Source organism: Gracilinanus agilis, chromosome 2 (genome assembly GCF_016433145.1).
Source record: "Gracilinanus agilis isolate LMUSP501 chromosome 2, AgileGrace, whole genome shotgun sequence".
Lineage (NCBI taxonomy): Eukaryota > Metazoa > Chordata > Mammalia > Didelphimorphia > Didelphidae > Gracilinanus > Gracilinanus agilis.
The window spans coordinates 479646401-479786985 of NC_058131.1; the positions used below are offsets into that span (position 1 = coordinate 479646401).

General features: G+C 38.7%; 6 protein-coding genes across 6 annotated transcripts in view; 4 read left to right on the forward strand and 2 right to left on the reverse strand.

The window, feature by feature from the left end:
• Positions 1-4693, forward strand: part of PTGR2 (prostaglandin reductase 2) — a 72529-nt gene extending 67836 nt beyond the window's left edge. Inside the window, exons 8-9 of the mRNA XM_044664935.1 lie at positions 3329-3368; positions 4390-4693. Of these exons, the coding sequence (XP_044520870.1) occupies positions 3329-3368; positions 4390-4454 (105 nt within the window). The 3' untranslated portion in view covers positions 4455-4693. The remainder of the gene's footprint in view (positions 1-3328; positions 3369-4389) is intronic.
• A 15554-nt stretch (positions 4694-20247) lies between these two features.
• ZNF410 (zinc finger protein 410) lies at positions 20248-48127 on the forward strand. The gene is made up of 12 exons (XM_044664937.1): positions 20248-20313; positions 27594-27769; positions 28343-28478; positions 34518-34736; positions 35196-35387; positions 35824-35983; positions 36645-36826; positions 41122-41211; positions 42229-42354; positions 42837-42977; positions 47113-47251; positions 47860-48127. The coding sequence occupies exons 2-11, from the start codon at positions 27737-27739 to the stop codon at positions 47238-47240; spliced, it is 1407 nt and encodes a 468-aa protein (XP_044520872.1). The 5' UTR covers positions 20248-20313; positions 27594-27736; the 3' UTR covers positions 47241-47251; positions 47860-48127.
• Positions 48128-61142: 13015 nt separating this feature from the next.
• Positions 61143-82841, reverse strand: FAM161B (FAM161 centrosomal protein B). The gene is made up of 9 exons (XM_044662069.1): positions 82788-82841; positions 78077-78408; positions 76455-77002; positions 74494-74831; positions 72782-72909; positions 67056-67223; positions 66463-66562; positions 63748-63893; positions 61143-61459 (listed from the first exon to the last, which is right to left on the reverse strand). The coding sequence occupies exons 1-9, from the start codon at positions 82839-82841 to the stop codon at positions 61315-61317; spliced, it is 1959 nt and encodes a 652-aa protein (XP_044518004.1). The 3' UTR covers positions 61143-61314.
• A 352-nt stretch (positions 82842-83193) lies between these two features.
• On the forward strand, positions 83194-101196 carry COQ6 (coenzyme Q6, monooxygenase). Its single transcript, XM_044662070.1, has 12 exons — positions 83194-83368; positions 89566-89700; positions 91212-91270; positions 91861-91984; positions 96162-96292; positions 97764-97871; positions 97962-98024; positions 98292-98399; positions 99632-99834; positions 99917-100032; positions 100153-100319; positions 101057-101196. Exons 1-12 carry the CDS (start codon positions 83194-83196, stop codon positions 101084-101086), a joined length of 1419 nt encoding a protein of 472 aa, XP_044518005.1. The 3' UTR covers positions 101087-101196.
• Positions 101197-105557: 4361 nt separating this feature from the next.
• On the reverse strand, positions 105558-120791 carry ENTPD5 (ectonucleoside triphosphate diphosphohydrolase 5 (inactive)). The gene is made up of 14 exons (XM_044662071.1): positions 120664-120791; positions 117400-117624; positions 116694-116773; positions 114454-114597; positions 113901-113976; positions 113595-113630; positions 112891-112979; positions 112464-112543; positions 111632-111693; positions 110432-110533; positions 109194-109334; positions 108939-108995; positions 107622-107737; positions 105558-106168 (listed from the first exon to the last, which is right to left on the reverse strand). The coding sequence occupies exons 2-14, from the start codon at positions 117608-117610 to the stop codon at positions 106082-106084; spliced, it is 1281 nt and encodes a 426-aa protein (XP_044518006.1). The 5' UTR covers positions 117611-117624; positions 120664-120791; the 3' UTR covers positions 105558-106081.
• A 19340-nt stretch (positions 120792-140131) lies between these two features.
• Positions 140132-140585, forward strand: part of BBOF1 (basal body orientation factor 1) — a 75694-nt gene continuing 75240 nt past the window's right edge. The window contains exon 1 of the mRNA XM_044659978.1: positions 140132-140200. The gene's annotated coding sequence lies outside the window, so the exon portion shown is untranslated. The remainder of the gene's footprint in view (positions 140201-140585) is intronic.

A 140585-nucleotide genomic window follows, 5' to 3' on the forward strand; every position in this document is an offset into this window, starting at 1 on the left:
AGTTAGTTCAGATTATATAGCTGGGATGTGTTCAATTGCTCACTACAGTTAATTTAAATAAAAACTTCTTGATATGAAGATTATATTACTTTGTTTCTGAGGGAATTCTGGTATTAATAAAAATCTCTATTTCAGCAGTTCTTAAAATGTGATCCATGAATCTTTGGCAATCTCAAGGTACTTTTAGGTGATCCTTGAGGTCAAAATTATTTTCATAATAAAAAAAAGTTACCTATTTAAATGTTCCTCTCTTTTCCAACTTTCCATCCATTTGAGACCAGATTTAGCTAAAACAACTTATAGCAACAGAGTGAATTATAGAAGCAAAAAGATCAGTTTTCTATTGAGACAGACATTAAATAGACTTGTAAAAATATGTAAAGCAATGCTATGTTAATCTTTTTTTTGTTTAGAAAAATAGAATTATTTTCATTAAAATGTTATATAAATATGTAACAGATTTGTTATTATTTTAACTGAATAAATATTTTTCGAATAGTGATAGCTATAGCCAATGTAAGCAAAAGCTCTTTAGGGTTCTCAGAAATTTTTAAGAGTGAAGAGGGATCCTGAGATCAAAACATTTGAGAACTGGTGCTCAAACTCAAATAGAAGCTGATCCCTGATCCCTCTAGGGCATGTATTCATTTAGAAAACCATAAATGAGCATTATCCTTGTTGTGTTGTATTTTTATTTCATTAAATATTTTCCAATTACACTTTTTTTTTTTTTTACATTTTTAAACCCTTAACGTCTGTGTATTGGCTCCTTGGTGGAAGAGTGGTAAGGGTGGGCAATGGGGGTCAAGTGACTTCCCCAGGGTCACACAGCTGTGAAGTGTCTGAGGCCAGATTTGAACCTAGGACCTCCTTCTCTAGGCCTGGCTCTCAATCCACTGAGCTACCCAGCTTCCCTCCAATTACACTTTAAAAAAACCTTCCCTTCTGTCTTAGAATCAATACTAAATATCAGTTACAAAGCAGAAGAGTGGTAAGAGTTAAGCAATGGGGGTTAAGTGACCTGCCCATTATTGCACAGCTAGGAAGTATCTGATCTGAGGTCAGATTTGAAACCAAGACCTCCTGGTTCTCTATCTACTGAACCACCTTGCTGATCCATTAATACATGTTCTTGAATGCTCTGTATTAGCTACTGCTGCTGCTTCTATTTTATTTCAGGACAACCACTCTCCTTTTTTGTTTGTTTGGTTTTTTTTTTAAAGGGTTAGCTTTATTTTGATAGAGAACTGACAGTAAAATAAAATCAACCTTACAGTGCATATAGGCCATAAATAGATCTATCCATATGCTAAAAGTTAAAAATCTGATCCAGGTTCATAATACATTCCCAGTTGTTGGGTCAAGTATGAATCAAATGCCTTTTTATTGAATAAAGCACTGTGCTTGCTAAGCACACTAAAGAAGATGAAAAAGAAACAAAGGACAAAGCCTTGCTCCTCGGCTTACCATCTAGTTGGGCAGGGGAGACATTCAGTAGAAGGCATACTCCAAAGGTAATTTATGTCCATCAGAAGTTCCAAGCTTCAGTATTGCTTTCAGGGACTCAGATACCAGGGGCTGAACACTCATTAAGATAGATTCTTGGAAGCATCTAGGTGGCTCAGAGGATAAAGAGCCAGGCCTAGAGACAGGAGGACTTGGGTTCAAATCTAACCTTGTATACTTCCTAGCTGTGTGATCTTGGGCAAGTCACTTAACCCCCATTGCCTGGCCCTTACTGCTCTTCTGTCTTGGATCCAATAGTTAGTATCAATTCTAAAACAGAATGTTTAAAAAAAAAAAAAAAAGATAACTTTTTGGTGATACCATCTATTACCATCTTTGGATAAGCTCTGGAACAGATAAAAAGTTAAGAGTTAATTCTGCTGTAGGAGACTAGAAGACAAGGCATTTACTAGCCCAGGTATTCAGAGAGAGTTCCCTGCCACCTCTACCTGCTGCCTGTATTTCCAGCAGCTAGGAAATCTGCATATATTGTTGGTTACATTGGGGTCAGAGAAAATGAGGCCCAATCAACTGGTTCTTCCCATATCCTTTGGCTAACAGACTCCCTCCTCCAGCTCCCAGTATCCTTATAATTGAGGTGGCCAACTACTGAGGTGAAAACCTCCCTCTGCTGGCGATCTTTACTCTCCCATCCCTATGCACTTCAGTTCTTTCCCTTTGTAGTCTAATTTCTTATCCTCCCGTTCTGGCAATCTAGTCTCACAGTTTATCATCAGTAAAGTATAGGAGAGAGGGGGCCAGAAGTTAGAAGAGTTAAGAATAAGTTAGTTCTTTTCTTGACCATTCCAAAAAAAATGGCTAATTCAAGAGCATATATCTCTACATTTAGAAAATTATTACTTAATGTAAAAATTCTGATTTATACAATAGAAAGTATATAATCATTCCTACTAAAAGCTGTCTTAACAAGCAACTAGGAGGTACAGTGGAGAGAGAACCAGGCCTGGAGTTAGGAAGACTAATCTTCTCAGTTCAGAGCTGGTCTTAGACACTTACTAGCTGTGTTCCCTGGTCAAGTCACTTAACCCTGTTGGCTACCATTTTCTCATCTGTAAAATGAGCTGGAGAAGGAAATAGCAAACCACTTGAGTATCTTTGCCAAGAAAACCTCAAATGCAGTGACAGAGTTGAAAATGACTGAGCAACAGCAAAGGTTATGTTTTGTTCATGGTTGCTTTATATGGTAAAAAAAAAAAAAAAAAAAAAAGACCTACTATTTGTTTATATACATATATACACACTATTTGGCAGAAAAGCTTGGGAGTAGAGTAAGAGAAAAGGAAAGAAACAAAACCATAATATTAGTTGACTGGGGAAAATGGGTTTCATTCATAAACATTTAATTTCTATGGCTTTTAGGTCATCTATTATATATAAAAATATATCTTTATTTTTATTAATTTTTTTAGAATCTTTTTCTATGGCTACATGATTCATGTTCTCCCCTTCCACTCTTCCCTCTCCTCTCCCAGAGATGACAAGCAATTCCACTGGTTATACATGTCTTATTATGCAAAACCTATTTCTGTGTTATTCATATTTGTAATAGAGTCATCTTTTAAAAACCACAATCCCAAATCATATACCCATATAACCGAGTGATATATCATGTTTTTCTTTTGTGTTTCTTATAGTTCTTTCTCTAGATGTGGATAGTATTGCTATTAGTATGAGTCTATTACATTTGATCATTCCACAATGTTTCACAAAAATATATCTTTCTTAAAAGGAGAAAGTGCTAAAAAGTGTGTGCCTTTGCAAAGTAAGGAAGAAAATTAATTACAATTATTTTGATTTATAGATCAAAGAGACAGTGATAGATGGCTTGGAAAACATGGGAGGTAAGATGATCTGAATTTTAAAAAATAATTTAAGTGTAAGTTCTTGCTTTGAAACATAAACTTTTACTGGCAATCCTTTTTTTCTCTGCACTGTATGTCATGTTTTTCTTTACTGGAAAATGTCACCATAGTCTAAATGAAATATGAACTTATCCAACTTCTCCCAGAGAACCGACTTAATATATAAGAGGAACATCGATCTTCAGAGTGTTTCATTTTATGAGATTCTTTCTCGAGTTCCTCATAAAACATATGCACAGCTTATATATTTCACAGAATGAATAGTCCTTTTCACAGTTTATGTTTCACAGATTGAAGAAAATGTTTATATTATTTAATTCACAGGAAAATAAAGGTTTTGCCCCCATGTGCGTTGTTTTCATAATTTTCTTAGACTCTTCTTCAGTGGATATATCAACATGTATGTAACCAATAGAATTTTATTTGAGAGCTGTTTTACTTTAAAAGTTTTTATTTTCTGGAAACTTTTGTTTTTTGTTAGGAGAATATGTTTTATGTTTGTCTTATGAGAAATCCATATTTTCCATGCTGTAAAAACAACTACTCTTCTGGAATGCCATATTTATACAAAAGCCCTGAGTCTTTTAAGTTAACAGGTGTTAGTTTCACTTACTCTTCTATAATCATTTTCATTTATATCCTTTATAAGAGATTATTTCAATCTTTTTTTCATTTTTTTTCCTCCTGAACTTACAATGAATATAGTTAGTAACAGAAGGACAGTTTTAGTTCAGGTACCAACTAATTTTATTACCTTGATTTGGACTAATCTGTGTATTTTAAAACTTATAACCATTTAGGACGTTATTCAGAATTATAAAAATACATTTTGCCATATGGATACATAATGTTATTTTATATTTATTTATATTTTAAAATATTCATATTTAATATATGGATATATGATGTTATGTCTTAGCTCTTACAATGATTATTTACATAACTGGTTAGACTATGTAACTGACACTAATTCTTCAAGATGACTTATTTTCTCTTTCAGTTGCCTTCCAATCTATGATGACAGGCGGCAACATTGGGAAGCAAATAATTCATATTTCTGAATAGAAGCCTTTGACCCTTCATTGGACTACAGGTTAATAAGAACATAAGTCAGATTTCTTTTTAACTTTAACAAGAGAAATTTCAGTCTGTTAATATATTTTATATGATTAATGAAACTAATTTTAATTTTGTCTTTTTATTTCATAACATTGATGAGAATTTTCTTAGAAGCTTGAATGAGTGTATTTTCTTCTAACTTAATATACCCCATATATAACCAATTATAGTGAAACAAAAGTTAAGATGACTCATTTTTCATTTCTTTTTCAGGAGTTAGTATTTTGTATGATGTTTGCATTCAATTTTTTGAAGCCACAGAAGATTTTAATACTATTTTTAATGTTTTAAATAAGATAATAGTTGGGAAGTTACTTTGTCCTAAAATCCTTTAGACATTCCTCTCAGGTAATTTTTTTTATTCAGTGCTAATTATTGACTTTTGGCATCCAGTGGGAACAAAGTTCTTGCTACTTTAAAACAATACTATTGGGGGCAGCTGGGTAGCTCAGTGGATTGAGAGTCAGGCCTAGAGATAGGAGGTCCTGGGTTCAAATCCGGCCTCAGACACTTCCCAGCTGTGTGACCCTGGGCAAGTCACTTGACCCCCATTGCCCACCCTTACCACTCTTCCACCTAGGAGCCAATACACAGAAGTTAAGGGTTAAATAAAAACAAAAACAAAAAACAATACTATTAAGACTTCCTGAAAAAGTCAACCTTGACAGTATTCAGATTACTGAATTGTGTTTTGTGTTAAAGAAGATGAACAAATGTTGATCTTTTAAGTATTTTAAGAACTGCATGAAAGTTTTTTTCATGATTTGAGGATAGAGACATTTTCTTTTTGAACCTAATTATGCTTTGTAACAACTGCTTCTCACTAAGTGTACTTTACCCAGGCCATTAAGAAATTATGGGAGGGAGCAGCAAGGTGGCTTAGTGGATAGAGAGCCAGGCCTGAGGACAAGAGGTCCTGGGTGCAACTGTGACCTCAGATACTTCCTACCTGTGTGACCCTGGGCAAGTCACTTAACACATTGCCTACCTCTCGTCTGCCTTAGAACCAATACATAGTATTAACTCTAAGATAGAAGGTAAGAGTTTAAAAAAAAAAAAAAAGAAAGAAAGAAAGAAATTATGGGAGCCACATGTTACTTATATTGCCATTAAAAAAGAAAAAAGATCTGACAATGCAGAATAGCCTTTTAATTTGTAGAAAATATTAAACTGCATTGAAACAGATGGAATGAATGGGAAAGTGATATTTGAATTAATTTTAGGCTCAGATTTATAATACTAATTTTCTAATATATCTCATTGCCAAACATCTTGAGGTTCTTCAAAGTGTTGAATATTAGGAGTATAAGAATTATTGGATGCTTACTCTTTGATTAGTTTTGGGACATGGAGCTGTTTTTGTGGACAACAGAGCTTTCATTTTTAATCTGCTAAATTTAGGATAAGGTTTTGGGGTTTGGCAGTAGGTCACTCAAGAACTCTCTAGTGTCTTCTTTAAAAACAAATAAGATATTTATAGCTGTGTTCTTTGTGGTTGCAAAAAATTGGAAAATGAGAGGATGTCCTTCAATTGGGGAATGGTTGAACAAATTGTGGTATATGTTGGTGATGGAATACTATTGTGCTCAAAGGAATAATAAACTGGAGGAATTCCATGTGAACTGGAATGACCTCCAGGAATTGATGCAGAGTGAAAGGAGCAGATCCAGGAGAACATTGTACACAGAGACTGATACACTGTGGTACAATTCAACATAACAGACTTCTCTACTAGCAGCAATGCAAGAATCCAGAGCAAGGCTGAGGGACTTATAAGAAAGAAAACTAACCACATCTAGAGGGAACTGTGGGAGGAGAAACACAGAAGAAAAACAACTGCTTGAACACATGGGCTGATGGGGATATTATTGGGAATGTAGACACTAAGCAATAACTCTAGTCCAACTATCAATAATATGGAATTAGGTCTTGATCAATGATACATGTAAAACCCAGTGGAATTGTGCGTCAACTAAGGGAGGTTAGGGGGGTTTAGGGAGAGGGAAAGAACATAAGATATGTAACTAGGGGAGAATATTCAAAATAAAAAAAAATGAGATGACAGGTATTAAGTACAGGGGGAGGAGCAGCTAGTAGTAGCTAAAGATGAGAGGTCCTGGGTTCAAATTTGGCTTCGGACACTTCCTAACTTTGTGAGCCTGGGCAAGTCACTTAACCCCATTTGCCTGGCCCTTACTGTTCTTCTGCCTTAGAACCAATGCTTAGTATCAATTTCAAGACAGAAGGAAAGGGTATTTTTTTAAAAGAATAAAGGGAAAGCTGAAATATTTGTACTTCTTTTTCACTTTTAAAACCATAATTTTAAAAGAACCAGAGGGACTTTTGGGAAAGGGGACAGAATCTTCATAAGAATGTCTATAAAATGTTGTAAAGCAGCATATTCAAATCCTTATGTAACACAGAAAAATCTATATGTAATCCATTTAAAATGTTTAAAAACTGAAAGTAGCTAATTAAAATAATTTGAGGCACAGAGGCATGGCACTGGTTCCCCAGGTTTCTCTAGGCTCTCTCCTTAGGCTGGAGCTGGCTCAGTCATCCTGCTGTTACTCACTTCTGAAATTTGGGGTAGTTCTCCCATGGGTTAGCCTTACTGCCACTGCTGATCTTTAGGGTCTTAGGGATAGCCCTGCTGATAGGGACGGGATACACTCCTACAACTTGCTTTTTTCTTTTTTTTAATTTTTAATTTTTTAAACCCTTAACTTCTGTGTATTGGCTCCTAGGTGGAAGAGTGGTAAGGGTGGGCAATGGGGGTCAAGTGACTTGCCCAGGGTCACACAGCTGGGAAGTGTCTGAGGCTGGATTTGAACCTAGGACCTCCCGTCTCTAGGCCTGACTCTTAATCCACTGAGCTACCCAGCTGCCCCCCTACAACTTGCTTTGCTTCTCATTTATACAAAGCAGTCAATGTGACTCAATTGACTCTTAAACATCAAATATTTACTAATCAAAAAGTGGAAGTACAAATAATTCTAATATAACATTTTCAAGAGAAAGAAAAAGCACAAATAGTCAAAATGTAATAGTATATCCATAAAATTGGGACACACTCTTCCATTGATGCTCGCAATGTCCATGGGAGAAAGAGGCCCACAGAAATCTTGCAGTGAAGTTCCATAGGGAAACTCAGTGCCCAGGACAACTCGCAACTCTGGTCTGCAGACTTAAATAGTCTGTATGTTAGCTGTTATGCAGGCTCCTCTCTTCTAGACCTCTCTATTCTCCTGTTGGATAAAGCTTCTGCTTTGCTACTGTTGGGCAACAAAAGCATCATTAAGCTTTTTTATTAAACAGGCACATTGCAGTTCAGTGAAAAAGCAGCACTAAAGCCAACAGTTTTCAGCTTTCCAGAGTTGATCCCTTAAGCTACTTTCTGGGCTCTGTGCTAAAGAGCAATTCAGATAAGACCAGCCAGCTCTTCATTCAGCAGGATTCTGCCTTGTCCAGTCTGCTCCCAATAGCGCCTTTAGATATTGTTTGCTTTCTAGCAGTCAGAAACTACTGTTTTTATTTTCTCATTCTCCCGCTACTACTTTTATGCATTGGAAGTCAGTTTCTGTCCTGCTTCTGTTTCTTTTTCTATTGACAGTTTATCTCTTCAGGTGGATGCTGGCTTCTCATTCTTCTTTTATTTCTCCCTCTTTTCTCTCCAACAACCCAGCCAAAATCACTTCCCTCAAGAATAGTGTCTCAGGGGCAGCTGGGTAGCTCAGTGGATTGAGAGCCAGGCCTAGAGACGGGAGGTCCTAGGTTCAAATCCAGCCTCAGACACTTCCCAGCTGAGTGACCCTGGGCAAATCACTTGACCCCCATTGCCTACCCTTACCACTCTTCCACCTATAAGTCAATATACAGAAGTTAAGGGTTTAAAAAAAAAAAAAAGAATAGTGTCTCATCTCTTACTTTAGTTGAGAAACCCAAGATCCACACTACTATAAGTATTCTGAAAATAATTATTACACAAGTTCTTTTTTTTGTTTTATTTTTATTTATTTTTAAATTTTATTATTTAATAAATTAATTTAGAGTATTTTTTCCATGGTTACATGATTTGTATTGTGTGTTTTAAGAATTTGTACCATTAGGACTTCATTTCCCATCATTCTTTACTCTTCCTGGAGTTCCCTTGTTTTGCATCCCATCCCAGTGTTGTGCCCTGGTGTGGGTTTGTTTATAAATTTGCTGAAACCCACGCTGAAGGACTTTTTTTGGGGTGGGGGAGGCTTGGCTTTGGCTCAAGTGTGTTAGGCTGCTGGGTCTCTGGCTCTTTGCTCACTCGGCTGAAGGAACCCCTTTTCTCTCTCACTTTGTTATTAAATCCTATAAATTTAAATTCTTGGAGTATTCATTCATTTTTAGTCTTACAGTATTCTTTTCCCCCTCCCTCCTCCCATAACCAATGAGCAATTCAGTTGGGTTTTACATGTATCATTGATCAAGACCTATTTCCATATTTTTTATATTTGCAATAGAGTGATCATTTAGAGTCTACGTCCCCAATCATATCCCCATCAAACCGTGTGATCAAGGAAATGTTTTTCTTCTATTTCTACTCTCACAGTTCTTTCTCTGGATGTGGATAGTCTTCTTTCTCATAAGTCCCTCAGAATTGTCCTGGATCATTGCATTGCTGCTAGTAGAGATACACAATAGTTCTGAAGTAATTTAATGGATTATATGCTAACTATTTAATAAACACCTATCCTAAACATATAATTTTACAAGTTGCAGTAGGAGTTTGTAAAATGTCACCCTTACTCAACCATGAATGAAGTACTAAACAATAGTACTTTTAAAACCTCATGTAAAATAATGAATAATTTTTACATTGAATTACTAAGTCAAATAATACAATTCCAAAAGACAGGATCTCCTTTTCCCCCAGTCATTTCAGTCATGTCCAACTCTTTGATAACCCCATTTGGGGTTTTCTTGGCAAAGATACAGAAGTGGTTTGCCATTTCCTTCTCCAGCTTATTTTTCAGATGAGGAAAATGAGACAAAGCTCCTTTTGGGCTGTTTTCATATTTGTGTTTTTGTCATCTGAGTGTCTAAACAAAAGCATTCCTGAAATGTAGTAGGCTATTAATAAGTGCTTATTATTGTTGAATATAAAATCCTACATGTACTTGAGTACAAAAAAAAGTCAAATGTAAGATAATTCAATCTGTTGATATTAGATCATTGGGCTATATAGATCAAAAAGTTATTTTTAAGACCAGTGTTTTACAATACACATTTTTGACATGTTCAATATTTTTTTTTAAATCCTTATCGTCTATCTTGGAATCAACACTGTTTATTGGTTCCAAAAGAAAAGATCTATAAGGATTAGGCAATGGGAATGAAGTGGCTAGCTCAGGTTCACACAGCTAGGAAGTGATTTGAACCAGAGGTCAAATTTGAACCCAGGATGTCCCATCTCTATGTCTGGCTCTCAATCCCCTCAAAACACCCAGCTGCCCTTGAGGTGGTCATTTGTAAATTTGGTTTCCTTGACTACTTGTCAGTTATAAGGGAGCATTTTAATGGGGAAGGGAAGGAGGAGGTGTAAGAGAGATTAATAATAGACAACATAAAAAAAAGGAGCATCAATGAAATATTTTTAACAGAACCTTGGGGAAAACAGAGCTAGCTTTGGAAGTAATGTGTGAAATATACTTTAAAAAACAAGCTTCACATAATGGAGTTTTATGTTTTTATGTACAAGTCTCTTTTTCTATTCTTTGTATTTGGAAGTGCTCATATTTGCTGGTGTTTGTTAAGTTCATAATTAAAATAACATTTTATTTTTAAAAACATATGCTGTTTCAAATCCTGTCTAAATTGAGTCCAAATCTGAATTTTGTCAAGTGCAAAAACTATATGGTATAAAGTTTAAAATTAACAAGAGTTCTAGAAATGCCATAGTATAACTATAAAAACTGTAAATAACATGATATAATTGTAAAGAGTATATTCTGGCTCTGGACTCACCATTCCAGAGTCAGTCTGGTAGGTACAGCTTCTCTTCGGGATCCTAGGGGCACCCTGAGAGGTTGTGAGTGTCTCTTCTGATGCCATTGATTGAAGTCTCCACCAGTTGTGTTCCCCTTACACTATTAGCCAACAGAGTCTAAGACACTCCAATTCCATTTAACTAATTAATATCAATTTGTTTTGGAAACATAGTAATAACAAAAATACAATGTTCCCTCTCAACACTTCAGGAACACATTTTCTTCTATACCACTCATTCTTTGGGGAAGTAGTCTCAAATATAGCATAATTCTGTGTAACATTGGTCCCACCAATTTCACATCCAGATGCAGCATTCCTTCAGGGATGAGTTCTTATCTCAGCTTCTACTAAACAAGGTCTTTAAGGTTGCTTCCAAGGGCCACTCCCTGCACTGATACTGGGATGGATGCAAAACTTGGCATAGTCTCTGACTCCTGGACCCTTAGAGTCTCCCTCTTCTTACCATTCAAAACTTACATGATTGGTACCTTCAGATTCGTCTTTATCACCTTATTTAAAAAACAAATGCTAGAGGGCAGTTAGGGGACTCAGTCTAGGGACTCAGCCCTAGAGACAGGAGGTTCTGGGTTCAAATGTGGACACAGGCACTTCCTAACTGTGTGATCCTGGGCAAGTCATTTAACCCCCATTGCTCACCCTTAACCATTCTTCTTAACCCCTTATCAGTGTTGATTCTAAGACAGAAAGTAAGGGTTTAGAAAAAAAAAAACAAATACAGACACAGAGAGAGAGGAAGAGAGGGAGGGAGAGAGGACCAAAGCTTATGAGAATGGGACCACATGTTTTCCTAAGACAGTGATGGCAAACCTTTTGCCCCTCCCACCACCAAGTGCCAGGCATGCCCTGCCCGCTCCTTACCCTATATATGGGAGGGGAAAAAAAGCATTTCTATTGGGCTGCAGGGCAGAGGGATGGATGAAGTGAGGAATGTCCTCAGTGAATGTAGAGAGGGGGAGAGGAGTGACCCATGTGCTCTGCTACCTATGAGTCACACACCTTATTCCCCCCACCCATGTGCTCCCATTGGCTACTGGGCAGAGGGATGGGGAATGTGAAAAAATGTCATCAGGGCATGGTGGAGAGGGAGAGGGGAGCAGCTCTGCCTGAGTCACTCTGCCTTCCTAGTAATGAATGGGGGAGAGGGAAGGAAGGCCTGCATGCTATCTTTGGCACCTATGCCATAGGTTTGCCATCACTGTTCTAGGAAGGAGATAGCCCAAGGACTCTACCTTTTTTTTTTTTTTTTAAAACACAGAATTAATAGAGTATCGGTTTTAAGGCAGAAGAGTGGTACGAGTTAGGCAGTGAGACTTAAGTGACTTGCCCAGGGTCACACAGCTTGCAAGTATATGAGGTCAGATTTGAACCCAGGACCGAGATCTCATCTCTGGGCCTGGCTCTCTATTTACTGAACCACCAATTGCCCCTGTACCCTGCCTTTAAATCATTGTCTTTCACCAAACACTCTCAGCAAAGGAGTCGAACCAAGAGCAGAAATGCCTCCAGATAGAGAATCCAAAGAGAACAGAACATTGTCTTTCACAAGATACTGCCAGCAAAGGAAATAAACCAAGAGCAAACGTACCAAGATAAAGAAGCAAAGAAAATGGTCAAGGCCTCGATTATTGCTATTCTAACTCTCCAGCCAATTAAAAAGAGCTTCTGATTACCTGGATAACAGATCAGAGCAACTTGTAGAAATTCTACACATCTGTCCCATAATTCTATTACAGATTGTCATGTCTTTCTCATAAGCAGGTTCCCTAACCTCTCCTGCATGGGAAGTGGCTATCAAAGGTGTTCTTTCTGGGGGAAGCTCAGTGGACTTGGTATGAATTAAATGAAGAAGAGAGGTAGAAATCTAGTATGATTGAGGCTTTGAATATAGAGGCCTAGGAGGGTTTTAGTTAAGAGGAAGTACTCAAGCCCTGGAAGAATGATAATTTTGTTTTCACACAAAAATTTTTTATAGGATTTAAAATGGAAAGAGACCTTGGCAATCATTTACACCACTTCATTTTTATAGATGAGGAAACTCAAACGCAGAGAGATTAACATTAAGGTGGAAAGCTACAAAGTCAGGCCACTGAGTAAAATATAGTCTAAGTGACCTCCCTATATTTTCATCTTGCTCAGTCTTTTGTTGTTGTGCTCACTGTTCTTGGAAGGAGATAGCCCAGACTTCCAGACAGTGTGAGGTTCCTTTAGATTAATCCCATTGCCTGTAGACTAATCCCATCACTCAAGGACTATTCTCATTCCTCAAACTAATCTAGACTAATCCCATCACTTGAATACTATCAGACCATTCTTTAAGTGGAAGACCTTTACAAAATTAGAATTTGCCCTATGTGTGCCCTTGGAGGGAGGAGACCCCCACCCATCATGGTTCAAGGACATGTGGATGTCAGACATGGAAGAGGATGGGTGTTAGGTGGGCTAGGGACAGATACTCTTACTATCTAAGCAGAACAAATGAAAGACACATGAGGAGCAGGACATGATGGCAGGTGGGTGGATCCAGAAAAAGGTCTCTTCTCAGCCCAGGTCTCAGCAGCTGTGATGGTCTCTGCCTTTCTTCTGCTTTTTCTTGGAGGGAAGAGGGGAACACTGAGTTGAGGGGAAAGAATGGAGAGAGAAAGCACCATACTGTTGTAAGAGGGAAAAGGGTTTTTTTTTTATTGGATATATTAATATTTAAAGATGTGGTCGCTAAGGAACTGAATAAATACCAATTCCTAAAATGATTTTAGTAATTTATTTACAAAATATAGGAGAGAGTAGAAGTAGAGAGATAAAAAGAGGAAGAGATCTAACTTGATGAACTAGATTTGTACTCAAGTCTGGGCTTTACTCTGGTAGGGCTCCAAAGGCCTAGCCAGAGAGCCTAAAAGTCAGTTAACAAGGGATTTAGTCATGAGGGCTTCTCCCAATCAAGGGCCCCTCTGAAGACTAAGGTAGTCAGTCTTAAATATTTAAGAACAGTCTCACCAAGGTTTCAGGGTTCCAGGTCCAGTACTCCTCCAGCTCCAAGTCAGGAATAAGAAGAAGACGTTCAGGTCCAAGACACGAACAAGAAGAGTTCTCTTGCTGAACTCACTGAACTCTCTTTTAAAGGATCTTCTTTTGCATCACTTCCTGTGCCTTCCTCCTACTTTACGTGTCCTATCACAACAGACGCTTTTCTTAGGACTGCTCAGGAGGCTGTCAGTAAATTCTGATACATCACTCACTCTAGCACACAGTGAATCACAGACCTCCCAATTTGTGAGTTAAGTGGAGTTGTTTATACTTTTTGGTGATTAGATTTGAGAATGGGCAAGGTAGATTTAATCTCATTATCACACTGTAAAGTAAAGTTAACATAGGTATTTTGGGGGAATATGGTTTCTTTCAGAATTCTTTAAGTCAAATTTGTTGTGAAATGTGAATTTACATAAAGCTAGTACAGTCACCTAAAAACTAATCCAATCTCCCAATGATACATTAATGAAGAAGACCTGAGATGATATCCCATCTCCTCTACCAATCAAGACTGTCTTACCCTTATATATAAATTGCTCGACCATTTATAAAAACAGTCCTAGAGCTTGAATTTTGCAGTGTGGTTCCATTCCAACTGCTTGATCCCTTTCCTTGGGGTACCAACAAACACCTTTTTGTCTTCTTTCTTGAGTTTATTTTTAATTGACCGGAGTGAGGCCTGAAGCGGGACTTTTCCTTTAACAGGGATGCATAGCACATAGTTGAAAATATGGATTCTGGTGCCAGATGCTCTTAGAGCAATTTGAAGACCTTGGAGAAGAACGGGAAGAGGAGGGTTGATGCTAAAGATATATGTATTCTTGCCTTTCTTCCAGTCAAATCAAGACAATATTGTTATATTTATATCACAATAATTTTTGTTTATTTAATTCTTGACTAGTTTATACAAATCTTCCCATATTTCTCTGACTTCCTGAAATTTTTACAGCTATCTCCTTTTGTCCAGTCATTATCCAGTTGATGGACATCCACATTTTTTTCAGTTCTTTGCTATGATTTGTTGAGGTAAAATTCTACAATTAAGAGAAACTGAGGCCTAAAAATCTGGGCATAATCTATTTATTGGCAAGGCTAGTGTTTCCCAATAACAGAACCAGAAAAACAAGATACACAATACTACGACAACATACATGCAAAGATAATCAAAAGAAAGCTGAACTTAGTATGGTCTGGGGAAAAATAATGAAAATTAGCCTCCTTCCTTACAGTAGAAAGGTGGAGAATTAAAAGTCAGAATTTGTATATAAAAAAGATTTATTTTGATTATTTTGAATGACTTCTATTCCTGAATCAAGACTCAGTCTCATCTCTCATTACTTGTTGTTCCTAGGAAATTTAGAGAATGTCCCACCTTAGGAAATATCCCATTGTAAGAACTTTTTGACACATTTGAATGCATAAAACCTTTGTCCTTGTTAAATATATCATCCAGATTTGGGGGCAACCAGGTTTCCAACAAGAGAAAGAGCCACTGAAAACATAGTTGAGGCAACTTATATTTTCTAGCCAAAGTTTGCTAGCAGAAGCTAGGCTTTATAAGCTTCCTGACATTTAATTTTTTGACATTCCAAAGAAAGGTGTGTTGCCCACAGCTGGTGAACTTTGGCCTTTTTAAAAGTAGGATGTGTTGACAGTTTCCTTATGTGGATAAAGACCAACCTTCCTTGTGATGAAGCAATGAGGGAGGAGTCGAGGTCTCTAAATCCACTTCTTTCAAAATATCCACCAGTGGGGACTATCAGAGGAGGTCCAAAGAACAAGCTGTCAGGTCAATAAGAAAGAGGACACACCTCTGTTTAAAGGAGATGTCAAGCCTTACTGAGAATCTAAGTAGGAAGAGGCTGACAAAAGAACCATTCTCTGTTAATAAGCTTGTATGATCCCATTAATAAACATTGTTATTCTTGGGGAAATGGCCTCTTGTTCTTTATTGGTAAAAATTCTGAGTGCTACATATTGTTAAATTGTTTCTATTTAATTTTTTCTTTGTTATAAAGTTCAGTTCAGTTACAGATTGGGAATGGGGGTAACACTGAGAAATTATTGTGATGTAAATGTAACAAGGTTGACTTCCATCTGCTGCCCAGCCTGGTTTCAACTCCACAGAACATGCCCCTGCAACAGATGTGCCTCCCTTCCAGCCCCAGGTTTTCTCCTCCTTTTGTCCCTTGCTTTAAAAATTATGTTTGTTGAAGACTGGAACTGTCTTTTTATTAATTGTATCCCCAAAGCTTAGCATAGTGCCTGACACATTGTAGATGCTTCATAAATGTTTATTGAATGGGAAAAACAGAAAAGAGTGACGAGTCCAAAGAGACTGAAGAAATCTCTCTTCTCTCCTACGACCACCAACTCTTCCCCACTTCTCACACAGGCAAGGCATTGAACTCTACCAGTGAGGAGAGTTCCATACCAGTGGATTTTGGGGCTTGGGTTGTCTAAGAACAAAAGGCACCACAAATAGAATTATTTTTAAAAACACAGGCACATATTTTTTTTTAAAAGCCAGGCATTTTATATATAGGCCATATTACAACAAAACTAGTAATAAATGATGGTGCAATGAAGAAAAAATATAGGATCCCATAGAAACTAAAATAAGACTTGGTAAACGTTGACTCGTGAAATAACAAGTATCTAAATCTGATAAATTATCTAAATAATAAAATAAAATAGGAACTTGTCAAAACACTCAGCTAATAAATGTTGAACGTCATGATCAAATCCTTATCCATCTAATTCCAAGTTCAATAGTCTGTTTACTATAGCATAGTACTTTGTGTGTGGTGTGGTGTGTGTGTGTGTGTGTGTGTATGTGTGTGTTGTTCACTCATTTTTCAGTTGTGTCTGATTCTCCATGACCCCATTTGGGGTTTTCTTGGCAAAGACACTGGAATAGTTTGACATTCTTCCTTTTCCAGCTCATTTTACAGATGAAGAACTGAAGCAAATAGGCTTAAGTGACTTGCCCAGGGTCATGCAGTTAGTGTCAGATTTGAACACGTGAAGCTGAGTCTTCTTGATTCCCAGCCCAATAATCTATCCACTGTGCCATCTAGCTACTTTTCCAGTTTACTTTAAATTTTTTTTGTTCTTTAATTCAGCCTTGTTAAAGTTTAAAGATTGAGGGTGGTAAACCCTTGGTTTACTTTGTATGTTCTTGCCTGTCTGTTTTTGTTGATGTCTTTTGTGTTTATAAAGTAATTATTGTAAGCCTTTGCCTCTGAAATTTATATATAATCCTGATTTGAAGGCAGAAGAGCAGTAAGGGGTAAACTGGTGATGGCAAACCTATGATACATGTGTTAGTACACGCAGCCGTATACAGAGAAGTATGGGGCCACATGCCGAGGATGAAACATTTGCTGTAATGTAGTTTAGACACTCTGTGCACTATAGATGACAATTTTACCTATATTAAATTACCTATTTTAGTTTATTAAATAGTTATATGTTACAATTATACATTTTTATTATTTAAACTATTAATATCGTGAAATTATGGGGTTTTTTTCTTGAAGTGACACACCACCTGAGTTATGCTAGTTATGGGCGAGTCACTTAATATCATTTGCCTCAACCTTGTTGTTCTTCTGCCTATCCTAAAAAAAAAATGGTAAGAGTTTTTAAAAAAACTATGGAAAGGGGGCAGCTGGGTAGCACAGTGGAGTGAGAGTCAGGCCTAGAGACAGGAGGTCCTAGGTTCAAACCCGGCCTCAGCCACTTCCCAGCTGTGTGACCCTGGGCAAGTCACTTGACCCCCATTGCCCACCCTTACCAATCTTCCACCTATGAGACAATACACCGAAGTACAAGGGTTTAAAAAAAAAAAAACTATGGAAAAAGAAGGAAATATAAAACACTTTTAAAATGTCAGTAATTATTGCTGCTAAATTAATTTATTACAATTGACTTGCAACTGAAACTTTATATGTTATCTCACCTTATTAGAATGGGAGCTCCTTCAGGATAGTAACTGTCTTGCTTTTCTTTTTGTATCCTCAGTACTTAGCAGACAGTCTGTGATGCAGAGAGAGGCTAGGTAGCACAATGGTTAGAGCACTGGGCATGGAATCAAGAAGACCTGAGTTCAAATCCAGTCAAATCCACACTTACTAGTTGTGTTTGCTTCAGTTTCTTCATCTATAAAAAGAGCTGGAACAGGAAGAAGACCCCAAATGAGGTTAGAAAGAGTCAGACACAAGTGAAATGACTGAACAGTAAGGTGATACTATGTGGATAAGAATACTATACTTGATATTAGTAAGGTTTAAATTCAAATTCTGCCTGAGATACTTATTGGCTGTGTGATAAGAGGCAAATCATATAATCTCTAGAAGCCTCAGTTTCCTCATTTGTGAAAAGGGAATATATTATTATGAAGTTCAAATGGGAAGTTTTTTGAAAACCTTATAAATGATAGCTATGATCAATTTTCTTAATTTTTTTTCATAGATTTTGAGCTTTCAGGCACTTTAGATGTATGGAATTCAACCTTGTTATTTTATAGATGAGGAAAATAAGAGCCTCGAGGCAAGTTAGTTGGCACAGTGTATAGATCATGGGACTTGGAGTAAGGAACACTTACTTTTGAATAATACTTGATATATTAGCTATAGACTGTGGGCAAATCACTTAGCTTCTGGCAACCTGTTTCCTTATCCATAAAATGAGAAAAATATGAGCACCTTCCTTTTAGGATTATTGTGAAGCTCAAATGAGGCAATATATGGAAAAGATACTATATAAACCATTACTTTGCATCTTAAAATCAATACTAAGTATTGGTCCCAGGTAGAAGAACAGTAAGGGCTAGGCAATTGGGATTGTCAGTTGCTCAGGGTTACAACCCAGGACCTCCAATCTCCAGACCTGGCTTTTAATTCACTGAGCTACCCAACTTCCCCTAGCTACTACTTTTAACTACTTTATATATATGTAGCAATTAGGTAGCACAATGGATAAAATACTAGGGACCTGAGTTCAAATATGTCCCCAGTCACCTTCTAGTTATATGAACCTGGGCAAGTCACTTTTCTCTGCTTGCCTTAGTTTCATTATCTGGAAAATGAACTGGGGGAGAAAATGGCAAATCACTCCAGTATCTTTGCCAAGAAAACCCCAAATGGGGGTCATGAAAAATTGGACACAACTGAATCAACTGAACAACAACTCTTTTTTAGTTTATTGGATTTAGAGTTGAAACGAACCTTAGATGGCACAAAATTCAATCCATTTGTTTTATAAATGAGGACACCTTGAGATTAAATGACTTGTCTAAAGTCATACAGCTGGTGACAGAGGTAGGATTTGAACTCAGGATTTTTTACTTTTGAGCCCAGCCCTTTATCCACTACTATATCCCTTCTTCGATGGGCCAATTAAAACAAACAAACTATTCATTCATCTATTTTTTTTTAAACCCTTAACTTCTGTGTATTGACTTATAGGTAGAAGAGTGGTAAGGGTAGGCAATGGGGGTCAAGTGACTTGCACAGGGTCACACAGCTGGGAAGTGTATATCCCTCCTTCAATGGGCCAATTAAAACAAACAAACTATTCATTCATCTATTTTTTTTTAAACCCTTAACTTCTGTGTATTGACTTATAGGTAGAAGAGTGGTAAGGGTAGGCAATGAGGGTCAAGTGACTTGCACAGGGTCACACAGCTGGGAAGTGTCTGAGGCCAGATTTGAACCTAGGACCTCCCATTTCTAGGCCTGGCTCTCAATCCACTGAGCTACCCAGCTGCCCCTCATTCATCTATTTTTAACGTTCATTTTTAAATCTTTTATTTTAAAATTTTCCCACTCACTTGGAAAGTAAGAAATTATATCAATTATATATGTGAAGTCATGAGAAACATATTTCCATATCCATATTAGCCATGCTGGAAAAAAAAAGGCAAGAAAAAGAAAGTGAAAAAAGCATTTTTCAGTCCACATTGTTCATCCATTTGTTCTCTCTGGAGGTGGATAGCATTTTTTCACCGTGAGTCCTTTGGAATTGTCTTAGAGTAGCCAAGTCTTTCACGGATGATCATCGTTACAACATTACTGATACTGTATATAATGTTTTGATGTTTCTGCTTACTTCACTTTGCATCAGTTCATGTAAGTCTTCCAGGCTTTTTGAAACCATACTGCTCATCATTTCTAATAGCACAATAAGATTCCATCACAATCATAGAACATAACTTGTTTAGCTATTTCCAAATTGTTGGCTATGTTTTTTGTCAGGTTGGCAGAAGAGCAGCCGCCTTGAAAATCTGAATTGAGCCATTTGCTCCTTTCTCCCAACTTTGAATCCCTGACACCTGCAGAGAGTTGCTGTGCTTTAAGTATAGAGAATGGGGCAATGCCAGAGGTGGAGAATAGGTAGAAGAAAAAAAAAACAAGACCTGGCAAGTGATTGGATGTAGGGGGCTAGGACCCACCCCCACAGCCCCGCCCCCACCAATGACCCAGCCCTCTTGAGGGAAAGCTGATCCTGGCCTCCTCCTCCCCGTCTCCTCCCCGGCGTGGCGTGATGATGTCCACGGGTGGGGTGGGGTGGGGGTTGGGGGAGGCTAAAACTTCCTGTCCCGCGCTTGAACAGCTTCCGGCGGGAGCCGGAAGCCCCGCTTCTGGACAGACTCAGGGACTGGGGACGGCTGGCCGCCCGGGACAAGAAGGTGAGAGCTGGGATTGTCTCCGTCCAGCTAGGTCAGCACCGGGTGAGTGCCGTGCGGCGGGGCCCAGCTCCAGCAAAGACGGGAGGCGCGGCTCCGTGTCCCTGGAGGGAAAGTGGGAAGGAGAGGGAAGCTGCCCCCATCCCAGACTTCTTTCCCGGGAGTTAGCCCCGCTGGGGGGTTAGGGAGGGGACCTCTAGTCCGGGGCCGCAGCTTCAGGCCTCGGGCCTCTCCACCCGGAGAGGCCAGGAGCGCCAGAGAGTCGTGACTTGTCTGAGCTTCCCGGCAGGGTCTCTGGGGCGACACTGGCTTATTATCCTCCGGCGAGCCTGGCCTCCCCTGGGCTGGGCTCCTTGTCCGAAGGCCCTAGAAAAAAATGGAGGCGGGTGGCTGTTCTCGCCTGGCGGAGGCTGCGTCTGGACGTGTCATCCCAGGCTGCCCTCGGCCTCCTCGCCTTTGGTGGGGGTCCACGGAGGGGTGATTAGTGCCGGAGGGAGGGTGGGCTGGCTGCGGCCTGCCCTCGTCCGCCCTTTGCGGTCATCTCGGGGGCGGGAAAGGAAGGGACAAGGTTGACTGAACGTTTAACCTTCCTTCCTGTTTTTTGAACTGAATGTCCCCATTCATTTAATTTATTCGAACTCCACAAACCCTTAGCGAGTTTTATTCCATCAACAACAAGAAAAAAAGAGAAACGGTTAGTTGTTTTTTGGGGGGAGGGGGAGTTTGCCCCCTTTACCTTTCAAAGAGCCAAAAAATTTAACTCATTTTCATTTTCTGGAGCTGGAAGCTAATCTTGGACAGTTTTAAGTTGGAAATGTTTTAAGTATTTTTGCAGGTTGGCCCTAATTTTTTGGATAGAGGTGGTTTCTCAAAATCCAAATGAATAGCTCTCTTGGTGCAGTGACCATAGCATTGGATTAGAACTCCTTCTCCAAGTCACTTAAACTTTCTGGACTTCAGTTTCCAGAGTTGTTAAAATGGGGTGCAGATGACCTTGAAGGTCCCATTCTGCTATAAAGTTATCATTCTATAAATATCTGTGTTGTGTTTACCTGGATCAGAATGCAGAGAATAAGAGATAATTTCTTCAGATTTAAAATATTTAGTTTGTGATTGAAAGAGAAAACGCTAGTGTAAAGAAAGTCAATGGCCTAGGACTTTGGAGAGCTAAATTTTGGCCCCGGCTTGCCTTTAACTAGATTGATGACATTTGGTAAGCAGCTGCTTAATCATTTTGTGTCTTAAATTTTCTTGTCTGTAAAATATGGTGATTGATCCACCAACCAAATGGAATCTTTCTAAATTTGTTAATTAAATTAAACAGAATTAAACAGATCCATTTGTTGGACCAAACCTTTGACCATTCAGGCCCCTCATAACTCTGAAATTCAGTGATTCTGGTTTATGGTATTATCAAGTACTCCATAATTATCATCAGTAGAATTTGATGATCTTCTATAGTACTACTCCATACAAAGATTTGGAAATTATCTATTTGCCATATGTATCATGGTTTTTCCTTTTGAAAATGCTTTTGTCTGTAAAATGCACTATAATCAGTGGGATTTGTGTTAAAATTCTGATGACAACAGTCACTGTGGCCCAACAATATACAGAGAGGGCTGAAAGGAGCAAAGATACAGACTAGGCAGTAGTTACAGTGGCCTCTTAAATCAGGGGACAAGTTACTATTATAATGTTATTTGGATTTTTTCCTCCTTTGTGTTAGTTTTAGTAAGCACATTGCTATATATTAATATGTGAGTTTTAAGCATATATTTAAATTTTATTCTTTATGTTGATGACCATTGTTACTTTATTTATTACTACCTCCTCTGTACTAGGCATTGTAGCTACAAAATTGAGGCAATTCCTGTCCTTAAAAAACTTATTCTCTTGATAAGATACAACATTTCCCCACACAAGTCAGTACAGTGTATATCCAAAATAAACATAACTGCACAATGATAGAGGGACCACTAACAACTAGGGTAATCAGGAGAGATCTCTTGAGGGAGGTACATTTGAACTGAGTCTTGAAGGGGAGCAATGAGATCAAAAAAGTAGGTTATGAGGGAGAGTATCCCTCATATAAGGCACTGCCTGTGTACAGGCCCAAGGAAGGGAGTGATTGAGCAAGTAGGCCTGTTTGGCCAAAATGTAGATTGAGAAGGGTGTCAACCCGGAAAGAGACTGGAGCCAGATAGTGAAGAACTTTAATGAAAAAAGTGGAGTTAATATACAATACAAACACAGTAGAGAGAGCCACTAAAACTTCTTGAGCAGAAGAATGACTTGCTCTTTAGATTAGACCTGTACCTTGGGAATATCAGTTTGGCAGCTATTTGGAAAATAAGCGACAAGATGGAAGAAGACCAGTTGAGAAGCTGAAATCCACAAGAGGGAAGATCAGAATTCAGGTTAAGGAGAGAGAAGTTGGGGTTAACAATATAAAATAGAATAACATTAAAGGGTAAAATTAATAAGGCCTAACTACTGATTTGATATGGGGTAAGGAAGAAGGGGGTGGCAAGTGGAATTGGAAAGCTAACAATATCTTCTAGTTTGTGAACCTGGGTGACTGAAGAATGATGGTGCTTTCAACAGAAATAGGGAAGTTAAGAGGAGAAATGAATTTAAAGGAAAAGATCATGAGTTCTGTTTTGGACATAGATTGAGTTTGTGATGTCTATTGGCATCTAATGTTTACAACTGGAGAAAGAAGAGGTGAAGGCTGTATATATAGACTTTGGAGTCATTGGCATAGGGAAGATAGAGAGTTGAATACCTCCAAGCTGTTGAGATCACAGAGGGCATAGAGATAGAAAGGGAGAAAGGCCCAGGACAGCCCATAGGTGTATCCACATAAAGGTGGTTGTACATGATCCTGCAAAGGAGACTCAAGAAAAATCTATTAGTTAGAAAGAGAAACATAACACTATTTTTACAAAAATCCAGGGAAGAAAAGATTCAACAATGTCAGATGCCCTCAAGAAATCAAGCATGGTGATTATTGAGGGAAAAGCCTTTGAGTTTGGCAGTTAAATGATGATAGTAACTTTGGAGAGAGTAATTGGAGTTCCAGTTGAGGCCAAGAAACCATATTGTAAGGAGTTGAGAAATGAGTGAGATTAGAGGAAGTAGAGTAAATAAGTAGTCATTTATTTTGAGTGTGAAAGGGACAGTAGCTTGAGAGAATGATAGTTAAAGGTAATTGAGTATTATCCCTGTTTTACATATGGGGATATGGGTGCAAAGGTCACATAGAGTCTTCTCAATCTGGTTGTAGTGCTTTCCATGGCACAACCCTGCCTGTTGGATTCAATTAGAATCTTGATTATTTGGATCATTTTAATTGAGCAGTGTGCTTACTTCATTTGACCTGGCTGTGCTTTCATTTTTATCAACTATTCTAAAGTATTTTATACCTTATTTTTATTAGGTTTTATTCAGTATAATCTCAGGTTGATACATAATTCCATTTTCCAAAGGGTACTTCTGAAGTCCACATAGATAAGTAATTTGTTCAGATTATAAATTAGTGGTAGCCAGGATTCTGATTGAGATCTTAGATCTTTATGTAAAGTACTACTTCTTTTTTCACTTCTCTGTTATTTAATGAAAATATCGATTGAAAATAATATGAAGTAGAATGATATTGTAGGGAAAGGATGTAGGTTTTCAAACTTTAGTTACTTTTAAGAGAACAAAAAAGAGTTCTTCAGAAGTTTTATGCTTCATGCCAAAGCTCTTCTGTTACTTATTTGTACACTATCAAGTGCAAGGCTCTTGTTCTCTGGGAGCATTCATTGCAAAGTTTTGTAGAATCTGACATTTTGTTTTAGTATCTAAATTCCATTGAATAATAGTAACTGTAGTAGGGATTTAGTGTGCTTCATGCCCTTTTTTTTAAAACTGTTACTCTGTAATGGACCAAATTTTTTTTTTTTTTAATGTGAGTGAAATCAACACAAAATTTAAGAATATGCATAACTATTGGGGCACTTTCGGCTGGTGCTATGGTCTTATATCCCCTAAGTGTGTTGGTATAATTATTGGTCTTTGACCATACTTCTTTTATCTTTATGGCCTAAATATGGCCTTTTTGGGGTGGACGTAAAGGTTGAAAATAGGACAAGGATTGGAATTGGGCCTTAGGTGGTAGGAAAGAAGTTTATAGGTTACTACCATGTCAGCAAACTATTAATAGCTACTCTTGATGAACTAAGCATTAGTGAAAAACAGATATGTTTCATATTAGAAAGTGGAAAAGGGAGAATATGTCATAAAATCAAGATTTCCTTGTTAGGAATTAGGTTGCATATAAAAGTGATTATGATATCTGGCCTAGATTCATTAATAAATGAAGATTTTGTTATTTCCTACTCAAACAGTAGAGTAAAAAATACATTGTTGTATCATTTATTGTATCAGCCGTGTTGAGAAAGGGAGAACATTGGGTTTCTTACTGACAAGGGGCAACAAAAATTGGCTATGCCTGTTTTAGCAGATGTTTTTTGGAGAGGTAGATGCCACAGTGAAAGGACTGCCATATGGCTTTCAGTTATCTGAGTAACAGATATTGCCCTTAATTTTTCTTAAATAAGTTAAATTAATTTTAAGAAATCTTGGTAAGTTTGGATTGAGTAATCTAGGTTACTATTCCTGCTGTTTTTATTCTTCTTTGAGATTTAGTTCAAAATGTATTAAGCACCCTGTTATATGGTAGAGATGTAAAGACAAAAGTAAAACAGTCTCTAACTTTGAGGGATCTGAGTTTTACTGAGCATGGGTAGAGATAAGAAAATACAAATTAGTTTGAAGTGGAAGAGAACACTGGAGACTTTGGGATCTGAAAAGGTACAAAACCAGAGTGCCTGTTTTGAATTCTTCTGTCTGACAGAATATTGGAAATATTAGGTGCAATAAGACAGGAAAAAGAAAGAGGTAAACAACAAAAGTGAAGAGGTCAGAATGTTATTATTTGCAGATGAAATAATAGAAAATCCAACCGTCTCAACCGAAAATTAATGTGTTGGTGATATTGCCAGTTATTAGAGATATTGTTGATGAGCACTGTTTGAGTTTTCTTGGCAAAGATACGGTGTGGTTTGCATTTTCTTTCTTCAATGAATTTAAGGTAAAACAAGTGACTTGTCCATGGTTGCATAGCTGATGTCTGAAACTAGATTTGAACTCAGTAAGATGAGTCTTCCTTACTCCAAAGCCCTCTATCCACTGGGCCACCTAGTTGCCTCCTAGGCAATAGGTTAAGCGACTTATACAACAAGGTCATTCAGCTAATGTTGGGCCAAATTTGAACAAAAGTCTCTTTTATAACCATTACTTATTTGAGAATTAAGTTTAATACATATAGTCCCAAAAATCTCAGTGCAGTTTTAAGCTTATTAATCTTAAAACCCCAATTAATAATAATGATGATGATAACAGCATTATTGTTAATCTGAAAAATCATGTTCATTTTTCCTTCTTTCATTTGGCCCACTCACAAAAACAGAAACTGAGACTTTGGGAACACCTGTAACTTGTGCATTTGAACAAGACACAGCTTGTAAAACTGAAATGACAAATGAAAAGTGATTAAGGGGACATTCTGGCTAGGCAAAATTAAGTAAAAATGATATTTCCAAAATTAGAGTACTCATGGTAACATCAAGCAAAATAGCATTGGATTTCTTCATGGGATTGGATAGAATCTTTAACACAATTTTCACAGAAAATCTTTATAGGTAATATTTAAGGGGTGCCTGGGAAGAGTGCAAAAAGCTGATGAATGAAGATTTGCACTTCTAAAAATAAAAGATTGGTTAAATATATATTATCATAACCTAAAACTGCATTGCAACTAAGATCAATAAATATGAAGAATATAAAAGTTGGAAAGACTTTTATAAAATCATGAAAAGTGAAAAAAGCAGCACCAGAACAGAATTATACAATGTGACCGTGTAAATGGAAGAATAATAAAGAATATATTGACAAAGAAAGAAAGGTGATGGGAACTTGGGTGGGGTGTGGTAACTGACAAATTAAAATTATTTTTATCTTGTTATTAACATAAAACCTTTAAAACAAATGTGTCATGGTTTTATTGAATAATATTTAGTTGGCAATTTAAAAAATCACTACCCAGTGGGTCTGGTTTATAGATGTCAATGAGAAGGTATCATTATTCTTTATATTATTTAAAGAGCTAAATTTGTTAACTTGGGATCCAGTATCAAGAGATCTCTCTTAAGTACTAGCTGTTCCTTCCCAGTGTTCCAGTTTTTGCTAGAGGAAGAGAATAGACGTCTGTACTAGTAGCCAAAAAATCAGTTTCCATTAAAACCTAATAAAAAGAAAGTAGAGGAAAGGCTTTATTAAGTATTGTTTAGCTCATTTCCTGATTTCATTTTTTTTTAAGATTTGGGATTTATTTCCTTAATTTGTTTAGAAGGGCTAATAATAGGAAGTAGGTATCAGGTCATGCTTAAAAACCTGAATTCTCAAAATTGACTCTAGAAAGCCATAACTGCCTATTGATGCCAAGTAGGGACATGTCCACCTGTGTTGGTTGAACCACTCAGTAGTTAACTTTATTTTAGTGGTAACTATTGAAAGAGAGAACTAGGCAGTGAAAGAGGAGGACAAGGTAAGCTAGAAGAAGTAACTGAAAGGTATGTTGTCAAGCTGGATTTTTACTTCTGTGGATAAATTATTGTTACAGGATAATTTTATGCAATAGCAGAGTTAAGGAAGAGCGTGTAAGAGAGCAAAGGTATTGTAAAAGTGAGTGAATTATGGTTAATTTGTGAGGAAAAAATTAAAAGTATCCTTTCATAAACATTTTGTAAATTATTATCTTTAAAGAGTGAAAAATAAAGATTTCAGTTAGTCACCAAATATTTGAGTTTCCCTTGGATTTATATTCACTTGAACAGTTTGCTTTTTACTTTTTTTTTTTTTTTTTTTTTTTTTTTTGATACTGCTAGTAATAGCCATTCAAACTCACATGGACTCAGAGGTCCAGTTTCTGAAAGAATTTAGCTTGTAAGAAAATAAGAATTTAAATTAAAATTGGAGATACCACACATAACATTGGTACTCTACTCTTTCAGGGGATCAGTGTTTACTGTTATCACTTCATCATCATAGTAATGGTGTGGAAAATACTAATAAGGGTTTAACTGACTTAATAAGTTTTGGGGCTGATTTTTTTAAAAACTTGTTTGTGATGCTGATTTGGTCAAGAACTTTTGATTTTGAGTCTTTGTTATTTACCAAGAATTCTGAGCTAATTATGTTTTTCTTTTCTATTTTAGGTTAAATTAACTGCCCAAGACACCTTAACTATAAGATCATTGTACTCTCTTGGGAAATATGAAAATAACAGGAGATAGTCATTGACTCTTGAGTTGAGCTTTATAATACCCTTTAACAGTTACAGGATTTGGAAGCTGAATCAATGTTATCGGATGAGTTAGAGTCCAAACCAGAGGTGAGCTTAATCTGGGCTTATCTTCCTTCTGTGGGCTATAGCCTATAATTGATCCTCAAGTTATGGTTATATTTGTATAGACTGGAAATGATTATGATTCTAGGTAATTTACAGTGACAAATTTACATTGTTAGAAGTGTTCGTGTTGACAAGAGCATGCCATATCCTTTATTATGCATTCATAAATATATGAACACTAACAGAATGTAAGCCATTTTTGTTAGTTTTGTATTGATGGTCATTGTTCTGTTGTTGCTATTCCTGTTTGGTGGAGTCAGTAGAATCTCAGTTTTGGGAGAGGCCACCATGCCTTCCAATCCATTTTTTTTTTAAAGCCCTTACCTTCAGTCTTAGAATCAATACTAAGTATCAGTTCCAACACAAAAGAGTGTTACAGGCTAGTCATTGGGGATTAAGTGATCACATAGCTAGGGAGTGAGCAGGTATGGTTAATGAGATAAACTATTATGCCTTAACAATGATGCCTCCACTTTTTGGTACATATACAAATTCAGGTGTCCAGTTACAGCGCCCCTTCGTTTGAATGCCATCTCTCTTTTCTTCCCCTTCCAGCTGCTGGTCCAGTTTGTTCAGAACACGTCCATACCATTGGGACAAGGTCTGGTGGAATCCGAACCTAAAGACATCACTTGTCTGTCCCTGCTGCCTGTTACTGAGACCTCAGAATGCAGCCGGCTCGTGTTACCAGGTAAATTTACAATCACAAATGGATGAACAAAATGACAATAAGTGACAGAATTAGCCAATCAACAAGCATGTGTTAAGTAGTAACTACATATACCCTAGTGCTGTGCTGAGGACTAGGCACTAGAAGGGGTTTAAACTGTTATAGGATGCTCAATGAGTTGAATGGGTATAGTGAGAAAGCCTATCTCTATGGTAACTAATAAGTGGATATAGAAAAATAAGGAAAAAGGAAGAAGCAAATTTGGACCTTCTAAGGCTGGACTTGATATTTAGATCTCATGTTACCATGGCATCTAACACTTTCATCATGGTATTTTTGGTGTAGTCTTACCCATTAGTACAAAAGGGTGCTTTATTCTTTTTGCCCATGAAGAAGAAATCTATAGCATTAGATAGTGCCATGTGATGCAGAATCTACTTGGGAGCTGGCCAGACGTTTTCTAGATATTCATCTCTCTTGCTCCTGGACTCCACCTGTGATACTTGAATGGGGAGGAGGCAGACAAATGGGCCGGGGAGAGAAGCATTTGTCAACTCCAGGCTATTTGATGTTTGACACAGGAAGTACCCTAGCCAGATGGTGCCTATAGAGAACATGTACTCGAGGGATTGCTGGCCTTTTGGAGCAGAAGGACTCCTTTTTAACGTTAAAAAAAAAAAATTACATAATAGTAGTTGTACCATTACTTTCTATTATGAGAAAATAAATTACAAAAAATACTATAAATTCAGTATTGTTTTTAAATGAATTGATTGTAGTTTCTGAATCAGCATCTGCAAACTTTAAAAATAGAAATATATATATATATAGAGAGAGAGATTTTTATTTAGTATGTAATAGGTCTGTTTGCTTATTTATTCTGTTAAGTCAAGCATTATTAGGCACATACTATGTGCTAGGCACTAGGGATACAAAGAAAGGCCTCCAGGGGCCCACATTTTCATGGAAGTAACAACACTCAAATAGGTGTACTTATCAAATATATACAAGTGTAAATGGAAGAGGTGGTATTAAGAATAGGCTAGAAATAACTTATGCAGAAAGTGGTATTTGAGCTGAGTCTTGAAGGATCCCAGAGAGGTCAAGAAATGGAAGTGAGGAGGTTTTAGGGGATAGCCAGTGAAAAGGTATGGAGTAGGGAGATATATTATCATGGTTAAGTAACAGCAAATAGGCAAGTGTACAGTTAAGAAGACCAGAAAGGTAGGAAGGGGCCATCCAGCAGAGCCTTTTATATTTAATTCTGGAAGTCATAGAAATTAGAGTTGAAGTAGAGGGATATGGTCAGACTAATACTTTAGAAAAATTAGTTTGGCAACTGAATGAAACAGGAAGACCAACTAGGACATTATAATAGTCCAGTCCAGGTATGAGGTGATAAGGACCTATATCGGGGTGGTAGCTATGTGTATGGAGAGAAAGTAAAATGTACAAGATGTAGTAAAGATAGCAATGACAAAATTTGACAGTAAATTGGATTGTGAGGTAAGTGTGAAGTAGGAGTCAAATGACAACATGATTGTGAACCTGAGTGACCAAAAGAATATTGATACCCTTGACAATAACTAGAAGAGGGTAGATTGTAAGTCGTGGTATATATTTTGAGTTAAATAAAACTAAAAATGACACTACTTGATGAACATGGATTTATGAATCTCTTGAGATAATGTAGACTCAATTGCCCACAGTTTGGGAACCACTGATTTGATCTAATTCTTATTTTACCAATGAGGAAATTGAGTCCTGGAAAGGGGTAAGTGATTTGCACAAGGCCGCACATCAGAAAGTTGTAGCACTATGACTTAAATCCAGATCTTAGTGCTACTTCTCTTGAGCCATTCCTAAAGTTCCTTCCAGATAATACTGTAGAGAACTCCCACTTCTTATGACCCAAATTTGAATCATTTCAATACTATCAGTGTCTTAATGGAACCGTGCTACTTTTTTTTCTTTCCTTGAAAATTGAAAACTTCAATCAGAACCTCTATCCAAAGCATACTTTTAAAACCCTGTTTTAAGGCATTCATTCAAAATAAGATTTCAAATTAAGAGGATTGGATTAGCTAGAACTTTGAGGTTTTGTTGAGTCATTTTTGTTTATCTTCATAAAGATTACATTTGAACAATTCCAGGTCCATCAAGTTCATTATATTTTTTAAAGATTTACTGTTTGCGAAACACACCTCATACTATGGAGAGTTATAAAGGAAATGGTAGTCAGAGTTCCTGCCCCTGATGGTATTCTAGTATCAAGGATAATCTATCCTATTTGCAAAGATCATTTTAAAAAGAGAATTAGACCCAAATTTGGAGATGAGAAGGGACTAGCCTCAGCTACTTCTTAGTAGAATAACCCTGGGCAAGTCATTTAACCCCAGTTGCCTAACCCTTTCTGCTCTTCTACCTTGGAACCAATAATTCTTAAGAGAGAAGGTAAAGGTTTAAAAAGGTCTGGGTTTTTAAAAAAATCTACAACCTATTCCCATAAACCATTCTGTAATGCTTTATTTTTATTCTAGGCAAGTTTTTTTCTTCTTCTGTAACCTATCCCTTATGTTGCAGTCTGACTTAGAAAAAATGAAGAAATAGCTGGTAGTGAAAAGGGCCTTCTCGTTAGAACCATTCACTTTGATTAATAATCAGAATAGTGTAGTGAGAACTGGGTTTCAGTCCCAGCTCTGCTAATTGATAGTTGTGTTTCAGCAAGTTATTTAACCCTTTAGCCTCAAATTTCTTTATATATAAATTAGGGAAGATTATATTTTATTCTTGTTAGTTTATAGTCTTATTTAGGGATAGAATAAATTATGTGTAAAGGAACTTTGTAAATTCCAAAATGCTATGTAAATGGCAGTTGTAATTATTGTTAACTGACATTCGTGGTTTATAGTGTAAGACGGGAAACTAGATATTTAAGGTATGGTCACCAGAAATCAGATTAACTCGATTTCAAATTAAAATAGACTGAATGAGGATGCGCTAATTCCATTTACATGATAGGTACAGACCTGATCATTGGAGAGGGCATTGATTAAATGTATGTATTACATAGAGCTGAGAGGAATAGCTAAACATGTTAGTTAATGCAATCAGGATTTAGAGTGAACTTAAAAAATTAAGGGGATGAAATATAATAGGGAATAAATGTTTATTCTTGCACTTCCTGACTTAAGTGTTTTAGGGGGCTTTAGTTCACTATGAATTTAGTATAAAACATAAAATGAGATAATAGTTATAAAGCGATTTGCAACCTTAAGTGCTATATAAATACTAACTTCAGGAAAACAGATTCAACCTAGTATGAAGAATTTTGAGTTATTCAGACATGGAAGGAAGTATTTTGATTGCTAACTCTGAGTCAGTGCAAGTTTTCACCCAGAATGGATATCATGGAAGGGATTCCTCTATTAGATGGGAGCCACTACTCTTTTAAGGCCCTGCTCAACTGAGTTTATGAATTTTAGTATTTTCTGACACCTGTTTAAAGTACATGACTATGAATGCTAAATCTGGTTAGGTTCATAATAAAAGCTGTTGACTACAAATTTGTAATTTTATATAAAACACCTGTGTACTGCTGTTTTTCAGTGGTACTATTTTTCCCTCTTTATTTGGAAGTGATTTGCAAGAATACAAGAAAGGGGACAAAAGTTGTTGAAATTTTAACAGGGAAGTGAATATGTGGAACCAGTGCTATGAGAGGCAGCTAGTGGCATAATGGATAGAACATTAGGCATGGAATCAGGAAGACCTGAGTTAAAATCTACCTACCTTTGTGTAAATGTGACACCTACTTGTGCAAATCACTTAACCTGTCTGTCTCAGTTTCCTCAACTGTAAAGTGGTGATAATGTAAAAGAATACTTAACATAGTGCCTGGCACATAACCTAGTAGATTCTCTCTCTGTGTCTCTCTGTCTGTCTGTCTCTCTCTCTCTCTCTCTTTCTCTCTCTCTCTCTCTCTTTCTCTGTCTCTCCTCATCCTCTCTATCCATACAGGAAAAACCAAGGAGGTAAAAAATACCTTTTGTTTTATGACGTATAGTTGGATGGGAAAGCTATAAAAATCATCCATTAATATATGTATCTTGGAGAGACACTGCAAATGGAGAGTGCATTTGGCCTAGAATTGATGAGGAGGAAGAAAGCAGGCTTGGTTGTCTTTGGGAAATTGCAAGGTTCTTTTATTTTCTTCATGTTTCTCCCTGAAACAAACTTTAAATGTCAACATTTTTTCAGAGTTGTATAGCTCAGAGCTTTGGAATGCTAAAGTTTCTGAAGACTTAAAATTGAGACTTTCTCAAAGGGTAATGGATATGTGCATGGTGGGTATGAATAAGTTGCAAAATATTACATATGTTGTATGTACTGTTCTAAAGGCTGACCCAAAAAAAAAATGGAAAAAATATGGGTTCATGATATAGTTAGAGTGAGAAATAGCCAATGGATGGCTCACATGCTCCATCATTCTTGCAGTGTCAGGAGAAAGTGAGGAAGGCTCCCAGCATATTAGCCTATGGGAATAGATGGAAATAGGCAGGGATGGATTTTGACCTGTGTCACTGTAGGTACAACTACTCTCACTGATGAGATCATAGATCTATTTGGGTACTGAATATTTGAGAGGAAAAGGAGGTTCTATATGATCTTGTGGTTGAGGTCAGCAGTAGCTATATCTTTGGCTCTGGACTTTGATTCAAGTTCACTGTCATTTGCCTGTCCCTCTCTTCACTCTTCCCCATTCCCCTTCTCCTCCTCCCTTTCTCTTCCTCTTTATCCAAGTACAAGTTGTGAGTGTGGGTGCATGGGTGTGTGGGTATGTATGTATATACACACACACACTTGTTTCCCTTTGTCTTCCCTTTCTTTTTCTTTTCCTTATACCTCCCTTGTTCTGTCCTCCTGCTTTTAAATTCCCATTGTTCAGGGGTAATTCTATTTTCCAAGACATAAAGAGTCTCAAAATAAACTTCTGAGTTTAAAAAAGTAAGTTTTTCTGAGTTAAAAAACCTTCTGAGTATTAATAAATATTGATTGTATTTTGAAGTTTCAGGACCATTGCCTAAGCTTTTGTTTTGATTCTTATAAGCACAATATTTTTTCCTCTTGGAAGAGGAAGAAAGTTATTTCTAGCATTTTATAAAGATAAATTAAGCCCTGAGGATTCTGTGACAAGTTACTGTCCTGGAAATCCATCTCTTGCCACCAAAAAGATGCTGGAAGAGCAATGTCTTCTATATCTTTTGTTTACTTGTTAAGGCTTAGTGTGAACTCAAGCTTTAAGATTTCTTAAACTTCCATTTGTTTCCTAGACTACCATTTTCCTTTCTGTCTGCCATTTGGCCTAAGTTTATAATATGCCTTTCAAAAACCTGGTTGAGGGTTTTGGTGGAGAAGAGACTTTTTAAAGAAATGTCCTGTTAATGAGTTGATGCTCCTTTTTTATTGGGAAAGAACAGCACCATTGAATGTAGTACATCAATCGACTGTATTCTATAATATGGGCAGCGAGGTAGCATAGTGAAGAGAGTGCTGAACCTGGAGTCAGGAAGATCTGAGTTCAAATTTGATCTTACACACTTACTAGCTGTGTGAGCACAGCCGGGCAAATCACTTAATCCTGTTTGCCTCAGTTTTCTCATCTGGAAAAGGAGCTAGAGAAGGAAATGGCAAATCATTCCAGTATCTTTGTGAAGAAAACCCTAAATGGAGTCATAAAGTATTGGACACACCAGGGATGGAATGATTGAATAACTACAGCACAAATAGCACAAATTCTGTAATGTTTGCAACAGGTTATTCTGTTGTAATTAAAGATTCTATAGGTGCTATTTAGTCTCCTCATTTTGCCAGTGATTTATGGTTTTAGGAATCTTGCCTTTCCTTTCTGGGCCAATTTTGTAAAATAAGAGATGATACCTGTTACTGGCTTATCCAGAGGAATAATTAGAGAATTTTAGATAAGGATTAATGATATAACAGTCTTGAGCTCCTTGGAAATAGATGCTATGTAAAGTGGTAGTATTTTTTCTTTACTAGATGATACTCCAAGTCCAACCAACTCCTGTAAGGAGGTCCCTTCATCTGCTGTGTTGAGAAGCCTTCAAGTGAACCTGGGCCCTGACGGAGAGGAAACAAGGGCACATACTGTACAGAAGTCCCCTGAGCTTTTATCAACTCCAGAATCTCCTAGCTTGTTGCAAGACCTTCAACCAAGTGACAATACTTCTTTTATCCTTCTTAACTTAACAAGAGCAGGTATCTTTTACCCTGTCCTGGTCTCTGCTTCTAAGAAAAACAAAAGATTTTATGGATTATGTAATATATATCAGATGCCACAGGGAAAGAAAACTATTCCTATTTTCTACCTGATAAAGTGTAATCTGGTTTGACTTAATTTCTAGTCTTAGCCCCAGACTGATTTTTGTGTGGTTAAATATGTAAAAATGGAAGAGATCTCAAGAGATTATATTAGCCTATCCCCTACTTCAAGGCAAAACTTCATGAAAATTACTTTAAACCTACAGAAAAATTCTGTAGTCACCCTCAGCATTCCTATTCTAATGGTTATGCTCTTTGTTTAAAATGTACCTGAAGTACTTAAGTTTTCTAAAGGCAAGATATTATTATTATCTGAACAAGAGAATTTATCTTGGTGTAAAAAAGAGAAGTTTCCATTTGACCTCACTATGTTTCTAATACTTCTGTCTTTTCCAGGCCTGGGCTCCTCAGCTGAGCACTTAGTATTTGTTCAAGATGAGGCAGAGGATTCTGGGAATGACTTTCTCTCCAGTGATAGTGCTGACAGTAGCATGCCATGGTTCATTCGGGTTCAGGAGTTGGCTCATGACAGTCTGATTGCTGCTACACGAGCACAGTTGGCGAAGAGTGCCAAAGCCAGTAGCAATGGTGGGAATTTTTCCTTTCCTACTCCAATATAGTATATAAAGGGTTTTTTTACTTTGTTGTGTTTTGTTATTTTTGTTGTAAACCCAATTGTTGTATTTGTCATATTGAATGTTTTGGGTGGGAGGATGGAGAAGGAGGAAGAGAGGGAGAGAGTTAGAGAAAGAGTTGTTAAGGAGCAGGTAGGTGGCTAAAATGGATTGAGAGCCAGGCCTAGAGATGGAAAGTCCTGGGTTCAAATCTGGGCCACTTCCTAGCTGTGTGACCTTGGAAGTCACAACCTCCATTGCAGTCCTTAAAAATTTTTCTGTCTTGGAACTATAATACATAGTATTGATACTAAGACAGAAAGTAAGAGTTTCTTTTAAAAAGGGGGGTGGAGGAGGCTTCCATATTTATTTTTATTTTTCTGATTCTGTCATTTCTTTCCCTATTACAGGGGAAAATGTTCACCTTGCTTCTGGTGAAGGGCAGCCGAAAGACTCTGGGTCCCTCCCTCACCTTCCTCAAGAGGAGAAGAGACTCCAGTGCACAGTTGAGGGTTGTGATCGGACATTTGTGTGGCCAGCACATTTCAAGTACCACCTAAAAACACATAGGTAAGTTTGAGATGATAGACCCAAGGTCAAGGAAGCATAGAAGATTTTGAGTAGACGTTGCATGATATATAGGTTGAAAGAAAACCTGGAAACTAGCTTGATGCAAATTTTTTTGCTCTTCAGTGGAAGGGATTTCCCCCTCCTTGTGTGTGGCACATAAGACTTGGTTATAGAATTCAGAGTATTCTACTTTGAGTGCCTTGAACTGTTTGTTATTCAAAACATAGCAGAGAACAGAGCGTTGATTTCTTGATTCCAGCAGATGAACCCACTTGTTTCTTTCCAAAAAGGAATGGAAATCTTGGTCTTTTTTTCTAGCCCTTTTCTCTATGGATTTGACTAGAGTAGAAGAGTAAGTGGGTCACTTCTTTTGCTCCATATTAAAAAGGGGAAGACTAGCTGTTTTTACAGTCACAATGATTGAGCACCCATTGGCTTTAGTATCCTCCACTAAAGGAGCTATAATGGTACCAGAGGAACAGAAGCCTGACTCCCACTGTCAGGTAGCTCGCATGTTATCAAGAATACAAACATGGACATAAAAATAACATAAGACATCAACCCCAGGTGGAAATTTGTACATACCCAAGTACTGAAGTGCTGGGATCTCTAAGAGAAAAACTTTTGTATAGTTATTGCTTCTCTGATTATTTTTTTGCAGGAATGACCGTTCTTTTATTTGCCCTGCTGAAGGCTGTGGGAAAAGTTTTTATGTGCTTCAGAGACTGAAAGTGCACATGAGAACTCACAATGGGGAAAAGCCCTTTGTATGTCCTGAGCTGGGATGTGGCAAGCAGTTCACTACTGCTGGAAATCTAAAAAACCACCTTCGAATCCACACAGGTGTGTGTGCCCTGCCCCTCACCAACCAGCCTATGGATCAGCTCTTTCTGAGAGTGAAACCATTAACATCCATGAGACCTGTTCCCATGCAGGCAACAAATACTTAGTGAGCATTTTCTATGTGCAAGGTCACATGTGGATACAAAGTGATGTGGGCATGGTATACTGTGAGCCACCTGGGGAAAACTTAACAGGCATGATTTGAGTCAAGCAACCAAATGATCAGGCTTGCCTTTTACATACAGAAATAGAAGATACAGTCCCTGCCCTTGAGAAATATATACTGCTTCTTCATTTCGTTCAGTTTTATTTTATTTTCAATTCCAAGTTCTCTCCTTCCTCCCTCCCTCCCTCTTCCACCACTGAGAAGGCAAGACAAACAAATCCATCACCTATGTGTAATGATTCAAATTGAATGTCAGCATTATATACTTTAATGGGATTCTCACAATATCCCCTAGGACACAAGGGGAGAAGTATCATATAGATGTGGACCAACTTTAGGATAGCCAGAATTAGGTCAGAGGTCAAACCTGCCTCATGAGGGTGACATAACCATCTGACTCAACAATCCATCCTTTCACTGTACCTTGACTACAGTTGTCAAAGCTTGCTTTCGTCTTTGGCTCTTCTTTAAGGGTCACTGTTGCCTCTGCTAGGCAAAGGGATATTTTTAAAAACTGAACAGTGACTATTATTGCCATTACAGTTGGCCTCCAGTCTCCCTTTACTTCCTTTTTGCCCCAGCATGGCAATTCAGAAAAGACAATTGATATTTTCTCTCTCTCTCTCTCTCTCTCTCTCTCTCTCATTATGTTCTTTATAAATACAGCAAGTATTGGCATCTAATGATCAGCATTCCTTAATAAATTCAGTTTGTTATTGAGTGACTACAATGTACATGGTATTGTGCTAGATATTGGAAGTTAAAATCCTTGATCTTAAGGAAAATATTTAGTGCTGGCTATGTAGAGCATTATCCTAGGTATATAGGGGGTTACAAAGAAATAAAGTATTCTTGTATTTGAAGAGTTCTCTTAACTAATTTGGAGTGTAAATCATAGACATTTTGAAAGTTGAATTGTAATACTAAGGTAGTTATGTGCTAAGTTATATTCTTATTCCCTGGTGTAATCTTCCATTTACCCTTCCTTCTCTTTTCCCTCCATCAGACCCCCAAAACAAAACCAATCTATCCTTGGGACTTCTATTTTTGAAGACATTAAGTTCCTAAAGGAACACTTGTTCTCCCCATCAGAGGGAGAACTCTTTACAGTTAATATTATAAATTTGCCTTTTTAGGTTTTCTTGCATTCTTGCACTTAAATTTCAATATTTCTGCTTAGGTTGGGAATCCTTAAAGTCCTCTTATTTCATTAAATATCCCCTTTTTACTACCCCTGTAGAATTATACTCAAATTTGGGAGGGTAAATTATTTTCAATTATAAGCTTATATCTTTTGCTTTTTAGAATATTATACTATAAATTCCTTTTCCTGTTTAGTAATCCTTCCCAGATCTTGTATGATCCTGTTTGTAATCCCTTGGAACTTGAATTGCTTCTTTCTGAATGCTTCCAGTATTTTTTTCTTTGAGGTGGGAACTCTGGGTTTTATCTATAACATTCTTGGAACTTTTCTTTTTGTTTTTACTTTTATGAGGTATTGCTCCTTAAAAATCTGTATTTTATCTGTGGCATGGAGGTGAATCTGGAGTCTCTAAGATAATATCAGTAGGGTAGCAGGTCTAATTACCAAGTTAGAAAGGTTTTAAGGTTGGACTTAGAGGCAGAGAGCTTCATACCTTTCAGGCAGATGCTAGCCTAGCTAAATTTTTTTTTTTTTTAAACCCCTTACCTTCTGTTTTGGAGTCAATACTGTGTATTGGCTCCAAGGCAGAAGAGTGGTAAGGGTAGGCAATGGGGATCAAGTGACTTGCCCAGGGTCACACAGCTGGGAAGTATCTGAGGCTGGATTTGAACCTTGGACCTCCCGTCTGTAGGCCTGGCTCTCAATCCACTGAGCTACCCAGCTGCCCCCTAGCCTAGCTAAATTTGGAGAGGCTCATTCCTGGAAAGTTGGCTATCAGGTCATTTCCCTCCCCCAGCATTGAATCAAGGTAGGGTGCTAAGTCATGGAAGCAGTAGGGAGGGATCATGGTTGGACTGTATTCTGCATAAACAGAAACAAGATCTGCACTGATGAAATTGCACTTCCTTGAATTCAGTACCAATAAATGATAATCATAACTTTTATGACATTGTATATATGTGAGCAAATTTCATCCTTGCAACACCCTCTGAGTTTGGTAGTTACCTTCATTTTGTAGATAAGAAAACTTAGATTCAGAAAGTTTAAGTGAATTGTCCAGCATCAAACAGTAATTGTCAGAAATGGAATTCAAACTGGTGCCTCACAAGAATCATCTAATTCCTTTATTGACACACAAAGTTTCTAGTATTCAGTGCTTTTACTTGGCATAGACATTTAGTGTCAGAGCTGGTGACTTTCTAGTATTCTTTCCACTATCCTGTGGTGTTGCTTTTTCCCCCCTGTATAGAGAGACCATGAAATGAATAGCACAGTGAACACTATTGAGGGTGAAAATATAAAAAGAGAAGAGAATAAAACCAAGGACAAAACCTAAGTTAACAATAGTTAAGGAATGGATGAAGGAAGAACTATTTAAGAGTCATAAAATGAGTGATCATTCTTAAGAGAACCAAAGCAATGTGGAAGCATAGAAACCAAAGGAAAAAAGAATTCGAAGCAGGTTTAGGGTCACTAAATGTTAAGGCAACACAAAAAAAGTCAGTGGAGCTGAGGAAAAAGTAATTGGTTGGCAACTATAAGGTCATTAGTGACCTTTAGGAAAACAGCTTAAGTAGAGTGATGGGGGTGAAAGACTTGGCAAAGGAGTAAGATGAATTGGCTGAGAGTTTGTCTGTGAACTAGAAATGCATCTATCTTTAAGCAATTACTAAGTACCCACTATAGTCTAGACCAGTGATGGGTAAACTTTTTAAAGAGGGGGCCAAAGGAAAGGAAATACTCATCTGTCAGTCTGTTTCTAAGGCAACTCTTTCAAAGTTTCATTGTATTGTATCCTACTCTTTATATTTGTCAGATTAGGAATAATGTTGCATTGCTGGATAGAACATTTCAGGGGGCCACATCTGGCCCACAGGCCATAGTTTGCCTATCACTGGTCTAGGGTACAAAGACAAAAAAAAAAAAATTAATCTCTTTTCTGAAGGGAACAAATAGGCTGACTTATCCAAGAATTGTTTGAAAGGAAAGAGAAGCAGAATGTTAATTTAAGGGGAGTGCTATAACCAAAGTAGCTTTAAAAAATAATTATCTTAAAAATAGGGGAAACTTAAGCCCCTTTTTTAGGTCCAGGAATTTATTCTTTCCAAATTGTGTGTAAAAACAATTCTTACTTGTATTTCTAACATTTTGAGCTCCAAATTTTCTCCCCCTTCCCCCTGTGATAGCAAGTAATTTGATAAAGGTTATATATGTGCTATCATACAAAACATTTCTGTATTCTTCATGTTACAGAAGACAATATTAAAAAAAAGGCATCTTTGAGGACAATGGGAATAACGTAGGAGAATAGAAGAGATTGGTAGATTTGAGACTAAAAGAAATGGATATATATGTAGAAGCTTTAGCCTTAGAATAGGAGTTCTTAAACTGGGTTCATAGACCTTTTTTATTTTTAAAATTTCAGATATATTTCAATATAATTGATTTCTTTTGTAATCTTGTGTATTTAAAATATTCTGAGAAGGGGTCCAGAGATTTCACCATTTTACCCAAGGAACTTATGAGTAAAAGGAAAAAAAAGTTAACTGGTGCTTTTAAGGAATAGGAAAGGAATCCTTTTTTTTTTTTTCCCAGATTGATAAGAAGGAAGCAATTGATAGACCTGAAACTATACTTTTGAATTAGGTAAGGAAGGGGAGTACAAGGGAACTGCAAAGAGATGATGTCATTTCTTAGAATTATGGATTTAAGATGGAAGACGAAGGACCCGAAGAGAATGAAAGAAGTTAGGGAAAGTCATTTTGAGTTGTGTAATAATAAATTCCCCAGAAGACAATATTAAAGACATCTGAATAGCTTTGAGAACCAAACTGAAACAAAGTAGCATGAAGAAAGAAGGATTTGATTGAGAATATAGTGTGTTATTGGCAACACTGATAAATGGCCTAGGGAAAAGAACCGTGTGTGTGTCTGTGTGTTTTCTCATTCTGGGTTCGAATCTTTTCCCTCCTTTCCTTTCTCCAGGTGAGAAGCCATTCCTGTGTGAGGCTGAAGGCTGTGGCCGTTCCTTTGCTGAGTACTCTAGCCTTCGGAAGCATCTCTTGGTTCACTCAGGTAGGATTGCTTTTTGTATTGCATGTAGCTGTACAAAAGCTCAAAAACAGGTGGAAAATCAAAAGGTGGGAGGTTTTGAGGGAAATCTGCCAGAAAAATGACTGCTACTACTTTGGTGTTGTCTTGATGAAGTAAACAGAAAGGCATCTTAAGATTTCTTGGATTTGAATGTCAACCAAGATGAAACATGAGTTGTCCCCAGGAAGTCTGGTTGAAACTCTTGGACTTGACTATCTGCTTCAGGCTGCTCAGTGAGAAAATTAAAATAGTGTTAGTTTGCATTTATTTGATCAGGGTGCTATACAAATCCAGTTAGTCCTGCCCTCTAGGGGCTGATGTTCTCATTCTTCCAGCGCATGTACACAGGGATGCTTTCAGCTCACATGAATGCAGAGAGCCTGATATGATCAGCAGCAACAACAATGTTACTACTTCCTGGTAAGGAGCAGTGTGATGTTCTGGCCTGTCAGTCAGTGTCCTCCATTACAGCAGCATCTGTGCCTCTCACAAATGAGTCTATAGGCCATATTCCAGGAGGTGTAAGATTATAAATGTGCTACTACTCTGTCTCCCCCAGGAGAGAAGTCTAAAACCAATTTCATTGACCAAAAAAAGCAATGAACTATCTCTTGTTCTGGAGCTTAAGTTCCCTCTAACCCTGTCAATTTGCTCCTTCCATGCAGATGATCTAGTCTTCCCTGCTAAAGACATCTTTCAGAATATATGGAAATACTCTTCAGCATACAGGCAAAAATGATGATTTTTTCCCCCACCCCAGAAAAGATCTCCAAATAACTTAAAGTCAGGTACAACCCAGGGGAAAAAAGTTTTCTCTCAATAGAGGGAATAATTTTCCTATGGATATCATAACTTCTTTCACCAGAGTTTCATTGCCAGTGAACCTTTTTATTTAACCCCTTCTCTCTGGACCTTCATTTGTTGGTCTAGAGTCTCTCCTGCTATCAAAAATATACCTCCTTATATTGCCTCCCATTCCTTACCTGTTTTCTGTTTCAGGCATGAAGCCCCATCAGTGCCAAGTTTGCGGAAAAACTTTCTCTCAGAGTGGGAGCCGGAATGTGCATGTGAGGAAACATCACTCAAGGATGGGAGCAACAGGGAATCGAGAACGAGAGCAAACAGGTGAAGGCAATGGGGATGAAGGAGTGAAGTCATTCAAATTTAAAATGCCAAGAAACTCACCTGAGTCTTATTGATCTTGTTTTTCTGATTCTCTTTTGATCTCATATTTAGTAATGTGATTAGAATCCCATGGTTTTTGCTAGAGGAAGAGTTAATCTCACTGCTCTCATTTCCCTCTGGAGTTGGGATCTTTCTGTTTCCCTTTAGCTGCAGTATTCTTTTTCACAATTTTAACTAGCCAACACATCATGTCCTTCATATGCTTACCACAAGCAGGGGTTTCCACCTCTCTAGTAATCCTTTGCCCAAAGTTTTCACCCTTGCTTCCTCTGACTGGATGAAAAGGGAATTGGCATTCATGAAATAGATCAGCTGGTCTTCCTACATGAAAATAGAAGCTCTTTCTCTCTCTGAGGAAGTGAGGAATGGTGATAGACTCGATACAATTCCCACTTGTCTTACAGCCTTTTTTCTCTCTGCAGCTGAGCCGCTAATGGGCAGCAGTTTGCTTGAGGAAGCTTCAGTACATAGTAAAAACCTGGTGTCTTTAAACTCACAGCCCAGCCTTGGGGTAGAGTCCTTGCATCTACCAGATACTAACACCATCCTGGGAGTAGAGGAAGGTAAGACCATGGGGTTTTCTTGTGTCTTTTAGGGGAGAGAAGGCCAGGTGTAGCCAAAGTGAAGAGTTCCAGCTAGGCTAGTTCCTTTAAAATCTCTTATGCTATCAAAGACTATTATAAAACAACTGAACATTATATGTGATCTATTCACCTTTAGGATATGTAAGCTTTTATGACATGTGTAAATCTTAAAGCTGGTGTAAGATCTGCCATTGCCAGTATCATAAAGAAGGCTTTTTGCCTCTCCTATGCTGTGGGTGGGAACCACTGGTCTGTGTTCTAGGCATCTGGACCAGTTCCCATGTCATATGCTAGGCATTTGATGAATTTTATTTAGGAACAGAACTAAGAAGATTGATGTATGGATTGAGTTTAGGAAGTATAGATGGCCTTCAGAAGATGGCATAGGAGGATGATATGTGCTAGAATAAATAATTCCTTATTTTCCTGCCCTAGAATGATTTCTGACATTAGTGTGTTATTAAAACAAAGGCATATGCAAACTTTACCTCTTTCCTTCAGTATGCCATTATTCATTGTAGTGTAGGGACAAGAGCTCTGGATTTAGAGCCAGGCCCTGGGTTCAAAGCATGGCTCTGCCACTTACCTATGTGATCATAAGCAAGTCACCAGCCTTCTCCAAATCTCCACTTTTCTCACCCATAAAATGTAGGCATTGGACTAGATCTTCTAAAATTCTTTATAGTTCAAAACCTGAAATCCTCCTTCCCTGGAGGCCAATCTGATTTCAACCTAAGTATAGTGCTGTACTTCCTCAGGGTTGAGCTAGAAATAGATCAGCTTTGGGGCCTGTGGAATTGAAGTGAATTCCTCTTAGCCCTAATGCCACTCTATTTTAGGTTAGTTAGTATTTTCATCTTTAGCCCATTGTGAAATAACTAGTCCTTTCTGTGGTCAAAGATTTTCCTTTTTATGTTTTTCTGAATAGTTTTAGGTCATAACATCAATAATAATAATAGCTTACAATCATATAGTACTTTATAGCTTGCACAGTATTTTTCTGATAGCAACATTGTTTTTCTAATGCCTTCTTACCCTTTCAAGAATTTAAATCCCTTCCTGCCTCACTTTTTTGGTTATTTTACAGATTATTCTGTCCAGATCCCTTTTCTTTTCTGTGATTCCTTGATCTCTTAAATTAGGTGCAGAGAACATTTTTTTTCTATTTCCTCAAAGGCTTATCACACACATCTTCTACATGACTGTCTTGGTATTTGACATGTTTCACTGGCTTCCTGTATTCCTTGCCGCTCAGCTAAAAAAAAGCACTCCCTTCAATCTTAGCATTAAGTCGTTTAGTCAAACACTCTCCTCTGTATAGAAGTTTTACTTAAGGTCAAAAGCCAGTTTCTCCACCCCTTGAAAAATTATCCAGGAGCCAGCAAGCATTAAGTATCTGACTCTGTGCTTACAAAAAATAGAGGTCCTAGTCAGAACACAAAGTATAGTTGGGGAAAACAAGATTTACACAGATAAAATAATACTAAACCATATTAAATTGTGTGGTACTGGTCAAGAGTAGGAGGTTGGTGTGAACTACATAAAAATTAGAAGAGGGGCAATTAAGTTGCTCAAGTGGATAGAGAGCCAGGCCTGGTGATGGAAGGACCTGCATTCAAAATCTGACCTCAGACACTTCTAGCTATGTGACCCTGAGCAAGTCACTTAACCCCCATTGCCTGGCCTTTACTGCTTTTTTGCCTCAGAACTGATACTTAGTATTAATTCTAAGTCAGAAAGTTAAGGGTATTTTGGTTTTCTTTTAAAGGAACATTAGAAGAGAACCTTTGTGAATATAGTTTAACTATGCTTTTCATGTATAAGATGATTCTTATGTGATTTCTATCAGAAATCCTCAAGGCACAAATTTGTGCCAGGCATGTTTTGTTACATGGTGAACAAACAAGCTTTTGGTTTCCACAAATAAGACTGATGGATAATTAAAACACAAAATATGGAAATTGTATGGATATCAATTTACCAACCACAAAGAAAGGCAAAAGATGTAAGAAAAAGCAGAGGAAAAGAGGATCTGGATAGCTTTCTTCAATGTACTTTTGGGATATGTTTTAATTTCAAGTTAGCTTGAAGGTTGTGTATTCTAAGGGTTACAAATTAAAGAGGTTGTACTAAATTTATGAAAATGTGGTTGCCAAAAATAAATTATTCAAGGGGGCAGCTAGGTAGTCCAGTGGATTGAGAGCCAGGCCTAGAGAAAGGAGGTCCTGGGTTCAAATCTGGCCTCAGACATTTCCCAGCTGTGTGACCCTGGGCAAGTCACTTGACCCCCATTGCCTAGCCCTTACCACTCTTCTGCCTTGGAGCCAATACGCAATATTGACTCCAAGATGGAAGGTAAGGGTTTTTATATATCTAAAACTCAAGTTAGGATGACTTTTTTATGGTAGTTTATTTACAAAAGGAGAAAGAGTAAAATCAAGGAAATCAGAGTACATAATCACTCCAGCTCGTTCCAAACCAGGCAGGGCTTCAGAGGTCCTAGCAAAGGGGGCCCAGAGGTAAATTAAACAGTGGTTTTAGCTATGAGGCCTCCTCCAAGATAAAGGGCCTCTTCAGAGGCTAGTACCTCCAGAAAAACCAGGAAAGGGAGTCAACCTTTTTCACTCACCCATGTGGTAGTTCTAAGGGAGAGTTTCAAGAACAGTCTCACCAAATTTCAGAGTCTCAGGTCCATGAAACAGATCTTTCACCACCTCCAACTCAAACTCCGAAGAACTCCACTTCACAGAAAGTTGCCACTGCTTTTAAAGATGCACTTCCTGTGCATTCCTTCCACTTTACATGGACCAATTGCAGCTTTAGCTTTGGTTAGGACTGCCCAGGAGGCAATCAGTCGTTTCCGATTCGTCACCCACTATAGGATACGTGGGTCACAGATCTCCCCATACTTAAGGATAAGTGGGGTATATGTGCTTCTGGTGATTAAATCTAAAAGTGGGCAAGGGTCTCGAGTTAATCCCATCTTCAGAGTATGTAACACCTATATCAATATGCATCAGTTTGCACTTAAAGCTATAATCTTTTGTCTAGATTTTCTGCCTTTTCCGCTCAGCTTTAAAAAGGAAATTGCCATTAATCATAACCTAAGTGATCATTTATTATTTTTTTAGCTAGTAAACTGCAACTATGATTTATAGAAGGAGTTAGTCTTGGTTATGAGAGTAGATAGGGATAATAGATACAATGTGGTGTGTTAGAATATAATAGTAGGTAATAAAATTAAGAGCCACAATGCTGGAAAATGCTTGTAACACTTTCCTTACCTTGCCATACACTCTAGAGGTTGTGACATGAGGATAGTGGGCTCCTAATCTCATGGCATCATAACTAAGTCACCCAAGAAGGGGAAGGAGAAAAGAGGAGTACCCTGCTTATAATCTTTTTTACTGGAATCTATTCTTAAAATCCATCTCATCAATCTGCTCAGGACCCCTATTCAGAACATAGGTTCTGAATAGTGGATCCTGTTCATAATCTCTGTTGAGTCATTACCCCTTGCTTATAAAATTTGTGTAATCTGGAAACTGAATGTCTCAAACCACTCAAACTGAGCATGGTTGCAGACCTCTGATTTGTGTATTTTATGGCTACAAAATAAAAGTCAGAACCTTTGGCTTGGGATTTTGGCCCAGCTTTTTTTTTTTTTTTTTTTTTTTAATTTCTTTCCGTTTAAAATCAGATCTGGATTTGGAATGTTCAAAGTAATTCATTCCAGTTGCCTCATTTTACCAATGAGGAAACTGAGGCCCAGGAAGAGGTTCAGTGATTTGCCCAAGGTCATGGCTAGCATTAAATATAAGCAATAGAATTTGAACCCAGGTCTGCCTTTCTCCAAGCATTCTCTACAGTGCACCATGCCCTGCTGCTACTTTTACATGAATGAATTTGGGTATAATTCCAGAACTTAGAGCTTAGTTTTCTTTTCACTTAAAGTCCCTGCCAAGAAGCTCAGTGCATTTTTTAAAGTGAAGCATCCTTACTAGCTATTTGTTAGTCCTTTTGTGGATCAGGGGGTATGTGTGAGTCTTTGTCTATGTGACTCTGTGTCTGTATGTTTCATTCTTTCCCCAGTAATACATTCTATTGTTCACAGAGGTGCTTGCAGAAGGAGCTTCTCGTTCCTTGTCCTCAGCGCCAGAGGTGGTTCTGCCACAATCACATCATCTGGTGCCCATGTCTACTGGGAGACAGTCATATGAGGTTTCTGCCTTATTACAGTAAATGTACAAGAGGTAAGATGGCTGAGAAGTGTTTAGTGCCAATTTACTTACCTTCTCAGTATCTTGTCTGACAGATGTGGGGACTAGTTAGTTCTCTGGCTTGGAAAACACCACAGAGGTAAAAATGAGGGAAACTTGATATTTTGTTACTTCAGCCTTGAAGATGATGGCATATATCTCAGCTAAGCATTAGCTTAGCTTTGAACAGATTTCTGCCTATCCATCTGAGTGGCATTATTTCCTGAAGTGGAAGGGCTGGCCAATCAGAATTGGTGTTTTTAATTCTTTGAATTATCATTTCACTTCATTTATCCTCTTAAATGCACATATACACTCTGTGTTGTAGATATTCTCTCTATTTTGTAGAAAAGAAAATAATATCCAGGGAGGAAGTGATGTATACATGCCTCCTAGGACCTGGATAGAATAGAGAGAGTAATTCATAATAACCAGAATTGATCATCTGTTTTAACTGTCTTTAGGAGGGTGGTTGCTGACTCCAGAAGTTTATCTTTTGGTATATAGTCTGACTAGTTAAATGGGTAGCTATTATTCAGAATAAGAGAAGGTTTTAGGGATGAGGACATGGTTTTAATTCATTTTCTCTCTTTTTTTTACAGTTACTAAAGCAAGGTGGTATATTAGAAAGATGGACATCAGAGCAAGTGTTAATTCTTGGAAGAACTCGCCAAGTGCACGCAGTTGGGATACAGGATGCTTTATTTTGGTCTGCCAGAACCGAAATGAAACTGGGATGCAGGCTATGTCTCTGGCCTTCTTTCATCTTCCTTGCACACAGAATGAATGTGGGAGTGTTCACTGCTTTGGGGCCTCTTCACACTTACCATCTGATGCAGAGGAGGAATAAAGCACTGAATGTGAACTGGTTAACTGTCTCTCCTCCTCCTTTTGCATTTTGGGGCTGACTTCTCCTGAAGGTGATTTTGTTTTAAGTATCAGCTAATGTGGGATGTTACTGTTGATTGGAGGAAAACTTTTTTTTTTCCATCCTGCCTCAGCTGTCTTTTCACATGGATGAATTCAGTTCTGCCTACCAGACGAGAAAACTTCTCCAGGAAGCTGAGATTTCCAGATGCCTTGTTGTTTTGGGGGACGGGGTGTTAGCAATTCTAAGTGATTGTCTTCCTTTTGGCCACTTAGCAGGAGTTTTCCCCCCACTGGGCTGCAAATATAAAATTTACTTGAATCCCCCTTGGCCCTAGGGCTGAGATGCCATTTTCTCCTACCCACTTCCACTTGGTCACTTTGCCCCATACTGTTTTCTTAGTTTCTAAAACTTATGGTAGCATGTTAAAGAAGATTTTTAATTTAAAAATCAGATGATGAGCTTCATTTGTTTTATCTTTAAATAAACAAACCAACAGCCTAGTCCTTTTTTGTCTCCTTGTTTGGGATGCAGTTTATCTTCTTTATTAGCATGGGAATAAATGCCATAATCTAGCCTCTTTTCTTTCAAAAGGGCACACATTTGCTTATCCTAAGGGCTCAATATGATCAAGCAGAATTATACTCTGAACAGTGAGAACTATATGTGAAGTCTTTGTCTCAATTCCCTCATCTGTAAAACAAGGAAACAGGACAAGCTAACCAAAAAATCTCTGAAATTAGATTATAGAAGGAAAGTTGGAGAGGACCTTCAATGCCATCTAGTCCAACTCTCATTTTACCACTGGGAAAATTGGCCCAGAAGTACAAAATGATTTGCCTTAACTTACCCAGGTAATAAGCATCAAAGCCATAACTGAACCCAGATCCTCTGACTCCAATTCCAGTCCTTTTTCTGTTGCATCACTCTGCTCTCCTTGAAATGACTGAGCACTGACAATTCAGGGAATTTCTGAACTTCAGAGATGGCATCTGAAAAGGTCAGTCCTAGTATTCATATCCTCCCTCAATAGCATGGAGCTGAAGACCAGATCTCCCCAGCTCCTGGAGGGGTGTGTAGGGATGGGAAAGAAGTACCTTCCTGCTGTTTCAAGAAGATAGCTATGGATGTTTCTAATATTTTATAATGTCTTTCCCTTTCTATAGTGAGAGAAAATCAAAATTGTGCCAGGCTTCCAGCCACAGACAGTTCTCTAACCTCCACCCTCACCACTCACTATCTCCTTTGGTAAACACAGTCATTCCCACTTGTATTCAGGTGACTTCCATATTTACATTTTTAGCCTTACTGCTTGCCTTTAGAAGGTCTCTCAATGGATGTCCCGCTGGTACCTCAAACTCAACATGTTGAAAAACTGATTCTATCTTTTCCCTAAAGCACTAGCAGATTTCATCATTTCTGCCTGGGGCTCTACTTTTTACCCCATTCTTCTTTCTCTGAATCTTGGTGCTATCTTTGACTGTTCTTCCCCCTCACTTTTCATATACAAACAATAGTCAGTTCCCGTTAATTCCATATGGAAAATAGCTCTGGTGCCTGTCCTCCACTTTCTATTCCCACTGCCACTATTTGAAGTACAGGTTTTTTTTACCACCTTCCTTGAGTATTTTCATATACCTATGAGGTCTTCCCATGAAGTTAATCTCTCCTTCAATCCATTTTTTATTCTATTGCCCGATTTTGCCCCCCAAATCTTCAGTGGCTTCCTATTGTGCCTGCTGTGTAACTTGTTCTTACATAATCCTGGTATTGAAAGATCTCTGAAATCTGAAACCCTATACCTTCCTAGCTTTATTTCATATTACCTCCCTTTTCATACTCTGCTTCAATCCAATTAGAACAGTCATTGCCCTTTCCTACCTTTTGCATTCATTCTGGTTCTCATGCTTAGAATGCCCTCCTTCCCTCTCTCTGAAATTCTACTCATCCTTTAAAAAACCAATTAAATTGTCACCTCCATGACATCTTTCCTAATGCCTCATATCAGTAACTAATAACTCTTCTTGTATTCCTGAGAGGCCTGTTTTTTCCAGGTCTAGTCTTTCTCCTAACAAGCTGCCAATGGCTCAAACCACACCTTTTCCTACCTGGCACCTCTTCCTGTCTCCAGCTGCCCTTTTCAAAAGGAGGGAGACATGTGAAGACCAGGTGAGAAATTCTAGGAGCCTGATCACAAATAACTCCTATATCTCTTGAAGCTTATGGAACACTTTCATGCCATTTTAGAGATAAGAAAACAGAATTAATGTGAGTTGTCCATGGCCATATAACTGGTAAGTAGGACTTCAGCTTTCTAACTCCAAGCTTTGATTCTCGTCATTGACCTTCTTGCTGTGGTCATTGGTTATAATCACATTGTCAAAATGGTACTATCAAAAGCAATTTGTGACTTAGTTTGGAAGAGTGGTGGTGTAAATCCCTAAACTTAATATTTCTTCAAGTTGTCACCATTTTTTTTCTAGAAGTGGGTATTGCTAACTGGTAATTTAATCTGTCAAAATACTTTGTTTCCGAAACAAAAATGTTCAACTTTATATTGCAAAAATTGGCTCTTCCACATTAAGATGTGGTGGTGATGTATATAAATTACAGGTAATTTAAAGACTGAAAATAAATAATTCATAATTATTTCTTTTGCCTCAAACTTATTAGTGAGGAAAGTACTGTAGCTTTTACTAATGTGTCAAAAATATATTCTTCCAGAACATTTATTAGGTGCCCTGCATGTGAGAGATACTTTACTCGGAGATAAAGAATAGCTGTGGCCCTTAAGAATTTTTTTTTCTTCTGTCTTAGAATCAATGTGTATTGATTCCAAAGCAAAAGAGCAGTAAGGGCTAGGCAATGGGGGTTAAGTGACTTACCCAGGGTCACACAGCCAGCAAATGTTTGACGCCAGATTTGAATCTAGTGCCTCCTGTCCCTAGGTCTGCTTCTCACTCCACTGGGCCACCCAGCTGCCCCCATGCCCTTAAAGATCTTAATGGCTCATTAATAAGCTTTATCATTTTCTGTAAGTTGTCAACCTTATATGCCTATTTCTCTTTTGCTGTTAATTCCATTGGGACAGGGGGGACAGGGATGTCATAGTTTCAGGTTTAGTACTGTCTTGAACCAGCTAGAACCTGTACATTCCTAAGGTTTGTACTCTTCTGCTCTTATATTTGCTACAAGTGTAAGATGCAAACCTTTGGGCTGATGAAGGTTGAAAATGTGTCTTTCTCACTCCCATAGATAAGAATTTGTTTCAAGTTACCTGCTTTCCTATTCCCTTGGTTTGTGAACTCGTCAATGCTTACTACTTAACTGCTACCCCAATTTTTCTCATAAAATGCCCATGCAGATTCCTTTTCCCATTTCCCTGATATTAAGAATCTATTATGTGTAAGACAAAAGGCAACTGCAAAAATAAGGAAGACAGTTCTTGAGCTCACAATCAAATTGGAGACCTAAGACACTGATTTTGTATTTTAGTTTCCTGTATAGATGCATAATAGGGGCACAAAGTATGCCAAATATTTTGAGGAAGTGATATTAGTTCTACCTGGGAAGAGGAAATTACATTCAGCAGGTTAAAATGATGGGGAGATCATTCCATTAGAGGGATATATGCTAAGATACCAAGTGTATTGAAAAATGGTACAAGTGGTTTGGTAAAAACTCAGAGTACCTGGTTAGGAAAAAGAGATAAGGCTGGAAATGGACAATACAGCTAAGATGAAGGGCCTTGAATGACAAATCACTTGGTAGGTAATACAGAACAGCCATTAAAAGTTTATGAGCGAGGGGCAGCTGGGTAGCTCAGTGGATTGAGAGCCAGGCCTAGAGACAGGAGGTCCTAGGTTCAAAGCTGGCCTCAGACACTTCCCAGCTGTGTGACCCTGGGCAAGTCACTTGACCCCCATTGCCCACCCTTACCACTCTTCTACCTTGGAAACAATACACAGAAGTTAAGGGTTTAAAAATGTAAAAAAAAAAAAACAAACAAAAAAAAAAAAAAGTTTATGAGCGAAGGATAATTTGAAGTGAAATGAAAGTAGAGGGGCCCATTTAGGGAGATAAGATGAACACCTCACATTTATATAATACTTGATGGGTTATAAAATTCTTCAGAAAAACCATGTGAGATACAGTCCATGGGTTGAAGTAATGAAGACTTAGATTAGGAATTCCGTTCCTGGGGTTGTAACAGAAGAGAGAGCTATAACAGCAGTGGGATAGACACAGGGCTTTGTTGACAATGTAGGAGGAGAGAGAAAGGAGGTAAAGGAAGATGACAGGTTTTGATAGAAGAGGCAGCAGGCAATGATGCCGCTATTGGTAGAAATACAAAAGTCAGAAAGGAAAGGTTTCAGAAGAAAGGTAATATGTTGTGTTTTGGCTATGCTAACTTTCTGGTGCTGATTGAGAGATGCCTTCTACAAGTCTTACCCCTTGTGTCATGGTGACCTTGAGTTCTCAGTGGCTATGCCAATAGAGTACAAGCTCTGGAAAGTGCTCCTATGTTGGCAAGGCTTCAGATAGGGCCCTGGTAGCATACTTTCTACTTCTGTGGCCAGCCTAAGTACAGAAGGATTTAGCAGTGGTAGACTAGTCCAAATAGAAAGTGACCTTCAGTTTCATGCTGCAGTTCCCTTCTGCTTTCGCAGTGATAGTGACAGTGGTAGAAAATGGGACAGAATTGGGGATGGAAGGAGCCTTTTTAGCAGTATTCAGCAGCACCTTATTTTTTTAAAAAATTTTCATGCCCCCTTTCATATAGCAATCTATGCAAATCATTTTCTTGGCTTGTATTGTTTAAATAAAGTTAAGAATGTATTCATTTTTATAGCAAATCAAACAATATAACTGATAAAATAATTTACAATTCTCATATTTTTAACATTAAAATAATATGTGATGGGTGGGCTTGTTTATCAGTGTAAAATTTCTCAAACAGTAGTATATTGATGGTATTGATTGCTATTCAATTATTTTTCAACCAATAATCAAGGCTGATTGATATTTTATCTTTAGTAGCTAAAGCTACTGTTAGACAAAATGTTAGGAAAAGAAATAGGATTTATACTGCTTTGCTTGATAAGCCAAAGGATTCTGTATTCATCATAGTTAAAATGTACTGTAATTTTCAGGGTCAAATATTTGTTTCAACATCAGTACCTACTGCAAGAGACATCTGTTAACCATTTTGTGTTCAGATGGGGAAAGACCAAATGAATCCTATTTGTCCATGAGGATTTGGATTCCTTATCAATTTATATTTAGAAATACTTGGATCTTTAAAATAAAATGATTCACTTCTTGTAAACTGGCCAAGTTTTGGTCTTTTAAAATTTTTTTCCTTTACAGAGCAAGCTATCTTTTAAATTTTATTTATTTAGAATATTTTTCCATGGTTACATGATTTGTATTCTTTCCCTCTTCTCCCTTTCCCCTCCTGTAGCCAACAAGCAATTTAACTGGATTTTAAATGTATCATTGATCAAGACCTATTTCCATATTATTAATATTTCCATTAGAGTGATCCTTTAGAGTCTACATCCCCAATCATATCCCCAACCAACTATGTGTTCAATGAAATGTTTTTCCTTCTGTATTTCTCCTCCCACAGTTCTTTCTCTGGATGTGGATGGCGTTCTTTCTCATAAGTCCCTCAGAACTGTCCTGGATCACTGCTAGTACAGAAGTCCATTACATTCGATTGCACCACAGTGTATCAGTCTCTGTGTACAGTGTTCTCCTGGTTCTGCTTCTTTTGCAGAGCAAGCTATTTTTAAAAATTGGGAAATTATGCTAACATTCAAAACTATTTTCTGATAGATATAACTTTCATAGATATAAGACACTTTGTCTTTCTGAGAGCATGAATTTGAGGACCTTGCTCTGATTTAGAGTACTATTTTTTGGAGTAGCCACAAAATATTAGTTTCAGGAAGAAATCTTTAATAAATGAATTTTTTATTTTTGTTATCCCTCGCAGAAAAAAATGGTAATTTATTACATTAGCTCAAAAATTCTTCTAAGGACTTTGGCTTGAGAAAACTACCATGCTTTGTAATAGCATAAGTGCCCTATTGTCTTGATTTCATATTGCCACACATTTTGGAAACAGCCATCCTTTTCTTTTATAACTGTAAAATTAGTTACTCATAACCACTTGGAGGACTATAACATACATATTATGTCTTAATTATTGGGGAGGCAGGAACAGCACAACTCTTAACTTTGTCTTGCCATCAATTGAGTGCCTTCAGTGCTCAAAACTATTCTCCTAAGCTAATACCTTTTATTTTAAAATATATTGTTATATTGAAAATTTATATTGATGTGATAGTGCTATGGGTTTGTAAGTAGCAAATCTTCCCTAATATCAGTTTCAAAAATATAGGGTGCCCCCAAAGTTGCTCAGTGCAGTTTTAAGCTCTAATAATTTTAAACTGCACTAATACTTTTGGGATACTATATTATACAAATGCAATAGAATCCTGTCTCCTAACTAAATCCTTTACTTCATCCACTTCCAGTACAACATAGAAAGACTTTGGTTTCTCAAATGATTGATCACAAAGGTCTTTAAATACAGGGGCAATTCTCCTTCCAACCATACTCTCTGCAAGAACCATTCAAAGCTGTTTTGCATATAATATGCCAAACATCTTTTCTTAAGCTACAGGTAATACCAACATTTTTCCTATTGAAGAAAGTGTTTTTACAACATAAAATTATAGAAACAACCTTATTTTAAAAAAAACCTTCCCTTGTATCTTAGAATCAATACTGTGTATTGATTTCGTGGCAGAAGAATGGTAAGGGCTAGGCAATGGGAGTTAAGTGATTTGTCAGGGGTCACAAAGCTAGTTAGTGTCTGAGACCAGATTTGAATCCAGGACCACCTGTCTAGGCCTGGTTCTCAATCCACTGAATCACCTAATTACCGCCCCCCCCCCCTTTTTTTAAGTTTTCTTTTGTTCGTTAAAAGCATCTAGTGTTCTCTGGAAAAAATACTCTTTCTATTTGCATATATATATTTTCAAGGTATTTTCATTTCTTCGGTTTTCATTCACTTTGTAGCTGAAGTATTCTTGCAAAGCAAATAGTGCTTTTCTCCATCCATTCCAGTACTTGGAAATCCCAATTAAGTAGTGTGAATTGGATTTTCTGAATTTGAGACTTTGTTTTTCTATATTTTGATTATTTTAAAATGTCTCTCTTTTCCTTACTCCTATTAGTCTCAGCTGTTCCAGTAGATTTTCCCTTCAAAATGGTTATGTATTCATCAAAAAGGGATGTTTACACTTTAAAAATAATAAAAATTGTTATAGGTTTAAATCCTGAAATTTTCAAATGATTAAAATCATTCTTGAGTTTTCAATTTTTTTAAACTTTATTGACAATTTTGACAATTGTTTTCTGACATTTTGTGATTTTGATTCTCCCCCTCCCTCCTCATGCCAGAAAATAGTCTGATATAGATTATACCAGTGCTTTCATGCAATACATAAAATTCCTCATGCTGTAACAGAAGACACATCACACATACAATAAAAAACTTATGAAGGAAATAAAGTGAAGGATGGCATGCTTTGATCAACAGTTCCTTCTTTGGCTGTGGATAGCATTTTTTTATAAATCCCTTGGGTTTAACTTGGAACCTTGTTTTGCTGAAAATAGTTTAGTCGTCAGTTGACAATTGTATAATATTTCTGTTACTATATGCATTGTTCTAGTTTTGCTCACTTTGGGTTTGTACCAATTTATGTAAGTCTGTCCAAGTTTTTCTGGACCATTCACGTTCCTCATTTCTTACAGCAAAATAGTTTTCCCATTACACCCATATACCAGTTTCTTCCATTCTCCAGCTGATGAACAATCTCAGTTTCCAATTCTTTGCCACTACGAAAAGAGCTGCTAAAAATATTTTTATGCAAATAGATCCTTTTCCCCTATCTCTGATTTCTTTGGGATACAGACTCAGTAGTGATATTGCTGGGTCAAAGGATATGCATAGTTTTATGGCCTTTTGGGCATAGTTCCATATTGCTTTCCAGAATATTTATATGAGTTTGCAGTTACACCAACAGTGTATTAGTGTCCTAATTTTTCCACATCCTCTCCAACATTGATCATTTTCCTTTTTCATTATGTTAGCCAATCTGGTAGGTGTGAAGAGGTACCTCAAGAGTTGTTTTAATTTGCATTTCTTTAATCAATAGTGATTTTTTAATATGACTGGTTTTCATTTCTTCCTCTGAGAACTGCCTTTGACCACTTGTTGATTAGGGAATGCTTTGTATCCTTATAAATTTGACTCAATTCTCTATATATTTGAGAAATGAGGCCTTTGCCAGAGACACTTGCTATAAATTTTCCCCCCAATTTGTTTTTCACTTCTAATATTGGTTGCATTGATTTTCTTTGTACAAAGCCTTTTTTTTAATTAATTTTTTTTTAAACCCTTAACTTCTGTGTATTGGCTCCTAGGTGGAAGAGTGGTAAGGGTGGGCAATGGGGGTCAAGTGACTTGCCCAGGGTCACCCAGCTGGGAAGTGTCTGAGGCCAGATTTGAAACTAGGATCTCCCATCTCTAGGCCTGACTCTCAATCCACTGAGCTATCCAGCCGCCCCCTATACAAAGTCTTTTTAATTTAATGTAACCAAAATTATCCATTTCATTTTTCATCATGTTCTTTCATCATTTATTGGTCATAAATTCTTCCCTTATCCAGAAGTCTTGACAAGTAAACTTTTCTGTGTTCTCCTAATCACTCTTTATTTCTAGATTAATTTTATCTTGGTGTATGGCGTAAAATGTTGGTCTATGTCTAGTTTCTGTTTCAATTTGTTTTACAGTTGCAGAGGCTTGGGTTTTTGTTTTTGTATTTTTTAATCAGTTTATGTCATACCTGCCAAAATGAATGGTAAGAAATATGAGTGATATGGTGTATTTAATTTCCACCTAAAGACTATTAAAATTCAGTTTTCCAAACTTCATGTTTAAATGAAGCAAACAGAATGGAAATCTAACTTATCTGTATACAAACTGATGGTGCTGTCAACATGCAATATGCAAACCTGACCTCATGCATGAAGGATTTAATAACTAACTGCATTCAGTCATTTGGAACAAGTTTGCTGTTATTCTTGGCTTCTGACTTTGATCTAAGCTTTATTTTCTGAAAAAAGTGGATATATATTCCTTCATTTCCTCTCGTAGCCAAGATTCTTGTACTCTACACTTAAGAAAATAAATTTAAAGACAGGTCAAAAGAAAATGAACCAAGTTATCTCAAGGGCATTTAAGGATGAAAGAGGATAACCACCAAGCAAAAGCTGGACAAGATCCAAGATTTTTATAACAAATTCTGCACTGTCAGTGGAGCCACTACATATTGAGCTCTAACATTCCAGCACTATCTGAAGTTACATTATATGCTTATTGAGGAAGTGGAACCAAAGAAAAGGTTGGAAAACCAGTTGTTACCAGGGAGGAATATACAGAAGACATCTGCATGCAACAGTTCTGAGGAAATAGAGTCATTCTCAAAGTATCTGAAGATGGGAAAAGACACCAAAAACATGCAGGGGAAAAATCTCAGGCCTTACTACTATTAAAAGGTACCAGCAGCAACTATCAGCCCACATGCATTTCCAATCTATATAAAATTTCTATAAGAATAATAATGTACATCAAGGACATCCTTATTGAATCTATGTGGCTTTTATAAGCAATATTTCATGGTCAACCTTATCTTTGCCATTACACAACTCACCAAAAGAGGCAGAGAATTACACACCATGTCACTATGCTTGTCTAAAACAAAATACTTGATTCGGCAGATTAAAACATTTTAGTGGCTTCCCCAACAGTGTGCCCCTCCCATGCACATGTCAGAATTTCCCAACATGCCTTATAGCACATGTATAACCTTTATCAAATTGCTTATCTTCTTGATGAGAGGGAGGGGATGAAAGGAGGGAGAGAATTTGGAACTCAAAAACTTAAAAAATGAATGTTAACATTTTTTTATGTCATTGGATAAAAAAAGAAAATCCTTAAAGTGAAAAGAAAAAGATTCTTGACAGCAACAGCGAGAACCTCGTGTGATGATTTTCCAATTATTATAGCAAGTGATAAAACGGGGAGATGTATACTCACCAAAAGCACGGAGGTCCAGCAAGGACCAAAATAAGGACTTTTCCCCTAAAGATGGTGCTGTAACAGCTCCTGTTTGCATAGGACTGTGCACTGATTGTCTTCTCTAGGAGATCTATAAGCAGGAAAGCGTTTGGCCTGCTAACCACACGGGAAAAGCCCAGGGCTCCAAGGATGACTTATTTCAGAGCAGAGTTTATTAAGCGCCTGTTATGTGCCACTGTACCAGGTGGGGGGATGTGAAGTGCCAAGGATGAAGCAGCCCCTAATCACAAGGAGATTATGCTCCGACGGGGCAGGCTCAGAACACAGCAACAGATACAACAGAACTAGAAAGCGAACAGACAGTTAAACACGAGGGAGTCTGGGAGGGAGGGGAGGCTAAAGGGACGCGGTGAGGACAAGGTGTGCTCCGGCCGAGGGACAGAGAAGAGGCCAGGTGGGTGCCATCACGCAGGGGGAGGTCCAGGATACAGCCTGAGCAGATGCCGCACATGGATGAGATTAGCCCAAAGCGGACCAAAAGGAGGAGGAGATAACTATTACCTTTGGGAAATGTGTGATTTTTAACGAGCTCCAGCTGCTCCCTGAAATAAAGGCCTGTCCTTCTAATACCCACATTCGTCCGACTGTGCATAGCAGCAGTCAATGGAACACAGAACAAGCCTCCCCAGAACTGGCGTGGAGGATGACCCAAGGGGCAAGGGAGAAGAGCAGGGCTGGCACGCACCCACTGGACTGAGGGACCATATGGGAGACTATTCTAAAGGGCAATGTTAAAGAAATTCATGGAGTGAAAAGGAAGGATAACGAATAGGCCGGCCTGGGTGCTGCCCCAGCGCGTCGCAGCAGTGCATTGGGGAGACCCTCCGCGGAGAAGTCATGGGAGGAAATTGATGACAGTGTTCCGAATAGGAAGGGCAAGTACAGATGAACTGCAAATGTCTTTGTTTTCTTGTTTTTGCTTTTTTTAACCCTTACCTTCTGTCTTGGAATTGGTTCTAAGGCAGAGGAACGGCAAGAACTAGGCAATGGGGGTTAAGTGACTTGCCCAGGGTCACAAGGTTAGGACATATCTGAGGCCAGATTTGAACCCAAGAGCTCCCATCTCCAGACTTGGTTCTCTATACACTGAGCCACCTAAGGAAGAGAGCATGCATATTAATGAGATGACATTGGAGTATTGGAGATTAGAGATGCCCAATAGATATGGGTCAGGAGCTCAGAAGAAAGGTTGAAGCTGGAGCTCTAATTTTAAGAGTCATTCATAAGAGTAATAATTTTTTAAAAACCCTTACCTTCTTCTTAGAATCCTTACTTGGCATTGGTTCCAAGGCAGAAGAGTGGTAAGGGCTAGGCAATGGGAGTTAAGTGACTTGTCCAGAGTCACACAGCTAGGAAGTGTCTGAGGCCAGATTTGAACCTAGGACTGCTTGTCTCTAAGCTTGGCTCTCCATCCAGCTGCCCCCCATAAGAGTAATAATTATAGCCATGGGAATAGGTGAATTGGTGAAGAGAGAATATATAACAGACAGATATGTGCTGAAGACAGAACTTTGGGGAATACCTACATACATGAGGAAGGAGACACAGTCATGATTAGTGAGGTAGGAAGAAAACCAGGAGGTCAAAGTATCAAAAAAGCAAAAGGTTTAGAGAAGCAGAAAGAGATGTTAACAATATAAAATGTTGCAGAGTTCAAGGAGAATTTGATTAAATTCAGCAAAAAATGATGAGGACTAAGAAGGGGTTAATGGAGCTATCAATTATAAATTTTTTTTTAACCCTTAACTTCTGTGTATTGGCTCCTAGGTAGAAGAGTGGTAAGGGTGGGCAATGGGGGTCAAGTGACTTGCCCAGGGTCACACAGCTGGGAAGTGTCTGAGGCCGGATTTGAACCTAGGACCTCCCATCTCTAGGCCTGGCTCTCAATCCACTGAGCCACCCAGCTGCCCCCTCAATTATAAATTTTTAATTTCTGTTCTGGGAACAGAAACCAGATTGGAAGGGACTAAAGGAGGAGGAAACAGTAAGGAAGCGGAGGGATCGACCTTGAAACCTAGCTTCCAGGAATAAGATGATGCTAGTTCCACTGAACTTTGCTCTCGTCAGGCCACGGTCTGATAAAATGTGCTCAGGTCTAGACCCCACATTTGAGAAAGGTAGAAAGCATCCAAAGCAGTGAGAGGCCTTGAACCTCTGCCACATGAGGACTGGTTCAAGGAGCTAGAGATGTTGAGAGCCTGGAGAAGAGCAGGCTCAGGAGAAAATTATTTTCAAATATCCAAAAAGCTGTCATTTTGGAGATTAGACTTTTTCTATTTGGTCCAGAAAGCAAAACTAGGGAGCAATAAATGGAATCAGGAAAGATGCATATTTGAGTATGAGGTAAGGAAAAACTTCGTTACAATGAGAACTGTCCAAAAGTAGGATGGGCTTCAAAAAGTAGTGGGTGACCCTCTGAAGTCTTCAAACGAAGGCTGGATGATCACGTCTTTTGGAGCTGGTAGTGGGGATTTTCCCTGCCAAGTATAGTTTGAAGATTTACTACAGATTACTGCAATCCCTCCCAAAGTTCTGAGACTGTGACTTTTAATAAGTTAAAGCAGTTAGAAAAAGAGGAGAAAGTTGGAAAGGGAGTTGGAGTGGAGAAGGGTTTGGGGTTTTTTGTTTAGGCTGGTGGAGATCTAAGAATGTGTGATGATAGAAGGGACTATCCGGTGGAGAAGAAAAGTTTGAAGATGCCAAAAGAAGGGGGATGATAGATGGATCAAAGTCCTGGAAAAGAAGTAAGTCATCCATGATAATACAATGCAGAGATTCATGTATTGAAAAGAGGGTAAGAATGGGTGCTTTCTATAGTGCTCCAAAACTGTATGAGTTTAAATATGAACTCGCAGGCTCACATGTAAAACAATTCTCCAGGAAGTCTCCATTGCTTCTTAGTCTATCCTCTCTCAAAACCCCAACCTTGCGTCTTAGCCTTTTTTTTTTCCAGTAACAAGAGGAAAACAATCAGACAAGTTGTTTCAAAGCATCTGGTGATTCCAAGGGCAGGTCCATGAAATCTTCCTCCAAGGGAGTATGTTTCATTTCTTCTAAGGATTCTTCTGAATCTTGCTGTGGGCTACTGCTGGAGAGTTCCCTGGCTTCACGGAGGCTGCAGAATAAATGCCAGCAGTTAAGGGGGGGTGTGGTGGTGGTGGGGTCTAAGAGGTTACTTATTTTGAAAGAGTGAGAGAAAGCTGTGCCCAAGGTGAAAAATGGAAAAAAGATCAAGAGGGGACTTTATAGCTTAGTATATCATGAAAAATTGGGCTTGAAGACTAAACCATCAACAAGCATTTGTTGGGGCAGTTAGGTGGACATTTCCTAGCTGTGTGACCCCAGCCAAGTCCCTTAACCTCAACTGCCTAACCCTTACCATTCTTTGGCCTTGGAACTCATGGATTCTAAGACAGAAGGTAAGGGTTTTAAACACAAGCATTTGTTAAGTGCCTCCCCAGTGTCTGACACCAATCTGTGCCCCTCCTCACCTCCCCACCCCAACAACAACAACAACAGACACCCAGTCTCTGCCCTCCTTCAGGATGAGCTTTAGCTGCCCCAGCTCCTGTGGGGAATGGAACTGACAACTAATCTGGATGGTTCTATGTGGATAATTTATCTTGTACCTCCTTGAACTACACAGTAAACTGGTTCAAATGAGTTTCCTTTCTAAAATAATATGTATCAGAAATGAAAAAGTAACTCCCTTTCTCTACACCCATTCACTTGGCGACCTCTTCACCTCCCATCATCTTTTTGCATACGACTCCCAGATCTGTACACACTTAGTCTTCCTCTTGGGATGAGGCTGGCATCTCGGCCTACTGGGCATCTTGGACTGGATGTCCCCTAGTCACCTCAAATTGAGTGTGCCCCAAGTGGGGCTTATTATCTTTTCCCCCAATGCCACATTTCTTCTGAATTTCCCTATTGGTATCAATGACACCATCATTTTTCCAATCACTCATGAGGGTTGCCTTAGTGTCATTTTCAATTCCTCACTTTCATTCACCCTACGTAATCAGTTGCCAAATCTTGTCATTTCTTTCTCCACAACAGACCTCTCCTCTTTAGGCAGAGACACTATCCTTCATCACATCTCCTAGACTTCTAAAACTGCTTTCTAACTTGCCTTGTAGCTTCAAGTCTTGTCCACTCAAATCTACCCTTTCAAAGTAATTTTTTAAATGGTAGGACTGACCATGGCACATACACACACACAGCCCCCTCAATAAACTGCAGTGGCTCCCTATTACCTTTAGGATCAGATGTAAGCTTCTCTTTTGCTATAGCTCTTCCCAACCTGTCTTTCCAATCTTTTCCCTCCTCTTCTTACTCTGAGGTCCAGCCATACTGGTCTAACTGCTGCTCCTTATACACAGTCCTCCACTTCCTCCTCCCTGGGCCTTCACGCTGGAATGCCTTCTCTCTGTTTCCCTCTCTTAAAATCCCCAGCTTGCTTTGATACTCCAGTCAGATTCTACCTTCAGCAGAAGGTCTTTCCCAGAGCCCTGGCTCCTACTACTTCCCCCTCTGTGGCATATATCCCGCATACCTATTTATATATATGCTTTCTTCCCTATTAGAATGTAAGCTTCTCAGGGGCAGCGAAGTGGCTCAATGGATTCAGAGTCAGATTTAGAGAAGGGAGGTCACAGATTCAAAGCTGACCTCAGATACTTCCTAGCCATGTGACCCTGGGAAAGTCACTTAAACCCCCTCCCCTAGCCCTTACTGCATGTCTTCCTTGAAGCCAATACACAGTATTGATTCTAAGACAGAAGATAGGGCATTTAAAAAAATAACATAAGCTTCCTGAGAGTGGGGACTATCTTTTCTTTTTCTTAGTATCTCCAGCCCTTTGCACAGAGCCTGGCTTATAGGCAACCATTTAATGCTTTTTAGCAGTAGTCAGCTGGTTAATGTGCTTCAGACTTTTTTTTATTTTTTTATTTTATTTTAAACCCTTAACTCCTGTGTATTGACCCATAGGTGGAAGATTGGTAAGGGTAGGCAATGGGGGTCAAGTGACTTGCCCAGGGTCACACAGCTGGGACGTGTCTGAGGCCGGATTTGAACCTAGGACCTCCTGTCTCTAGGCCTGGCTCTCAATCCACTGAGCTACCCAGCTGCCCCCCTGTGCTTCAGATTTTAATTGGTCTGAACTTAACCTAAAGGAGTTCACAGCTGAACTTAAAAAAAAAAAAAAAAAGACCAGAAGCATCAGAGATAAGAGTCTTTGAAATCCTCAGAAGTGATGCTAGACAATTGTAGATTATTAATTAAAAAATGTGACTGAAGAAGTATCAGGTAGAAGTTTTCCACCTATATCCTAAAATCATCAACTTCCTGGGCCAAAAGGTAACAGTTCAATCTCAAGAAAGATTAGAAAATGGATACCTGGGAGAATCAGCTCCTTCCTTGTCTTCCTCACTCCATTCCAAGTCAATGGCATCTTCTCCTTTCTTCCTCACAAAGTCCTCATCTAAACCAACCTTCCGTAATATGTCTCGGTATCTGCGCTCGGCCTCTTTCCTGGCACAGATCTGTGTAGTGACCAATTAGATAATTGTAACTCATGTCCCCCTCCTTTCTCTCCCCCTTGTGTTCTAATAACTAGCTGTCCTGGGTAATAAACATGGATCTTTTGTAGGAAAAAAATACTTCTTGATATGTCAAGAACAAAATCATACTGGGGATGTCCGTACCTTTCCTGGGGAAATGGAGTTTAAGGGCTCCAATGAGGTTTGAGACTGAATTGGCTGGAAAAATAAAATTAATTTAGTGAAGAAATCTGAAATCGTTTTCAGTAATTTTTTAGTGAAACAAGTCAGGGCTAGAGGCCATGAGGCCATACTTTCTCCAGGTTTCATAGGATGTTCCTGGTGTTAAGAAAAATGCTGGGAGAAAATTTCTGAGTGAAACAGAATTTATTGTTAATGCACATTTCACATAAATTTGTGGTGTACAGACTCCCAGTAGCCTGAGACAATGAGCCTTGAACTGAGAGGTATATATACATATACCTGAGCAAGATTATACAAATTGAGTTCAGAGAAGCTCTGCCAAGTGAAGGGTTTTTCTTGGCAAAAAGGCTGCTTTTTCACTTTGAAGACACAGTCCCTCTTGACAAGAAGGTTTGAGGTTCTTTTTAACAAGAAGGTCAGATCCTCCCGTCAAGAATAGACACATTCTTGACAAGAAGGTCTGAGGTTTTTCTTAGTAAAATGATTAGATCTTGTCATGTCTCATATTCCTCTGTTCTCTATATGGTAATAATGAGGATAGTTAAGGCTATTCTGTAGCCTCAGAACCAAATGAGATAAAAGCCTCAGACACTCCTGGATATATTAGAAGACACTGAAGGCATGCAGAAACTTCCCTTGGCAATTCTATTATTACCAGAAAGTCTATTATTAATTTTAAGCATACTACAATTATTCAGTTGTATTCTCCTATACAACTCCTTAATCAATTAATTTAAATTATTCCTTATTATTAAATCTATTATGATTGTAATTTATCATTAAAATACTGATTACCTAATAAGGCAACATGTAGAGAATATACAGTTGTAAAACAATGAATAAACTGAAGTTGCTTAATTAGATTATCTTTTACACTAGGTAACAGTCAATCAGATACTCAGTGGGGCACATGAGGCCAGCTGAGGATCCAGCAATCCCAAATAGGCCAGTGAGAAAACCCAGCTGGTTTCACTTGGCAACAATGGGGGTCATAACTCTAGGAGTGTGGGTGGATCCAGATTTAGCCTTCAATAACCTCAATATAGCTTATCTATAGCATTCCTAGATTTCCCAAGAGTGTCTGGGATGAACTCTAGCTTCCCCAAAATTGCTCAGAACAAATCAAGACCAGCAGAGTGGGCTGTATGTATAATGATCCTGTCTTGTCTATTCATGGCTCACCCAAAATAAGTCCACAACTTAAATATGGTTATTGCCTCGTCTGAAAAGTATTCTACAAGATGGTTATGGAATTGAGGCCACCTAAACTGATCATGTAAAATTCCTAATCATGGAATAGTCTCAGAGATATATGGAGAGGGGATACCCTTGGGGAATGAGTTAAATGACCCCGATGCTAATTAATGTTAATCCTAGACTGCAATAAAAACAGCTGTAGAGAAGAAACTATTTAAAGTAGGTCTTTTTGTACTTCTCTGTGAAAGAAGCCATTACCAAGATGCATGCAAGATAGAAAGGTATACAATATTTTGAATGACAGTAAGGCCTTCGACTCACATCATCTTCCTGAGGTGTGTGATAATGAGATTAAACCTACCCTGTTGGTTTTTAGATTTAATCACTAAAAGTGTAAACACTGCCACTTAATTCTCAAGTGGGAGAAATCTGTGACCCACATGTGCAAGTATGAGGTAGTGAATCAGAATTGACTGACTGCCCACTGGACAGTCTTAAGCAAAGTATATATTGTGATTAGACACGTAAACTAGGAGGAAGGCACAGGAAGTGATGCAAAAGAAGCATCTTTAAAAGGGAGTGACAACTTCCTTTGAGACAGTTCTGCTTTGTTCTTGGAGTTGGAGTTCTGCTCTTTTCTTCAGCCTGGAACTGGACCTGGAGGAGCTCTGTTTGGTGAGACTGTTCTTAAATTTCTCTCTTAGAGCTACATGTGGTGAGTGTAAAGCCTGACTCTTCCTGGATTTCTCTGAAGGAACTCTCCTTTCAAGAGAGGCTTCTGACTGAAACTTTTGCTTCATTCGGCCCTTAGCTGAGGACTAATTAGCCCTACCTGAGTTGAGCCAGGGGCTGGAGCAAATTACTTAGTGTGTTAAGCTAGACCTCTTACTCTACCCTCTTCTCATTTCTCTACTTTCACTCTCTCCTATATTTTCTAAATAAATTACTAAAAAATCATTTTAGAATTGATATTTATTCAATTCTTGGCAACCACTCATTTAAATATTGAATCCAAACAAAACCCCCCTTTTTCCTTTTTATAGGTGCAAGCTAATTACTTAACTACTGACACTTAAATGTTAGAGGAGCACTTAAAAACATTCTCACAGAAGAATATCCAATCAACAGTTAAGTAAATGGCAATCTTTTCTTTGTCAAACCCGAACTCTACCTGGGTCACTTGTTCAAAGAGATAGGGTCTATTTTGGACTCTCCTCTTCATTTTCTCCAGTTCTTCCTTATACTCTTTTGTTCTCTTTTGGTCATTGAGCCTGAAATTAACAAGATTTCTGTAAAACATCCCATTTTCTTTCAATCTAGATTAATTCCAATTGAGAATGATCTCCTATAAGTTTTTGTCAACATTTAACAAAACAATTCATGTTTTGCTACTACTAGATTGCTATATAAAATATCCAGTCATCCTGTTAATTATACCTTTTTTTTTTCCCCAGACACTGTTGTGGGGCAGCTAGGTGGCCAGTGGATAGAGTGTCAGGCCAGGAGTCTGGAGGGGCTGGGTGTAAATCTAGCCTCACATACTCCCTAGCTGTGCGATGCTGGACAAGACACTTAACCCCCATTGCCTATCCTTTGCCTCTCTTCTGACTGTTACTAAGACAGATGGTAAAGGTTTAAAAAAATGTTGCATAGTTCCCAGAGACAGTAGTATTTAAGTGCCTACTATATGACAGGCACTGTGCTAAGTGTTGTAGAGACAATTACTGTCAAGACACATTTGGGTGCTTTTGGGGAGACACTAACCAGTTCTCTTTCAGTTTTGCTCTGTATGTCTCCTTCAAGCTTTTATGAGGATCCATGGCTTTTGCTCGTGAGGTCACAGATTTAAACATAGATCGACATTTCTTCCTATGTTGCTCTAACCAGCGGGCACTCTCATTCTCTTTTTCTTTCTTTTCTTCAAGTGAGCATCTAAATAGAGCAAGAAAGAAAATGAGATGAAGACTAACATATATACATATATATATACACACATATGAATATATATATATATATATATATATACACACACACACATATGAATATACATCCCCAAAGTCTTAGGACAGTTTTAACTTTAATGCAACTTTCTTCTCATATATATATATATATATATATATATATATATATATATGTATGCATATATATGTATGCAGCTTTTGTCTAGATCTTTGACCCCTATGAGAAGAGACACTTACCCAACTCTGACATTTGTAATAAGTAATAAGATGTAACATATCTTAAATATTTATGTATAAGATATATATTAAATCCACTGACTCATAGCTGGTATATACCAGAGTCAGTTAATTGAATTTCTAATCAAAATAGTAAACTAAAGCAATACCTTTGGCTGCAGAAACTTAAGAGGAAATCCAGATTCCCACCAAGCCTCTGTGAAGTGTGAATCAAACTTTCTTTGTCTATCAATCAGCAACTTTTAATTTAATCAACCAAAAAAAAAAAACAACTGGAAAACATCCTACTTAACCCCTACTTAATTCTAAGTGAGTTCACAGTCCCTTACTTGGAGAGCTCCACCCTTTTAACCCAATCAATCAGAAACTTGTGAATCCTATGATAAGGGTTGGCACCTTCAGAGGATGAGAGGTGGATCCCACTGATCCCTAAGCAGTGTTAGGCAATTTGGAAGCTGTGATTGGCCCCTGTGAAGAGGGGAAGTGACAAGAGCTAACTATAAAAAGTCCTGAAAGTCTTCAACTGGGGAGTTTCAACTTGAATCTTTGGCTTGGAGCTTCTGCTGGTGACCTGCCTCTTGGAGGTGACTTGGGACCTTGGGTGACTGAGTAGTTGGTCTTCCTTTCCTGGCTTCTGGAGAGAAGTTCCAGAGAGGCCTTCTCCTCTTGGAGGAGGCCATGTGGGTGGAACTCCAGGTCCTGGGTTGAGGGTTAACAAGCCCTGCACAGCACCGGAGAAATATTTAGTGTGATAGGCTAGACATCTTCTCTACCCTCTTTTTTTACTTCTCTACTTTCACCCTTTCCACCTCTTTGTAAATAAAAGCTATTAAAAGTCATTTTGACTTGAGCTATAATACTTTAAATCAGCAACCACCATATTATTTTAGAATTCTCACATATTTAGTCAAATCATGAATTTAATTCCTTACACTTCTTACCAACTTGAATGCAAAGGTATATCTTCAAAACATTAGAATGTGGGGCAGTGGGTTGCTCAGTAGATAGAGAGCCATGCCTTGAGATGGGAAGTCCTGGGTTCAAATCTGACCTCAGACATTTCCTAGCTGTGTGGCCTTCGGCAAGTCACTTAATCCTTATTACCCAGACTTTACCACAACTTCTGCCTTGGAACTGATACTTAGTACTGATTCTAAGACAGAAGGTAAGGGTATTAAAAATAATATAAATAAATAACAAAAACAAATATTAGAATGGAATAGGGTTGAATTAGAATAGGGTTGAATTCATGAGGACTTGTAAAGGCAAATGTATACACCTAGAGAAAAAAGAAATGAGGCTTTCCCCTGGGCAGAGGCATATCATCCCTTCAACAACACTCAAGTTCTTTGTTTAGGTCTTTTAAAATTATACAGATAAGGGGGCAGCTGGGTAGCTCAGTGAATTGAGAGCCAGGCCTAGAAATGGGAGGTCCTGGGTTCAAATCTGACCTCAGATACTTCCTAACTGTGTGACCCTGGGCAAGTCACTTAACCCCCATTGCCTAGCCCTTACCACTCTTCTGCCTTACAGCCAACACAAACTACTGGCTCCAAGACGGAAGGTAAAGGTTTAAAAAAAGATTTTTTTTAAACAGATAGCAAGTGGCACTCAGGTTGACTATCCATTATTTTATGTTTGTCATATGGTAATCCCATTCTATTTACTTGTTGATAACTTTGACATCACTTCTTGTGCTCAAACCATCATTGGTAATGATATGCTGTAGTCTAGTTATACCTTAGTGACCTTCAAGTTGCTGCAGCTTTGATTATCTGGCTATTGCGGTATTCCATGATTCATGGCTGTAGTGCATGTGATGGCAAACCTGTGGCACAGGTGTCAAAGATGGCACACAGAGTACTCTCTGTGGACACTACCCCCCCACCCAGTTCCATTAGGGAGGGACAAGGCAGAGGGACAGAGGGGCTAGGGCGGAGCTGCTCCCTTCCCCCTCTCCACCATGCCATTTTTTCACATGCCCTGCCTCTATGCCTAGCAGCCCAAAGGGGGTGCATCGTGGGTAAGGTGGGCAGTTCACAGGCAGCAGAGCTGGAGAGGAGCAGAGAGCTCGGACCACTCCCCTCCCCCTCCCTACACTCACTGAGGCCATTCCTCACTTCACCTGCCCCTCTGCCCAGCTGCCCAATGGGAGCGTTTTCTCCCTCCTCTGTGTGGGGTAAGGGGGGAGTCGGGGCCGCCTGGCACTCGGTGGGGGGTGGTGAAGGGGTACTGCACTTGATCAGGGTGGGTAGGGTGGGGACAGGACTCAGAACTCCATCTCTAAAAGGTTTGCCATCACTGCTATAGAGTATCACCAGAATTCTTACCTAAGTGGTACTCACCTTTGCCCTGACCAATCATTTATCATTTATTAAACATCTACAATGTGTCAGACAATGTGTTAAGTACTGGGGATACATAAAGAAGGAAAAGATAGTCTCTTCTTTCAAGGAACTTATAATCTAATGGAGAAGAAAACATGCAAACAAATATATGTGAATGCTAAGGTTCCACTCACCATCCCTGTGACTTTCTAAATCAAAACATCCCTTCCTGGCCAGAACTCCTCTATATTTTGTCTTTCCTTTTCAGAATAAGAATTTTTTCTAACCATATGTAAAAACAATTTTTAACCTTCAATTTTTTACAACATTGAATTCCAAATTCTTTCCCACTCTCCCTCACTTCCCTTTCATTGAGAAGACAATTTGTTAAAGGTTATATATATAGAAGGCAGCTGGGTAGCTCAGTGGATTGAGAGTCAGGCCTAGAGATGGGAGGTCCTAGGTTCAAATCTGGCCTCAGACACATCCCAGCTGTGTGACCCTGGGCAAGTCACTTAATCCCCATTGCCTATCCTTACCACTCTTCTGCCTTGGAGCCAATACACAGTATTGACTCCAAGACGGAAGGTAAGGTTTAAAAAAAAAAAAAAAAAGGTTATATATATGTATTCATGAAAAACACATTTCCATGTTTATCATGCGGAAGAAAACACAGATTAAAAAAAAAGAAGAAAAATTTAAAAAGAAAAAAGAAAAAAGCTTTGGTGTGCATTTACATTCCATCAGTTCTTAACTGTCCTGGATTTTCATATTGCTGAGAATAGCAAAGTCATTCACAGTTGATCATCATACAATCAATATTGCTGTTACTGTGAAGAAAGTTCTCCTGGTTCTGCTCACTTCACTTTTCATCAGTTCATGTAAGTCTTCCCAGCTTTTTCTGAAAGCACTGCTTGTTATTTCTTACAGCACAACAGTATTTCATCACAATCATATACCACAACTTATTCAGTATCATTTTTTGTTGGTATACAGTAAGCACTTAATAAGTATTTTCCCATTCGTTCACGTCTATCACCTTCCAAATCCCTTTGTAGACAAAGTATTCATGACATATAGGTACGAGCTTCTTAGCAGTGCTCTTTCATTCCTTAATTCCAAGCCAAATTTTCCAACATATTTTTGCTCTCCTCCTCTGTTAGTCTTAGCACTGATGTCAATGAGTATTAGGAATTTAATGTTGACACAGATTGGATGTTCACATCAAGTTTCATCTTCTGTAACTGATGTTGTCATATAAGCTTCAAATATCTTCATGCTGCTGTGAGTCATTCTTGACAAGGATTTATAGTACAGAGATTATCACAAAATGATCAGATGGGCAGTAATGCACAAAGCAGGAAATCTTTCACTATGGCACATTTTAACTCACATGGAAAGGCTCAAAGCCTAAACAAGGGAGAGCAGGAGAGTGAGGGTAGAAATACAACTCAGAGGCTCTCAATGCCATGATCTTCAAACCACAGGAAGAAGAATAGGGTCAACAAAGGTCCTTCAGAAAGGCTTCCTCTTGGACTTGGCACATACCCAGCTTCATCAAGCTCTGCCACTTTTCCTAGACAGTGTTCAGAATAATACCACCACCAATAATAATGGCTAGTATTTATATAGCACTTTAAGGTTTGCAAAATGCTTTACGAATTTCTTATTTGATCCTCATGACAACTTAAAAGGTAGGTGTTATTATTATTCCTAATGTTCCTTTAAAAGAAAACCAAAACACCCTTAACTTTCTGTCTTAGAATTAATACTAAGTATTGGTTCTGAGGCAAAAAAGCAGTAAAGGCCAGGCAATGGGGGTTAAGTGACTTGCTCAGGGCCACATAGCTAGAAGTGTCTAAGGCCAGATTTTGAACCCAGGTCCTTCCATCACCAGGCCTGGCTCTCTATCCACAGAGGTTATGGGACCTGCCCAGTATTATATAGCTAGTAAGTGTCTGAGGCAGAATTTGAACTCATATCTTCCTAATGCCAGGCCCAATTTACTATCTATTGCACAACCTACTTGTCTCAGACACTTCCTAGATGAATGCCCAGTTGTGTTCACCTTCACATTAATCAATCAATAAACATTTATTAAGTACATACTATGTGCCAAGCACTGTGCTAAGAACCATTTATGTGCCTTCAAGAAGATTACAATCTAACCGAAAGGCAACATGGAAATACATACAAAACAAGCTATATGGGATAAATAGGATGAAATTAACAGAGGGAAGCCATTAGAAATAAGAAGGGCTGGGACAGGCTTCCTGTAAAAGAAGAGACTTCTATTAATAACAATTGGGACTGGATGTCAGGGAAGTCAGGCAGAGTTGATAAGGAAAAGCGTTTCAGATAGAGGATACAGCAAGAGGAAATGCCTAGAGCTGAAAGATGGGTTTTTACTTCAAGGAACACCTCGGGCTCATTGAAATCACTGATCAATTTCTCAAGTACAGTCAAAGCATTTTTCTTCCAGAAATGTGACTCAGAAGCAAAGATGTGAGAATCTGATGCTGCCAGGTTAGAATAATATATAATGTACAGGGCAGCTGGGTGGCTCAGTGGATTGAGAGTCAGGTCCAGAGATGGGAGGAGATCCTGGTTCAAATCTGATCTCAGACACTTCCTAGCTGTGTGACCCTGGACAAGACACTTAACTCCCATTGCCTAGCCATTACCACTCTTTTGTCTTAGAACCAATCAGACAGAAGGTAAAGGTTTAAAGGGAAAAAAAAGAATGATATACAATATATATATATATATTCTCGCCTTCACTCAAGGAATGAAGAATCGCAAAACGCTACCAATTCTAACACTCTAATTTCATCTTGCTATCTGTGGCTGGGGACCCCAGCAGCATGGGTCATGGGGTTTGGACACACAGGATAAATGGTTACTTCTAACACAGCTTGGAACATTACACTGACTTACGCAAATGTCAAAAGGATTGAGCACTCACCTGACAGCAGATTCCCTTTTCCTGGTGGCATCTGTGATATGTACTGGAAGGGTGTTAGGGGAGAGGGAGGCAAGGCCATTCAGAGAACGGCTCCTTTGTAACGGAGCCCTGGATGTCTGTGAAGCATTCTAGAAGAGATGAGACAAATGTGATGGAACATGGTGCAAGATCTGTCTCTGTCCATTCCGAGGTTGATTCAACTAAGAAGTAAAAATATTCTAAAGTGGTGTTCTCCAACAAGGGTCTTAAATGCTAAGCTAAAAGCCTAAAGGACAAAGGCCTCAGATACCAGAACCAAGGTAAGGATAGCAAGAGCCTCAAATTTCTGATTTAATTTCTAATCCTTGGTAAAGATATAATGGTGTTAACTGCTAAATTTGACAAATTTTTCTCAGTCCTGATTCTTCTTTCCCTTGTTTCAGCATGCAATCCTGCTAACCTATAAATCTGTTTGGGTCTTCTCTCCTCCTTAGGCATCTTTGATATTATCCTGGTTTTCTGTCTTTCTCACCTCTTTCCTATCTCTTTCAAGGATTTATCATCCACTTCCTATTTCTGCTAAATGTGACTGTTTCTTAAGTCCCTATTCTTGGGCTTCTTTCTTTTTTATTTTTTTTTAAACCCTTACCTTCTGTTTTGGGATCAATACAGTGTATTGGCTCCAAGGCAGAAGAGTGGTAAGGGTAGGCAATGGGGGTCAAGTGACTTGCCCAGGGTCACACAGCTGAGAAGTGTCTGAGGCCAGATTTGAACCTAGGACCTCCTGTCTCCAGGCCTGGCTCTCAATGCACTGAGATACCCAGCTGCCCCCTTTTTTCTTTTTTAAACCCTTACTTTCTGTCTTAGAATCAATACCATGTACTGGGTTCCAATGCAGAAGAGCAGTAAGGGCCAGGTCACTGGTGGTTAAGTGGCTTGCCCAGGATCACAAAGCTAGGAAATGTCTGAGGCCAGAATTGAACCCAGGTCCTCCCATCTCCAGGCTTGGCTCTCCATACACTGAGCCACATAACTATCCTCAAAAATAAGCTTCTTAAAAGTACAAAAAAGCACAGTGGCTGCCACAAGATTAGGTCTCCAACACAAAAACCAAAAGGTCCAACAGGGCCATAAAAAATGCCAAAAGGACCAGGCCTCAGATACTCGACCTGACCCAAAAAGAGATTTTCTTTTAAAAATGTTTTATTTTTAATTTATTTTTTAAACCTTACCTTCCACCTTAGAAGCAATACCATGTATTGGTTCCAAAACAGAGGAGCAGTAAGGGCTAGGCAATGGGGGTTAAGTGACTTGCCTAGGGTCACACAACTAGGAAATGTCTGAGGCCAGATTTGAATTCAAGATTTCTTGATTCTAGCTGGTGCTCCTTCTATTGTATGACCTAGTTGCCTTTTCCCCTTCATTCTCCATTTCTTTTTACACTTTTCCTATCTTCTAGCACTTAAAAAAAACTGGCCTTCTTTATAAGATATTAAATTCCTGGCTGTTTCCAGTACTGGTTAGAACTTCTCCCTTGTCCCCTAACTTAAGAGGCCGTAAGGAGGAGTTGGCATAATACTTGCTCTTTGCTGCCCTTTCCAGACTCTCCCTTTGCCAACATAATTCAACAACTTTTCTTGGAGGTTCCTCTTGTCTATCTAGATGACTCAATCCAGATCACTGCTGGTGTAATATCAGTTTCCATAACATTGTCCAAGTGCTTATAATTTCACCTTTGGTTCTGCTGCTTCCTTGTTGGGCCTCTGACAGTGATGAAGATTAGCAGTTCTCAGGTGGAATGGTTTGTTCTGTGTTGCCTCTCGGGTCTCCCTTTTTTGGGCAGCTTCTTTTTGGAAGGCCCAGTAAAGACCTTGAAAATCAGGGACACTGGGATTCACCCTTGGTTGGAAAGCAAAGTCTCTCTGCAGGAAACCGAGTTTTTCTTGCCATGTTCGAGTGGATATTCGTGACTTTGGATCAGTGTATCTATTAGAAGTGATGGGGGATGAAGCTGTCTGCAGGAGGTCAGCAGCCCTTCTCTGGATACGGAGCTTCCTGCACAGTTCAGATTCTGTGGGGGAAGAAGCAAATTAAAGAGTTTTAAGGGAAAGACAAGACAGGAGTTGCCATGACCACATTATGTGCAAATTATGTGTAAACATTAAATGTTTAGAGACATATTGATAATAATGAATAATCCCCCAGGACTCCCTGGCCCTTAGCTAAATTAGTTACCCTACTCCATATTAAGGCCAATATTCATCAAATGGAAAAAAATTTTCCTTGAGTTTACCCATAATATCTTCTTTCTAAAATAGTCACAAAAATATAATAAAAGTGACGGTTCTACCAAATTAATTTATTCAGTGCCATACCAAACTACCAAAATTATTTTTTAGGGATAGAAAAAAAATAATAAAATTCATATGAAAGAACAAGAAGTCAAGACTGTCTAGGGAATTAATGGGAAAAAAAAAGGTGGCCATCCCAAACCTAATCATTAAAACAATCTGGTAACGGATAAGAAATAGAATGGGGAATCAGTGGAATAGGTGAAGTACACAATATACAGCTGTAAATGACCACAGTCATCTAGAGTTCGATGAACCCAAAGGCCCCGGCTTTTGGGACAAGTATTTATTATCTGACAAAAACTGCTAGGAAAACTGGAAAAAAGTATGGCAAGAAAGTAGGTATAGATAAATATCTCCTGCCCTATATCAAAGTAAGATCAAAATGAGTATATGATTTAGACATAAAGGATGATACTATAAGGAAATTATGGAAGCATGAAATAATTTACCTTCAGAACTACAGATAAAAAAAGAATTTATGACCAAACAAGAGATAGAGAACATTATAAGCTATGAAATGAATAATACTGATTATATATTTAAAATTTTTTTGTACAAACAAAACCAATACAACCAAGATTAGAAGGGAAATAACAAACTGGGGGAAAGAATTTTATAGCAAATTTCTCTGATAAGGGCCACATTTTTCAATTACATAGAGGACTGAATCAAATTTATAAAAAAAAAAAAAGTCCCTCCCAATAAACAACTGGAAAAACTGTTAATTGCTCATGGGTAGGTTGAGCTAATATAATAAAAATGACAATTCTACCTAAAATACTCAAATTATTTTACATATAATTTCATTGGGCTTTTTCCATATGAGTTAGGAGTAGAATCAGGGTTTGAACTCATGTTTCTGTATTGTTAATATAGTTCTTTATATATCCAAATATACTGCTTCTCAGGACCTTCACTATACCTTGTGAGTTTTTTTTTAATTAGCTAAATGAGCATGCCATTTACCATAAAAACCTATTCCTGAGAGAGTCTTCTTTGCTTTTCATAACTCTTTCTAGTAACCAACCTTCTATCCATCATGGTGACTAGATAAAATGATCAAGCTTACTATAAGAGGTGTCCTACTTGTCTTAAAGAGGGGCTGAAATTCCCTGAAAGCTCAGAGGTCTGTGTTCCCCGAGACTTGGGAGGCCAAAGATGCTTCAACATCATAAATAAGTAAAGTCTATTATTATCATTTCTCTGAGCACATGTTCAGGTCCTCTGAATCCTTATAGTGCTCTAAGGTTCTATTCCTAAGACCCTTACACTTGGGAAAAGGGCAAAAGACTGGGACTCAGGAGGTAATGCAGGGTCCCTTGGAAGATAGGTTGTTTTACCTTTGAGCTTGTCACCCAGGGCTGGCTCCAAGACCGACTTGGGGATCTTTTTGGTGACTTTTTGCTTTGAAGACTTTGATTGAATCATTGCTGCTGAGCCCTTCTGTCGAATGGCTTCCTTTTTTTGCTCTTCCTTCTCCAGGAAGCTGAAGGGCTTAAGAGAAGACAGGAGCAATTCTTTCCTTTTCTGGATTCCTGCTTGTCTCCGGGCCTCGTTCCGTTCCATGATTTCCTGATAGAGGGGCAGATGGACATGAGCAGGCACTGGCTGAGCCTGGAATTTCTTCTGGCACTCAGCTTCCTCTTGGTTCTGCTTCTTTGCTTGTTGTTTTCTTTGTTCAAATGAGGCACAAGATGGCAGACATCGGGATTTCTTGAGTGATTCTCGCACAGTCATCTGAAAGGGCTCTGGGGTAGTAACAGAGGAGACCCAGGCCAGAGTACTCCTATGTGGCGGACAGTGGCCAGAAGCCGAGTGACACCTTGCTTGACCATACAGGCTTTCTTGTGTAAGGTCACTCAAGGAGCTGGACTTTGGGTTGTCAGAGCTGTGGAAGAGAAGTCAAGAGTTATCTAGTCTGTTTTTAGAATCTGAAATAGAGGGAAATTAGTTTCTTTCTATCCTTGGGACAGCAGCCCTGAAGACCCAGCATGGAAGGCTCCATTCTCTTTTCACCAAACTTAAAGGCTTAGGTTCTACATTCTACCTCAGGGACAAAGGATACTCTTCCTTTATTTAGTATCCCTATGCTTTTAGCTTCTGCTTCCTTCTCCTGGGTTATACAGGCTGTCTCAGTGTACACAGTTTCCTCTCAGAACAAAATTAATGGCTACCATTCTCTATGCATGCTGCTTTTTTTTTTTTTAAACCCCTTACCAATTCTGGGTATTGGTTCCAAGGCAGAAGAGTGGTAAGGGTGGGCAATGGGAGTCAAGTGACTTGCCCAGGGTCACACAGCTGGGAAGTGTCTGAGGCCAGATTTGAACCCAGGACCTCCCATCTCTAGGCCTGGCTCCCTATCCACTGAACTACCCAGCTGCCCCCACCACGCCCCGCCCCATGTTCTTTTTTAAAGGAAATAAAGGTTCAATGACTTGCTCAGGGTAAAACAGCTAGTAGGTTTTTTAGACTAAATTTGAACTCGGATCTTCTTGACTCCAGACCCAGCACTCCATCTACTGTACTACTTAACTGCTTATAAGGAGGAGGTGAGATGGATTTTAGTAGAGAATTGACATATTTCTGTTTAGCAAATTTCATACCAGAATGGGATCTTGTTTTTAGTCACCTACAAGTGCCAGTCTTCACTTTGGGAGGCAAACACACAAGCAGTACAAGTATAATGGAAACATGATGAAGAACTGGCAGATGAATAAATACAAGTTGGTTGGTTATTGTACTTTGTACTGGAAGAGGGCCAAGATGATATCACTATGTCAGGGTCAATGTACTACAGTGTGTCTGACTGTGGCTGATCAGACCAATCTGAGTTGGGAAGGATCTACCACAGACCAGCTGCAGGCTTTTTCGGAAGAGACCCTTATATGATGAGGTTTTGATGAGGTTCACTTTACCCAACACTACTCTCCCCACTCTAAAGAGAGGCTCTTATTTAACTTACATAAAAGACTGATAAAACTGGGCCTGTGGTCTCCTTCTGTTATTATCTTGGAAAAAATACTCCAAATCTTCATCCTCTCTAGAGGCTTCAACCCTCTCCTTGTCCAGCTTTGCCTCATCTACCGAGTTTAGTTTCAATGAGCAGTGTCTGTTTTTTTTCTTCTGTGCCTGCAAAATCTCATAAAAGCAGTCGTCTGAGTCAGAAGTAGTCAAGTCTGTTTCAGTCTCTTCTTGGAGGAAATCCTTCAGTTTTCCAGTCCTGTGGAAGACAATTCCATTCTCATGTGGTTCTTCCTCGGTCTCTGTGTCTGAGGATGATCTGGGGTAAAATACCTAAGGAGAAACAGATGACTGTCTGGCAAAACCATAATTTTAATTCAGGCTTGGAATGTTCTCCAGCTACTTTAAAGCTAGCTACTTTAATGCCCAGATCTAGGCCCACAGTGTTGTTCTTTATATGCTTATATATCTTAAGTCTCTGTTATTTTTTTTTAAACCCTTAACTTCTGTGTATTGGCTCCTAGGCAGAAGAGTGGTTCAAGTGACTTGCCCAGGGTCACACAACTGGGAAGTGTCTGAGGCCAGATTTGGACCTAGGACCTCCCATCTCTAGGCCTGACTCTCAATCCACTGAGCTACCCAGCTGCCCTGTCTCTGTTAATTTTATGGGGCCAGTTAGCCCTTAATCTTTGGTCTTATACTTATGTAATGCCATAGGCATTGTGAAATCTTAGTTTAGTAGTTTTAGACTGAGAATAAACCTTGGATGGCATTTTTTTCAGAGTTCAATATATTTTTTTTTACCAATTACATGTAATAACACATTTCTACACAAGTTTTCCCAAATTATATAACTGAACTTATCTCTCTCCCTTCCTTCCTTTTCCCCCTCCTGGTGTTTATTTGCGTTACACATGTATTATCATGCAAAACGTATTTCCATATTGTTCATTTTCATTCTTGATTCCTTTTTTAATTTAACAGGGGACCTGGAGGTCCTCTTACCATAGAGATGTGTAGGGATCAACCAGCCCACAGTGACAGAAAGTAGAAACCATGGAGACAGGCAGGAGGAACCATTAAGACAGGAAGTGAGGTAGAGGAAGGGGATGAAGGGGGCCAGGGGCATTTGGTCTATTGGTCAGGGGCTGGCAGTTGCGGGGAAGTTGGCTACTGGGAGGGTGTTGGGTTGGTGGTTGGCGTTTAGTTGCCAGAATATAAAAGGTGGGCCTGAGCTTACTAAGAGGGCCATTTGGCTTTAGCATTTAGAGGGCTTTTTGGCTTTTGGTTTGGGCTGTTAGGTATTTTTTTCTTTCTTGAACTTTTTGGAAGGTAGTTGGTCTTCGTTGACACACCTAATTGGGCTTGGATTAAACATTGATTGGGTTAGTTTTGATTGGGCTGGAACTTTGTGGGATGGTTGTTATTAGCCGTAATTATAGGCAGTTATAGGTAGATACAGGCAGTTTAAGTAGTAATTATAGGTTGTTATAGGATAAATAATATAGACATTAGGAAATTTTCTTTCTCTACCTCTTTCCTACAGTTCTCTCCTTTACTATCTTCTTTTACTATCTATTTTAATTAAACTAAATTGTTAATTGTTAAAAGCTAATAGAAGTTTTCTTTTCTCTGCTTAAAGGGATAATATTAATTTACAAGTCTATTATATTCTCATTAAAACTTAAATTATTAAAAGCTGCTGTATTATTTCATCAAAACTCCTAATTTAACCCTTACAGCCCTAAAACATAAATCCAAATAAACAGCTGAAATATTGTATGCTTTCATGTGCATTCTGACTCCAATAGTTCTTTCTCTGGAGATGGATAGCATTCTTTGTCATAGATCCCTCAGAATTGGCCTGGATCATTGCATTGCTGATAATAGCTAAATCTATCACAGTTGATTGTTCCACAATATTGCTGTTACAGTGTACAATGTTTTTCTGGTTCTGCTTATTTCACTCTGCATCGGTTCATGTAGGTCTTTCCATCTCTTTCTAAAATCAATTGGATGGCATTTTTCACACTTCATTCCCTTAACCTAATTTACTTATTCATCCTTAAGGAACAAACTAAGCTACTCTAAACTTCTAAAGGGCTTGCCAATTCTCTATCATAATAGCTGATACTGATACAGTATATAGAATATCACTTTAATTTATAAGGCAGATCGGTGGCACAGTAGATAAGAGTGCCAGGCCTAAAGTCAGGAAGACTCATCTGTGAGTTCAAATCTAGGCCCCAACACTTAATATATGTGACACTAGGCAAGTTATTTAACCCTGTTTGCCTCAGTTTCCTCATTTGGAAAATGAACTAAAGAACGAAATATACCACTCCTATATTTTTTCCAAAAAGATTCCAAAAGGGGTCATGAAGAGTCAGACATGACTGAAAAACAACACTTACAATGTAAGTATGTACTTTATTTGATTTGATCTTCTGAACCACTTTAGGAAATAAGTACTACAAGTATTATTATTTCCATTTTACTGATGAGGAACCCAAGGCCCACAGGCCATACAGCTAATAAATGTCAGAAGTAAAATTCTAACCTGGTCTCTCATGACTCTAATGCTCTTTCTGGAATTGGAATGGACCTTGGAAATCATCATCTGATCCAAATAATAATCATCATTTATATGAGGGGCAACTAGGAGACTCAGAGAGCAAGGTCTGATGATGAAGGTCCTGGGTTCAAATCTGGTCTCCGATACTTCCTAGTTGTGTGACCCTGGGTAAGTCACTTAACACCGGCTGCCTAGCCCTTTCCACTCTTTTGCCATGGAACCAATACTTAGTATTGATTCTAATATGAAAGGTAAAGACTAGGGAAAAAAAAACATATGTGACAATTTTAGGTTTGTAAAGTAATCACCCCACAACAACCCTGCCAGACAGGCAGAGAAAGTATTATTCCCATTTTAAAAATAAGGAAATGGAGGCTTTGCGAGGTTAAAAAGACTTGGTCATTGTTTCATCACTTGTAAGTGCCTTAAGGATTTGAATCCAGGTCTTCTGACTTCTAGCCCATGTTTTTCTTATCTGAAGAATCACAGACCCTCTGAGTTAGAGGGAATCTCAAAAATCATCTGGTCCTACCTGTACCTGAACAAGAATTCTATTTTTAACATTCTCCTCTGCTTAAACACTTCTCCATGGTCTCCCAAGATAGCCCAGTGCACCTTTGGACAAATCTAAATGTTAAAGTTTTTCTTTATTCTGGGCCTAAATTTGTCTTAAAATTTTTTCCTTCGTTGTCTGATGGCTACTCAAGTTGAATAAGTCTAATCTTTCTTCACTGTAAATATCCTGCAAGCCCTTCAATTGTCAGAGACTCCAAACAGGTGTAGTGGTCCACCATCACAAGGTTAATTAGCAACTGGGTTGGCTCTTCTAGCATCTGGTTCTCTGGGTTTTTTCCATCATACCAGCCTACCTTCCAATTAGGGTCATGCCCTTGGCACTGACCTTCTGTTTTACATGCCTGCTGTTCTTTTGCTAGCTATTTAATAATAGCTATTAAATAACCAGCATTTATATAGTGCTTTCAGGTTTGGAAAGTATAAATATTATTTCAGTTTATCCTCACAACAATTCTAGAAGATAGATGCTATTAATTAACCTTAAATTTATTTTATAGATAAGGAAACTGAGGCAGAGTAGTGACTTGCTCAGGGTCATACAATTAGTAAGCACTTGAGTATGGATTTGAACTCAGATCTTCTTGACTCCAAATGGAGTACTCTATTCACCATGCCATCTGACTGCCTCTATTTCCCCCCAAACAAAGAAGAATATTTGGCTCCAAATCATGATTTTAAAAGCAATGTTCTTTCAAGACATCCCTCCTCTACCAACCTCTGGGTTGTCTTCTTGTAAAAGATTAGAAGCAGGAATAACAATGGAAAATGCACCTGACCATATTCCTTCCCCCAGAATATAGTCTTTTTGAGGGCAGAGACTGTTTTACCTTTTGTTTTTGTATTTTCATAACTTAGCACAAAGGGAAAGAACATGAATCATGTAACCATGGAAAAATATTTTAAATTAAATAAACTTAATTTAAAAAAAAACTTAGCACAAGCTCTCTCCCACAGCATTTATTATTAAAATACTTGTTGGACTGGACTGGTCTGGATGAGTCCATAAGTTAGAAAACCTGGCTTCTTCAAGCCCCAACGCTGCCCCCTGATAAGCAGAATACTTCCCCTGACCTGCAATTCCCCTCCATGGGCCTTATTTGTCTTTTCTGTAAAATGAAGGGGGCAGAGGGATGTTTCTGCTTCTCTAATTACCAGGTTGTTTTTTAAGATGAGTTTTTAGGATTTTTTTTAGCATCGCCATAATTTCTCACCAGCATTCCTCTCCCTCACAGAAGGCTATCCTATATTTTTAAAAATCCCCTTCAGAGGGGAGAGAGGAGGAAGTGGGAGAAAAAAGTATAATTTTCAATTTTTAAAGAAATTAATTAAAAAAAAGAAATTTAATCAGTTTAATGGTGCTACTAGCTGTGCCAATCTACGAAATGAATCAAACTCCATCTATTTATACACCACCCTCCACCCCATCAGGCCCCGCCCCTTCTCATCTGGCCGCCCCGCCCACAGATCTCCATGGCAACGACGAGGCTGGTCTCCTTCTCCACAAGGGTCCAATTCCAGGAGACAATGATGCTTCCTTCCTCCCTCTGCTTTTCTTCCTCACCTGGCTGCCTAGTTCTCCGCATTCTCCGGCTGCAGCAAATCTCCCCACCGTCATCTTTCTAGACGAGGTTGCAGCAGCAACAGAGACCGAAGCGCCGCTCACCTTGGCTGTTGCGCCAGAGTCTGGCCCTACCCCCTCCGCTTGATGTGAAAACCCATTGGCCAAGACCCTCAGAACCAATTCCCTTCACTGTCTGACTAGTTACCCTAGTATCATCCAATGAACATTATGAGAACTGCCTTCTGATTGGCCGAGCAGAAGCTACACTACTCCCTTTTCCCCTCTTCTTTCTGTTGCAGATGTTGACGAGCTAAATTTCGGAAAAGAGCTTAGGGATTGGTGGGTGGCGCCCCGGAAGCATTCTGGGACGCTGGACGGGGAGTGGCCAGTTGCTGCAGCCCCAGCAATGGCTACTTGTGTCCGGCTCACTCGTGTTCTAGCTGTCACTGGAACGACTCTGGGAGGCCCGCGGCTGCCGGGCCTGAGACGGTTAAGCTGCTCGGTAGGACCGGGACAGGCCGTCTATGATGTGGTGGTGGCTGGCGGGGGCATGGTCGGGACTGCCATGGCCTGTGCCTTGGGTAAGACACCCCCGGGGTGGAGGGTAATTGCAGCCCAGGGCGAGGAGAGCTCGAGACTGGGGAATCGAGAGAGGATCCCTTAATGCCTTTCATTTGGATGCTCGGAGAAACAGTTTTTGAAGCATTTTTAAAAATTTTATGTTGTCTCATTTAAGCCTCGCAATTAACTCAGCGAAGCAGGTAGTACAATACTTATCACTCCCATTTTATAGATTAGAAAACTGAGGCCCAGCAGATTGCCCAGACTTATGAGTGTCAGAGTCAGCTTTAGCCCTTTGCCTCTTTTGCCCCATTTTGCAGATTAGGAAATTAAGGTTCAGAGAGGTGAAGTGTGATTTGTCCAAGAGACTTAATATTTCTTGAGAAGGGTCTCAAACCCAGCTTTCCAGACTCCCAATCTCTGTTCTTCCACAGGATCACACTGCCCCTACTGTGTGCATTGCAGAGTAACATTCATGCATTTCTTGGGAATGCATTCTTTTTCAGAGAATCATAAAACTCATTTATTTAGAGCTGGAACAGGCCATAGTGGCCATTGGTTGGTTAGTATTTTTTTATTCTCTTTTATAAATTAGAAAATTCAGGCACAGAACTTACTTATTCATGTTCACACATTAAGTTCAATGTCAGAGTTGCAGTTTGAACACAGGACCTCTGATTTAAAATCAAGCATGCTTTCCACTATACCATTATAGGTTTCCAATCAGTCAATAAACATTTATTAGGAGCCTGCAATGTGCTAAGGGCTGAAGATACAGAAGGTGGTAAAGATAGTTCTTGTCCACAAGGAGTGAGGTAACATGCAGACAAAGCTATACAAACAAGCTACATACAAGACCAATTGGAAATAATTAACAGGGAAGCCACTAGAATTAAGAGGGGTTGGGATAAGGCTTCCTGTAAAAGATGGGATTTTGGTTGGGATTAAAAGGGAGAGGAGGAGAGCATTCCAGGTATGGGAGACAACCAGAGAAAATGCCCAGATCCTCATGGAACAGTCAAGAAGCAAGTTTCATCGGATAGAAGAGAACATATTGGGGAATAAGGTGTAAGAAGACTGGAAAGGTATACGGGGGCTAGGTTATAAAGGTCTTTGAATGCCAAACAATGTATTTTGTATTTGGTCTTGAACGCAACAGGGAGCCACTGGAAGTTACTGAGTAGAAGGGGTGACAGTTGGACCTGCACTTTAGGAAAATCCCTTTAGGAGAATGGAGAATGGTATTCATGAGGAAAAGAAACTTGAGACAGACAGAGCTCCCTGCACAGTGTTATACTAATCCAGAAGATGGGAAAGGAGATGAGGGCCTCTACCAGAGTGGTGGCCAGAGGAAAGAAGGAAGTGTATTCGAGAGATGATGCAATGGTGAAATGGACAAACATTGGCAACAGATTGGATATGGGAGAGTGAGAGATAGTAAGGAGTCCAAGATGACTGATTCTTAAAGGATTGGGAGGATGAGTTGTCTTCTGCAGTAATAGAGAAGATAGGAGTCAGGAAGGGTTTGGTGGGGTGGGGTGGAAATAATGAATTCTGTAGTGAACATAATGAATTTAAGATGTCTACTGGCCATCCAATTTGAGATATCTGAATAGTTTGAGGTGCATATTTAAAGGTTAGTGAAGAGATTGGGGCTGGAAAGGTAGATGTAAGAATCATCAGAATATAGATAGTAATTAAATCCATGGGAGCAGATGAAATCATCATGTGAAATAGCATAGAGGGAGAAGAAAAGAAAGCCCAAAAGATGACCCTGAGGGACACCTTGGCCCTACATATATGGTCTTAAGTTCCCCTATTTGCTCTTTTATCCAAGGTGCTTATAAGTTACATTCAGCTGGAATTAAAAGGCTTCTACTAAGAAAGTCTAACCAATTTGAAATGGTTTCATTTTTTAATACTCTTTAGTACCTAGTATACCACCTGGCACATAGTAGGTGCTTAATAAATATATATTGATTTAAGGTAAATGTTTCAGTAACATTATTGTTACACATTTTTATCATCACAAATAAAAATGCTTTGTTTTAAGTTAGTCTTTTAGCTCTGATTCAGTATTTATAGCAAATTTTGAGGAAACAAGTTGAAATCCCCAGTTTGGAGAAAGTTGCCAGTGGAGAGTTTCCAAAAGGTGTCCACTGAAACAGTGAAAACAGCTCTGTTGAACCTGTGGATCATAGGATCATGTGTTATTTATTTTTGTTATTTAAAAAACATTTATCTTCAGTCTTAGAATCATTAATGTGTTTGCTTCCAAGGCAGAAGAATGGTAAGAACTAGGCAATGGTTCTTCTAGAGAAGATTTTTTCAACACCTAACTTAATAACAGTTTTTTTTAGCTTTGACACTGATGCTTTAGATTAATATAGTACAGTGATGGTGAACCTATGATATGTGTGCCAAAGATGGCACAAAGAGCACTCTCTATGGGCCCACAGCCACCCTCCCTCACCAGAGTTTGTTACTAGAAAGGCAGAGAGACTCAGGCAGAGCTGCACCCCTCCCCCTCTCCACCATGTGATTTTGGGAAAGCTGGAAAAAAGGCCTCTTTCTGGGCCTATTTCTTATATCTAAAATGAAGAAATTAGGGGCAACTGGGTGACTCAGTGGATTGAGAGCCAGGTCTAGCGATGGGAGGTCCTAGGTTCAAATCTGGTCTGAGACAGTTCCTGGCTCTGTGACCCTGGGCAAGTCATTTAACCCTCATTGCCTACCCTTACCACTCTTCTGCCTTGGAACCAATACACAGTATTGATTCTAAGATGGAAGGTAAGGGTTTAAAAAAAATGAAGAAATTGGACTAGACAATCTCCAACATGGTACACAGCATATGCTGGAGAACATCTGGATTTGAATAATGACCTTGCCACTTGCTACCTTTGCAAGTCACTGAACCTCTGTGGGGCTCAATTTCCTCATCTGTAAAATGAGATTGGATAAAATGATTTCTAAGATCCCTTCCAGCTCTAACTCAGTGATCATTGTTACTCTTTTTTATTATCTCTTCATTTCTGACACTCATCACCTTGGTTATAGATGGATTTCACATTCCACTAATGAATTTCAGATTCCTTTGGGAAAAGGGCATACAGTAAATTTAACAAACATTTATTATGCATCTAATTAATCAGCCAATCGGCAAGCAATTATAAAGTGTTGAAAGCATCCCCTGTGCTGGGGATACAAAGAAACACATTCCCCACCTGCAGGGAGTTTACTATTCTAATGAGAGAGACATGTACATTAAAAAGATTGTGTGTATATACATGCACACAAGGTTTACCCAGAGTAGCTGGAAGATAACTTTAGAGGGGAATGGATTAGTAGATGGGGGCACTGGAAAGGAGTCCTGCAGGCAGTGACTTTGGAGCTGAGTCTTGAAGGAAGCTAGGGATTCTAAGAGGTAGAGGTGAGAAGGAAGAGCCTCTCAGCTGGCAAGACAGCCAGCATAAAGACACAGAGAGGAGATGGAACATGGAAATTGTGTACGGAATATATAGCAAGTATGCCCATATGGCTGAAACATGGAGTGTGTGCAAGGGAGTAATCTAGAAGGATACTGAACGGCAAGGGACTGAATTGTGAAGAACTTTAAATGCCAGACCATTTTTGTTGTTCAATCATGTCCAACTCTTTATTGGGTTTTCTTTGGCAAAGATACTGGAGTGGTTTGCCATTTCCTTTTCCAGCTCATTTTATAGATGAGGAAACTGAGGCAAACAAGGTTAAATGACTTGCCCAGGATCATCTGAGGCCATATTTGAACATAGATCCTCCCAACTCGAGGCCTAGTCTTCTATTCCCCGGACTACTTATCTGCCTGCCCCATAGAGAATATATGTTATAGGAAATAAGGAGCCACTGTAGTTTATTGACTGAGTGTATGTGAATGGTCTGATCAGTTTCTGCAAATCACTTGGGCAACTGGAAAGACTGTGGATTAAAATAGGACAAGACTTTAGGCTTGGAGATCCATGAGAAGGATATTATGGAATGAGTAAAAATGAGTTGAAGGTGATCATGAGGTCTAGTATATCCTGGTGCTGGAGTCTGGAAGACTAGAGTTCAAATTCAGATGCAAACTGTGTGACTCTGGACAAGTCACTTAACTTCTTTTTGTCTCTGTTCTCCTTCTGTAAAATGGTGATACCTACCTTCCAGGGTTGTGAGGATCAAATGAGATAATAATTGTAAAGTGGCTAGCACAATGCTTGGCCCATAGTAAGCACTATGTAAATATTAGCTATTAATATGTTTCTGTATTGAAGTGCTTCTCCCAGTAATTTGGGCAGAACTCCTAAATTCTGGCTTGCAGAATTACTCTTTTTTTTTCTTTTTCTTTTTTTTAAACCCTTACCTTTCATCTTGGAGTAAATACCGTGTATTGGCTCCAAGGCAGAAGAGTGGTAAGGGTAGGCAATGGGGGTCAAGTGACTTGCCCAGGGTCACACAGCTGGGAAGTGTCTTAAGGCCAGATTTGAACCTAGGACCTCCTGGCTCTCAGTCCACTGAGCTACCCAGCTGCCCCCCAGAAGTGCTTAGTATTTTAGAGGAAAATAGAGCTAGCACTAAAAATTTTTCATTGAACTCCTGTTCACATTGTTTCATGCACAGTTTGGGAAATGCTTGTAACAAGTGGTTGCTTTTACTCTGAGACACATAATGTCTTTATCTCCCAATATCCTTTTAGAATAAGGTAACTGGTCAGTAGATAATACATAGATAATACAATGAGAGAAGTTGTAAGGAAAGGAGCCTGGAGGTAGGCTGTCTTAAGCCTTCTTTACTAGAGAAGGGTCTGTTTGCAGATAGGGAAGTCAACCCTATGGAAACATTAAAAGACATTCCTCTCAGGACATGGGTGAGCTTATTTACCTGCAGAATGGAAAGGTGCCTATTAGTGGCTTCACAATGTTACATTCAGGCTTTTTGGTCAGACTTGTGATTTTCATCAATGTTGAGTACTCCTAGCTTGAAAACTTCCCCCAATATATATGCAAACTCTTACTTTCTGTCTCAGTGACAACTCTGAGAAGGACAATGGCTAGGCAAGTGACTTGCCCAGGGTCACACATCTTAGAAGTGTTGGAGTACAGACTTAAACCCAACTCCAGGCCTGACATTTTATCTACTGCACCACCTAGCTGATCCTAATGTGTTCCTTTCTTACCTCACTTTATATACATCTTCCAAGATGAACAAGTTTGCATTTTCCTTAATGTACCTTTCACATACCTTGATCCCTTACAGTCTTTTTTTTTTTTTTAAACCCTTACCTTCCGTCCTGGAGTCAATAATGTGTATTGGCTCCAAGACAGAAGAGTGGTAAGACCTAGGCAATGGGGGTCAGGTGACTTGCCCAGGGTCACACAGCTAGGAGGTATCTGAGGCCAGATTTGAACCTAGGACCTCCCATCTCTAGGCCTGGCTCTCAATCCACTGAGCTACCCAGCTGCCCCTGATCCCTTACAGTCTTGATTTGTTCTCTCTCCTTTTCTCAGATTTCAGCTCTTATTTCCTCTATATCTGATCCTTGAATCAAATACGGAATACTACTTATTTACTTCATTCTTAAATACAAAAAGGTTGTAGGTGCTGCAGATTCTCAGAGGACCTGCAGTAGTATTTGGTATCTCAAATACATTCCATTTGCTAGATGGAATTTCCTATTGTTCCCTTCTTTGAAGACCAAAAAAAAAAAAAAAAAAAAAGGAATTTATTGCCTTGGAGGGTTCCTTACAGTTGTGGGAAGGGTGGTTCATGTATTGAAATGTAAATGCCCATTATAGCCTGGGATAGTGCAGGGATATTACTTTTTTTTTTTTAAACCCTTACCTTCCATCTTGAAGACAATACTGTGTATTGGGCTCCAAGGCAGAAGAGTGGTAAGGGCTAGGCAATGGGGGTCAAGTGACTTGCCCAGGGTCACACAGCTGGGAAGTGTCTGAGGTCAGTTTTGAACCTCTTCTCTGAGCCTGGCTCTCAATCCACTGAGCCACCTAACTGCTTCCAGGGGTATTACTTTTATATTTACCATTGCATCATGAAGGACTCTAGCTTAGAAATAATGGTTTTTGTCTAGTCTTAAAGGAAAATAATTGTTCTTAATCTAATTTATCTTAATCTTAACTTAATCTTAATTTAACTTAATCTAACTAATCTTAATCTAATGAAATAAAATGTTGGCTTTTTTCAGGACACAGTGTTCACTTTCATGACAAGAAAATCCTATTACTAGAAGCAGGTTCAAACAAAATTTTGGAGAAGTTGCCAGAAACTTACAGCAACAGAGTCAGCTCCATTTCCCCTGGCTCAGCGACTCTCCTTAGCAGTGAGTACAGATGCTATTTATGCTTTGACCTGGTGACCTCAACCTTGCAGGACCCTGGCACTGAATTGGGATCATCAGATAGGTTTTATTGCTTCTTTAGGACATTTAGCTCATTCTGAATGGGAAGTGCTAAAAGTTTATGAACTAATTATGATGTCAGTGTCATTAGCAAAATCCTACCGTAACAGCTTGTTTCACAGTTCCTTTATGAGGACTAAGTGGTCACACATACTGTGTGTGTGTGTGTCTGTGTGTGTGTTTCTGGTGTCTGTGTGAGAGAGAGGAGGCGTAGAGAGAGAGCACGAGAGAGCGAGAGCACGCCAGCCCAAGCACATATAAGAATATGTAGGGATACCACACATTAGGCATTCCCTCGCTGCACAGTACAAACAGCCCAACAGTTCTTTCATAGATCCTCCCTAGAGGTTCTATCCAGTGCCTTAGGGGCCTTCCTGTAAACCTTTTTACATTTTGTGTGTACCAGTACAACACTTGGGAGTCCATTTGTCCTCCTTCTCGTTACCTACCTGGCCCAGTTTTCTGATCATACATTTCTGGAATACTGATGATTGTATGCCATTGATTATACATCACTCGAAATGTGGTATATATAGTCTACCTGTGTGTTTCTGATGACCCTTGGGTCATAGGTAAATTTAGTTGTTTGGAGTTTGTGGAACCAAGAATTTTCATTATTAGTGTCAAGCAGGGCATAAAAAGAGAGATATTTGCTTGATAAAGGTGTTTATCAGTGTGGAGGGTAATTTATATAAGGTCCAAATGGAGGAGGGATTTTTTTGGAGATGATGATTTACTCCAGACTCTCCTATTTGGGAATGAAGGTCTCCTCAGTAATACTGGTAAATGCTCAAAAGATGTTAACCTAACCAAATAGTGAGCAAAATCAAATGAATAAAAAATGTCTGTCATTCAGACTCGAAAATGTAAGGCTGTCGCAACACACACAATTATATACCTCATGCCACAAAGGAAACAATCACTAAACATTCATTAAGCCTCCACTGTGGGTCAGGCAACATGCTAAGGAACACAAACAAAATGGCCTTTGCCCAGAGAGTTTCTAGTTTGAAGGAAATAGTGGAGAAGTGAACAAAAGGAGTTTTTCTTCCTCAGTGCTTTTGTTTATTCCATAAAATACAAGGCAGGTGGTCTAGCTCCAAAAGATTTGTTTTTATTTTTCAGAGGTTGGAGATGTGGGAGGGACACTGATTAAAAAACATTCCATCTAGTTGTTAGTTCAGGAAAGGATGAGGGGAAGCCAGGTGGCTCAATAGATAGAGAGCTAGGCCTGGAGACAGAAAGTCCTGATTCTAAGACAGATGGTTAAGATTTTTTTGTTGGTTTTTTTTTTTAAAGGAAGAAAGAAAAGATGGAAGAAAAAGGACAAAAATGTCTTTGGGTAATAGGAAGGGAAAGGGGGCACACTAGGAGAAAGAGGCCTGGTCATTGATTGAGCATCTCGGTTCTTCACATCCTCCTTTTTCTTCCAGGTTTTGGTGCCTGGGATCACATCTGCAACATGAGATACAAACCTTTTCGGCGGATGCAGGTGCCTCAGTCACTGCCTCCGTGAGCTGGCTATGTGTCTTTCATGGTATTAGTATATGGAAGAAAGAATGGAACATAAACTAGTTTTGATTCCTTCCTGGATTACATAAATGCTAGCTATAAATTAATTATATCTCTGTTAATAATAACAATCACTGCTTTAAGATTTGCAAAGATTTACACACATTGTTTCACTTAATCCTTACAACCAAACTGGGAAGCAGGTATTATAGATGGGATCCTTATTTTTCCTATGAGGAAACTGAGACAGAGGCAATATGACTTGCCAGTTTTTATATAGCTTAGAAAGTGCTAGAAATAGAATTTGAATACAACTCCAACTCTAGCACTTTTCTATGGTGCAGATTAAATCTTACAAAGGAGAGCTTTCCCAAGGGAATTCCTGGCTCATTATATATTTCCTAACTAAGGAAAGACTTTTGGGAAATGTCATGTGGGTATAAGTTTCTGTGGAACTAAGGCAAGGTCTAGACTTACCATTTCAGCTTAGAGAGCAAAACTTAATTTTTATTGGCAGCATTTTCTCCGTGTTACTGCTTCTTGATAAACATTTTCCAATTACTTTTCTAGGTTTGGGATGCCTGCTCAGAAGCTCTAATAACATTTGATAAAGATGATTTAGATGATATGGGATATATTGTGGAGAATGATGTCATTATGTCTGCTCTCACCAAACAATTAGATGCTGTCCCTGGTAAGAAGCTACCTTCTTTCATATTTTCATACGTCTGTTGGAAGGCAAACGGTCTTTTATTGTCCTGACACTTAGTGGGAAAAGTTCTATTGACAAATTTTACCTTTTGCATATTTCCAGTTGAGGGTCTCTTAGTTAGTTCAACTCCAACATATCTAAAATGGACCTCACCATCTTCCCCCACAACCCTCTTGTCTCCTCGACTTTCCTTTTACTGTTGAGGGCACCAACACACTTCCAGTCACCCAGGCTCATAAGCTAGGGATCCTCTGACTTTACCCTGTACCCTGTATTCAGTCTCTTGTCAGATCCTCACAGCATCTCTTATTATATCCCTTCACTCCACTCACAATCGCCACCTTTTATAGAGTCTATCCTATAGACCCTCAGCCTCTCATGCCTAGACTTCTACAGTCACCTTCTGTGTATGTGTATTCCCACATTCAATTATTTCCTTTGTTTCTTTGGTGATGCTTACCACCATGGATTCAAGTGTTTCTATTCTGCCAATTATTTCTGCCTCACTTTCACAATTCGTATTTCTCTTTTAAGCTATTCAGAGCATCCTACTGTGGTTCTGTGCTCTCCGTCTAAAGCCTGAGGGGCCTCTGCCTTAACAGGCATTGATTCACTTTCTTTTGCCCTGCATTATTTATTCGTAGATGTCTGAATTAAAAAAAAAAACATGCAAAAAAACCCTTTTCACCTTCTGTCTTAGAATTGTCATTAATTATTGACTCCAAGACAGAAAAATAGTAAGGGCTAGGCATTTGGGGTTAAGTGACTTAGCCAGGGTCACACAGCTAGTTGATATCTGCAGCCACATTTGAATCCAGGTCTTCCTGAGTCCAGGCCTGGCACTCTCTCCACTGCGCTACTAGCTGCCCCAATATCTGAATTCATTTAGCTGATCTGGAGGCCAAATTTCCTTCTGTCATTAATAATGTCTCTGTTTTGCTCAAGGTCTTTGAGTTTTCTTCTTTCTGAGATCTCTGGTAACTTCACTCCCTTTTCCTCATGCTTCTCTCTTGCTTACTTTCTGACGCCTCCTTTTTCGGTTTCTCTTGGGGCTGGACTTCACAGCTATCTCAGTCTCTTCCCACAATGAGTAGTTGTCCTTTTATTAGACTCCTTTTCTGCCTACAAGTGACTCCTTGGACAGACCTGGCACTGTGGATGCTAGACTCCTTTCTTTGGTGTGGTAGGGTATAGTGTAGCTGCACAGGACTGACTCCTCGCCCCTGTTTGTTCTTTACCTCAGTTTCTTGGCTGTGTTATGTGGCAGCACAGGGCATGGTCAAGCTGCTGGTCTGTCCAAAGTGATCTTCTCCTTTTGTTTTTCCCTGGCTCTGGGCTGGTAGAGGTTATAGGCTTGCATAGCCCTACCAGTGTGGTCGATCTACTTATTCAGTGAGTCTTCTTTTTTCTTTTTAAACCTTTACTTTCTGCCTTAGTAACAACTCTTAAGATATAAGGGGAAGAGCTAGGTAATCTGGGTCACATATTTAGGAAGTGTCTGAGGCCAGATTTGAACCCAGGACACCTCCCATCTCTGGGTCTGACTCTCAATCCACTGAGCCATCCAGGCACCCACCCCCATCCCCACTCCCCACCCCAGCTTTGTTTTCTAAGTCAGTATGTGACTTGCAAGGATCCTTATGTATAGTCTAGTAGCCCTATTTCTGTTTGAATTTGACCCCACTAATTTAGAGCATTTACAAATGAAATGTGTGTGATCCCCCTGAATAGGGAACAGAACAGTGCCTGTTGGATGGGACTGTCCCATTAAGGCCAATGCCACTACTTTTGCTTTTCAGTTCTCTCTGTTTTAGCCACCTCAGCTGTCTCCAAAATTGTCTAGTGCTACTGGATACTTTTGGTGGGCTGTGTTACTTTAATTTCCAACTTATTGTCATATACATAATGGATGTTTTTTTTTTTTACATCTTTTCTAAACATGGTGAATCTAAATTCTCTTTGATCATCTTTCTATTCATTGGTAGTTTGATTCAGTGCTTCCGCATTTCTAAAATATTCCCTGATTTTGTTTTCTGTTACCTCTAAATCCTCTAACAATGATATTATTCAAATAAGCATGTTTTTTCATGACCAAATAAATAGCCTTTATAGGGTCAGCCATAGATCCATATAATATGTCTTTTCTAAAACCCTCATCAGCATTGTTCTTTAAAAAGGAGGGGACCCACATCTCTCCCTTTTCCTATTAGGATTTATCTTTACATAGTAATCAAGTCACTTCACCAAACTGGATGAGAATGTCTTTTTCAAGTCCTTTTACTTGTGCTCTAAGGAAAGTTTTTTAATTCACTACTTAGAAACATCTTTTTTTTTTTTCTGTGCTTACCTCATTAATGGTGGCATTCATCCATTTTTCAGCCTGTTATTTTTTTCTCCATTCCTTTGTTTGGTATTCCCAAATGCAGGTAGCTTTGTGGCCTTGTAAAAGCTAAAATTAATGGTGGAACGATGATTATATGAAATTATGTGGTTGACGGTATTTATTATATCTTGAGTCAGAAATTTATTTACAAATAGAAAGGAAATAATAAAGAAGAGAAATGTGAGGGGGATAGAGAAGTTATCTATCCTATCAACCTAAATGTTTTGCTCTGGGTCTGCTTAATCCAGGAGATTAATTAGCTTTCAACCAGGAAGGCTGGTAGTGAGTAACCACACTGGCCTCCTCCAAAATGGAAGCTAGTCTCTCCAAAAGCTAGGAAAGGGGTCAGCTTTTTATCCACCCAATGAAGTAATCCAAGAGTCAGAGTACAAGTAGAAGCTGAGCTCTAAGCTCACGATCCAAGGAGGTCTCTAGTGAAGCTCCCTCAAAGACTATCTTAAGACTATCTCCAGAAGACAATCTCTTAAGGCTATCTTCTCAAAGATAATCTGCTCTGAAGGGGTTTAGGGCTTGCTTTTTATGGTGATTTCTTGTCCCTTTCCCTCTTCAACAGGGGCCAATCACAGTTTCCAAATTATCTAGCACTGCCCAGGGGGCAATGTTTATAGGATTGAATTCTCACCTTCTGAAGGTTAAGTTCTCATCAAAAAGATTCACAGGGGCAGCTGGGTGGCTCAGTGGATTGAGAGCCAGGCCTAGTGATGGGAGTCCTAGGTTCAAATCTGGCTTCAGACACTTCCTAACTGTGTGACCCTGGGCAAGTCACTTAACCCTCATTGCCTATCCCTTAACACTCTTCTGCCTTGGAGCCAATACACAGTATTGACTCCAGAATGGAAGGTAAAAGTTTTTATTTAAAAAAAAAACATTCACAGATTCCCGCCTGATTGAATTTCTAAGGGTCTAATTCTCTAAGTACCTTGCAGGCTTCTCACCTAGTACTAAGTAGGGCATTTAATCTTTTGTTAATTAAATTAAAAAGCAGCCTGGAGGAGTTAATCCTTTCTTCAACCTAGTGAGGTACTAAGTAGGGGTACTTAAGTTAGTATTAACTCAGGATATACAGTAGTGTAAAGAATTCTCTTTCACAGCCTTATTTGGTGATAGCTGCATCCATCAGGTTCTGTTCCTTGGTCTTATTGGATCTGGTGGTACAGACTGCGGTAGAAAAGTTTCTGGCCTCCTCTGGCACTGGAAGACTTGTCTGTCCAAGACTCCATCATGTGGCACAGACACTAGCCCCTTGCTTCAGTCCTTATAGGTGGTGGCGGTGGTCATTAGCTCTGCCCTTTCTCCCTGTTCTTGGCCTTTTGTATTGCTGAGCTATTGTTTTCCAGCTCTCATGCATATTTCTTTCCTGGTCCATGGTTTCAGTGCCTTCTTAAGTGTTATTAATGTCCCTTCATTTCATTTTTTCCTGCTCATAACTAGGAGTTAAAGATCATGACTGCTATCTTAGGACATTACTTTTATGTTAGTTGTGGTTTTCTTTTGCTTTTTCCTCCTTAAAACATCTTTGATCCCACTCAGATGGTTGTGAAGGTCATTTTCCTTTCAAATTACTTTGTATTTATTTTTCTGAGTATGTTATCTCTTTCCATTGCTGAACATAAGCCCCTTGATGGCAAGAAGTCTTTCATTTCAGCCTTTGTATATCCAGTACCTAGTATCAAAATGTTTAATATGTTCGTTGAGTTGAATTGCCTTCATGTGTTTCTCTGTTAGTACTTTTTATTTCTCTTTTTTCTCTCTCAGATCAGGTGGAGGTTCTCTACAGAAGCAAAGTCATTAGCTATACCTGGCCTGGTCCATTCTTCAACACAGATACCAATCCATGGGTTCAAATTACTTTAGCTGATGGCCATCAGCTCCAGACCAAATTGTTGGTAATTAAAACTTTGTTTTTCTTGAGAATTTGTACTTGTCCTCGCCTTTTCCTGTGGTTTTGGTTCTAAGCTGCTTACTGTGGATTAAATTGGTTGCCGTGGATTATAACTGAAGAGGAAATGTCAGAAGGCTGGGAAGTTTGTGCTACCCCAGCTCCACAAGGAAGTAAATTGGTTGCAGGAGTTGGAAGTAAGTCAGGGACTGGAGTTTGAGGGGCTTTAAAAAGACAAATAAAGGATTTTATATTTGATCCTGGCAGTGATAGGGAGCCTCTGGAATTGAGTGAATGAAAGGGTAACAAGGATCAAGTCTGACCTTAGACTTCCAAGAGCAATTTATGAAAACCTAATGTACAGCCTTAAAATAGAATGTGGAATTAATACCCAGAAGCACCCCTCCTTCATCTGTAAGATTTGTGACAAAAATTAATATTAATAGAATGAATGGTTCTAATGGAATGGTGGACCCAAGAGCCATATCTTTGCTATCAAAATGCTTCTGCAAGAGCTTTGATGGCTGCAGAAAATATGAAGCTTCCTCATATGAAAATATGTCCTTCCTGAAGGACAATGTAACAGCAACTAATAAAAAAAAAATCTTCCCCCTTTAAAAAAAGGTCAGGTAGATTGGAATAGGGGAGGCAGGAAGCTCAGGCCACTGGCCATTGCAATAGTCTGGGCATGAGGTGATAAGGGCCTGCCCTGGAGTGGTAACAGCATCAGAGAAGAGAAAGGGGCATATATGGAGTGATGCTAGGAAGGTACAAATGATAGAAATTGGGACATTATTGGATGGAGGGAAAGAGGGAATGAACAGTCTGATAGGACACCACTGGGAGGGTGGTGGTGCCCATGAGAGTAATAGAGAAGTTAGGAAGAGTGGAGGGTTGGGGGGGGGGGTAAAGATAATGAGTTCAATTTGGTTTTAAGATGTGTATGAGACATTCAGTTTGAAATATTCCTTAAAGCAGTCAGCGATGTAAGACTGGAGGTCACAAGAATAGGTTAGGGTTGTTCAAATCTGAAAATCATGTGCATAGAGATGATAGTTGAATCATTCAGAGCTGATGAATTCAAGAAAAATAATATAGAGGGAGAAACAAAGAGGACCAGAGTTAGCTATTGTGACCTCTTCCTGAACTGTTTGTATTTATTTAATAAATACAATTCTTGTGTCTTAGAATCTTAGTATTGATCCCAAGGCAGAAAAGTGTAAGGGCTAGGCAATTAGGGGAGTGGGGGAGGAGGAATGAATTGCCCAGAGTCACACAGCTAGGAAGTATATGAGGCCAGATTTGAGCCCCAGGCTCCCATCTCTAGGCCTGGTGCTCTATCCACTGAGCCACCTAGCTGCTTTTAAATTGCTCTGGGAATTGCTTTTACCTGAAGGTATTTGAACATATCTGTATTAAATGGACCCTTTGTTGGAACCCCCTTGAAAAGAACTCAATTGGCTCTTGTTCTCATGCAGATTGGTGCAGATGGTCAAAACTCAGGGGTGCGGCATGCTGCTGGAATCCAGAATGTGTGCTGGCCCTATGATCAGTCAGCTGTTGTGGCTACTTTGCACTTAAGTGAGGTAAAGTTTCTGAGCTGATATCTGGGAACTGCTCCCACTTAAGCAGTATTCTAGGTACTTCTGATAGGGTTTTCCTACTTCCTCTTACAGCCCACTGACAACAATGTGGCATGGCAGAGGTTTCTTCCTTCTGGGCCCATTGCATTATTGCCGGTAAGAGTCCTCATTTCTTCAGGGTCTTTCAAAATTTTGCTTCCTTCTGCCTTTGTTACGGTTCTCCTTTCCCTCACACCTGACCTTAGCCGTTTTTCTAAAGCTTTAGGAAATGAGCAAGAGAGAATACTTTTTCCCTTTTCCTGTCTGTCTGTCTTTATTTTCCCTTGAGTCTCAACTTACGCTTGGAAACCTCCAGGCATCAGTCAGTTGATCGATTGATTTGTTCCTAGGCTTTTATGTTGACTCTTGTTACATTTGAATCAGCTCTCAGATACTTTGAGTTCCTTGGTGTGGTCCACATCCCATGAGCATGCAGCTGAACTGGTCAGCATGGAGGAGGAAAATTTTCTGGATGCCATTAATGCTGCCTTTGTGAGTATTTCTGATGTGGTTATAATAACACGTGGTAATGACGTAGATTTTGATCATGAGAAAAGGAGGACCCGTCATTCCCCATTTCCCCTATCAGTGTGTTAGTGTAGTATAGGGAATAGCATTTGTAAGACTCAAGAAACTTGAGTTTTCATCATAATTTTGTAGCCTTCTAGGGCTGTGACCTTGGACAAGTCATTTTTACTACTCCTTGGGCCTTTAGGTTTTGAATCTGGGCAATAGAGACTTAGTTGGATCCAGTGGCTTCCAAGGATCCTTCCAACTTGGATGTTTTTGCCTCTGTGCTTGGTGGAGAGGCAGAAATGGAAACTCCAGGCAACTTCCCTATTACAGATTTGCATCAGCTTAGCACTCCTAGTGTTTTGGATCAGGTTGGTTTAATCTGTGAAGAGTTCAGCACTACTCTGTTTGGACTTGACTCCCATTGCCCAGCCCTTACCTCTCTTACCCTTGGAACCAATACTTAGTATCAATTTTAAGATAGAAGGTAAAGGTTAAAAAAAGGCTAGGCCATCTTAATTTTGAACATTCATGTATGTTATCTGAGTACCTGAGTCTGAGGCTAAACCACCCTAATGTATCATAAGGGGCTGCTCTGACATTCCATTATCTTCCAGACCATTTAGGGGTTATGGGTATTGGAGGACATGCTAGCCATGAGAGGGTGGGTTTTATGGCTTCTGAGGTTCTAGACTTACCTTATTCCACTAATGAATTCAAACCAATTTATAGTGAAGGGCCTTATAGATGAGTACAGAGAAGTTGGAATAGATTTCTGGTTTTAGGTTTGTTTTTCTAATACCCTCACTTAGTCATGTGTTAAGACAGAAGGCCTAGACAAAGGAGGGTAAGTGATTTGCCAAGGTTCACACAGCCAGGAAGTATCTGAGGCCACATTTGAACCCAGTACCTTCCTGATGTCAAATCTAGTGATCCACTGTGCCACCAGGTGGCCCCAAGTTGGAATGGATCTCAAGATAATCTCTAGGGCACCTTGCTCATTCTTTTGGAAGTTATTCTTGGCCTGGATGTAGGATACTTTCATTGTGTTTATTTTATCTTGGGATAAGGACCAGTTTGGGCATGTTCTAGGCTGCATTGGCCCCTGTGCCTAGCTCTGGTAGAGGGACTCTGACAGATTCTCATGGAGTTTTAATCCCTTGATACTCACTGACAAGATTCCAATCTGTTTTGCTTTTGCTGCTGTTCAGTGGAGTGATGCCAGTCACACAGACTTTATCGACTCGGCCGGATCCGTGCTGCAATACGCTTTTACCCTCTTGCAGCCCACGAAGTCCTCAGCCCGACAGCTGCCTCCAAGTGTTGCCAAAGTGGACCCACAAAGCCGAGCACTGTTCCCCCTCGGGATGGGGCATGCTGTTGAGTATGTCCGACCCCGAGTCGCACTCATTGGGTAAGGATCGAGAGAGAGGACCACAGCTTTGTCTCTGGCTGAACAGGAGGCCAGACCTTTCTGCTTTCTGCTTTCTGTCTAGGGATGCAGCACACAGAGTCCATCCCCTGGCAGGGCAGGGGGTCAACATGGGATTTGGGGATATTTCCAGCTTGGTCCGTCACCTCAGCACAGCTGCGTTTAACGGGAAGGATCTAGGTGAGCATTCAGAGCGGCCTCTCTGGCATGTCCATAGTGGGCAGGAGGTCAGCCCACCGGGCTAAATTGAGTTTACCACGGGACGGAACAGACCATTGCATTCGCCTCTTTTCCCTGTAGGTTCCATGAGCCACCTTACAGAGTATGAGACAGAGAGGCAGCGCCACAACGTCTCTCTCATTGCTGCCACAGACTTGTTAAAGAGGCTTTACTCCACCACCATTGCTCCTCTGGTGCTGCTGAGGACGTGGGGCCTGCAGGCAACAAATGCTGTTTCTCCACTCAAAGTAAGCCCCGCTCCCCTGTGGGCCTTGAGCTGGGGGAGTGAGGGGGACCCAGGCTGGCAGGGGGAGGTGGGGATGTCTGGGGCTATACATCCTCTCACAAGAGTCATATTTAACATGTTCCCATCCATACATAAACTGGCTAAGGAGATGTCAGCTTGTTAATGGGAGTGAGTCAGGAGAGATGAATTGTCTCCCTTCCTTCTGCTCAGTCTTGTATAGATCTGACAAAAGATCAGCTCAACCTTAGGGGAGAATTATAATCTGAACATTTCTATAGTGCTAAAAGGTTGAGAATCACTTCACAAACATTAATCTCATGTTATCCTCCCATTGACCTTGGGGAGTTGCTGCTGTTATGATCCCCATTTTATAGGTAAGGAAACCGAGGCAGACACTGGTTAAGTGGTTTGCCCAAGGTCACAGAGCCAGGAAGTGTCAGTGGCCCCATTTGAACTCCAGTTTTCTTCTCTCTGCTTCAATACCTAGCTACTGCTTAGGAGAGGAAGCCATTGAATCAAGTGCTTTATTGTGGACTGAAGTAGCTGGAACGCCTCTGCATTCCTCTGGCCCCACACACATTTCTAGATAAATAAGCCCCAGAAGGATGAATTGGGGAAAAAATCCAAACTGGCCTTTTGATCCGCTTCCCTTGTAACATCATAGATTTTAGTTTAGAATCGTTTCATCACCAGTGTTACCTTTAGATCTTTTTATTTGTTTGTTTTTCTCCAAACCAGGAACAGATTATGGCCTTTGCAAGCAAATGAATGACCTACTTCCTGGTCATTGTTTTGAGGAATAGGGGAGACATAGACCAGATAGACTGCATCGATCAAATAAATTATTTTCAAAATTTAATAAACTTGCTTTTTACTAGAATTTTAGTTGGTCTTTTTTTCTTTGATGACAATTTCAGTTCATGGAATGTTTCTTTGTGATGGCAGCTGTCTAATGGCCTGTTAATCAAATTGGGAGTATTCGGTAGTTTGCTATGAGCAGGATGAATTAGAGGAAGAAAAAACACCCAAATCAAATGAAGTCTGGTGGAAAATAGCCTTTTATTATTAAAATAGACATGAGAGTGCTGCCCAGGTAATTTTTTCCCCTTAATAACAGTTAGATGAGGGCAGTTTTTCTGTTTTTCACACCATATTTCGGCTAGATGTGAGAGCTGCATATATCCAGTCGACGTTCTTAACAAAATTAGGAATTTAAAAATTAACATTAAAATTAAATATAAATTACTTAAAATTTTGCTATGTGCACTGAACTTTCTAAGAGAAAGTCATTTCTTGTTAATGTTGGTTATCACCTCCTCACATCAACTTATAGCTTTGTTTTGAGATCACATCAAAACAATAAATAATCTCATTGCACAGGTTTGAGGACCTCTAGAACCAGGTCAAAAAGAAATTATGATTAGCAGCAAAAGTTACGCTCATGTTGACATACCATACAACCTTCCCTCGATGTTTCATGTGCAAGTATTATAGTCAAAGGCTCCTGAGATTAAATTCTGAGAATAGCAAAACTGAAAAAAAAAAAATGCCTCTTTCATAGAGCCTAAGCTCAGGTAACTGAGTCCACTCTGGCTTAGACCTCAACTCAAGGGTTAAAATTATTGAATTTACTTGGAGGCAACTGTATTTAAAAGCAATGCCTAATTAATATTCTTAACTCCTTAGAATTAGAAAACTTTTCTGCTGAATATGGTCACTTATTTGACTAGCACAAAGATGTTTTGGGGGACTCTGATGGAGGCACAGGAAATCACTCTAAAACCTACTGATACTGTAAGATACTTGGAGTCAGAGGACTACATTACCATATCACTTCAGATTTCTAGAGTGCCACATTTTTGTTTCTCCAACTCATCTTGCCTGTTATGATTAAGTTATCTGATTAAAAGATTTGAAGAGGAAAAGAGAATGTTGTGTTGGGCAGTGCTAAATTTTTCTTTGAAATGACTGATATATGGGAAAAACTAAGTGAATGAGCTTATTTATTTCGGGAAGAGAGATGAAACATTAAAAACACTTATAGGATAGCCTTTCAGTGGGCTTAAGTTTCAATCTTTAGTCTACATTCTGATAGGAAATCAATTGACTTTTATCAAAAACCCACTGAGAGTTGCAGAAAAGAACAAATTCTTGAAAAAGTGGTGCTTTAGTTGTATTTTAGTAACATATGCAGCAGAACCATATGCTCACAAACTTTACAGGATGTCTGAGTAAAATGTGCCACATTCTAAATTAACCGGTAGAGGTTTATTGTTGGGGGGAAAACCATCTCATTCATCATATCTATAAATCCTTATGTTCTGTCTGAAAAAGCAATACTATGTATCAGTTCCAAGGCAAAACAATAGGTAGGGGCTAGGCACATGATTTGGGGTTGTGACTTGTCCAGAGTTACACAGCTAGGAAGTGTCTGAGGCCAAATTTGAACCCAGGATGCCTGTCTCCAGGCATGGCTCTCTATCCATGGAGCCCCCTAGTTCTCCCTCACTCACCTTAAAAAAAAAAAAATCAAAAACACCTTACCTTCTGTCTTAGAATCATATTGGTTTCAAAGCAGTAGAGTGGTAAGAGCTGGGGCAGCAGAAGTTAAATGACTTGCTCAGTCACACAGCTAGGGAGTAAAGGCAGATTTGAACCCAGAACCTGCTGTGTCTCAGTGGCTTTCTCTCTATTGAGCCACCTAGCTGTCCCTGTATTATATTTTAAAATATATCTTATCATACCTACTATATTTTAAGCTCCATAAGGATAGAAACTATCTTACTTTTACATCTTTCTCAGCACCTACCATGATGCATTACGACAGCAGTACCCCATAGGTGTATAATAAATTCTTTTTGAATGAAGATGAAGGACATACTCTTTGAGGGGGTTATTAGGACGATCTACTCTGAAATGCATAAGCTGACAGTACTAGATTCCGTAGCACAGGATGTTATAAGTCAGAATGACAAAATCAGAGTAGGCATGAAGCACTGGGATCTGGTGACATGATTCTGAATTTCGAAAACTTGAGTGAACATAGGGATATTTTTGGCCAAAATGTATAATTTGCTCTTTCAGATGATTTCTGCCAGAGTACCAGGTGACGAAAAGTGTGACCTTTGTGCATTAGGATGCTAGAGAGAATGTGAGGAAGCCCAGTGAGACTCATTTCTACATCGTTGGGGAAACTGGCTCTTTAAAAGATGGATCACTGAATGTGACTGGAGGGAAAAGGCAACTTGGTTCCTGCAGGAAGAAGTCATGTAAAGTCTGATTAATTGCATCCATGGATTCATCTTAAGAGCTTACTCCCTTCAATGGCAGCTAGATGGCTCAGTGGATAGGGTGCCCTGGAGTCAGGAAGACCCAAATTCAAGTCCAGTTTCAAATACTTACTCTGTGAACTTGGGCAAGTCATTTAACCTCTTCCTAGAAGACAACTAGATGACTCAGTGGACAGAGCAGTAAGGCTAGAGTCAGGAAGTTCTAATGTGATCTCAGACACTAGCTCTGTGATCGTGGGCAAGTCATGTAACCTCTGCCTTAGTCCACTGAAGAAATGGCAAACCACTAGTATCTTGGCCAAGAAAACTCCATGAACCATGCGGCCATGAAGAGTTAGACGCAACTGACTGAACAACACCCCCCCCCCATTCAAAAATACATCAATTACCGAGGCACAAAGGGGAACCAGTAGATGAGCATCATTTGACTAGACTTTGAAGAGGATTTAGACAAAGTCTGACATCAAAAACTACTAAAGCAATCGAATCATTCTGGGACATAGAGGTGATATTCTGACCTGAAATTTGGAATACAGTGAGAAAATAGTTATTGTTTTGAAAGGAGAAATCCAGGGTGAGGCAGGGAGAAAGGAGAGGATTTAGGGATTAGTGATAGCATTGGTCTCAGCATCTTTATAAAGTGCCCTGGAGGGAGACGTACACAGTGTGATCTCTAAGTTTGCAGAAGATAAACTTTTTTAGATAGGCAGCAACTATAGATCAAATGAGAAACTATATGGAAACATTATGCAAACCTTAAAATGTTAGCTATTGTTATACATGATGACCTTAGTGGACAGATCTAGCTGATGGGTTTTCATGGGGTCAAGTATTAGGAAATGCACTTTTGGATCAACAATTCAAACATACAAAAAAATCAAGAGGTCCTAGTGATCAGATAGTGGGTAGTAATGACTTGCAAGATCAGAAAGATTGCTCCCTGGAGTTGCTGTGGCCCAAAAGACAAACAATGTTGAGTCTCATCAAAAAAGGTATTGAAAACTTTTTTTATCCTATCCTTCCATTAAAACTGTAGGGCATCCACCCAGGTAATACTGGAGGCAGTGCTGGCTGCCAAAACTCAAAAAGAAAGACCTGATGGAATCTAAAAGAATTAGAGATTGGCAACCAAAATAAATGGAAGGTTGTCATATGAGAAGACATGATTAAAATCTATAAAAATATGAATGTTGTGGATGAGGTGAATATACAAATTTGTTTACCATATATGGAAATACTAGGACCAGGAGCTATCTTTTAAACCTTTTGTGAGCTAAATTTAGATAACAAGTATATAGAATCAGAATTTTAGAGCAAGACAGCAAAGAGATTATGAGATTCATTATCCCAAGCACTGATACAAATAAAAAATAGAGATTTTTAAAAAGGCTTGTTCCAGTGTGATGGAACCTAAGTGCCTAACAAGAAAAGCCAGAGCATCCCTAAATCTTTAAGATTCATTTTAAGGAAGACAATAATCTATAACAGTATGTCCCTTAGGACTGCTGCTGGCAACAAAGCACTGGGTTGGATGGACCAAATATCCTCATTAGAAAGCCACCAGCTTAAAAGATGTGATGAGAGAAAAGAACAGTCTATCCTTGGTGCACTGCTGGGCTTTTCTTTGGAATGAATAATCAACATCTATGAATAATCAAGGAGATGGGCTCAGCCAGGGGAAGATGGTTTCTGGATTCCTGACTATTGCACATTTTGGAGATAATTGTGAGATTGCCCATGAGACTATTTTATCACAAAAATTCCCCAATCTCTTCACTAAGAGGCTGACACAAGGCACTCTGCTTGGATACTGGTTGCTGACCAACGCTATAAAGGGTAAGCCTATACATGATTTGAGATTCAAAGCCATTCATTGGTGAAGACCTAGGGTTTCTCCATAAGACCAAAAAAAAGGAAAAAGAAAAAAAAAGGAACACTTGTTGAATAGGTTATGGGATTATAAAGGAATCATTTTAACATATAGACAAGTTGGAGCTTTTCAAAAGAGATGAGAATTCCAAAGGTTGGTTTTTCTTTTAGCTTTCTTTGGTCCCACATGGATATCCAGAATTTGATTCTGAAGCCTGTTGGGGGTGCAGAGTTGACTCTTAGAGTTTGTTCCTTGGAGCCCAACCCAAGGGCAGAATTCCTAATTCTCCCCTTTTTGGCTGATATTGTTTTTTCACAATACAGATAGAGGCTCACTCAAATGTTTAAGACTCTGGTAATGGCTCCAAACATTCAGAGAAGTCAGGTGATGGCTCACATTAAATGTGTATAAGTAATTAAACAGAAATCATAAGGATCTAGGTCAAATCCCATCCACTAATTTCATTAGCTCCCCATGGAGCTAGCTGCTTGGCTTTGGTCCACGGTATTCTAGGCTCATTCAGTAGTGTGAACAGCCCGTCACTCCTCCTTCTGGAAAGGTCACTGATTGGCAATTGTAGTCCTTGTAGGAAGTACTTGGGCCTCAGTGGGAAAGGTCTAGAGATTGTAGTAGATGAAAGGTAGCACCCAAGGCCCAGCCAGTCTCTATGTTATTCACTTTCTTTGTGAGCTATGAAAAAGAAGAAAAAAGAGATCCAAGCATTTTCTTCCTGTTTTCAATTGGTAAATTTAACACTTGGGCAAACTGTCAATTCTCAGCTAATGAAATCCAGCTGAATTATAATATGCTGAAAGCCAAAGCAAATAGGCTACTGTCTCTCTACCTGCCCTCAGATGCTGCTTTGCTTCTGAGGCAGCCCTAGGGATATAGAGATAGCAATTCGGAAGCTGTCCTGGGGCTTGGGGTCACTTCTTAGTAAAGGCAGGGCTGAGGTTCAGTATGGAATACCCCTGAAACTCCAGAGAGGTCCTAAAACCAGCCAGCCCTTCCAGTCATCCTGTAAAGAGATCATTTATAACTGGCTGGGGCCTGCATTCTTGGGACTGTTTTAGAACTAAAATGGCCTCTGGGGATAAGTATTCATTGTACCCAGTCTAAATTCTGCCCCTGCTATAATCTGTCAAGAAAAATACATCCTAGCACAGGTAGGAATGGGTAAAGTCCTTATATTAATGATCCATTAATGTGAACACTATGTTCTTAAATAGGAATATAATTGACATTAGTTATGAATGGTTCAGTAGCTTGAGAGTCTGTAATTTCATCAATGAGGGCACTTCCTATACTGATGCAAATTTAACCCCCTACTGGATGATCTTCCTCAGATGCCGTTGCTGAAAAGTTAATCCCTGGAACTCAAACCTGGGTCTTTTTAAAATTTTTATTCTTTTAAACCCTCACCTTCTGTCTTAATACCAATTCTAAGACAGAAGAGTACAAGGACTAGGGAATTGGGATTGAGTGACTTGCCTGGGGTCCCATGGCTAGGAAGTGTCGGAGTTTCCTCCCAAACCCAGATTGTCTAACTCTACTACAGTACACCTGCCTGCCCCTTGGGGAGACCTGGGTTAAAGCAGAAAGATCTGACATCTATATAGTGGGGCTCAAATGCTATTATCAATGATATCACTACTGGGGAGCCAAGTTACATGTGTACACTGTCACTTATATGTTATGATTTAAAGAGTCCAGGGGGGATCCCTATCAAAAATTCACCAAATTTTCACCAAATGATAAAATTGAGTATTAAGTGCCTTTGTGTTAAGTATTATCAAATGCAGTTGATTCCTTGAAGGGAAACAAATTAAGTCACTCTCACTTTAGTATGAATAATTCTCTTAACTTCATTCCATGATATGATGGATGTGGCAGCATTAGTGAGCTGGCAGCTGGGGGCAGGGCACTCTGGAAGGGAGCATGGGAGGGAAGGAGGAAGCAAAGGGGAATCTGCAAACAGGGAAGACAAACTTTAACCTATTGAATAGTTTACCTATGGCAGCTCTGACTACCAGAAAGGTTGTGGGTACCTTACTTCCCTCTAATAGTTCCTCACCATCACTACCCAAAGGAAACTGAAGCTCATCTGGGGACCATGCTGGGTTTGTTGCATTATCTCTCTCACCTGTAAGATAGTGCTGTCCATGAACCCAAAGCCATCCTTTAATAAGGCTGTTATGTAGCTGAGATCCATACACAGGAATGGACTGCCTGATGTGAAATTTTCCAAGTTGTCACACACTGGGAAGAGAAAGGTGGCTCTTAATATTATTTGAACAGTTAAGTAAAACATAAAATTTAAGTTCTCTTCTAACACGGCAAGGGTACATTTTTATTACATTTAACACACTGAATTAAACTTCTTAATGACTTATTTACTTCAAGCTAAACCAAGGGTGGGAGTTCTTTTGTTGTTCAGTCGTTTCAGTTGCATGTGACTATGACCCCATTTCAGTTTTACTTGGCAAAGACACTGGAGTGGTTTGCCATTTCCTTCTCCAGCTCATTTTCCAGATCTGGAAACTGAGACAAACCGGATTAAAGTGACTTGCCCAGGGTCACAGAACTAGTAAGTATCTGAGGTCAGATTTGAACTCGGGAAGATGAGTCTTTCTTAATCCACTGTGACACCTAGCTGCCCAAGGTGGGAATTCTACATATTCTATAAAACCCACATTCAAAAGGTCACTCACTCTCCTCCCATTCTTTCCTTTCCTCCTCACATATAAAACCAAAATTCACATGGTTGGAGAATCTTCTGTTCAGTTAAAATTATATCTTGATTGACTGAGCAGACAGATCTCAGTGAACCATGAATATCTGCTGTTAATTGCACTGCTTTATCCTAACCATTATGGATCAAAGCTTGATGGTTAAATATCTCTGAATGATGCATTCAGGACACTTGTTCCAAGTTCTTTATTTGTTACTAATGCTAGTGGGCCTTTGGAGGAAACAACCAGGCAGCTTCTTGATAACTCTGTTTTGAAACCATCTGAAAAGAATATGGCTATTTTTAGCTGTTAAGGGCCATGCATGTTAAGTTCTATGTTTAGTATCAAGTGTTTTGGTGATTAATAACAGCACTGACAGTCTTCATAAGAAGTAGTCATTTTTACTATATCATAGGTACACACAATATTTTCAAGGTGGAAGGGTCCTTTTTGACTAGCCAGCTCAGCCCCTTCCCTGACAAAGGAAAGAAGTTAAGTAACTTGCTCCAAGCCTAACAGGTGTTCTTCTGCACAATCATCTGTGCTTCCTCAGATTTCTGTACAGTTTGTAAAGCAACTCATAAACCCTTGAATAACTTATATACAAAGAGGAAATCAGTCTTCTAGAGAAAGTTAAGTGCTGCTTTACTGAGATGCTCTACATTATTTAGGAATTAGGTTTGTCTTTTCTCTAAGACTTCTTTAAGGTATGTTATGATGATACATACCTTCCCTGGCTTTTTTTTCAAAGTCTTGCACTTTTAAAATGCCTCCCTTTTCATAATCTGAAATGGAAGAGAAAAGTAACTGAAACCAAAGAGACAAAGAGGAAAAAATTTTTCATATGCTCCCATGTTTAGCTGAGGGATCAGCATGACAAAAACTGAAACATGCTCTGTGACAAAAGCACTGTGAAGAATTTCTCTTTTCCTCCTTCCCTCCCCATTATTTTCTCTCTGGACAGATATTTTGAGTGGACTTACCAATCATATCTGTGTCAACTGCTCTATCATAATAATAAGAGAAGGCATAGAAGGAGCTTTTGCGGATCTCATCTGGCTGGTGAAGTTTTCCTCGAACCACCCGAAGCACTTCAGAATAGCAGGCCTCAAACCCTGTCTCTCCTGCCAGTATAAAGATACATGGATGTAAGCTTAGAGCAATGATAGAGGAGGGACGTTAGAGTGAAGAGATGTGAGGAAGCTGATGGGAAGGAAGCAGAAGGAAGGTGGAGGGGTGATAGCAAAGAGGAAACGCCAAAGACTGTGCCAACATCCATAAGTCTATTCAATGCCTGCATACAAGGCACTGTGCTTAGAGGTTCCAAAGATAAAAAGATGAATAAGGCAGATTCTGCTCTCCAGGAGATTATAATCCAGTAGGGAGAAAGAGACATACATAAGTAACTACAAGACAGAACATGAAAATGCTTGAAAAGTCAGGTATGATGGAGGAGGAATCAGGGAAGGCTTCAAGAAGTGGTGGCATCTGAACTTGTTAGGTGGGAGAAATGCCAAAGGGAAAGTAAGAGCAAATATCTGAGGCATTAAGTGTGGGCCATGCTTGAGGAAACAGCAAAGAGACCCATTTTTTCACAGAAGAGGGTAAGGTAAAAAGTACAAGTAGATCTTGTAGCTACCTTCCAAAGAAAGGTTCTTTCTGGCACCCTCTGCCCCATAATCCAGAACTACAGAAGAGATACAACTACACTCTTGCTGCTGTTTCTAGAACATTTCATAGTATTTACGTTTCAGTACTCAGGGTACTTCCTCAGGGAATCCTGTCATTCAAAACTAGAAGAAAACATTCCTCCTTTGATAGATTCAAGGGTCTGACTGTTGCTTATTCCAGATATTCAATTAATTCTAAGTCTTTGCTCTAAGAAAATACTTAATATGAAATTTCCTACATTTTCAAGGATTTATGTAGCTCGGCCCTGACTGCATCGGGAGGAATAATAAGGTTTCACTTTGCTGAGTACAGAGACCTTACAGTGACAGCACTGTAATAGAATGGGGCACCGAATGGCAACAGCTTTATTCCCTGGGGCCCCTGGTTAGGCATGCCAAGAGAGAAGCCAAGATGTGTCTGGAGTGAGGCCCTGCAGTGTGACCCAGCTCTCTCGAGGACAGAAGATTGGTTATTAGAGGAAAAGCAATGTAAGTCCTGGAGGGCTTCTGGAATGAATGTGATTTCAGCCCAAAACAGAAGTCATGCTTACCTTCCTGTCTGCCACCATACTGATATTTCACTCCCCCAAAATCCCATTCTGCCTCCAACCACTTGGGTAGACAGGAACTTCGGAATGTCTGTCCTTTAATTACTATAAGGAAACCAAAGGAGTCATAAGTAAGATAGTAGAGGAAAAGCCAGACAGCCATTAAATATCACAAAAACAGGCTGCAAAATATGTCCTATTTCAAGAGGGTCAGCTTAAGTATGGCTCAGTCCTTCAAGACCTCTAAGGGAACTAAGCATTTCTCAGGTAAAATGACAAAATACTCTGGCAGCTGGTGGTACAGTAGAGCACAAGGCCTGGAGGTAGGAAGACCTCAGTTCAAATCTGACCTCAGACACTTACTAGCCATGTGACCTTGGGCAAGTCAGTAACCTCTGTCTGCTTCAGTATCCTCAGCTACAAAATGGGGATAATAACAGCACCCACCACACAAGTTTATTGTGAGGATCAAATGAGATAATAATTGTAAAGCATCTAGTGTCTGGCATAAGGTAGGCACTAAATAAATGCTTATTCCCTCCCCACGAAAAACTTTCTTGAATCCAGATACTCAACTCTACCTGTATTATTCATGATTACCTTCTATTACAAACCAGCCCCGAGTTTTACTACATACTACTGTACTTTGTACAGTTAATAAATAACACCCCACTAATGGTTACTAATTATTTCCATCAAACCATGATATTAGGCAAAGCAATGCTGGCACATTTGGCACTCATCTGACTTTTATCTTGGGCAATTAGTCAAACAATACTAAAGCTGGGACTTTAAGACGTAATCACTGGGTTTGGTTAATGACTATCATAAGACAACATGGGTCAGGGCAGTATTATAATGGGTATTCTGTATACACCTTTAAATACCAACCCAACATTATCTAACAGATCATTGCCAAGATAGGGGAGGGCTAACATCAAGGAAGTTAAATATGTATATCGTTCTTTTTTTTAAACCCTTACCTTCTATCTTAGAATTAGTTCCAAGGCAGAAAAGTGATAAGGGCTAGGCCATGGGAGTTAAGTGACTTGTCCAGGGTCACACAGCTAGGAAGTGAAAGGGCAGATTTGAACTTGGGACTTCCTGTCTTTAGGCCAGGCTCTCTATCCACTGAGCCACCTAACTGCCCCTCACATGTATCATTCCAACCATCCCCCAACCAACAAAGGCATCAAATCAAACCTTCCATGTCCAGTGCTCCCAGGGTTGCAAGTCTAGCAGCTTTTAGCCCAAATCCTAAGTAACTGCCAAAGAAATGAAAACAAGAGTTGCCAATTTCATCTCGGTATTATTCTCTCTCTATCGCTCCCCTTGCCCTGTTTTCCCACAAACTATACAACAAAAAGAATGACAGTACTCTTCCCTGACAACATTTTCTAGGTCTTTCCTTTTGGAAAATGAGAGGAAATCGTTTCTGTGGCCAACAATCAGTCCTTGAGACAATTTGCCAGTCATGGTGACAGAGAATGAGAGTTCCTGCATGATTCATATCTAGGGACATAGCAAGAACTTTTATTTTCCTTATTTCTCTTAAAAATAAGACACATACCATTCATATGCCAGCAGAAGATAATATTAATAATTCAGATCTCATTTATGAACCAGGACATTTTTTTAAAAATCATTCTAGCTCTGACCTTCCTATGCAATTTAATTCTAATTTCTTAAGCAAGTTGAATGCTTAGACCAGAGGGCTGTAAATATTGGAAAGATCATTCTCTAAGAACTTTATTTCTTCTTAAATCAACAAACTGTTATGCATTTGTGAGAACAAAGAAATGGTCATCCTCTTAAGATCCTCTGGTTTTGCTAAGCATCTCGGATTACAGTTCATAGGTTTGGAGGAGTACAAAGACCTTACGATGCATTAAGCAAGAAGGGAATGAGGGGAAAAGACCACCAACATATTTCTTGAAGCTGATCAAATGATAAAACAAATATGAAAGCATTTTGAAAATTTAAGGACATTAATTATGAGATACATGGAACTATTCTACCCTGTCACCTTCTTCACCTATGTGTGTAGAGCTCATATGTGCTGTTGAACATCTCAAAGGATGTGAGGTAGTCACTGGGGGTTTGTTCCAGGGTTTTCTAGAAATCAAAAAATTGAAAAAAAAAATCATTGTTCAATATTGACTATAAGTAGGGTCACCGACCCTCTCCCTTCAATCAGATGGTGGCAACAAGCTGAATTATGAACTATGTATTCTATGATGAAGGGACCAAAGCAGCTAAAATTACTGAAGAGAAACTGTGATTATGGCAGCTCATCCAGCAGCCAGCTCTAACTCAAGTAGTTCCCCTAGGGACTCACATTCTTCAGATTTAGGGATGCCTGAAAGCCAAACTACTGATAAGAATGGGATTTTACCTACTTGGCCCCAAACCAAATCAGTAAATGGCAACAATAAAATAGAGCCATAATGAAAACCACTCACCTTAAACTGGGGCAGGAATGTGATTTGGGTGGATGCTCCTCCCAAGTCCAGAGTCCCAACAGTCTTTGGATTTTGACCATGCAGTTGACCTGCAGATGACATATTACTCTGAAAAACTCATCCTGGCTAGCCTCTAGATCAGTGATTCCCAAAGTGGGCGCCACTGCCCCCTGGTAAGTGCTGCAGCGATCCAGGGAGGCGGTGATGGCCACAGGTGCATTTATCTTTCCTATTAATTGCTATTAAAATTTAAAAAAAAATTAATTTCCAGGGGGCTAAGTAATATTTTTTCTGGAAAGGGGGCAGTAGGCCAAAAAAGTTTGGGAACCACTGCTCTAGAACTTCTGGCTTCTTCTATTCTGGTTTCTCTATCTTTGACAAGTACTCATACAGTAGCTAATTAACAAACTTTCTCTTCTTGGCACTAAAACCTGCTCTCGACCTCAGAAGAAAGCATAGGGCCTTGGAAGTCATGAGGGAAAAGTAATCTATATTTTAGGGCATGATGGAGACAGAAACTAGTAGGTAAGCATAAGGGAGAAAAGGAGTTTCTAGTCAAAATCATCACTGACCCAAGGAGTATACAAATCAGTGAATTGCAAATCCAGAGGAGATAAAGAAAGTAGTTTTAACTTGTTATCAGTTTGCAGGGACCAAGATGAGGAACCAGTTAGAATCTTAAGGTGAATTGTGGAACTTATTACCTGTTAGAAAATTCACAGTAACCCAGGCTAATATTCCTAAAACAAAACAAAATTATTAGAATCTAGAATCCATTTATTTTCTCCCTCTCTGCATCATTGCCTTTTCTATGCTCATTTTAATTTCTGAACCACATCTTTACCTCCCATTCTCCCCAATTTCCCCTTCCCTGTATCCCAATTTTTCCTTTAAGTTTTTCCATTTAATTTCTTCCTTCTTAAATCCCTCCTTGTTTTTTTTTCTAAACATAATCTTTCCTCCATCCCTGGCTCTCTTTTCCTAGGATGCACACCCACAGTTCTCCTCACCTTCATAAGATCCATCCATGATGCTAACACTATCTTCTGGTACCAGAAAAGGTGATTTTTTGAAGACCTTGCTTACCTAGAAGGGCAGAAATTTGGATTTCCTCAACCCGTTAAATTGATCCCCTTATCATTTGCATCATTAACAAGTTCCAAAAACTACCCACTTCCTTTTTCTAAGGGACTGAATTTAATGAGACTTAGTGTCCTCAGGAAAAGGAGCTAGATAAACCAATATCATCTTCTTGGGTGAAAAACAGCCCATTTCATGAAGGTTCTTAATAATAAGGGGCTACATCACTGACTAATCTATACAGATACTGTAATTTGTATCGATGGAGGGCTGAGTACTCGCAGTAACAAACTTAAAGATTCTTGAAGTATTCAGTAATATTAATGATTAGAGAACTGAACACTAGAAAAGTGTTTACAAATCTGTTTGGTAAGGTGTTGTAAAAAGAGCAACAATTTCACTTTAGAGGACTGAAAAACCATGGGGAAAATATTAACACAGAGGGAAAACAATTGTTCAAGAAGAAAGGGTTTCAGAAATTACTTCCAAGAGTAGAGCCTGGGCTTTGTGATCTGGCAAGAGCCGGAGTCCTGCTGTAGCTTTTAACACCACTGGGGTCCTTTTCCAGTGACTTGGGGGGACTGATTCTTTGGCCACTTCTAAGAGTCTCTGAACAGTCTCAGCACCCTGAAAAAGAGAAACTCAATGAATATCATGTGCAGATCCACTGGCTGGGATTGGCTTCTTCTCTAGGCATACTTTTTGGGAAAGAGTTGGGGCACTAATAATGGACCTGGCTTGAGAATATGGACTAACAAATAGAATGAAGTATCAAATTGGGACTATTTTGAAAGAGAAAACAAAAAAGGATAAAATCACTCTTCTACTTTGCAAGGGTGCTATATTTTAACTAGCTTCCACAACCATCACTACTTTTGTTATTATTTGCAACAACATGAATCTGATTTTCTGCTGCTAAGATGACTTCCAACATGATGGCTTTTCAGCAAATCCTAAATTTCTGGCACCTGCTCCAGTTCACACTTCCTTAAGAAATAAATCTGTTCTGGTCCATTCTTTTCTATTTTACAGAATATGAAACTGAACCAGAGGGGTTAAGTCATACAGATAAGAGGGTGACAGAGCTGAAACTGGGATCTAAATTCCATGTTGTTTCAAATGAATCAAATGAAGCAGACCACAGGAATATATCACAAAGATATGGAGGAATGAGTACTCACCGCAACAAACTTAAAGATTTTTGAAGTATTTCAATGGAATTTATACCAGGTATGCAGGGATAGCTTAATATAAGGGAAACTATTAACATAACTGATTACATCCAGCAACAAAGGCCTTTGGCAAAATAAAATACTCGTTCCTATTAAAAATACTTGAAAGCATAGATAAAAATATTTTTTTCTTAGAATGATAAGAAATAAATAGCTAGCGGCAGCTAGGTGGTTCAGTGGATAGAAAACCAGATCTGGAGATGGACATGGGAGGTCTTGGATTCAAATTTGACTACAGACAGTTCCTAGCTGTGTGACCCTGGACAAGTCACTTAACTTCAGTTGCCTAGCCCTTACCACTTTTCTGCCTTGGAACTGATTCCAAGATAGAAGGCAAGGTTTTTAAAAAAAATAAAAAAAAATGTAAATATATATATATACATATACATATATATATGTTTATCATTAGCAAATATTATCTGTAATGGGGATAAGCCTTCCCTTTAAGATCAGAAGTGAAACAAGGATGCCCATTGTTACCAATATTATTTAATATTTTATTAGACATACTGGCAATAGTGATAACAGAAGAAAAAGAAACCAAAGGAATCAGAATGGGCAAAGAGGAAACAAAACTATTTCTTTTTGCAGATGATATGATGGCATATGTAGAAAATCCTAGGGATTCAACAAAAAAATAAGTTGAAACCAGCAATAATTTTAGCAAAGTGGCAGGATAAATAATAAATTGACAAAAATCAAATGAACTATGCAAACCATGCTTCTCTGCAAAGCTTGTCATCTGGGATACAGCTTCTCCAAATTCAAAGACTGTTATTATCAGATTTTGCTTTCAAACAATTTGGAGGATATTTAAATATGCTTGAATTTTTGCTACTAAAACTTTTACTCTTGTCTTACTGTACTTGATTTCAGTGGGGACTCTTGTATGTGCCTGCCTTGAAATATGGAAATAGAACCAATGTGAACTTCCCTGTTCTCCAGGCTCTTCCCTACCTTCCATGGTTCAGGGAATCGAAGAGTCAATACTGGATGGGAGCAGTCAGTCAGGAGACTAGAATTCATAGCCTGGCTCTGCTGTTAACCAGCTCTGTTTTCTGATCCAGAAATTGAAAGAGTTTGATGAACTGGTCTTCATGGATTCTTCCAGCTCCAACATTTGATGATTTAGTGGAGTTTCATTTGCTCTAGGTGGCATTCATTACCATGTTTAAACTTGTTTTTATTTCTTTGATGACCATGTCTATTTTTAGCTACTAAAATTAATTCATTAATGACTTTCATCTTAATATACCAAACAGTGGTAATAAAAAAAGCAGTTTTGATTTCCAGAAGAACTCCCCCCACCCCTGTCTTATCATGTAAACCCTGCCTAAATCCTAGGAATTTACCAAGTGGAAATAATGCCCTACAGATTAACTGAGAAATGAAAACTGAAAACGTGTAGAGCCCAATCTCATCAGTGAATAGCAGGCAACTGTAAAGCTGGGAAGTATTCAGTCTCCACATAACCACAGAAAAGGGCCTCACCTGCTTCGGACGATCTGCAAAGGCAGAAAGACCTGGCTTCAGAGATTCAAAGATTTCCCCTTCCAGTGTTGGAGGCTGTTCTATAAACACATACATTAGAGGAGAAATGGCCAATCCGAAAATGAATGAATGCTTCTTTCCGTTCAAATTTTGGATCATATAATCTTACTTTCCCCCACCCATTTTCAGATATTTTCCCTTCCTGTGATCATCTTGACCCAGGACTGCTTCTAACTAACCCATTACTCCCACAAATTGCTTCTCCAGCTTTTGTTTCTGTCTTTAAGCATTAGATACCCATTTCAAATTTAACATTATGACCTATTTTTCTGTGGGTGGTAGCAAAATACAATAATACACTAGCTATTTGGAAGATATTCTTAAACTTTAATATTCCTTTTAGATACTATGAGCCCTGGAATAGAATACATCTCTAATGAATGGGACCACCAGACTACAGTTGTGCTTTCTGGACATGTTTCATTTCAGATTCAGGTAGTCCAGCTCTAATCCTCTGATTATTACAATGATATTAGCACTAGATGTAGGACTAAAATCTGAAACATTCCCTGAGATATCATCCTGCAGTAGCCATAAGACAGAATTCCAGTCTCTCTGTCTCTCTCACACACACCTTACTTTAATCCCTGGGACAAGGAATGGCAATCTAGATTTACAGAATCTTTCAGCAGATAGCTGCACTCACCTGGTATTTTCTGTACGAAGGTATAAACATGAATTCGAGTCCCAGTGCTCCCTGCATCAAACATGATACCATACATGGTGTTCATGCTAATGTTGAGAGGGCACATTGAGGACAAAAAGACACCTTCAAACCAAGTCTGGTCTCTGGGGAAGACAGTGCCACAAACACAGGAAACTAACACGGACAAGGTTGCAATCTGGGACGTGGCCATTTTTTCTTCACGATCTAGCTGGAAAGAAGACTTTCAGTAAATTGTAGGGCAAAGATATATATGGTTAGCAGTTAACCTTGTTTACAGCTGTGCAGAAAAAGTACACCCATAATAGAAACCCTGCCCCAGTACCCAGGGTGTGGCTGGAGGAAGAGGTAGCACCCCTATAGCTTATACTTCTCAGGTTCTAGTAACTGGCACAGCAAGCTGGACAAGGGCAGGAGACAGCCTTTGCACCTTTTCTTAATTATAGCTGTTTCTGAAAGGGAAATGGATTTTAAACTGTCTCTTCTTTTCTTTTTAATTGGGCAGTTGTTTATGCTACCATTTTTTTCTTCTTGAATCAAGTAGAATTGTGCTTGCCATTCTGGCAATAACTTTTATTAATTCTTTTTAAGAACCTAAATGAATTTTTAAATTGGCTTCCTTGAAGGTCAGCAGAGAAAAATCTTTAATTTTTCAGTTGGATGTGATGTTCCTCGCATTTGAATTCAGTGACTTTTAAAATAGAGCCAACACACTTTATAGATCTGGAATCAAACACTCTACCTGTATTTAGCATAACAATAATTTATATTTGCACATACTTTTATAATTCGCAAAGCACTTTTACATTCCATATTTCATTTCATTTTCAGTAGTGGCCAAGACATTATTTTATGGATAGTAAACAGATACAGATTTATTCACATGTCTAAAGCACCCTCAACAAGTAAATGACAAAGCCAAAGCTGAAAGGCTTTGTTACAGTCCCTGGAATAATGAAGCAAAAATCTGTTCTACCTGGAAATTCACTAGGAATTTTGTGATTTGATGGGACTGGATATAATAAACGAGTATCAAAGGACCCACATTGTTTTTCATGGGTATTGTAGCTAGTTTGTGGCAAGATTTAGTATGTCACTTAGTCAATAAAGGAGAATGTGGCCTGTTATTGATCATCTTTATTCCTAGTACAGTTGATGAAATGTCAGATTTCTTATTCAAGATTTAAGGCTTCCATTCTTGTTTTTTTTCCCCCATATTTATTCTGTTAGTGATATGCTGTCACAACTCCTAATTTAGTTTAATGTATAAATTTTTACATTTCTCTTCTGTGAGAATCAAGATTATAGGTTATGATTTGAATTCTAATTCCACATTTTCTGCTCCCTAGCTCTTTTCTTTCTTGCAAAGTAGTTACTACAAAATACGATCTGAGTCTAAGTTACTAATTTTTCAACCTTTTCAAAGTTTGATAACCTACTGTTCTTTTAGTTGTCTCATCTAAAATTATGTACAACATGGTTTCTACATTTTAAAAAATTAAAGTGAATTAAAGGAAATTTTTATTTTGAATTTAAGAATTTCATGTCACCCTTGACAAAATGGAGTTATTATGAGGTATCTAAACCCCTAACCTGGGATTGGTAATCATTGCTTTAAATGTAGAAATCTATGACTTCATTGATTTCTATTATGCAATCATGTATGAGGGTCACCATTTCATTTCTAGAAAGAGAGTTTCCTCTTAGGCAATTCATAACTAAAACCTATTAGCTGGATGGAAAGATCTGTAACAGAAGAATTTGAACATCTAACATCCTTTCTTCTCTTCCTGCCCCCTTTCTTATTTCTTCACAGTCTTATCACTCTTGTCTCCCTTTCTCCTTTGGTGGTTCAATCTCACAGACCTCTGAAAACATAAATTTTATTTTCAGAGTCTTTTAGGTTTATTTTATGCCTGATTTTTTTCTTCAACCTGGGCCTTGGTCAACAACTCTCAAAATTATTAAATTGAGTGACTTTTTTCCTCTTAGGAGAACATTTAAATAAAGTCACTGGGCTTCCTTCATTCAGTCAGTCAACAAACATTTCCTAAGCACCCACAATGCACATGTATAGATGGAAAACTAATGTATACACCCACTCTTCAAGTACCAGACATGTTTTCAGCTCTTTCTGGCTTCTGAAAAAAACCTTCTTGGCTTGTTTTGCCATTAAGCAAACATTTCCTTTTGTTCTCAAAGGGGTTTAAATAAAAGCAAATGCATTATAGGTATCAGGTATCAAATAATAAAAAGTGCACAGTCATTCACCAGGTGTTGTTTAAAATCAAATAATACAGCTAGCAAAAGTGGAATGCTTTTGTAGTACAATTCCTCTATTGTCGTGTCCTATATCCTAAATTCCATTTTCTAATTTAAAAAAAAAAAAGAAGAAGAAATAGCTATTAAGAAGTGCTTTGAAAATTTTATCGATTTTCAGAAAAGACAATAATGTAACTAAGTAGCTCACCTAATTTTCTACCCATTTGGCAGTATTATAAAAGTTGATTTTCCATACATAGACATACACACTAAATGACAGATTAACCATCTATGGCATTTAAATACTTATTATAAAAATGGCAAAGAAAGGCATATTCCACCAAATGCCAATTCTAATAACAGACAGACAGGATGGCTTGATCGCGAAACTTATGGCTCTAAGGAAGGTGTTTCACTAGTGTAAAAATTTGCTTAAGGAAATTTAATAAACAATGAACATTATCAGTTCTAAGCATAGCTATGCTTTTCTGGTAGTCACCTCGGGCTGCTGCTGCCGATAGCAATAATTAATTTGAATTAATTACTTATTAAATATTTTGTATGTACCACAAAGCATAATTATGTTTCCCTTTATGAAACAGTGGATTTAAATTAGACCATATAAACTCAAACTTCTAACCTGACATTCTTTTCAACAGTCTCTCCCTCCTAGTCTTCAGTCTACATCAGAAACTTCCTTTGATTCCTTTAATTTTATTTAAAACTTTGGCCCATACTTCGGCCTCTTTGGTCTGTCTTCTCTAAAGTCTTTTTCTTAGTATGTAAGCTCCTTGAGGTGAGGTCCTGTTTCATTTCTATATACAGCGCCAAATGCTCACTAACTGAGCCTTAAATGTTTCTTTATACATCTCTAGAAAAGATCTCCCAAGAATTGCCCACACCCATGCCTCCTGCCAACCTCTCCAAAGGCCCAGAGGGCTGGTAACCACAGGAAATCTTGAAAATTAGAAGTATCTCACTCACTCTGTATGTCTGTGTCTTTCAGAACTTCTGTCTTCTCTGCTGTTGCCCTTTGCTCTTGCAGTACTTCAGTTCCCTAATCACATTCACCTTTGAGCTAGTTTACAATTCAGGAGATGGCATTTTGCTAACTCATGCTCTTTGTGAGTTGAATATTCTCCCTCCCTCCCTCTTCCCTCCCCTTCTTCCCCCTCCCCTCTAGCTCTTTCTCCACTTAAGTTCTCTCTTTCTCTCTCGGAAGCTCTCTTCTCTCCCTGTCTTCTCTAACAAGCTCTCTCTCTCTCTCTTCCCTCTCCTCTCTCCTGTCTCTCAAGCTCTCTCTTTTCTCTCCCTCTCTAGCACTCTCTAGTCTGTCTGCCTCCCTCCCTCCCTCCCTCCCCCCTCTCCCTTATTTCCTTCTTTATCCACCCTTTTTCTATGTCTGGTTCAAGTACCTCTGCCATATTTTTATGTGTGCAGTTAATAGTATTTTTGCCGGTAGAATCAAAGAAGCCTAAGGCAAGGAGCTGAATTCTTTTTTCCTTTTCGGTAACATGAATTCAGAGAGCTATTGCAATGGGCAGGAAGTAAGTGAGAGCAAGGGTGTCTATAGCAGCATTCACTAAGGCCAGAGTGTAACTTTCTGAAACTGTATCTGAGGCAAATTCATGTTGCCCCAAATGGTTTTGATAGAGGATAGTGGGCATATTGGTGAGGAGGACTGAGAGGGAGGAAGGAAGGAGAGAAGTGTGAAACTATGTTCTTCCAGAGAAGAAGAGCGTCTCCTACAAGGAAAACCTGCTCCATCACATCTCTCCATGTTAGGCCCCTTGGGGAGAAAGCATTATTCATTCTATATTATGTAGAGTTCTCTTAGCAGTGCTCCCCTTGTCCCCACTCTACATCATTCCATGAAATGAAAGGCAGCATGGAATAATGGAAAGCCAGCCTTGGAAGTAGAAAGAGCTGGTTCAAGTTTTGCTTCTGACACCCTAGCTCTGTGACCATGGGGAAGTCACTTAATCTCTCAATGCTCCTGGAAAGGATCTTATAAACTGCAAGTGAATTTGCCTTTCAATGGTAGAGGTGGTTTCAAACAGAAATGAAAACACCAATAAATTCACAAATGTAGACCAAACCCCCAAAAAGCTCTACACAAGCATTTGATTGTGATGTATTCATCTTTCTAATTGTGAGCAAAGCCTACCAATTCCACAAAATGGTATAATATTGTACTGTATTTCAAAATGTTGCTGTTACATTTATCGAACAATTATGGTAAAAGAATGTAATGGAATATTGTTGTATGCATAAAAACAAGAAATATGAGTAAAAATATATTAAAAAACAGGGGGATTTAAATGAAAAGATGCCCAGTGGAGAAACAAAAGAATTTTTGTACTTAGCACCATGTAAATAATAATAATTGTAAAAAAAAAATAATAATAGCAGCAATAAAATCCTAAAATTTCTCAACAAGGGAAATACAGAAACAAATAATAACCTTGTTATTATCTTGTGGAAGATAATACTGTATACATGTTTAAAAATAATGACAACAGAAATTAATGGTCAATAGTATATTGACAATAAATATATGTTAACCATTAATGGTTTCATTTAGAACTTTAAAATTCTTTTATACTTAATTCTTTTATACTTTTATATATATATATATAATAAAATTCTTTTATACTTAAGTAATTGTTTACTGATGGCTACTACATTCAGAATAAAAAGAAACAACATTTTAAAAATTGAGGTTAATTAGCATCTAGTAGGCTACAAAATTCTAAAGGCATCAATGCTGAAACTATTTGTAACCCCAGTCCCAAAGCACATTGTATGAGACTTTTTCCTCATTGGTGGAGATGAACACCCTGTCCTTGCATGATTGGTGGGGCAAAAGGGGTAGGGGTCGGAGAACTTCAATGTTCTTCAATCTTTTGGGGGGGCTCTTCAAATTAAAAAAAATACTTTGGGTACTCTTGGTTCAACTTTTGACAGGGAAGATGGAAGATACCAACCCCACTTATGGTTGTTAAAGTTTTCATGCTACATGAGGAACAACAAACTCTGGAAACCCAGTTTGCTACATAAGAAACTTCATGGAGTTTCTTCTTAGAGAAGATCTAGAACTTTCTCCCTTGGTGGAGATGTTATTTGGTTTCCAATGAGAAAGTTCCTTCACTCTGTATCATCTAGTATATATTCTCCTCTGTTTAATGATTTGTTTTGCTCTGATTTGGATAAATGGGTTTCTTTGTTATTTGCTATGTGTGTTCACTGTGGTACTGGTATTTGATGAGAAGGGAGTCAAACCTTGGATATAAAGCTTGAGGTCCACCTTGCCCACCATTTCGTGAAACAATTATCTGAAGTTAAACTGAACCTGATCATATTCCCTAGACTAGTAATAATTAAAGGAGAGGACATACAGAATTCTAGCCTGGTACCTGTTCTCTCTGAGGAGGGTAGAGAGGTCATCCTCCAGCTTCCTTTCCTGTTAGGAATTAAAATCTCCTTTGGGGAAGGGAGTGGATAGCTGGAAGGCTAGAGATAGGTGTCATTTCTGTCTCCCTTTGAGCCACATGACACTTTTATGCTACATGTGGAGCAATAGGCTTTACCATAAGTGACGGTCTTTCTACCTTTACCACAAGTGAAGGTCTTTCTAGATGAAATCTAAAAAGCACATACTTGGGGCAGCTGAGACGGCTCAGTGGTATGAGAGCCAGGCCTACAGAAGGGAAGTCCTGGGTTCAAAACTGGCTTCAGATACTTCCTAGCTGTGTGACCCTATGCAAGTGTTAACCCCCTTTGCCTAGCCCTTACCAGCTGCTCTTCTGCCTTGGAACCAATACACAGTATTGATTCTAAAATGGAAGGTAAGGGTTAAAAAAATTTAAAAGCACATACTACTTGCACATATCCCAGAATACTAGAGAAAAGCTGGCTTTAGCCCAGTAAAAATAAAAAATTAAACAGATTATAAGTTTAAAATGTAACTCAAATTAAATTTTAAGTCAAAATAGGAATAAAAAGTTCTAGTTTTAACATGCATTAGGGCATGCTTTCTATTCTCTATCATATTAAAGGCCCTATATTATTTTTCCTACATCTTTAGATTCCATGAAGAGGCTAATTTTGCAGCTGCTGCTGAAGTAGGCCCTGACAGGATTGGGGTGAATCAGAAATACAGGCTAGTTTTTCATTGGGCAAAGGACCATTCTTAAAGTCCTAGTAACTGAGACATTTTATTCCTTGAGGTGCTGCTTACCATTATTAAGGAAGTCATTCTTTTCTGGATTGGACTCCCAGGCATTCTAGAGCTCTAATATTTCTTTAGCAGGATCTGTGTCTCCTGTTTATCCATTTCCTGCCCAAGTTCATGAATTGGAATGTCATGCCAGTACTATGCCTTTCCTCATCCTGTTCTCTTGGGTGGAATGTGTTAATATTAAAAATGATAGATGCTTGGTTAAATATATAAATTAGTATTTTAATTAAAGCCATGTTGATAGATAAAATCATTAGACCACGCGCTTGTAAGCATTCAAAACTGCCGCCTCCATTTTGTCTCCTGTTTCCTGGCCATGGCCTACTCGCAAAAGAGACCCCTCCCTCCTAACCCACGAGATTTAAACTCTCCCCTGCGTCAAGACGTCGGAGAGGAAATCAGTTGGACCATGTTGGATCACGGGAAATGTAGTTTTATACATTTCCCAAATTTCACTTTTTACAAATGGTTAGGTCTACTTTGATTATGATATTGGTTACATGGGTTCCTGGTATGTCTGTCTTCAGACTGTTGATAGGTTTGAGATTGGATTACATGGCTTCAGAGCTAGATGTTCAGAGCTCTCTGGTGCATTTCAGATCAGGGTCTCAGTTTGAGCAATGCTATCCTGGTCTTGGTGCTGCTGGACTCTAATCCACAGTCACACTGTTAAAGGATTCTAGCCACCTTTGTCGAATTCTTCTAGTCTAGATGTTCCTGGAACATATCTAGTGTAAACTGAAAGGCTTTTGTCTTGTTTTCTCTGTGTTCATTCATGCCTTTCTGGACAGGCCCCTTTCAAATACTGGCTATCCTTTTGTGTAACACTGAGATAATAGATGAAAGCATTTACTGTAGTTTCTTGTTGGATTTCTCAATTGTTTTTCAATCTGGTGCTGTTTTAGGTCTTTGCTATAGAACTTGTGGGATAGCTGGATTCCTCTGCTACCCTTTGCTTGGCCACCTTTTAAAAAAATTTTTTTCAATGAACAAAAATCTGAAAATCTTTCCCCAAAAATATACTTCCTGAAAAATAAAACAAAAAACCTTGTAACAAATTTCTATAGTCAATCAAAATCAATTACTGCATTGTCCATATTTTAAAAATATGTCTTAATTTTAAGTCCATGATTTCTCTCACTAAATTTCTGGTTGAGTTCTTAAGTCTTTTAAAGATATTTGTCTTTATAAAGTTGTTATTGTATATACATTGTTTTCCTAGTCCTTTTTACTTCACTCTGGAACAGCTCACACAAAAGTCTTCTCTGGTTTCTCTGAAACTGTACTTTTTATGATTTCTTTTTTTTTTAACCCTTACCTTCTGTCTTAGAATCAATACAATGAATTGGTTCTAAGGCATAAGAGTGGCAAAGACTAGGCAATGGGGGTTAAGTGACTTGCCCAGGGTCACACAGCTAGGAAGTGTTTGAGGCCAGATTTAAACCCAGTACCTGGGTTCATCACCAGGTCTGGTTTTCTATTTACTGAGCCACCTAACTGCTCCCTTTTATCATTTCTTTTAGCAAAACAATATTTATTATATTCATGTGTCACAATCTACTCAGCCATTCCACAAGAGATGGGCACTCTCTTAGTTTCTAGCTCTTTTCCATCATAAAAAAGCTGATATATTTTTGTACTTATGGGTCCTTTCCCATCACTATTGATCACTCTGGCTGACAGGCCTGTAGTAGTACTATTGAGTCAAAGGGTATTCAAAGTTTAGTAACTTTGGGGGCCTACTTCCAAATTACTTTCTAGAATGGCTGTACAGATTCATAGCTCCACCCATAGTGCTGTTTTTTTTTCACAGCCCCTCCAACATTTGCCCTTTTCCATTTTTGTCACCTTTGTCAATATAAGGGATGCAAAGTAGATTCTCAGTTGTTTTAATCTGCATATCTCTAAATGTCAGTGATTTTGAGCATTTTTTCATATGGTTATTGATAACTTGGATTTCTTCATTAGAAAACTGCCTGTTTATTAACTGGAAAATGGTTCTTATTCTTATAAATTTGAATCAATTCTTTAAATATCTTGGAAATGAGACTCTCATCAGAGAAACTTGCTGCAAAGGAAATCATGAACTCTTTCCCTATCCATAGATCCTTTAAAAAATTATTTGTTTGTTACTTACATTAAAATTCCCAGGTAACTACTTCCCTCCACTCTGTATACTAGACAAGGAATTATTTGACAAAAAGATATATATATATATTAAAACTGTCTTGCTTATTTCTATTTAGCAGTTTTTTCTCTGTGGGTAAACATACACAAGTCATTCTTCAAAGAATATTTCTGTTACTATATATAATGTTCTCTTGGTCCTGCTCCTTTCACTCTTCATAATTTAATGTAGGTCTTTCCATGTTATTTAAAAAATATTTCTTTTTCAATTACACATAGAAACAATTTTTTCAGATTTTCTCCATCTCCCCACCAAGTGGTAAATAGTTTGATATAGATTATACAAGTGCTTTCATGCAATGCATATTCCATATTGCTCATGTCATGATAGAAAACATATATCACACATACAACAAAAAACTCATGAAGAAAATAAAGTGGAAGATGGCATGCTTTGATCTGCCTAGAATATCCAATTATTACAAATCAGACTCCAACAGTTTCTTCTTTGGCTGTGAATAGCATTTTCCATCACAAATCCCTTGTGGTTATCTTGGAAACTTGCTTTGCTGAAATTTAGTAGTTCACAGTTGATTATCATATAATATTTCTGTTGCTATATACATTGTTCTGGTTCTGCTCATTTTACTTGCTCAGGGTCACACAGCTGGGAAGTGTCTGAGGCCAGATTTGAACCTAGGACCTCCTGTCTCTGGGCCTGGCTCTCAATTCACTGAGCAATTCAGCTGCCCCCTGGAGTATATTTTCATATGACTAGAGATAGTTTTAATTTCTTTCTCTGAGAACTGCCTGCTCATATCCTTTGACCATTTTTTCAAGGGGGTTGATGTATACTTATGTTTTTTAAAAAAATTAACCTACCCATCATTTCTTAGGTGCAGTAATATTTCATCATAATAATATGCCACCAAAAAACTGGAAAACGAGGGTATGCCCTTCAATTGGGGAATGGCTGAACAAATTGTGGTATATGCTGGTGATGGAATACTATTGTGCTCAAAGGAATAATAAATTGGAGGAATTCCATGTGAACTGGAAAGACTTCCAGGAACTGATGCAGAGTCAAAAGAGCAGAGCCAGAAGAACATTGTACACAGAGACTGTGGTACAATCGAATGTAATGGACTTCTGTACTAGCAGCAATGCAATGATCCAGGACAATTCTGAGGGATTTATGGAAAAGAATGTTACCCACATTCAGAGGAAGAACTGCAGGAGTGGAAACACAGAAGAAAAACAAGCATTTGAACACATGGGTTGAGGCAGACATGATTGGGGATGTAGACTTGAAGTGACCACACCAATGCAACTATCAATAATATGGAAATAAATCTTGAACGATGACACATGTTAAAACCAGTGGAAATGCACGTCAGCTAAGGGGGTGGGTGAAGGGGGTGTGAAGGGGAAAGTAAAAACATGAATCATGTAACCATGGAAAATTTTTCTAAAAAATAAAATATTAAAAAAAATAATATGCCACAATTTGTTTAGGCATTCCCCAATTGATGGGCATTCCCTCAATTTCCAGTTCCTTGCCATTTTGAAAATAGCTGCTATAAATATTTTAGAACATATAGGTTCTTTTCCTTTTTTTCTGATCACCTTAGGAAATACACTAAATAGTGGTACTGCTAGATCAAAAGGTATACATAGTTTTATAACCCTTTAGTACAATTCCAGATTGTTATCCAAAATTATTGGATTAATTCATAGTTCCACCAAAAGTACATTAGGGTCCCCATTTTCCCACATCCTCTCCAACATTTGTCATTTTAGCTAATCTGATAAGTATAAGATGGTATCTCAGAGTTGTTTTGATTTGTATTTCTTAATAAGTGATTATTTAAAGCATTTTTTCATAGTTATAGTTTTGATTTCTTCATCCAGAAACTATCTATTCATACCTTTTGACCTTTTATCAATTATACATTGGATAATTATTTTTCCTTTCCATCTGAAAGATAATTTACTTTCTGCTCCTCTCTGATGTCACCTTTTATGTGTAAGTCATGTATTTGGAGCTTAGCTTTATACATGGACTTTCACTGAACTGTCTTTTTTTTTTTTCTCCTAAAATCCTTACTTTCCATCTTAGAATCAATATTGTGTATTGGTTCCAAGGGAGAAGAGTGGTAAGGGCTAGGCAATGGGAGTTAAGTGACTTGCCCAGGGTCACACAGCTAAGAAGTATATGAGGCCAGATTTGAATCCAGGACCTCCCATCTCTAGGCCTGGTTCTCAGTCCACTGAGCCACTCAGCTGTCCCCTGAACTGTCTTAACTACAAGCTCCCAGTACCATTTCTAAGCATTACTAATCTTTGACTTTACAGAGAAGCATGATGATATAATGGAAAGCACCTGAGATTTGAGCCCCAGTTCTGACATTTACTAGTTGTATAACTTTGGGCAAGTCACAAGTATCCTTTGTGGGCTTTAGATTAATTATTGATAGATGTATAAACGAGGATAGAGTTATACCTTGAGTTCTTTAGTGTAGAGAATTTCCAAGTGAGGAATTTACCAATGCAGGTGGGCACCTTTATTCTTAGAGTATTGCCTAAAAAAAAAGTTAATTGACTTGCTAAGAGTACCACAGCCCTTATGTTTCAGTGGCAAAACTCTTCCTTACTTTAAAGCCAAGGGTCAGCAAAACGTTGGCCGTGAGAGCCATAAACACCACATTTTTTAAAATGTAATTTCGTGAGAGCCGTACAGTGCTCACAGTGCAGCTCCTGTAACAGCGCCTGAAAAAAAACTGACTTTATGGCTCCTGCAGAAAGAGCCATGTTGCCAACCCCTGCTTTAAAGCTCTCCTTTCCATCCAATATACCATGCTGCCTCATAATATATAAATGTGAGATCTTAATTTGTTGCTGTGTTTCTCCTATCTTTAGAAGCCCCAAATCAGACAATATTAAAACTGTAGCCATCAATCAATCAACTAACATTTTAAAATACCTACTATGTGCCAGCTACCATGCCAGAGGGTAGGGATACAGTGACAAAAATGAAAGTTCTTGCCTTTAAAGAACTATATTTAATGGGGGGAAGGAATGACGAGTTCCTTTTTTTCATATTCATTCACATTCATGTTCATTTTTTACATATCACAGGTGCTGAAAGCTTCAGCCAAGGTAAAATGGAGGTCGATGACATGGATAAGTTAAGGGTAGAAAATGGAAAACTGAGGAATCTTGACAGATACTTTAGGTCAAAACTTTGAAAAGATCTACCTAATAAGTACTAAATCCAATCACAAGAATTGTCAACCTCCTCTCTAAAAATGTCACAGCACAGGAAACAATTTGTGGTTTTCTATTTTCTATCAACTTCTCAAGATTTTGGTTACTAGAGTTGATTGAAGTAATAAAAACTAGAACTCAAGAAACATTTTTTGGGGGGGACAGATATAAATAAAAACTCATCTGCTTCTCTTAAAGTCAGATATATGCTGGAATAGTAGAAGGAAAATAAAACACATTTCTTGTGTCAATGCCATCAGAAATCAACCACATAAATCCAAGAGTAAAATTGAATACTGAGAAGTTTAGAATGAACAAGTAAAATAAATAGTAGAAAATTTCTATGGTAACAGAACTGATTGCAATAGTTTCAATGCAAGTGAATGTCATTGAAAAAGAGTCACATAGGGTAAACTGAGTGTGGAATTTCCATCCTCCTGACAACCTGCTGTGCTGGACTGTCAGAGCTGGTGACTAGCTGTGCTAAATGTCATGGTTTTGATGGCTTCTTGCAGGCATTGATATATTTTAGGTAAGAAAAAAAACAAACTAAACTGAAATTGTTTAACATCATTTCAAGAAAACAATTCTTTCTAGTTACAATGATAGCACTGATAACTTAGTACTGAAGGCATTTTTAGAAAAGGACAAGAGAGCACCAAACATATAATGCTGAGTTTAATAAGTTGATTTAATTTTGTAAAAATGTTTTTCTTTTTTATTAAAAATTCAATACTCATCAATAATGACAAATATCTCAAGAGGAGACCAATGGAGGACTACAAGAAACTGTGAAGTTCTATTACATAGTCTTTTAAGGTTTTTTTTGTTTTTTTGTTTTTTTAAACCCTTAACTTCTGTGTATTGGCTTATAGGTGGAAGAGTGTTAAGGGTGGGCAATGGGGGTCAAGTGACTTGCCCAGGGTCACACAGCTGGGAAGTGTCTGAGGCCAGATTTGAACCTCGGACCTCCCGTCTCTAGGCCTGACTCTCAATCCACTGAGCTACTCAGCTGCCCCCTAAGTTTTTCAACATACATCACTTTAACCAAATAGTAAAAAATTATTTTTGACTCTTTCTGCATCTTAAGATGCTTTTAAAAGCAATTTTAAAAGTAATTGAGAAATTTGTCAACATAAACTTATTTCAAAAGCCAACAAATCCAGTAACAATGGGAATGGCTAGTAAAGGGAGTGAGGAAAGAAGTGAAAGTAGGATCATAAGATCAGATATTGAGTTGGAAGTGACTTTCTTTATCAGTCACCTACTCCAATCCCTTCAATTCACAGATGAGGAAAAGCCTCCAGAAGTTAAGTAACTTGCCAGAAGTCCTATAGGTTAAGCTAGAATTCCACCATTTATTCTTTATTCCAGATCCAGTGTTTTTTGTTTTCACTGTACAACCCAGGATGTATTGTCACAAAAGTTAAGTTCTTTCCCACAAATAAAAATATTTATTTCAGTCTATGTCAATTAAAAAAGATTACTGTGGTAAGACAAATGTTAAGGAGTGCTTTTCTGCGCCCTGGGAACATCTGTACAATACTGTTGGAATGAGATCTAAGAATGCCTGACCTCATTCTCCATTGTTCTAGGATTGATGTCGTGGCAGCAGCAGCAGCCACCAGCAGGCCAGAGGAGGCTCCCCCAGAATTTTGTTGCTTCTTTTTTTTTCATGTGGTGTAGCCTTCTCTGAAACCTTTACATAGTCAATAAAAATCTCCTATGAGATTCTGTACAGTAGAAAGGGATTATAAAAATATAAGCCAAATGTTAAACGATGAGGGTGCCCTTGCCCCCAAACTAACATCAGTTCTACTTATCATGGTATTTGAATGTGAGGTCTACTAAGCAAGAATCAGAAAAAATTAGGTTCAAGTCCTGCCTTTGATACATATTCCCTGTATGACCATGGGCAAGTTGCTTAATTTCTGTGACGAAGCAAACGAAAAAAATATCCTTACCTTCTGTCTTAGAATCATTATTGTTATCTTCTAAGACAGAAGAGAGGCAAGGATTAGGCAAACGGGGTTAAGTGACATGACCCAGGTCACATTGATAGGCAGTGTCTGAGGTCACATTTGAATGCAGGTCTTCCTAATTCCAGGTCTGGCACTCTATTCGCTGTGCTACCTAGCTACACCTTCTAAGCAAATTACTTGAGACTATAAATTACAGGTAAGATGCTAATTTTCAACTGTAAAATCACAGGTTCAGACAAAAAAATGAAGGTGAAAGAAATCATAATTTTCTCTACATAAACTGAAAAATCTATATTGTTTTGAAATTTTATTTTTAATCATAAAAGTGTAGGCAAGTGAAAAACTAACTAGAGTTAATTGTCATAAAGTGGCTGTTATACTCGTTTTGTGGAGAGGTGATGAGAGTCTGAACTAGAGCTGTGATCCTCTGAGGGAATGGAAGAGGATATGAGAATTGTGGAAGTAGAACTGACAAGACTTGGTTACTGACTGGCTCTAGGAGGTGATGGATGGAGATGCAGACAGTGTGACACAGTGATAAGAGCATTTGATTTCTTCTTCCTCAGTTTTCTTACACAACCCCTCTAGTGAAAATTGGTATGCTCATGTGGACATTTTGCTCAATGGGTTTCCCTATAAGGAAAATTTTCCCCAATGCTACTGAAATTCTATATATAGCCCAGTTCTATCCCACCTCATAGGATAATGGGATCATAGATTTATGATTGGAAAGGATCTTAAGGGCTATCTAGCCCATTTCCCTTTCTATTTACAAATGAAGAAATTAAGGCCTAGAAATCTGAAGCTATTTGCCCAAAGTTAAAACAGGGAGTGACAAAGCTGAGATCCAAACCTAGGTTGTTTAACTAAATCTTGTACTCTTTCCAAAGGACCATGTTGCTACCCACTTCTTTGGAAAGCCTCCTTTGCATTGCCACAGTTTATTTTTAATCCCTTTTCATCCTATTTGCTATATTAAATAGAAATAGCAAGAGCATATTTAAAAAATATTTTTAATGAGAATTCTTTTAGTGTTTCTCCATTATATATCTATTAGCTCATGATTTTAAAATATATTTTATCATAGAAAATTCCTTCTAGTTCTATATTAACATTTTTAAAAACATAATCTAGTATTGCATTAAAGTGATTTTATTTCATCTAATGATTTGATCATAAAGTCTATTTTTTCCTTGTTAGTAAGATTATAGTTTTTGTGGTATTAAACCACCTTTTCATTCCATTTTTATGTCCTACTTGGTCACAATAGATCTTTTTATAAATATTGCTGTATCCTCCATTCTGGAAATCAGTTTGGAATTATTCCCCTTGAAACTCTTAAACTGTGCATACCTTTTGATTCACCAATTCTGCTATTAGGCCTAGAGCCCCAAAAGATTAAATAAAGTGGAAAAGGACCCATATGTACAAAAATATTCATAGCAGTTCTTTTTGAGGTGGCAAAGAATTGGAAACTAAGGGAGTATTCATCAATTGGGGAATGGCTGGACTAGTTATATGTTATATACTATATATAACTATATATCACATATAGTTATATACTAGTTAGGTATATGAATGGTAAATGAATGAATACTATTGTTATAAGAAATGATGAAAGGGATGTTTTCAGAGAAATCTGGGAAGATTTGTATGAACTAATACTGAGTAAAAGGAGCAGAACTAGGAGAACAATTTATAAAATAACAGCATCCTGAAAACAAGCAATAGGGCTTATAAGAGGACTTTGGTTTTTCTTGCTTTTTTAAAAGGGGAGGAGAGAAGTGAGAGAGAAAAAATGTTAATCGTCACATGAAAAATTATTTTAAAATAATGTATTCTATTTGCAACTCTTTTAACATTTGCATGTCACTAACATTAATAATAAGGATCAATAATTTCCTTTTTTAGCTTTGTTCAGTTTAAGAATCAATACTCAATTCTACCGAAAGGAGTTGGGGCATCGTGGTTGTAGCACTCAGTTTATTTACCGATTGTGTGAATTATATATCTGGGGAATCTCCAACCCAGTCCATTCATGTGTCTGACTACCTGACAGCACCATGAAGGCCAGACAGCATAAGATATGAAAGCCATTGGTCAATGAAAAGGATTAGGGGGAGGAGCTTAGGTTTGAAAAGCCAGTGTGGGAAGCTCAGTCGTTCTCTTTGCTTCTGGCCCTTCCTCTGGTCTGACTCTCTGAGTTGGCAACTTTTATCTGGCTTGCAATCTCTGGCAACTTACAGCACAGATGGGACTGCACCTAGTTGGGCTAGAATCCAGGACCGGATCCTCCTTAAGTTAGAAAGTCTGGAAACCTTATTTCTCTCTTTACTAATAAACACTATATGTCTAGGGGTGTGTAATCATGTGTGTTTTTTTTTAATATTATGAATTCTTTCTATTATCTAGTTATCTTAATTTATCTCGGAGACTTTGGTCTTACCAAACGTATCATCCTTGAGTTTAGTCTGTTAATAGTCTTTTTAAAAAAGTTATATAGGCAGAGGGGACTTGGTGTTAGTCCCCTCTGCCTATATAACTTAAAAAAAAAACAACAACAAAAAAACTTACCTTCTGTCTTAGAATTGATACTAAGTATTGGTTTTGAGGTTGGTAAGGACAAGACAATTGGAATTAAGTGATTTGCCCAGAGTCACACAGCTAGGAAGTGTCTGAGGTCAAATTTGAACCCAGGACTTCCTGTCTCCAGACCTGCCTCTCTATCCATTGAGCCTCCTAACTGTTCCCACCTACATAACTTTAGAGACTGCTAACTGACTAAAGTCAAAGATGATATCTTAGGTGAGACCAAAGTCTCTGAGATAATTCAAAAGAAAGTTATGGAAAGCCTTATATTGAAAATCTATTACCATGAAATACTCAAAATGCAATTCAGAATTAGGTACACATTTTGACCTGTTATATAACTAGTTACTTGTACAAGCTCACTTGATCACAATGGCTCCTTGTGGTAATATAATCTAGTGGTCAAATAGGCAAGAGTCAATACTAAAGCATGTATTTAAGAGAGAAATTGGCATAATATGTAACAGAGATGCGCAGAGATATTCAGAAAGCACAGGAGATCATAAACTATATTTATTAATTTAAATTAGTTGGTAATGAGGCCATTTCATGTTCAAGTACTTGCCATATAACTTTTGTTTGGGATTCTATATTTATGATGCGCCTTACAATTAGTTTTATTAGTTATGGGTCACACCAAATCTAAGAGCTAAGTTCAGTTCCTACTGTGATCATGATTCAAAACTCACTTAAACCAACATTTATTAAATGCTTATAAGTCTGAAAAGGCAGGGGTTGGAAAGATGTGAAATGGTCCTTGTCTTTAAGGAACTTACATTCCACTGAAGCAGATTTTATTGACATGGAGATTTGGCTACTCCAGTCTCTCATTGACATTTCTATTTTGCTCAGGAGGTATATAGATTGTGTAGAAAGAGAATTACAGAGTGGCATCAACAGTACATTTTGGCTATATTTTGAAATCTTCACATGGTATACAATGATAGAAGAAAATTTCAATAATAAGGACTTCCAATAAACACAGTATTTCCGAAATGATTACTTACTAGAAATTATCTGAATACAGCCTACTGATTTCCTAAAGATTCTTTGTGAAATTCAGATTATTGGTTGACTAATGATTAAAAGTTTTAGTTAATCACTGGAATATTTATTGATCATATTTGGAATTAATTATATAGGCCTCAATAGTAATCTGGTCCTGTCACATGAAGGAGATAAAGAAGATGAGTAGAAGATGGGTCAACCTAGTCAAGAGATGTTTTGCTTAGCACTAGATCTCCCTAGAGTTAAGTGGTATCTGATATGGGACTTTCCAGAGGATGTTGTTCAACTTTGTTTTCTCAGTTGCTATTGGTCCTAGAGATACCTTCTGGCGAGTCAGCATGATTAAACTAAATGTATAGCCCACCCTCTTTACCTTTCTTATAGACCACTCATAGTCTTAGTTTATTCTGTATCACTGGACTATTTTTGTTACTCCATATAACCTACTACCTTTCCAACTCTATAAAAGGCTACTCTGATGGTCAGATATGTCCTTGGCTACTGAGGAGCTTAGGATCTCACTTTTAAAGGCCCCCTCTGCCTATATAATTTTTTTTTAAAAGACTGTTAACAGACTTAAGGATGATACATTAGGTGAAACCAAAGTCTCTGAGATAAATCAAAAGAAAATCAGAAAATAGAAATAATTCACAAAATTAAAAGAATTGTTAACTTTGCTAATAAACTGGTCATGCTTAGAAACTTTTGCTTCAGTTTCTCTTTACTGCAGATTTTTATCACAACACTTTCTGGATGGGAAGCATGTCATTGTGGAGAGAGTGCTGGATTGGAACATGACCAAATTTTGCCCCTGACATTTAATACCTGGATAAGTCACATAATCTTCCCAAGTCTCAGTTTCCTTATATATAAAATGAGGACAGTGATACTAATAGTATCTATCTCTGAGGGATGTTGTGAGATTCATAGGAGACGTACGCACACACACACAAACTCACGTAGCTCTTTGCAACATTAAAGTACTATATGAGTGTGCTGTTCTGTGGCTGAAATCCTAACATGAGATTTGGGAAGACTTTGGGTTTGGGGTTCACTTTTTAAAATGGTTATACTTCTACAAAGTTATGCCTGGACTTCCTTGTCAAAATAATAATCACAAGAATTCTGCAAGATATAATAAACAGTGTAAAACATGCTGTCACTATAAAAGGCCATAATGGCTAGAAGCATTAAGATTTATAAGGCAATTTACATTGCTTGTCTTATTTTATTTCCCCAGCAATCTACGAGATAGGTGCTATTAGTCTCCACTTTACACATGAGGAAACTATGACTATGAGAAATTAAATTACTTGTCCAAGGTAATATTGCTGGAAAATGTCAGGATTTAGGCTGAGACCTTCCTGACTTCAAGTACAACATTCTGCTTTAGATAGCATGACACTTAGCTTCCACTTACATACATATAAACATATTCACATAGATACATATATGCATACATACACAGGAATTCCAAAGGCATGGATTCTATATGGAAGATGTCCTTCTCAAAATACAAAGTTACATCCTAATTTTAATAATTCCGGACAAAAGGCTGTGGGGGTTTTAGAGACAAGCTATTTGGTTCACCCCATAAGCCTATAGGAATGCCTAATTAAATACAGAAAAATGAATTCTAGAAAGTTAGGATGGGAGCTAATCATAGTAACATAAGATATGAAAGGTTTTATGGGGGAAATGTAGTCATAAATATGTACTTCTAAATGCAGAAATGAAAAGTTTAAAAATAATATGTGAAAAAGGAAATGGGAGATTGTCCAAAGTCAGAGAGCAAGATGGAGACATAGATTAGCATCTTCCTAGAGCAGCAGGTCTCCAAACTTTTTTGATTATCCACCCCATTCATAAAACATTTATGAGGACCTCCATGTATTTATGTATATTTACTTATTATACAACTTTAACAAAATAAAAACATTAAAGGGATGAGATAAGTATGAAATAATTGATTCTAGAATCAATAGAAAGCCAAAGGAGTTAATTGAGTACGAGAATGACATGAGTAGGCCTGAGCTTTAAGAAAATCACTTTGACAGCTATATGGAGAATTCATTATAATGGAAAGGGGTGCAAAGTGGGGAGACTAATAAGGAAGCCATTGCAGTAGTCTAGGTGAGACAATTCTAAAGGACTCAGGATGAAGTATGCTATCTACCTCCAGTTAGAGAACTGATGGACTCAAGAGAACAGCTCAAAGCATAATTTCTATATTTCTTTTCCTTTCTTTCTTTTTTTTTTAAATACTTACCTTCCGTCTTAAAACCAATATTGGGTATTGATTCTAAGGCAAAATAGTGGTAAGGGCTAGGAAATGGGGGGTAAGTGACTTGCCAGGGTCACAGCTAGGAAATGTCTGAGACCAGATTTGAACCCACGACCTGCCGTCTCTGGGCCTTACTCTTAATCTGCTGAGCCACCCAGTTGCCCCCTCCTTTCTTTCTTATATAACTAATGCAAGATTTTGTTTTGTAAGAGTATACATTTTAATGGATTTTGTTTCCTCTCAATGGGTTGGGGAGTAGGAAGATAAAGGGAGAAAATTTGGAATTGAAAATAAAATAAAACTGAATTCCAAAAGTAATCTAGGAGAGGTTATGATGAGTTGAACTATTGTGGTGACTGTGGGAATAGAGAAAATTTTTGCATCTATGTTCATGAAGCAGATTGGTCTGTAATTTTCTTTCTCTGTTTTTGGTCTTCTGGGAATGGAGAAGACATAAAAGAGAGCTGTGGAAGTAGCAATGATAAGATATGTCAACTGATAGGATATGTAAGGAGAGTAAGAAGTCAAAGATAGCGCCATAGTTGTAAACTTGAGGGATTGGAAGGATGATGGGACCCTTAACAATAACAGGGTAGTTACAGTTAATCTGTCACCATGCATCTATGCCTGCTTCTCCTGAGCAACTCACTTGGTCTCATTCAAAAGGAAAAAGGCATGGGGGCAAGCTCCTACTCACTGGTCACTGACCTGGAAGGTGGGCTGAGAGGCCTGCCCAAAGTCCAAAGTCCAAGATGATATGAGGGGAAAGAGTGAGTATGCTGGATATAAAGGGAGGGAAGAGAAGAGGTGAGGGAATAGTATCACAATTTTTGAAATGGCACCTGTATGGCTAATGTGTTAGGGCAGCAGCACTGTTAGAGGCTAGATAAGTAGCCTGGGGAACCTGAAGCCAGGCTCTGAAGTGGGTAGGCTTAGTCTATTGCTCTGGGGAGGTGAAGGGTGTTGAGATTTAAGGGTAGGTATTATTTTGGAGACATGTCTTAACACTGGCAGAGGGAAGGTGGGATGTAATGGACCCATCCCTTTACCCTCTAATTAGAGGTACATAATTAGTTAATTAGTCATGATATGACTCTTTTGGGATCATGCCTGGTCTTCTCACTGTGGAGACCACTGGACGAGAGGCATGAGTAGGATGACTATTCATTCAACAAGCATTTATTAAGCCCCCTTTTCATGTTAGACACAATGAATAGAATGGTGGTCTTGGAATTAGGAAGACCTGAGTTCATATCCTGACTCACTTATTAGCTGTGTGACTCCAGGCAAGTCAGTTAACTTCTCTCAGCTTTAGTTTTCTCATTTATAAAATAGGGGTAATAATAGCAACTCCCTCACAGGGTTGTTGTGAGTATCCAATGAGATAACATGTAAAGTGACCTGTAAACCATAAAGTGCAAAATAAATACTAATTATTATTATTATTAGGTGCTGGGGCTACAAAGAAAAATTAAACTTTATTTGAAATCAGGATGTAAGCTAGAACAGTGTTTCAACTTTTCGATCTAATAAATACTAGACTGGAACCCCTATGATGGCTCCATTAATGACTAAGTGACATTAGGTATGTCTTTACTTTAAATACCTTTGCTCGAAAATTTGGAGTTAACAGTACTTTGAACTACATTTCATAGACAAAGGAAAATTAATATACAAGCTGTAAGATTTTTTTTACAACTTGTAAAAGAGAGGGCTTATATAAGCACAAAGTATTATTGTTTAAGCATTAACAAGGCTTTTATATTAAAAATCCATTGGCTCTATGTGGTGAACATCAAGCATTCTGTTAAACTGCAAATGTCTGGAATATCCATTTGAACATAATAGCAACTAGCACTCTTTATGCCATACATAGGCTCACAGGACTTAGAACCTAGATCTAGTGATCACCTTAGAGATCACCTGGTTGAATCACTTCATTTTATAGATCACCTTAGAATGACACAAATTATTATGCCATATATACTGAATTTGGCTTAAGTTTCCACCCTCTCAGCAGGTCAGGCCTACTTTCAAGTATTGTATTCACTCTTGGCAGAGTGATCTTACTGCTGCTTGTTCAGGTCCCTATTTCTGTTCTCAACTTTAATAAATGCAGGAGCCCTTTCAACAACCCTCTGGATTCGAGTTAGAAAATCTCTTTTTTCAACTGTATCCTGAGATTAAACCAACCAATTAAGGGAGGAGAAAGTATGGTAGTGAGAAGCAACCTGTCATTCACTTACAGATCATCTGATTTGTGTTTTTTCTTGCCTCTGCCTCAAAGGCTCATATTTTAACACATGGTCAGTGTAAAATTAATTGTTCAGCAGGACTATACATGTGTTACAAGAGTTTTGTTTTTCTTTCTTTTTCAAATGGGTGTGGGGCAGAAGGAGATGGTGGGAAAGAAGGTGTTTTCAGGGAAAAAAGATGGAATGACTTCACATGTATAATTGATAGCACATTTCTTGAGGTGGGAGGGAGAAAAATTGGAACTAAAATTTTTAATGAATATTAAAAATAAAAGAATAAATTTATTTTAAAAAGAAAAAGTTGCAACTGAGAATTATCTTCTGCAGAAAGCCTTTCCTGAGCCTTCAATTGCTATTACTTTCCTTCTCACAGAATCTTATACTTCCTTTTGTACATTATGCAAAACTTTTATGCTTCATATATTCTTATATGGACTTGTCTTCCTTATTAGACTGTAAGCTTGTAGCAGGCAAAGACTGTTTAATTCTTTGTGCTGGTATTCCTAGGGATTGGCACAGTGCCTAGCACACAGTTAGTATTTAAGAAACTGCTTGTCGATTGACGGCCCTTTGCGCTAGCTCCTAGACATATAGGCTAGTTAGAATGACAGCTTTGCAGAAAGCTTAGAGGCTGGAGCTATGGGGAGAAAGGAATTGCAAAGGTCCTCGAAATGGAAAGTCAGGGAGCGTTAATTAGATGGAGAAAGGGAAGCGTAGAGTTCCAGCAAGAAGGCCAGCGACTCTTGCTTGGGAATCTGGCGAATGACAGGTCAGGGCTCCGACATACACACTTAAAAACCAAATAGCGGAATCCTCTGCCCCAGAGCCCCAGCCCACTCGAGCGCTGTCCATATCCCAAGTACAAGCCGGGTCTCTAGACCGACCGCCCGGTCTGCAGACCCCTACTCCCTACTCTCACCTGGAGCCTAGAGGCCTGAGGTTGGGGCCCATAAGGAGCGCCCCCGCCCCCTCCCCTTCTTCCCTAAGGCTCTCGATTCCCTTCCCCTCCCGGCAGCCGCAATCACTCACCGTGTCTGGGGTGCTTTCCTCCCGGAACCTCACTAAGCGACCTCCAGCAGCACGCTCGCCAGACGCCCACCCCCCACCCCTAGTTCCCCCCCTCCCCTCCCCTGTTTTCCCCCTCCCTCCCTCCC

Excerpts from the sequence above, each read along its gene's own strand:
- ENTPD5 (XM_044662071.1), bottom strand. The coding sequence starts at position 117,610 with ATGGCCACGTCCCAGATTGCAACCTTGTCCGTGTTAGTTTCCTGTGTT. Across the intron at positions 110,534-111,631 it reads GGGAGCACTGGACATGGAAG|TAATTAAAGGACAGACATTC; the intron begins GTTTGATTTGAT and ends GTTTCCTTATAG. Across the intron at positions 108,996-109,193 it reads AGTTGACACAGATATGATTG|ATTATGAAAAGGGAGGCATT; the intron begins GTAAGTCCACTC and ends CTTCCATTTCAG.
- COQ6 (XM_044662070.1), top strand. The coding sequence starts at position 83,194 with ATGGCTACTTGTGTCCGGCTCACTCGTGTTCTAGCTGTCACTGGAACG. Across the intron at positions 83,369-89,565 it reads TGCCATGGCCTGTGCCTTGG|GACACAGTGTTCACTTTCAT; the intron begins GTAAGACACCCC and ends GGCTTTTTTCAG. Across the intron at positions 97,872-97,961 it reads CTACTTTGCACTTAAGTGAG|CCCACTGACAACAATGTGGC; the intron begins GTAAAGTTTCTG and ends TTCCTCTTACAG.
- ZNF410 (XM_044664937.1), top strand. The coding sequence starts at position 27,737 with ATGTTATCGGATGAGTTAGAGTCCAAACCAGAG. Across the intron at positions 27,770-28,342 it reads AGTTAGAGTCCAAACCAGAG|CTGCTGGTCCAGTTTGTTCA; the intron begins GTGAGCTTAATC and ends TTCCCCTTCCAG. Across the intron at positions 35,984-36,644 it reads TACCACCTAAAAACACATAG|GAATGACCGTTCTTTTATTT; the intron begins GTAAGTTTGAGA and ends ATTTTTTTGCAG.
- FAM161B (XM_044662069.1), bottom strand. The coding sequence starts at position 82,841 with ATGACGGTGGGGAGATTTGCTGCAGCCGGAGAATGCGGAGAACTAGGC. Across the intron at positions 67,224-72,781 it reads AAAAGGGAATCTGCTGTCAG|ATGCTCACTTGAAGAAAAGA; the intron begins GTGAGTGCTCAA and ends TGCTCTATTTAG. Across the intron at positions 63,894-66,462 it reads TCTTTGAACAAGTGACCCAG|ATCTGTGCCAGGAAAGAGGC; the intron begins GTAGAGTTCGGG and ends GTCACTACACAG.